This window comes from Lontra canadensis, unplaced genomic scaffold (genome assembly GCF_010015895.1).
Source record: "Lontra canadensis isolate GAN:19392208 unplaced genomic scaffold, GSC_riverotter_1.0 scaffold26, whole genome shotgun sequence".
Taxonomy (NCBI): domain Eukaryota; kingdom Metazoa; phylum Chordata; class Mammalia; order Carnivora; family Mustelidae; genus Lontra; species Lontra canadensis.
Window position 1 is genome coordinate 13,618,153 of NW_022631020.1, and position 144,179 is coordinate 13,762,331.

Genomic DNA, 144,179 nt, shown 5'->3' on the forward strand with positions numbered 1-144,179 from the left:
CCGGATAGCTATCTTTTTAATATGGATTTGTTTGAGGAGTTGTATATTTCTTATTTTTTTTAAAGACTTTATTTATTTACTTGACAGAGAGGGAGAGCACAAGCAGGGGCAGCAGCAGAGGGAGAGAGAGAAGCAGGCTCTCTGCTGAGCAAGGAGCCTGATGTGTGGCTTGATCTCAAGACCCTGAGATCATGACCTGAGCCAAAGACAGACACTTAACCAGCTAAGCCACCCAGGAGTCCTGAGGGGTTGCATTTTTTAGTGGCATTTATTCAAACTTAAACATAATTTTGGTAATGAAAAAAGCTAAATTTTGAGGTACCTTATATTTAACTTTGGCCAAAAATTAATACTGCTAATTATAAGATTGTTGATTATTGCATAAAATATGACCCATTATACAGAATGTAATGTTCACCTTAAAAAAAAAAAGAATGTAATGTTTGACTTTTTAGAATTTAGTGGCAGCAGGACTAGTTTGTATTTACCTTTAATTAACTTGATTTTTCTTATTTCAACTCAGATCTAAAAAAAACAAAAAAACAAAAAAACAAAAAAAAACCCTCAGATCTCAACTCAGATTTTCTTCCATGAAAGATGGGATTTTTCATAAATTTTCATTACACATGCTTACTTTTAGTTAAAGTTTTCTTGAATTTAATATGTTCTTGAACAATTTTGTAATATCAATGTTCATTAAATCCAAATAATTTGGCAAAATTTAAAAATACTTGTTTTTTGATTATTTTATTATGGGATTAAGAATTTCTTCTATAATTTTAAAAATGAAACTAATGACTCTGCAATTCCTATCCCTAACACTATTTAAAATAAAACATATCATTTTTCAGCCACAACTGGTCAAATTCCTCATCTTTTCCCAGGCATTAAAAAATGTGCCAAAAATTCATGATTGATTACACATCTTAACCTAGATTTGGGTTTTCACATTATTGGCTAGAGGAGTGAACTGTTTGACAGATGTGGTAATGCCATATGAGTCTCCCTGTGGCAGCCATTCTAATGGAAATCCATAACTATTTAAGCAAAAAACACCTGCCCTGACTGTTCAATGTTCACAACTTCCACACTGTTGTTCCCAGACGTTATAATTACTATAGGGATACGATTTATAGGTAATAATCTTGAAAGAGAAAAGTTTCCAAGTTTCAAAAGGTGAAGTTTTGCTTTGGAGGAGGTGACTTATTGATCCATAGGTACTCAACAAGCAAAAAATTGTAGCTGAAATGGAAGAAGCCAGTCCAAATCAGTTACTCTTTCTTACCATTATTAAAAAGCAACCTCATCATTGAGTTCAGTGGAACATATGTGTCTTGCATGTTTAAGTAGATATAAAATCACTGAGTGCAACTGCTTATAAATAACAGTAAGTATGGACTAACTAATATTCGACACATTTATCTGTGTTTCACATGTTTTCCCTCTGAGGTTATAAAGTGCTTTTAAAAAAGCAATTAAATTCTTGCAATATGGCTTACAATAAAAAAAGGAGGGGGATAAATAAAAATTGGGCCAAGGAAATTTTAAAAATGGCAGTTATTGGGCTAATACATTGATAACATTTTTAAGCTCATTTGCTAGAAAAATGCAAAAATAACTGATCTTTAAAAGGACCAGTATTAATTAGTGAAAAAATCTGGTTATTTAACCCAACCCATTACTCAACCATTCAACAGATACTTGATTTGTTTTCCAGAAATACAAATAAATAGGGACATTTTCAAATAAATATAGTCTAAGGTTTCCCACCAACAAAATCTAACTAGAATAAATGCTAAAGGATTGTGACTGAGTTGAGTACAAAGTAGTTTGGAGGTGGAAGGTTATGTTCTCTGTCAATAAAGAATAAGTAAGACAAGTAACTGCTTCTGGATAAATATAAAAAAAAATATTGACCATATGTATGAGTTTCTTTGGGCTCCCATAACAAAATACTATAAATTGGGTGACTTAAAACAATGGAAAATTGTTCTTTTACACAGTTCTGGAGGCCAGAAGTATAAAATCAAGAGGTTAGCAGGGACACGTTCCCTCTGAAGACTAGGGAAGCAAATTTCCTGGCCCTTTCTTAACTTCTGATGGTAGCCAGCATCCCTGGTACTTCTTGGCTTGCAGCTGCATCACTGATTTTTGCCTCTGTCATTACATAGCTGTCTTCCCTCCAAGTGTGACTGTGTGTCTCGGTGTCGTCTTATTAAGGATACCAGGTATATTGAGGCTAGGGACCACCCCAACCCATGATGACTTCATCTTACCTAATTATACCTCCAAAGAGCCTACTTCCAAACGAGGTTTCATTCATAGGTACATATTTTTCTTTCTCTTTTAAATTTAAAATTTTTTCAGGTAATGCTTTCCAAGTAAAAGTTCAATTCCCATAAAACATAGCACTTACCTGGGTAAATTTACCATCTTCTTAGCCGTGCAAGCTCTAAAATCTGATCTGTCAGCAAGGAGGACTGTTCATTTACATTAACTAGTTTTACCAAAGCTGAGCTATATATGATGAAGTATATGGTACATGATAAAATATATGCTATAAAGCCCATAAGCACCCATAAGCACAAATGGGACTTAATAAATCTATATAAATATATAATATATAAAATATATAAATATACTATACCAATGTGAAATGGAGTTCAAAAATATAGTTATGTAAATCTGTTTATTATGCTAACTTTTTAGGAGAATTCACTGGAACTACTGGAAATAACTAGTATCTTCTATAGAAAGTACAGTTCATGTTTATTATCTTAATTCCTTCTACAGACATATATGCATATATATATGCCACATACATATGTATATATACATACATATTATATACACATATTTTCATACACACATGCCATTAATATTTTATTATGGAAACACACCATTGTTTTAGGAAACCCAGGAATGCAAACACTACTTATCTCCATTTAAGACATATTTTATGTTCATATATTAAACTTCTCCAACATCCAAACTATTTGTTTATAATATATGTAGACATTTCATAGCTGGTCTTTGCAGGTCTTATTATTTAAGATAGGATTTCCAAATGTGCTTTATTCACGTATTTTGTACTGTTTTGAAATCTCTGGTAATGATGTAGAGTAGATATTTAAGGGTAAATGTACTTGTTAAGAATAGATACATATAGTTGTTGGAAGGCCGCATGATCATGGATACAGCAAAGCTGGGTTATCCATACCAAATAAACCCAGAGATTGTCTAAAGAATGTGTGCTGGTACTATAGGGTATCATTTTCTTTGATCCAAAATGCTGATTTGATTATGGAAAAATCTTCAAAGAAATTTTTTGAAAAATTTACCATCTCAACCTCTATATATTTTTAAGTCTACCAGTAATGATAGCAATTACAAATACATACTTGGTATGTATAACAGACTGGCATTAAAGAGCATCCTCTTACACAATGAAGTTCTACATCATGATATCAGATGATTACATATAATTAATATTATCCTTGTGTGTGTCTTAGGAATTGGCTATACAGGAAACCACAGTATCAACAAAGTCTAGTTGAGCCACTGTCTGATTACAGTTGCATGAAAGATCTCGCGCCAAAACCAGCTAGCCAAGTCCTTTCTGAATGTCTGACCCATAAAAACTATGAAAGAAATGAAATCACTGTGGTTGTTTTAAGCCACTAAGATTGGAAGTGATTTGTTATGCTACTGTAGATAACCGGAATGAATCAGATCCAAACCCAATTTGGTAAATGCCAACTTCCACACTCTAAGATATCAGCCCATCTTCTTGTTGGTAGCATACTTTTTGAGTAAAATACTTGGTTGAAGATAAAATTTTTTAGGAGTGCTCTTTCTCTCTGTCCTGCTCTGTCTCTCTTGCTCAGCCAAGGATGCATGGTTGAACTCAGGTTAAGACATGGACATACTCTCCCTCCACTGTATTTTAGTCCTAAGTACAGTGTGCGTTAGATATTAGATATTACTCATATTAGTCATAGTTATACACTGGTAAGTGAATGGAGTTGTTGATTAATTTAGAAGTGAAAAACAACATACCTCATGTACTATGGAGATGGGAATCAAATTCATGGATCTCTTCCTCAAAATACTGTGTCACTGTTTTTAACAAAGCTTTTAGGATTTCAATACTAATCATTTATACATCCTACTTACATATTTTTCCCATGTTCTCAGTACCACTTGTGCCCTAAATAGCAATTTTCTTAATTGAATTACTTAAAAAATTTTCTGTTCTAAAAGACATCAATGATATTACAAGTTTGATATATTTGTAATGTTATTGGAAAGTAATTGCAAACTTACGCTTCTACATATAATTGAGTAATTAGTATCAGAATGGTGCTCCTGCTGTAAACAACTATAAAATTTGACAAATGTATGAAGCAACTGTTCTTAGGCACTACATGGCAAACAACCAAGAACGCAATTATTTAAAAAGGGAAATAAATGAGGGAGCTCCACATTTTCCCTGGCCTGTCTGTGGGAAGTCTTTTCACAGCATTAGGGAGATAGAGTCAATGAAGAACATGCAGCTCTCAGTGGGCTGAAAAACAGGCTTCAAAGTTCATCGCTATTCTGCAGCTGGATTTGTGGGCCAAGGTCCTGGAGAAAAGAGAGCTGAGCAGAGCAGGCAACAGACAATACTTGTGGAGGTTCACAGGGGGTCCCCAGATAAAGGCTAAGCTGCACCTGCACAAGGTCAACTCTGTGAGACCCAGCATATTCTAATTGCTGCATGGCCGAGATGTGAATGAGAAGAGTCATTCAGAGTTAGAGATATAGGGAGGTGGGATGCCAACCAAACCAGATGACACAGACCACACCAATATTTTGGAGTTTATTAATACAACCTGGATAAAGAAACATGCCCTAGAACTAAGTTCGAAAATGAAATTTATCATTCCTTTAAAAAAAATCTTCATGTAAGTAAATAAAACAAGTATGAAAGGCCAAGAATATCTGTCAGTTGTGTATTTGGCTATTAAAACAAAATTCGCCACACTTTAAGTGGAGACAAAATAGTAGGGACTTCCTACGACCCTACAACATACCACCCATCATGTCTAGCATACAACTAAAAGCTGTCAGGATGGAATTTGTGAACTATTAAAAAAATTATGACAGAATCAAAGGTAACCCAAATTTTGCAATTTGCAAGAAAGAACACATAAATTATTATGTTATTTGCAATTTGCAAGAAAGAACACATAATAAATTAGCAATCAAAAATGTCAATAAATCTAGAAAATCATCAAATACTAACAATACTAAATGAGCAAATGATCAAAGCAGAAATCACAAAGGAAGTTAAGCTATGTTCTGTTAGTAGTTCCAATGATAGCAAAACATCAGAATTTGAGAGTTGCAGCTAAAGAGTTCCAAGGATGAAATTACATAGTGGTAAATGATTGGTAACAACCAGGAAAGAAGACTGAAAAGAAAGAAAAAGGGGTGGGGGGGAGAGAAGGAAAAAGAGGAGGAAGGAGAGGAAGGTGAAGAAGGAGAAAGAGAAGAGGAAAAGAAGGTGGAAAAGAAAGAGGAAGAAGAGGAATGGGAGGATTGAAGAAAGGCGGGAAGGTAGAGGATGTGAAGAGAGTAAAAACTAATGATTTTATTTCAGTTAAAGAAGCTAGAAAGAGGGAGGGGCATCTGGGTGGTGGCACAGTCAGTCAAGCATCTGACTTGGGATTCTTGGTTCTGGCTCTGGTTGTGATCTCAGTGTCCTGAGACTTGAGTGCAAGCTCAAGATCAGTGTGGGGTCTACTTCAAAGACTTTCTGCCCTTCCCCTCATCTCCTCCTCTGACAATAAATAAATAAATCTTAAAAAAAAAAAAAAAAAAGGTTAGAAGGAGGAGATAAAATTATACCCAAAGCAAGTAGAATGAATGAAATTACAAAAGTGAGAGTAGGAACCTCCCACCCCCAAATCACATAATAGAATTGTTGGAAAGACTGATAAGTTGTTAAGTTTCTTTTAAGAAAATTAGGCAAGAACATAGGAAATATAATCTACCAGTATCAGGAAGAGGAGACAATCCTTTAGATTTTAAAAGATGTTAAAGATGGAATAAGGGAGTATTATAAACAATTCATGCTAGTGTATTTATTAAATTAAATGAAATACACAAGCTCCTTTAAAAAAATAGCCTAGTGATGCTAATAAAAGAAGGGAAAGAATGAGGTATACATTATACATATATACTACATACAACAAATTTTAGATGAATAGAAGACCATTTCCACAAAGTAAAACTTCATGTGGTTTCACTGATAAATAATATTGCAAATTTAAGAAAGCAATAATATAAGCCTTATAATAGGATTATATGACTTTGTTTATTTATTTTTTTTCAATTAACGTGGTGCATTATACTGTTGTTGTTGCTATTGTTGTGATTTTAAGTAACAGTTTAATTTCTGGGACAAGCCTGAGCTTGGCCTGAGCCACCCGAGCTCCCTTGTAAGTTCTTTATCATTATAATAATAGGGTTAATACTGGTCTGATATGACTTTCCAAATGCCAGCTATAAAATAACTACTTTAGGGGTGTCTGAGTGGCTCAGTGGTTAAGTGTCGGCCTTTTGCTCAGGTCATGATCCCAGGGTGCTGAGATCGAGCCCCGAGTCAAGCTCTCTGCTCAGCGGGGAGCCTGCATCTTCCTCTCCCTCTGTCTGCCGCTCTGCCTACTTGTGCTCTCTATCTCTCTGTCAAATAAATAAATAAAATCTTTGAGAAAAAAATAACTAATTGTAAACAAATAGTTTGGTCAATAAAGATATTCAATGTGATGAGGTAAAATAAAACTTATATGAAGCAAGTAGTGCTTCAGATTCCTAGTTTTTTATGATAACATTTTAATAGAATGTGTGTGTGTGTGTGTGTGTGTGTCTGTCTGTGTTCATATTTAGTTTTTGTCAGAACACGGGTGCCATTATCAAATAGTAATGTGATAATATCAAGGACTTAATCTAAATTGCAGATTTGTACATTTGTCTAGTTCTTATGCTGGCTAATAAAATGTAGCTTGAAAATAGCTGGTTTTCTTTTTTTGAAAGACAGACCAGAGTCTCAGATACATTTATATTTACTGATTTGATATGCATATTAAGCTTATTCAAAGCAGATTTGTTAATTCAAATAACATTTGACATTAGAGAAATACAAAGAAGGTCATTACTGTGTATTGTAGCCTAGCAATGACTATCATGTCTTCTATGCTGTGTGCATTTTTATCAACTTAATTCTGAAAATATCTCCTATGCAAAGTTATACAATTATCTATCTGATTAAATAGAGATTATTTTTCAGTTCCCATTTTTGTTCTCTTTGTGTAATCAAAAAATCTTTCAAAAAATCTTCCAGTGAGGTATTATATGAATATAGCTTTTACAGTCTAAAATACATAATTAGGGGCATGTGGGTGGCTCAGTGGGTTAAGGCTCTGCCTTCTGCTCAGGTCATGATCCCGGGGTCCTGGGATTGAGCCTCGCATCAGGCTCTCTGCTCAGCAGGGAGCCTGCTTCCCCCTCTCTCTGCTTGCCTCTCTGCCTACTTGTGATCTTTGTCTGTCAAATAAATAAATAAAATCTTTAAAAAAAAAAGTTAAAAATAAATAAATAAATAAATAAATAAATAAATAAAATACACAATTAAAAATTCCAGCTGATAGTCGTCATTGCAGCAAAATCACAGTTGTTGCAGTTGCAAAAATCAAAGGCAATGGTAGTTATACATCATTATACATATTCCAAATACATATTTTTCTATCTATAGATCCAAAATGAACAAGTATGGAGTGAAAATTCAATTTGCTGCATGAATTAAAATTCAATTTTAAATTCAATTTAAAAATGATTTTGAATAGTGAATTTTTGTGACTTTATTGTTTAATTTTATTAAATTAACACAAAACCTCAGCAAGTCTTAGGATGTGATAAAAATTTAGTAGCTGAAAGTTCTCAATATAGGGCCTTTATTTTATTCTAATAATTGATTGGCTGTAAGATTTTATTTCTGTATGGAAGGCTTATAGTTGTACAGTGGCATATGAAAGAAAAAGACATAAATACATACACATACATGTATATCTATTTATATGGATATACAAACAAATTTTATATATATATACACATATATGCAGAGATATATGTATATATACATATATACACAGAGATATATGTATATATATAATTATGGATGTGTAAATACATATGTTTATTGTATATACATATATATAAATATGTATGCAGATAAATACATAAATAATATACAAATATATATGCAGATAAATATATGTACACATGTGTGTGTATGTGTGTATGTGTATCTATCTATCTATATATGACAATTTACATCGCAGAACGTTCTGAGTATTGTTTTACACACACTCAGGGAAGTACAAAAATACAGATATGGGGGACACCTGGGTGGCTCAGTTGGTTAAGCAGCTGCCTTCGACTCAGGTCACGATCCCAGTGTCCTGGGATCGAGTCCCACATCGGGCTCCTAGCTTGGCAGGAAGCCTGCTTCTCCCTCTGCCTCTGCCTGCCACTCTGTCTGCCTATGCTCGCCCGCGCTGTCTCTCAATCTCTCTCTCTGACAAATAAATAAAATCTTAAAAAAAAAATACAGATATGGGCATTTGCATGGGTTTATGGGTTAGGTATATACATATATTCTCTAGCTCTATCCACTAACATGTACCTGAAGCAGTGGAAGGTAGTAGCGATGATCTCAATGACTACCCATCTCTTGGTTTCTAAATACTATTTTCCAGTGAGAAGACTCAGAATTCTTTGAATAGCTAGTTGAGTCCAGTGCTGGGGAAAGCAAAGAAGGAACAACTTGAACAGAAGAAAAATAGCATGGCCTGTGATTATAACCCAAAGAAACAAATATTCATGAGTCTGTGCTGATATACAGAAATAACAGAATAAAGATAAGAAACAACTCCTCCTTAGAGACAAATTTCAATCAGTAAATGGAGAATGAGGAAGGGAAGTAGAAATTTACTGTTTGAGATGTCACACCAGAAATAATTGCTCTTGGCAATATCCATCTGCAAAATAACTGATCAGTGCTTTGCTAATATGGCAATGTTATGAAAAATAAATGAACCAAAGATTGAGTAATTGTCACAGATCAGAGGAGACTAAGGAGAAATGGCAATTCAGTGGGGAATCTGGGTGAAGGGCTTATGGAACTTTCTGGTATTTTTGTAATCTACTTTTATATTAAATTATCAAAAATTAAAAAGTCAAAAGAGTGAAATAAATGGAATAATTGCATGACAATCATCTTTCTACAACTTTAAATCTTTAAATTTTTATTTTTAGACTAATATTTTAAAATATTTAAAAATCATACATTGAGTGACAAAAATAGACAAAAAGATTGTAATAGTTGGGACGCCTGGGTGGCTCAGTTGGTTAAGCGCCTGCCTTCAGCTCAGGTCATGATCCCGGTGTCCTGGGATCGAGTCCCACATCGGGCTCCTTGCTCGGCAAGGGAGCCTGCTTCTCCCTCTGCCTCTGCCTGTGCTCACTCTCTCTCTCTCTGACAAATAAAATCTTTAAAAAAAAAAAAAAAAAGATTGTAATAGTTAACTTTTATTTTTTATAATTACAACAACTACTTCTTAATATTATGTTAGGAACAGAATGACAAATTATTCTTGAATTGGAAGAAATTGTTTACTTAAACCATCCTATTATTTTTACTTTTTTTAAAGATCTTATTTATTTATTTGACAGCCAGAGATCACAAGGAGGCAGAGAGGCAGGCAGAGAGAGGGGGAAGCAGGCTCCCTGCAGAGCAGAGAGCCCAATGTGGGGGCAGATCCCAGGACCCCAGGATCATGACCTGAGCTGAAGGCAGAGGCTTTAACCCACTGAGCTACCCAGGCGCCCCCAGCCTATTATTTTTAAATAAATGTCTTTAGTAGCTTTTTTTTTTGGGGGGGGGTCTGGCTCCCTCATGCACCCTTCTATAATGTACGCTGCATGCTTCCTACAGGAATGGGCACGTGGCCAAGACAGGGTCAAAATAATTATTCAATATTCCTAGCCATAATTAGACCAAAAAGAGTCTCTCACTGAAATAATTGGATCTGTTTCCTCTCAACTTTTTGGGCTCTCAGTCTGTAAATCCAAATGACCTTGTAGAGTTGGTGGGCTTTCTAGTGTTAAGTGTATATGTATAGTCACGCAAACAGAAGCAAATGAACACGAGACACCAGCACTACTCTTCTTCCTACTCTTTAATGTTGGGAGGGTGGGGTGAAAGGTGGCTGAAGCTGTAAGCCAATAAGTGTCTCCTTTATTCTGTTTCCTCTTTAAGCTAGTTTCTCTAATATTGAGTTAGATTTCTGTCCTTTGCTTATTCTGTTCTAATATCATGCCCAGATATTATGCTCAGTTTAGCATGATAAAAAACTTGCTTATAACAGTCTCAATTTTTGTCTCATTTCCCAGAATAAGAGTGCCCCTTTCACTTTCAAAGATATCCTAGTTAGATGGATAAATTAATCAATTATGATTTTCATAGACTATATGAAATATTAAATTATCCAGAATTCGGGGATCTTAAAATGGCAAGGGCATTTATAAAAGTTATCCCAACATATTTTGAAACGTGTGATTCTGGTTGCAGTATCAAACTTTGGACAGTGATGGTACTCCAGATATTTGAAGTTTTTCCAAATCACTATACTATGTTAACTTTCCCAGATCATTTTGGATATGCCAAGTTGTTATGCTCTGATTTAATTTCTAAATATACAGGAGGAGGCCATATTTCCAAGCTATGATATTGGTTTCCAATAACCTAGGACTAGCCAGATTTTCAGGCTGTGATGATGCCATTTCCAAATACCTTTAGGCATGCCAAGATTATATACTCTGATTTAATTCCCAAATAGTTAAGAATAAACCAGACTGTTGGACTCTAAAGTCATTGTCAGAACAGTTCATTTCTTGGGAGAGAAAAATCTCATATGAATAGACTATTTTAAAGTTTGTAGTCTTGTGTCATTTATATACTTGCTTTTTTCCCCCCCCAAAGAAATGATTATGTCTTTGTAGTTATTACTGACAACCTTTTTACCAATTCCAAAAGTAACAGGTTCAATAACATGAGGGTTATTTTACCTAAATTATTAAGAAAATTTTAAATTAAAAATATTCCAAAATTAATCTATTGTTTTCCTATATCCTACCAAATGTGCTGTACCTTGTGACCTTTTAAATTCACAGCAAGATAGGTACCCTTTCTTTCCAAAATTTTGTGTCAAGCAACTTGGCTTTTACAGAAGACCTACACTGTACCTGTTCTCACTAACTGAAGAAGATTTTTTTTAAATGAAAAAAGCCATTACCATAGGTCTAAAAGACAAGATTTTATTTGACTTATTTTTTTGCTTTTTTGTTTCTATTATATCCTGGTTTACTGCATTTATAGTATTTTTTGACTTCTTCATAAGGAAAGATAATTACCCATAAATATAATCGATTTTTTTTTGTCCTCAGGTATCTTTATTTTAAATTATCTTAAATATCAATCTTTTTTGCTCTTTACTTGTACATCTCAGGGAAATCTGTTGATATTCCTTCACAAAATACTGTTTTTATTTATTTTTTTTGTCATGCTCTTTTAAATTTAATTATATTAAACTCCCTCTTCTGATAAACTTAGCCTACTAAAATGTTAGCCTCTTTATCATCTTTCCTTATCTTACTCATTTTGTTTATCTAAGTTTGGTTTAGACTATTTCCTTATCAATTGGACCTGCTATTTTATCATCAGATATTTGGGTTTTTAGGGTTTTTTTTCTCAATTATGCCAAGTCCACAATAGATTCTATTTTAAAAATCCTTTTAAATGTTTGCTTTTGCCTCTGATTACAAATATTTTTCAAATATTAGCCCCAATTTCACACGTTCAGTGTTTGACTCATATTGAAGAATGTTTTCAAAGTTCCATCCTTATAAAGAAATTGGTCTCAGGGCGCCTGGGTGGCTCAGTTGGTTAAGCGTCCGTCTTTGGCTCAGGTCAGGATCCTGGAGTCACAGGATGGAGACCCACATCAGTCTCCCCACTCAGCAGGAAGTCTCCTTCTCCCTCATCCTCTGGCCTTCCCCTTGCTTTTGCTCCCTCTCTCTGTGTCAAATAAATAAACAAAATAGAAACAACAACAACAAACAAAAAAAGAAACTGTTCTCACCATTTAAAAAGAAGAAATCTATTTGGGCAATGATGGCCTTCAATATCTATGGATCCTTTATCAAAATTTAAAGCTGACAGGCTGGTAAGGATAAATGTATTACAATTTTCATCTTCTACCAATTAGATGGCAAGAATAGATAGAGTAGATGAAGTTGAACAAATAATTCCTTATCATTTTCTTCCTTATGGTGTTTTTAAGGTATTATATTGGCATTGGTTATTTTTTATTTAGTTTTCCTTTGAGTCTGGCTTCTGTTCAATGTACAAATTGTGGCTGTGAGCTGCCCGCCAGCTCTGTCAAGAGAGTCGTGTCCTTCTACTTTTTCTTTTGGTTATAGTTCCTACATAATCCAGGCACAATCTCACTGTTTCTGGTTGTTTTTTTTTTTTTTTAAGTTAATTTTTATTAACTATTTATTTTATTAAATATTAATTTTATTAATTTTTGTTTTTCAAGGTCTCTGCCTCTGTTATGAATCTGTAGCAAGTAATGAGTATATACACGTCAGGTCCCACGAGAGCTTCATCATTGGGTACTGACTCCATTATTTGGCTTCCGGATAGCATTCAGTTATTGAACATCTTTACTTTCCAAAGTGGTTTATTCTTCTTTCTTTTTTTCTTCAAGATTTTATTCACCTGTTTGACAAACAGAGATCACAAATAGGCAGAGAAGCAGGCGGGGGGTGGGGGAGGGAGCAGGCTCCCCGCTGAGCAGAGAGCCCGATGCGGGGCTTGATCCAAGGACCCTGGGATCATGATCTGAGCCGAAGGCAGAGGCTTTAACCCACTGAGCCACCCAGGCGCCCCCAAAGTGGTTTCTTCTTAATCTTCAGCAATACTTCTTTTTCCCAGATGAGAGAAATTTAAGTCCATCTTCTAAACTTGCCTTCAATCTAGTTTAATCCAAACTATACCTTGAAGATTTTTCTTGAGGTTTCTGGCCTCTGGATTATTCCCTTCTCTAGTTTATATTCTTGTAATTTTTTTTCCCCTTGTATTGTTTCAATATTTAAAATGCCTTTAAAAAAATATTTTCTGGGCACCTGGGTGGCTCAGTTGGTTGGGCAACTGCCTTCGGCTCAGGTCGTGATCCTGGAGTCCTGGAATCGAGTTCTGCATCGGGCTTCCTGCTCTGTGGGGAGTCTGCTTCTCCCTCTGACCCTCTCCCCTCTTATGCTCTCTCTCTCTCAAGTAAATAAACTATTTTTAAAAAATAAATAAAAATTTAAAAATATAAAAAAATTTCAAAGAAAATTTTTTTTCTTCGTTATCTTCATGCCTTTTGAGAGATTGTCAACATTTCATTTTCAGAACAGAAACCCCTTAAAATGATTTAGCCAAGGGATTTGGTGGACCTTTGATTTAAGAGGAGCCAATCAGATGATCTTTTCCTGAAATCTGAAAAACTGGTTATGGATAATGTAATGGCTCACTAAAAGCACTGAAATTTTAAGGTGACATAAAATTGGGGGCTGAGAGATGTGTTTAAGTGAAGCTTGGTCCATGCGTTTTGTCTGGCATGGGGATAGAAGGAAGGAACTGCCACCCAGAAAGCAGCAATAAGTGGTCTTGGTTTTATTTTTTTAAGATTTTATTTATTTTAGAGACACAGAGAGAGCACAAGCATAAGGGTGGGAGGAGCAGAGGGAGATGGAGAAAGGGAGAAGCAGACTCCCTGCTGAGTAGGGAGCCCTATGCAGGGCTTGATCCCATGACTCTGAGATCATGACCTGAGCCAAAGACAGATGCCTAACTGACTGAGCCACCCAGGTGCCCCAAGGGATGGGGGCTTGATTTTGAAATTTCTATTTCCTTGTTATGGTCCTGGTGGGGCCTGAAACTTCTCCTGGCTATTGAGAACTGAGAGAGATTCTTTATCTATAAAGTATGTGGAGTCTATAGATAAAATTAACTAACTCTTATTAAAAATAAATAGGAACAGCCTGAACTAGAGAATTTAGATTTCTGAACTGAACTAAGGAGTTTGAGTAAGTATATGATGAAGTACGTAATTTGTGCTAGAAGCAGTATCAATGGAAAGAGAAGAATGGTAAGATATTCAAACATGTTTTGGGAAAGAATTCAGGGATTTCTGATGGATTAATTATTTAGGGCTCCAGTACATACAACAAAGAGGCAAGCAAGAGGGCAAATGCAGGAGTCCAGAGAGAGTCCAAATTTTTTTACTAGAAAAAAAAACCTAGTTTTTTTTTTAAATATTTTATTTATTTATTTATTTATTATTAATATTATTTATTATTTATTACACAGAGAGAGAGAGGGCACAAGCAGGGAGAGCTGCAGAGGGAGGGAGAAGCAGGCTCCTCACTGAGCGGGGACCTGATGCAGGGCTCGATCGGAGCCGAAGGCAGACGCTTAACCAACTGAGCCACCCAAGCACCCATATTAGTAATTTTTAGCTTAAAAAAGTGAGTGGTTAATGGTGCCATTTACTGTGATAGAGTGGATGAGGCAGGTCCGGATTGTGGTGATGATTGTTTCTGATTACATTTAGTTTTATATGCCTGTTAGACCTCCAATATCTCAGGCAAGGAGGCAAATGTAGGAGTCCAGAGAGGTCATTACTAGAAATATTAATGTGGGGAAAATCAATGTATGGACAGAATGTACAGCTTTAGGAATGGATAAAATGTCCTAGAGAGAAGGTATATGTAGAATAGAAAAACAGAAGCCCATGACTGAGTCATGCAGTAGAGCACATGATGGATACTGACAGGGTGGTCACTTAGATAAGAGAAAAATAATTCAGAAAAGTGTGGTGTCATAGTAGCCAAAACGCTAAGTGTGTTAAGAAAGAAATCATGGTTTCCTGTGACAAATGCCTGAAGATACAATGCCTAGAGGATAAGGACAGCGATGTGACTTACTTGGCAACAGGAGACTGTCAACAACTTCTATCTTGGCATTTAAGTGGGGCTGACTGAGAGTATTCCATTGCAGGTAGGGATGTTTATAAAGAAAATTTTTGATTTAAAGGATATTAGACAAATGGCTAGATAACTGGAACATGATGGATCATTGAAGGCTTTTTATTTATTTGACAGAAAGAGAGAGCACACAAGTATGGGAAGTAGCAGGCAGAGGGGGAGGAAGAAGCAGACTCCCCACTGAGCAGGGACCTCCCACCCCCACTCCGTGATACAGGACTCGATCCCAGGACCCTGGAATCATGACCTGAGCTGAAGGCAGTCACTGAACCGACTGAGCCACCCAGGCGCCACTATTGAAGGCTTTTTAACTTAAATGCTAACCATGTTTGCTGGCTGATGGTAATGATCACTAGAAAGAGAAAAATACTACTTGATAATGTCACAGATAATGGATAACTATGTAAGTAAAGTCCATGAGAATGAAAAGGATCTAATAATTCAGAGCATAACTACTGGTGGGGGGGATCACCAAGTCCACTGCAAAAGAGAAATGTTACATCAGTAGCTGATTGAATGGAGATGAGTGTTTAAATATTTTCAGTAATAGTTGGTTAAGAGAAAGCATCAAAACCCAAAGTTAGTCCTGAGTTTGAATCCCACCTGTTTTACTGAAATGTCACTCAATCTTTCAATCATTTATTAACCATCTACTATTTGGTGATCACTGATCTAGTTCCTGAAGAAACAGAGTTGAGCAAGTAAGAGGAAGCTTCAGCTCCCATGTATTTTATATTATATTATCATCAAGTGATGAGTTATGGCAAAAAAAAAAAAAAAACTTAGCAATGGGCATGTTACAATGGATGGGGTAATTGGAAAAAAGCTCTCTAATGGAGTCATATCCAAGCCAAGACTTGAATAAATTGAGGAAGCTAAACATTAGAATATGTAGAAGAAAATCGTTCTTGGAAACAATAAACAAAATGACGGCAATGACAAAATGCCATGCTTGAGAAACTGTGACCAAATGTTTAATAAAATAATTAAAAATATTGCTGTTATAAAATTGAAGGTTGTTGTAAAGATTAAATTCCGTAATAGATGCAAAGCCCTTAACAAATACCTGAGACACAGTAAACATTCAGTAAATAACAAGTACTACATTATTATTTTATCAACTCACATAAATGTTTTACTATGACTAGGTAGTGTATCAAATAGAATGTGGGTTTTCTTTAAGTTGTGAATATTCAGAGTTTTGCATTTATTGCAAGAGTACTATTATTGCTGAAATACTCTTAAAATCTGCTCTGGAATTTCATCCACAGTTTATAAAGTACATATATCTACATGTTATGCATTTTTTTCCTCTCTGTTCAAAATTAAACTTAGAAGTCAACTCCTGGAAAATATTTAGCTTATCTCCTGTCCCAAAGCAAGAAACTCCATCATGGTTTTTTCCTGTTCTTCAGAAGTATTTCCATTTTAGAATTTCCTACATTGATATATTTATTGATTTTTCCATAAGCCTGTAAGGACTTCTGGGGTATTTATTCCTTCAACAAATAGTTACTAAGTATTTAATATATGCTAGGTATTGTTTTAAGCATATGGGACAGCAATGAATAAGGCAGAGAAAATACCTGATCTTTTTAGGCTCTCATTCTAGTTTTCAAGGTGATTAATAAATATCAAGGTAACTAAAATTAGTATCAAGTAGTGATATGTGTTACTACTAATAATAGCAAACTCTTCTAATGTTTTACACTGTGGAAAAATACATGAATTTAATATCCATGAAGGAATTACAGCAGAATAATGTTGACTGAGATGAACTTAAGATAGTAATGTTACCTACCTAATCACATTTGAACTGTTAGCAAATGATCACATAGAAGCATTAAATAAACTTTGGAGAAGGTAGAAAGAAAAGGAGGAAGGGAGGGAAGAAGACAGGAAAAGAAAAGGAGACAGACGATGGGTTATAATGTTGGAGAAATTTACATATCCTGCATTAAGTAAAGGGAGGTCTAAAAATGCATGAAACTTTTCAATTGCGTGGTGTGGGAGAAGAGCTGTTAGCTAATCTTCAGGCAGAACACCCAGAGATTTATAAAATTAGTTTCCTTTTATTCCCAGGAAGTTGAGTCATAATATTCATAGTAAGAAGATTCTTATTATCAGTTTCAGAATCATGTATATTTGAAGGACAGTGATGTTAGTTTAAAATGTCTGCTAGAACAGTATATGAGAATGATTGTGTTTGCCTCTAAGTGTCTAGTCCTGCCCTATTTGGAATATTACAAAGTTATTGGGCCATAAGAATTCAGAAACATCTCAAGAAGAGTCTCAACTAATAATATCCCCTCATAATTCCTCCCCATTTGTCAGTGGGTGATTTGCTGTCTATTCTCGGGGAAGAATTGATAGGAGCCTAGCTTTTGGTTTATGAAATCATTTTAAAAGTCTTTTCTCTGAGCCAAATTTGGAGTCAGTGTTTGATTGAATTCAATTGCTTAAGGGTATAATATTTGCTGAAATAAAATCTCTAGATTCTGCTAGCTGTATGCCATGTGTCTTCCTTTAATTTTCTCCGGGACTTTAAAAGTGCAATAACTTCCAGGGAATGGCTCATGTTAATCTGTAACAGATCCCCCAACAGTTTTAGAGTCTCCAAATTCAGAAGGACATTACACATTTTCAGGAGTCCCTTGTCATCTCTCCCTTTCCACAAAGTATATTTCAAATTTTTACCATTCTCATCTAGCTCACTATCTTATCACCTGATTCTCTGAAGACCCAACCTCATATCTTGTATGGATAATAGTTCATCAGGAGGATCCATCTGAACTTTTTCCTCCTTCTACTGTCAATCATCACATGTAAAAATCATTTCCCCCCCCTCCCCTCCAGTTGCTATTTTGCCTTCTCTGTGATGGTCAACACCTGGGATGAGGGTGCATGTCTATTTTTCATCTGTCTCCATTATCTAGTCCTGTGTAACCAACTATCCCAAAATTTAAGGCTTAAAACAACAACCATCTATTTCAGTCATGATTTTGCAGGTCAGCAACTTGGGCTAGTCTCAGGTGGGCAGTTGTTCTTATCCAGGCCCCATCATTCATACATCTGCTGTCAGCTGGAGGGTAATAGCTGGGGCTGGCTGGTTTATGATGTCTTATCTGGGAAGTCTGGAATAGATGAGGTCTCTCTCATGTGTTATTCTCCAGCTGGCTTGTCTGGGCTTGTTCACAGGGCATCAGAGTTCCGCAGGCAGAGCCAGACGGCAAGCTTAATGCACAAGCAGTCTGCAAGGCTGCTCTCCCTCATGTTTGCTACTGTCACTTTGACCAAAGCAAACTTTAAAGACACCCATATTCAAGGGGTGAGAAAGAGTCCATCTCTTTCATTTATTTATTTATTTATTTATTTATTTATTTATTTATTTGACAGACAGAGATCACAAGCAGGCACAGAGGCAGGCAGAGAGAGAGGAGGAAGCAGGCTCCCTGCTGAGCAGAGAGCCCGATGCGGGGCTCGATCCCAGGACCCTGGGATCATGACCTGAGTGGAAGGCAGAGGCTTAATCCACTGAGCCACCCAGGCACCCCAAGAGTCCATCTCTTAATAGGAGGAGGTACAAAGCCGTATTTCAAGATCAAAGATATAGGGAAAGGAAAAATATCTTCATAATTTATCACAATAGCCCACAACTTTCAGGGACAAGATAAAACCCAACTAGATAACCAGAACAAACACAGTACAGACAATTTCACCCACTCATAAAGGTGGGCTTTGACTATCCCTTTAATTTGTGTAGTTTCAGAACACAGGGTATCAATTCTTTACTCTATATTGGACATTTATCATAAAATTCATCAGTGGATTACTTATTTACTCTTTAGGAATTAAAAACTGTGTCTTACTCTCCCCTGGCTTCTAGTAGAGTATTGGATACAATGTAGACACTAAAGGTATATTATTTACATATTTATTCTTTACTGAGCAGTAAATGAAGTCTTGCTCTTTTATAATTGTATCATATTTAAATAGCATTTTCAGCTCAAACTTCTACCCTACTTACATATTTCCCTCTGTGTGATCTTTTATTATTTGTAAAATCAAGTTTCCTTCTCACAGGACAAACAGTGGGAAGACTGTAGGTTTAAGGTTAGAACAGACCTCCGTTCAAATGACAGATTGTGTAAGCACTGGTCGTATGTGACCTTGGGAAACTACTTGCTTTCTTAAGGATTATCTTTCACTTGCATTAAGTAGGGTAATCATCTGACACTTCAGGATTGTTCTTAAGATTAGAAGAATTTGGGAAATATTAATCTTAGGGATATAGAGTGGTGATTCAGGAAATTTGTGATAATGAAAACTTAGACTGAGAAGCTACAATATAAATGTCATGAATCTTATCGGAATGTTAAGTTACTTGAAGGCTTAGGTTTAAATAATTTAAATAATATTCTAAATTTTATAGAAGTATACCTTTATGTAATGTTGTAGAATTGTCATGGATTTTCTTATATTAGATATGGTAATGTTGTGGACACTTGGGACTAACTTCCTCAACACATCTGAAGTATCCTAGTTCTTTTCCCAAAAAGGGTTTTAGACAAAATGAAAAGCAGTGATGTAAAGCAAATAGCAGTGTCTTTTACAAAATAAAATCTATATTTGAATGCTATGATTACTTCTCACCACTAAAACTGTTCAAAATTGTAGTCTAGAGGTTCCAGAAAGTATAGTGCCAGAAAACCTTTACCCACCTTAGACATTCGGTCCCTCAATTCCATAGATATGATGTTTTAAGTATTATAAAAGGTTAAAGATCCTAGTCCTAGAAAGTTAAAACATTTAAACATCTTTATTTGGGTTATTATGAAATTAAATGTTCTTTTCTTGGGAAGAGGCACACTTTGGAACTGTTAACACTTTTCAGGTTTCTAGTCATGAGTTAGTTTCACGTGGAGTTCCAGCTATTCTTTCCACCTTTTTCCTAAGAAGAAGAAAGGAAAGCATATGTATGGCTTTCCATAGACTTTCCCCTTCCCCTTGGAACCCTTGAGTGTCATGGGAGACAATGATCTTTAAATTTCTATACAATTCACAGTTTGATGGTTCAGAATGTCTGGTCTTGAAAGATCCTGGGTTGGTTGTTAAGATGCAAATTTCAGTGGTTCCCCTATACTACCGAGACCAAATTTGTATGACTTAGACTTTGGATCTGTATATTCAACATGTTTCTTAGAGCGTCTTTCAACAACAAAATTTGGATGTTCAGCTTTACATAGATGGACTATCCAGCTTCTACGATACGTGGGTCATGGTGAGCCTAGAGTGCCTATAATGAACAGACTGGGTTCCCAGCTAGTCTTGTGCCCAAGAAAAGCATTGTCTATTGCTCATTACCCACCCTGCTCAAGTCATCCATTCTTGTCAATCCTGATTCCATTCACCCGACTTGCAATTTCTGCGACAATACCGATAAGGTAGGAAGAGTGTTTGGTGAAAGAGCAGGTACCATGGTAGTCATGATCACAGAAGATCCTTAGAGGACCACGTCAGAAGAGACAAGGAAAATATAGGCACTGCATATGGTGATGCGGGTCTTCAGCCCTTTCTACTGAGGCCTGACCATTTCTGCCAGGAACAAGCAATGGTAAGACTTCACTGATATTTAGGTCAGAATAATCATTAATCATTTGGTATATGAAATATTGAATTTAGCACAGGAAATATGCTCTGGGGGTGTTAATCAATAATTTTAGAGTGTGTGGAGTTGCATTAAATTTGAAGTTATTAAAATCAATATTATTCCTCAAATGGGAAAAGAAAGCATTTAAATTTTGGTTTCTTACATATGCTATTGAGATGCAAGTCATATTATTTTGAAACTACATTCCAGAGGGGCTGAAAGATTAGATTCACCTCGAAGTCCTGTTCCTAAAATTTCAGACTCATTTTGCCTAAGGACTCTGCTATGAATAAGAAGAGAGGAGTTGAACTAAACCATGCAGTGTATTGTGAGATTTTAGGCATGGTATCAGGATATCCAAGACATTCAGTTATACCATTGTCTTGCATTAGTGCCAAGCCCTGAAAAAACCATAGAGTGTAAATGAAAAGTGCCAAATCAAGGTACAGCATACATTACAATGAGCAATCAAAATTACCATGAGAGTTTCTTTTAATAATAGGATTAAATTGTCATCAAACAATTTGAGGTTGTAATTGTGTTCATTGAAATTATGGTTACTCTTTGCCTTTTGGGCTTTAATAAAATGAAGAAAAATGAAGTTATTAAAGTCAGCTTCTAGTGTTACCACAGAGACACCCAGGTCCATGTAGTTTTAATGACAATAACTTATTTATTATTAGCCCCCTCTCTAGGAAAATCAGTTCGTAAGAACCAAGAAATTTAAAAAGCTCCAATGCATTATCTTTACAGAGAAGTAGTTTATACTTATTATACTTGTCTCAAGGTTAATTCCTATAAAATTTATTTTTAGTAATCATGTATAATCCTGTCCTTTTATTTCCATGATCTGCACTCATAACACTCATAACAGCTTGGCATGATATTATTATATGATTGAAAGGTAATCATCAAGGCAAAGGTATCACATTTTCATGTTCTTCCCTCTTCTGATTTTAACAGTACAAAGAAAGGCAGGAAAAAAGGGCTCTTAAATTATTTTGAAGTATCATTCTTACATAATCTATACTATACAATTCTAACAAATAAGTTACCTTTTAAAATAATCTAGCCTACAGTAAATGTGTGGCTTTCCAAATTAACTTGGCATTTTCACAAAATAATACTGCTCTTTTCAAATTATTAGGCTTTTCATTGTTCAGGATTTTTTTAGAGTTGGACTTTTTAAAAATCTAATAAATGCATTAGAACATTATTGCATGTAGCAGCAAGCATCATATAACCAGCACTTTGTATTTTATTCTGAACAAAGAAGGTACAATTAAGAGAAGTAATGATATTCTATTTCAAGTATGTGATGGATAGAAATGCTTTAGTAAAAAAACATCACTTGCAAACACCGGAATGCGTATGGAGCATAATGGATATTTATCCGGGAAAATATATTTTTAGTAAAAACTGGAGTGTTCGATGTATTATTTTTGTGACTTAGTATCATTTTGTGACTTGTGTCATTTCTGGAAGCAGCAAAATAGATTTAGAGATGTGTTCTTAGGGCTTCTGAGTCAGTTCTTTGAAGGTCAAGGAAGTTTTGGTGTTCTTTGTAAGTCTCTTTATATGTGAATTCTGGGGTAGGCGGGATTCAAAGATGCTCCATGAGATCCCCCTGATGTCCATGTAACTGTGTGATCCCTTCCTCTTAAATATATGGGACTCAACTATGATCGGGTAGCTGCTGCCTTGATGAAATTATGTTACATGATCAAAGTGATAGGAGAGTCAGAACACTGACTATATTATACAGAATTATATCCTAGCAGACTGGAGAAAAGCTGTCTTACTGGTCTTGAAGAAGAAAACTGCTATGTTATAGAAAGGGCTGAATCAATGGCAGAGAATGGCTAATGGTCTCTAGTAGAGAGCTGAGCACAGATCCCAGCTGACACCCAGCAAGAAAGCAGGGAACTTAGTCTGAGGACCACAAGGAACTGAAACCTTCCAACAAGGGAGCTGGGAAGAGAAAGACGGAGCTATAGATGAGATTGGACCCCTCAGTAGTACTGACTGCACCTGATTAGATCCTGGGCTGAGGACCCATGGAACACGCACCCAGAGCCGAAGCATGGGTAACATGAGGTAAGGAATTTATATATTTTAAACTGTTAAATGTGTGATGATTTGCTATGCAATAATAGAAAATGAAAACAAACACACTCCTTTTCATACATCTCATGGAAATAATGTATAGACAGTCTAGAATTATAATAACATAGATCATCCATTTTTTTTTAAGATTTTATTTGTTTATTTGACAGAGATCACAAGTAGGCAGAGAGGCAGGCAGAGGTGTGCGGGGGAAGCAGGCTCCCCGTTGAGCAGAGAGCCAGATGCGGGGCTCCATCCCAGGACTCTGAGATCATGACCCGAGCCAAAGGCAGAGGCTTAACTAACTGAGCCACCCAGGTGCCCCAAGATAATCTATTTCTTTAACAAAGAAGTATTGAGACTTCTATTACTATTTGAATTCACTTTCATAACCATTCATTAAACCACTCATTCACTATTTTGTTCAGAAATAAGTACTGAGCACCTCTCTTGTACTCAGAATTTGGGATACATCTTTACAAATGATGCTTTACATTACACATTCCCCAACATACTTTTATAAAACCTTCGCTACAGCTAAGTGGGCCTTTAGCTAACTTAAGCTTAAAAAAGAATTCAAACAAATGTCATTGGTAATGGAAAAAAATCTTGTGTTTACTAATATTTACCAATAATAGCTAATATTAAATAGCACTATTTCCACTATAACATGGTTTGTTCTTTTTTGAAGTTGTTTTCTAGGTACAAGTTATAGATGGTCTTAATCAGTGCTTCTTAAACTTTAAAGTGCATAAGAATCATCTGGCGATCTTGTCAAAATGTGGGTCCTGTTTCAGTAGGTAGGCCTAGGGTTTTAAATTTCTTACAAGCTTTTAGTAATACAGATGCACTGGTCTAAAGATCACACTCTGAGTAGCAAAGGTGTATATGACCTCTGCAAGTTTCTGTTAAGATCAAGGAAGGCACGTAGGTAAAATTTATATTAGGTACACCTTGATATGGCCTCATCTCCACAAAAAGTCTATAGCCAAATAAACATTTTCTTCTTAAATAAATATATATTGGTATAGACTAATCTGTGAGTCTCTCATTTGTTTTATTGTCTTTCCTTAATCTTAGATTAAATAAATCTATACATTTTTACTTTGAGATATTGAGCATTTATAGAAACCCAGCCTGTTCTTGGGCAGGAAAACAAAATATTGGTAAGATGTTTATGCACTTACATTTTTATATTTAATACATCTCCAAAGTTAAAATTGTCATCATTTTTGAACCACAACTAATGCATTTTGAAAATATTCAGAAATAACAGGCAAAGGTAACACATACTCAGAAAAGGGGTAGAAAATTAGATGCAGCAGTCTATTTGGGCTAAATATTAATTGAGAAGTTTAATCCAGTTATTTCATTTCTCTGGTTTATATATTTGCCCTTAATAAAATAATGAAATAGTACAATAAAGCTTAAAACTATTCTAGTAATATTTCCAAGTAATACAAACTTCCTTTACTTTATTACCTAGAACAATTTATCATTAACTAACAGGTACAATTAAATAACTAAATATATTAAAAATACAAAAAACTAAAGGAAAATTCAGGAGAATATTAATTCTAGAATTGAAAAGGAGGTTTTAAATATAAAAGAAAAGAATGTAAAGGCAAGTAAAATAATTTTTGAAATCATTTTTGTATTTTTCATTACTAATGTACAGAAATGCAATTTGGTTTCGGTATCCTGATGCTGTATCCTATGAACTTGCTGACCTTATTGCTTCCAGTTTTTTTTTCTTAATGGATTACTTATTAGATCATGTGATCAGCCAAACAAATAAATAACAACAAAAGAAAAACACTTTTAAATTCTTTCTTTCCAATCTGGCTGGCATTTATTTATTTTCTTTTCTTTTACTTTCCTGATAACATGCATTAGAACTTCAGGTATAATGAGGAATGGAAATGGTGAGAGCCAAAATACTTTCCTTCTAATCTTAGCAGCAACCCATAAGTCTTTCACCATTAAGATTGCTATTATCTCTAAACTTTTAATAAGTACTCTTTATTAGATTAAGGAGGTTACCTTTCAATCCTAGTTTGTTCAATATTTTTATTAAGAAGGTGTGCTGACTTTTATAAAGTGTTTATGCAACTATTGTGATCAAGTTATTTTTTTGTCCTTTCTTTTATTTAATATGATATATGAAGAAAAATGGCACTAGATGAAAGTTAGGATCTAGAAAGGAATGACTGTCACTAAGAATAATAATGTGGATAAACAAATTATGTTTCCTTTGAGCCACCTGTTAAATTCTTCCTTCCTTCCTCCTTTCCCTTTTCCTTCCTTCCTCCTTCCTTCCTTCCCCCCCCGTTTTTTTCCCTTTTTTCCTTCCTTCCTTCTTTCCTTCCTTCCTTCCTTCCTTCCTTCCTTCCTTCCTTCCTTCCTTCCTTTTAAGGCTGTGGAGGGGTATGGGAAGGGGAGGGAAAGGCAGGCTCCACACCCATCTCAGAGCCCTAGGTGGAGCTTTATCTCACAACTCTGAGATCATGACCTGAGCTGAAATCAAGAGTCTGATGTTTAACCAACTGAGACACCAGGTGCTGCTACCACAAGTTAAATTCTTTAAAGGTCAACTAAATATTTAGAGCAATAACATACATATAATTATATATTCTATGTTATGATGTTAATGAAATAGGTAATCAACTAACTATGATATGTTAAGGACAAAAGAAAGAGTTGTGTACATAATAATATGTAAGTCTGTTTACTTATGCAAGAGGAGCTATACTGTCAGTTGGAAGTAGATTGTGATAATTAATAGTAGATATTGTAATGCATAGAATAGTCACTAAAATGTAAACATGGCAAAACTTCAAGAAAGCAGATAAAATGGAATTCTAAAATAAATACTTATCATGCAAAATGAGTCAAAAAATGAACAATAAAGTAACAAAGATTGGAGGAACCCAGCACATAAGAGAGGAAGAATGCAGACGAACATTACATGATATACAAAGCATTTCAATAAAAGACAGAAGATATCAACCTAATAATAAAGCTACAGTTTATCTATAGGAGACACACTCTGTACATGTAATAACAAACTAGTTGAAAGTAGATGGACGAAAGAACTCTACCAAACACTATGCACTAAAAAAGGACAAGTAAAACAATATTATCAACCAATATAGATTCTAAGAGAAGTAGCATTATCAGAGGTAGAGGAAGACTGTACATGATAAGAAAATCAATGATAAAGAGAAAATTATCATAAATAGTGACAGGCCAAATTAACAGAGTTTCAAATACTTTAGATGTAATTGACAGACCAAAATGAACATACAGAAAAAACAAACACAAACACTCATTGTATATATAATTTTATCTATCCTTATATCCACATAAAAATTAGATACATTATGAAAAAAATTATTGAAAAGAATATGCCACACTGCAATCAATTCATTGGTGAATTTCATCAAACATTTAAAAACTATTTAGAGAAGGAGGGAATATTTATCAACTCACTTTTAGAGGCTGTCATTACCTTGATTCTGAAATCAAAGAGAATTACAAATAGATTTCTATTTATCTATAGAATGATCAATTGATATCTATCTATGAATACAGATGTAAACATCCATAACAAAATATTAGATGATATAATCCAGGTATATATAAAAAACCAAGTACATCATAAAGTAGATTATTTCAGAAGTGCACAGTTGTTTTAATTTTTCACTATCAATTCATTCAACTTACTAGACTCAAAGAATAAACATGGAAGTCATACGATCATTACAATAGGTAAAGAAAAAGGATCGCCTTCTTAAAAATAATCCCAAATGAATATAAATTAAAGCAAAAAAGTCAGTGGGTATTTTACTATCAAAAGCAAGAATTTTATTCAATGAAGAACACCAAAAACAAAGAAAATAGATATGGAAAAGTTCTCAATTCCTAAGATAGACTAGTGATTACTACTTAGAATAGACAATAAATTCCCAAAGTTCAACAGGAATGGAACAAAAAATCAAGTAGAAAATGAGCAGAGGCACACGTAGACAATCCACAAAGCAGAATGAAGAGAATTTGAAACACACTAGAAATGTTAAATTCAAATAACACATGAAATATATTTATGCACATAAGAATGGAAAAAAGAGAGAGAGGAAGCTTATAAACTTGCAAGGGGTAGTAAACAGGTGATCTAGAAACTATCAGTCACTGCTGAGGGAAGTATAAGCACCTGCCACATTTACAGGAAACATGTTGGGAGTTGTTAGTAAAATTAAGTGTTTCATATGCCCATGATCCAGCAACCCCATTCCTGGTACTGGTGCACAACTTTTAGAAATTCTTATGGACAATTATAAAGGAAATGCATGAAGATGGTTACAGGGGACACTTACTTTTTAATTTATGTATCTATATATTGATTGGTTCATTGATTATTGATGGAATCATATGGATTTTAACAAAACTAAAATGTCAATTAGGGAGGGAATTCATAGGTAAAATGTAGTAGATGCAAATTTTGGAGTAATCATAGTTAGAAGCAATCAAAAATAATTATGTGCAGCAACGTAAGCATAACTTTAAAGTGCCATGTTGAATGGGAAAAAATAACAAAAATGTTACACAAGATTTATAGCATGGGACAGATACACAAAAGAACATCCCACAGAATACAAAAGAATATATACATTTAAGTATTTACATTAAACAGGTAGTGTTGGGGTTAATGTAAAGCATGAAATCAGCCATAATACCTGACTTGCTAAAATGTACCAGGCCACTGGTGGGCAAAGAAGGTTTCAAGAAGGGGTTGGGCCTTTGACCCCTCCAGGGCTGGAATGCCCCTGGGGAGTTGCCTTCCCCAAAGCTTTTGCAACCCAAACAGCTGCCCTGTGATCTAAGAGATGTATGTATTGTCCCTTATGTTTAGCAGAACTCCTAGAACACACAGATTAGCATATCGTATATTTCCCATAAACATATCCTCCTCGGTTCGGTAAGACCCCTTGTCACACATCATGTGCTTGGGAAACAGCGCTAAGAACTTGTGATTACCCTGAAGGACCAAAAAAGGTGGGAGCAAATTAGAGCAAAGGGATTTGGTCTCTGAGCCTTGACCCCCTTGCCTTCTCCCTTTCACAGCAAAGATTGGAGTCATCTTTCATCCCTGGCCATTCCCAGAAGAGTCGAAACAGGGGTCAGGATGAAGAGCAACTAAATCAAAATAAATACAACACTAAACCAGAAAGGAGCCTTTGGTAATCAAAATAACTTTATGAGGAACGGGTTGGTTAATAGAACTATGCAACTGATTTACTTGAAAAAGGGGGAGAAACCCAAAATTATGACAATTTTTAAATCCACTTTTCTAGGTGCATGTAAACCGCAGCCATCTGCAATAAGCTGAAATAAAAAAGTAAGTGAGGGTAACAGTGTGAACCCTTAAGGTCTCCAAGGAATTCCCACTTCTCCATGAGAATACTTTAAATATTCCATGTGACAGGAGAGCCTGGCATGAAAATTGAGTTAGAGCCAGTCACAGTTCCTATATGTAATAGAGTTAATTATCAAATGTAAATGATCTATATTTACCTACCATAAAAGTATTTCACCTATAATAAGTGTTACTATGGACAAAAATAAATATAAGTAGAAGTACTTAATATTTTTTCAATTCCCCCAAAAGATTGTCTTGTATATTTCCTGAATGCACTGGCTCTGCTTTGAACACTGACATTAATGGATGCTTATGACATGGTAGAATATAAAAAGATGAGTTACACAGATTAAAAAATATTTTACATTTTCAGTGATAATTGACCAAGGATGCAAACATGCTGGGTTTTTTTTTTTTTCCTTATCAAGAGCCAAATGATATCTAATGCTTACATCAAGGAAGAAAAAAATTATAAAACTACATAAATATTTTTTCTATTCTTTTACATTCATTAAATACACATCCATGTATATGCATATGTACATGTACACATATATATATGTACAAATGTGTGTTTTCAGTGAAAAGCAATACAAAATCATATAAAGATTGAAAAGACTTGAGAGTATGTTAAATTCTCCAAATTGTTATTTTGTGACGTTTTCCATATTGATGAACTGCAATTTTGTCATGAATAAGATTGATCACGAATAAATGATGATATCTCTCTCCCTCGGATAAAGAGTAGAAGAGAATATCCTTGTGACCCATTATTTGAACATCTGATTTCAGACAAGTGAATTTTTCAATTATATTAGTTAATAAATTCTTTGTCCCTTCATCATTTTTCTTGGTTGTGATTTAAAACTGAGATTCCAGAATAATACATAAAATCTTCCTTCATACTCAAAAATGTAAGCAACATCAAAAAGAACTTAAGCAATATATAAAAGTACTTTCAAACAATTTGCTGATAGAAGTTAACTGAATAAAATAGTCTACTTTCCATGTGAGGATTTCCTTAAATTTAGAAAAACACTTTACTCCTCTACTCATGTACCACTTCATTCTTTTCCAACTGATAAAAGAAAAAAACACTCATCAAGAGACAAACATCATTTAAGGTAGGAAAATGCTAACAATTTACAAAGGTAAATATTTTTGTCTTAATTCCAGATATTTACACAGAAATAAAACAAACAAACAAACAAACAAACAAAAACAACACAGTCTGGGGCACCTGGGTGGCTCAGTGGGTGAAAGCCTCTGCCTTCAGCTCAGGTCATGATCTCAGGGTCCTGGGATCAAGCCCGGAATCTGGCTCTCTGCTCAACAGGGAGCCTGCTTCCTCCTCTCTCACCACCTGCTTCTCTGCCTACTTGTCTACTTGTGATCTCTCTCTCTGTCAAAAAAAAAAGCCATAATCTGAAAGCCATGTGCCTTTAATAGGCTATAACTCACAAAGTTTCACACATATTTACATTCTCCCTCTCTCTGCCTTAGATTTTATTATTTTTTAAAAGATTTATTTATTGGGATGCCTGGGTGGCTCAGTCAGTTAAGCATCTGCCTTCAGCTCAGGTCAAAGGCCCCCACAGGGCTCCCTGCTCAGCAGGGAGTCTGCTCCCCCTCTGCCTCCTGCTCGCCCTGCTTGTGCACTCTATCTCTCTCTGACAAATAAATAAAATCTTTAAAAAACCAAAAATTTTAGAAATATTTATTTATTTATTTTGGGGAGGTAGGAGAGACAGAGGGAGCGAGAAAGAGAGAATCTTCAAGGAGACGCCCCCTAAGCATGGAGTCAGAAGCAGGGATCAATCCCAGTACCTTGAGATCCTGACCTGAGCCGAAATCACGAGTCAGCTGCTTAACTGAATGAGCCACTCAGGTGCCCCTTGGCTTTAGCTTTTAGATGAACTCCTTCAGATTTTCTAGCTACAGAATTGGAGAGCATTTCAGGTAGTGACCTACATTTTTGACATTTTCATACATGTAACTGTCTACACCAATCAAAACGTCATGTTCAACATTTGCCACATAGGTTTGTTTTTTAAAACCAAGAATCATTACCATATCTTTAAAAATAGTTTTCTGCTGCCCCAAAAAGCATCACATTACTAATGAAAAACACGTATCAAAATGATTATGTGTTTAGTAAGACTGTCTGAACCCCCTCGATGCAGACTGCAGTATTTTCACTACTAACAAAGGAAGTAAGACCATACCACACATTATTGATGTTCTGTAAGCAAAGTATTTTTTGATGTGGTTCAAAAAAAAAAGTACAACAAAACAATTCAAAATAAAACCTTTAAGTCCAAATACAGCTCAAAATTTCTTTCTCAACCTAATGCAGACGAAACTATAACCTGATAGCCTGAGAACCTATGAAGTAAAGGGGGGAAGTATCCTTTTCTTTTGTCTTAAAGCCTTTTTGCTCCTTGTAGTTTTCCTTTGGCTGTTGAATGACCTTGGCCCTTCCAGTCTCCAAATGCCAGCTATTTCATTGAGTGGATTTTTAGCTTTCTGGTGTACTCTCTGTTCCACTCAAGCTTTCTTCATAATGTCATTTTCTGATTGTGCTGTGCAAACTCGGGGAGAATTCCTGCGACAATTGCTTAGCTCCTTCCCTGATGGTACACCAAGATTTTCTTGCTCCAGGTTTCCTGGCGAAGTTCTTGCAAGAAACGTCAGCCTGATACCCTCTACAACATCTTGATAGAATTCTGAAGTCTTGAACTGTATATGGAAAAACGCAGTTTGAAAACTGTTTACTTCTCTCTTCCAGCCAGGTCATTGTCAGCTCTTCCAGCGAGCGTGGAACCTTTACCGGTCTCTAAGGGACAAGGGGCAGTCTCTCTTCTGTCCTAAAAACTGCAGGATATAGGACATGCTCCTTTATAATTCTCTGTTCTATCTTCAAGTACGGATGGAAGCCATTGAGGTTTTGTATCTGGGGAGTGTGATGCAAGTGTACATTCTTGCAAGAATGCTTCTGACTTTACAGATGGGTTCATTGGAGCCTTCTTCATTTGATTCTGGGGGAGTAGAAAAGTATCAACTTCACCCCAAAAAGGATGGAGAAATTCCCCAGAACTCCTAGGAATTATCATCAAAGAATACCTTCTCTGACTAGTATCTAGCTTTCTCTTAGGTAGCCTAGAGAGAAAGATGGTTGAGACTGTCATTTAAATCAATTAAAAACCAGGGTGCCTGGGTGGCTCAGTGGGTTAAACCTCTGCCTTTAGCTTAGGTCATGATCTCAGGGTCTTGGGATCAAGCCCCACATCAGGCTCTCTGCTCAGCAGGGAGCCTGCTTCCCTCTCTCACTCTCTCTCTGTCTGTCTCTTTGCCTACTTGTGATCTCTCTGTCAAATAAATAAATAAAATCTTTAAAAAAAATCAACTAAAAACCTATTCCTCCACAAGTAGTCAAACTGAAAGAACAAGCACTTTAAAGGTAGGTGGTAATTTGAGTTTATTTTATCTTCTTGCAGGAAATCTGGTAAGTGGAGGAAAGTTCCCAATGAACACTTTATAATTCTTCCAAAGGACTTTAGTTACAGCTGAGCTAAAATAATCTATTAAACAATGGTAAAGTTTCATGACCTGGAGCCTTGAAAAGGAACTACTTTCCAATTTATTTTGTTCAGTATATGCTTGTTTTAGGAACATGTTATGAACTGAAGATTTATATAATGTTATAATCTATGAACAATTTACATATAGTAGAGGGAAATTCATGCACATGACTTTATTTCAATATGAAAGTGTAAAAATAAAGCCTGTAAAAAATTAAAGGAATGTATGAAACTAACAAATCATCAAATTATGTATATCTTTGATTTGTTCCTGTTTTTTTTCCTTCACCGTGAGAAACGGTAAACGAAATTTCTCCACATCTTAAAAACTGAAAAATAGGACACCTTTTCAGAGAGAACCAAAATAAAAATGTCAGAGGACATCAAGTTGATCGTCAGCCCAGCTAGATTGTTTTTTATATCTGGGTCACATTTTAGGGCAGGTAGTTGATTTCTTTTTGATAGATAAATTTCTTGGCATCTCTACGTACATACATTTTTAAACCTAACACTGCATCACCATGTGGAATACATAACACTTTTCTACAAAATCTGCAGTGCAAAATATAAGATTATATGCTATAATAAAAAGCGGTATGATAAGTATATAAACTATAGGCAACTTTATATTTAAATGATTGTTTTGCCTGCACTATTACCATTGTCTTTTCTTACTTTGCTTAGTTACCCACCAAAATGTTTTGAAATTCAGTTTATGATCCCCTTCATTAAAAACACTACTTATAGGAAAGAAAAGATGCAGTGGAGAGTTAAATGATAATACACGTTCTGTGATAGAGCTTGCCATGCAGGGCGTTTATTAGGAGGGCTACGGATCAACACCGTGGAAGGGGACTGAAAGATGTAGAGGCAGGCAGAGAGATGCTGAGAGGCAATTCAAGTACGAGAGCAGCCTCTTCTAATCTCTTCCAATACCATGGAGAAACTCTGAAACCAGAATGCCTTTCGGGTTTGTCCTGAGTTGAGTCAACACGGCCAGGGCTCTATACCACCAAGCAAGAAGAGGTAGGCTAAGCACACTGCCAATGAGACAAATCCTGGAAGGACCAAGAGGTGCAGACTCTGCTGACAGCATTCCCCAGAAGTCCATCTCAGAAGGAGTGTCTGAGCTATGCATTTCAGGTCAAGTGACTAGGTTTGTTACTTGATTAAGTTGGCAGCACATTCTTCCCCCCTGCTTCCACAGTTTTTTGTTTGTTTTTTACATGGAACTGTGTTTAGTTAAAGGGGTTTAAGCTGGGGGCCAAGGTTCAGGGAAATTAACAACAAACGACGAAGTACCCTGGCACCATCAACATTTGGAAGAATTATTGCCTGGTGGTCAAAGAGACAAGGTGAGAAGGTTGTAGCTGGAATAAGAGGGCATGTGGTCTTAGGTGAAGAACACGACTGTCACCTCCCAGCAGCTGGTGAGGGAGGGAGCTGTTGGAAGAGCTACACTGATCTCTCTTTGCTCTGCCCTCTGATCTCCTTCTAGAAGACCCAACTAAGTGAACCCAGCAAAGAGGAGGACAAGGGATGTTGTCTTAGGATCTGCTTCCTGAAGCTCAGATCTGGCAAGCAGTGGAGCATACATCTGAAGTGGCAAATGGTGAATCCAATGCACCTTTCTCCTCCATGAAATCCAAGATTCGAAATCTACATCAGAATAGTCTCTGTGCCCGTAACAAGCACGGGGCATCGAATAATAGATGAGGGAGTCGATACTATATGGTCAATTAATGTTTGATCACTGGCTAGATAGCATGTCTTATTTATTTTTATTTGTAAACATGTGTGGGATTTGGTAGCTCAGTGTTTTTTCTCAAATATCCTAAAAATGTCCATAACTTCACAAGAAAAGATACTTTCCAAAGCCCCTCTGGTACCCCAAGACAAACCTTTTGCGTATCTCTCTACTGTCTAACCTTATCCACTTGAACTTAACTAAGTATCAGTTTTTCCTACAAAACGAAGATTATAAATTAGAGGATTTATTAGACCTATGGAAGAACCACAACTTTCTCAGGTAATCAAAGAAAACACACAGGAAAAGAATCAATAGGGCAATGCTAGCTAACTTCTACAAATGAAACAGAGCCAAAATAAAGTTAAAGGGAAAACTATAGATTGCATTAAAGCTGACAATAAATTCAAATCCAGATGATTTAAATATATAAGAAAAATCCCTGGGACATAATAGAGGACTAATCATTATTATTACTACTGGCTACCATTTCTTGAGTGCTTTCTGTGTGTCACACCCTGAAGTCATATATATGTATATATACACACACATATAATTGTATATAATTTTACATATTAAGTTATTCTTTAGAATCATGTTTTACTCGAAATACCCATTTTAGAAGTGAGAAAACTGAAGAACTGAAAGGTTAAATAAATTGCCAATATTATCACATTTATTTGAGTTGGAATTTAAAACCATACTTGGCTGGACAAATATAATCTGCATTACATAAGATAATATATAGTAGCTAACAAGTGGAAACATTTCATTCTCACTAACTGCTGCTGGTAGAACTGCCTTACTCTATGAATGAATTATATACTTATTAAATTACCAACAATTTTTTTTTTTAATAACCTTCATTGCTGGTTGGGTGGCAGAGAAAAGGGCAGTCCTATAGCCAATGCTGTTGACACTCTGAGAAGACAAACCAGAAAAATGCATGAGGACCTCTGTTGCAACCTCTACTTCCATTATCATACACCTCACACATGCGGCCAGGAAACTAACAAAGGAACAAAGGAGAGACTCATAGTATCTGGATAACTTTCTTGACCTCCTTTACCTGACTCCATAAACTGAGGTTTCTTACTGTGCTACAGTTTGCTGCATTATCCTACAGTTTTAAGAGATTCACTTTAAATTTTATTTTTTTCATGTTTAACCCAATATATAAACTATATGCTACTATCACTAGTTTAAAAATTTATATATACATACATACATAATACTTACATATTTTTTCTTCTAGTCTCTTGAGTTTGGGACTTTAAAAGAAAGAAAACACAAAATGCTGCACTGCCAACAGAGAGTGCATGGAGGACGCATGCCTAACCGCATGGCTGGAAGGGCCTGATAGATTTCTGAAGATCAGCAGCAGCACAAACTTCACCAACTTCTGTCTTTCTTGCGTCTTTCTTTTTTTGTAAATTGAGGTATAATTGGCTCCGGTTATATTAGCTTACGTGAACAACATAAAGCTTCAATATTTGGATATGTTGCAAAACAACCACCGCATTAAGTCTGGTTAGCGTTGGTCATCATACAGATTTACAGAAGCCTTTTTTCTTGTGATGAGAACCCTTAGCAACATTCAGATACCAATAGAGTGTTACTAACTACAGGCACCGCGCTGTATATTACATTTTCAGGACTGGATTTTGTTTATTTAGATTCCACATATGAGTGGTACCCCATACGGTATTTGTCTTTCTCTGACTTATTTCACTTAGCCTAAGTCCTCAAGATCCGTCCATGTTGTTAGAAATGGCAAGATTTCATTGAAAGACACTTCTTGAATCACCTTTCTCTTGAATGTTTTATCTAAATTTGAAAATCCAATCATTATGTCTAATTCATATACTCAGCATGAGTTTCTTCACCTTTCTCTTGAATGTTTTATCTAAATTTGAAAATCCAATCATTATTTCTAATCCATATACCCAGCATGAGTTTCTTTAGAAAATATTTATGAGAAGAATTAATTTTTTCCCCATATGACTTTTGGTAGGCTTGAACATACACTACAGTGGGCATTCATTAATTCATCTTTTATTATGGGATTTCTATGGTCTAGAAGGTGAAAAAAAGAAGCACGATATCCACATTCACAAAGCCTGCATTTTTGGAATCAAGACTTATTAACCAAGCCACATAAATAAAAATTATTATTTGTGACCATGACTATAAAAGTTGAATGTTATGAGGTCATATAATAATGGGAATTAATAAACCTAATCCATAAGGTCAACAAAACCTTCCCTTTCAGTTGGTTGAGAAAATTGTTTATTCTCTAAGTCGATTTAACTCTGGTCCAATCATATTGGTCAGATTGGTGGGGATTTCAGTTTGCTAGGGCTGAGAGCTCTGGCTCTCTGAATGAACCCTTTAGTCAATGGGAATCTCAGAGCTATTTCTTTATGGGATTCCATTACTTTAGCATGATATCCACATTTCCATTACTTTAGAGAGACAGGTAACTGTGATATATATGGAAAGGTCTGTATTTCTATTTAGATTCTAAGTCCTGTGTCCTTTCCTGTGTTGGCTGAAATATTCCTGTCTTAAGGGAAGCTTCTCCAAATTTTCATGATCCCTTTGTCTTCAAGACCTACAGCCTCCTCCTCATGAAAAATGTGTTACTTGTCTCCCACATTCTTAGGTTTAATTCAACAAAGGCCACTTAATTATGTCCCTGAGGACAATGGATGCTCAAGTTACTGTGCATACCACTACTTTTTTCCCTGTAGGATGGAGGCAGGAAGGACTGAGAGACTAAAAAGAAATTGCACTTCTAATCCTTCACCACCTTACTTTCAGTTATTTGAAACGGAATAAAACATACTTGGATATTTCAATAAATTATTTTGCCACAAATTCATTGGACATTAATCCTAAAAATACATATCAGTGCTTACAATGTGTTTAATTAAAAAAAACAAAAACAAAACCAAAAACAAAACCCCAAAACCTTGGTTACAACAAGGCAAAAGACTCTGTCTGTTAGAGCTTTCACTTCAGGGACAGAGATATCTGTACCCTTTCAGAAGTTAACCAAAAACAGAAACAACTTCCCCATGTTGTTTCTCAGAAGTAGTAAGTACCACAATGATGAAATATTTTCCAAGGACATCCTCTAGAAGCCAATAACTTGCCCACAACAGAATTAGAACTTGGCTTTTGTTTATTAAGTTATTTAGAATTTAGTTTATCTGACTTCTAATTGACTTTCTCCTTTGTTAGTCTTCCTTTTGTTATTAAAACAATTAATTTCTTGCCTCTTCTATTTAGTTGTGTCTAAACTGCTCTCTCTTTTAAACGTTTTGTTTTTTAATTGGTTTCTTGATTCTCATCAGCTTTCAGGACGGTTCCTTTTAGTTACATTTCTGTTCATGGAAGGGAAGGAAGAGGAAGCTTGCCATAGAAATGGTCTTTTATTCAACTTTTTAACACTTTGATTTTCCTTCTACTTCATGTATCTTTGGTCTCCTATTAAATTCCCTCTTCATTTTTTTCTTCTCCATTTTTGCTCTCTGATATAGATAACTTCTATTATTCAGCATTTTCCCCAGAAAGATGCAAATTAATGAAATTCTTCCTGTCATGGCCTAGACCATCTTTGACAATATGTAAACAAAACAATCAATCTGTTTTAAAATATAGTCAAATAAAATGAGGCAAAGGTCACTGTGGCAGTATAAATCCTGTTTGGATGGGCATAGAATAACAAGTAATCACTGTGACTTTTTGTGAAATAAATCTGTGGTTTGAAATCACAATGCATCACAGAGCCAAAGCTAGTTAGCAGTTTATGAAGTTCTTATTACTGGTAAAAACCTGAATGAATACAGACAAATCAAGCAACAATATAAGAAAATGTAAAGTTTATAGTGTATTAGTAAATATTTTTGTGTATTAAGATCAGCACTTTTCAAGAAACAAAACACCTCTATTTCCCTCATGAGAACATTTACTGTACTACTTTATAATAGCTTATTTGCTTTTCTATATGTCTTATTAGACAGGAGCTTTGTAAAAACAGAAATATTTTAAATTTTGTTTCCTTTTAAACCCCAATATATTGCATATTACCTGGTACACTGCAGGCTTTCATTAAATTTTGATAAGACAAGGGATAATAATAGTGACAGCTGTGTTTCCAGCAGATGTAGCAAATAAATCGCCATTTTAAGGGGAGTTGTAGAAAAATAATAAAGCAGATTTATAGTAATTATATCAAAGAGATAACTCAAAGTGTCTTCATAGAATATCATTTTGTGTGGTATCTGGGTTATACGGGACTTACAGCATAGTGGGACTGACAGCCTTCTCTAACCCTCCACTAAAGTATGGTTGACATGAGGATGACTGGTCACTGGTCAGCTTTCAATCTGGAGAAGAGAATTAGGGGATACTCCCCATAGGAATCTGAATTTTCAATGAAAGCATCTGAGACAGAAATCTCAAAATCAGGAAAAAAATAGAAAATAAAAAATATTTTTGCTGTGAAAATATAGCACTATTATTTTTAACATCTGGTCTACCTTAAACTATATGTAAGTTGACATGTTCTGGACTGGAAAAGCAAAATCCATACTAAAGAAAAACACAGAAGGACACACCAGTATCTAGTTTAGAAACACGTATTCACATTTCTAGGGAGGCCATCTTACCGCAATTGAACATCTCAGAAACCAGTGCAAGGATTTGCTTTGTTCTTGCCTTTACCTGGAGAGGTTTAAACTGCGGGAGAGGAGAAAGATATGTCTAAAACACTATTTGAATAACAAAGTGAATGCAGATACAACCTGTTTCCTTTCTAATCCCAACATGAATTCACAATGGCTTTGTGCCTTGCTTTTATTATAGTAACACCTATCCCAGTAGTATCAATTTCAAGAGCTCTAAACCAGAATACTGTTCCTGTGTCAGAAGCAGGAGAACTCACAAAAAGTAACAGGAATCAAATGGCCTGCTTCTGGGAACGTAATCCTGCTTTGGGCTAGATAACAGGGGGGATGCTGACATCTGTGATGAAAGTCCAGTGAACAAAAGCTCTCATGAGTGTGATTTATGGTAGCTGAGACTGTTAAAGTGCCTGTCCCCATTCAGTCACACAGTTGAGATGGGAAAGCCTTACTTTCTCTTAAAGTTTTGGAGAGGAAAAAAACAACAACAACAAAGTTTGAGAAAGCAAATATTGCTATCAACTATTATAGTGAGTTTCCTTAGTTGGGCAATGAATGGGGACCTCATATCAAATATCTAGGGTCACATCTAATGTGAGAGGAAAAACGCTCTTTCTTGTGGCTCAGCCAATTCCTCACTTGGTTCTTCAGGCTGGCAGCCTACCTGCAAAAAGGAATCCTTTGTTTTACCTTCCCCCATGTAGGAAGGTATGCTCACCCCAATGGGACGAGGCTTGTGCTGGTTCAGTTATGACTGTGGTGGGAATGGGGGGATGGAGGAAGGGAGGCATAGAAAAGAGCCTGACTTGACTAGGGACAGAGTAGTTAACCCCACGTTGCACGGCTATCACGTGAGGGTAGCGTGAGCACGCATGCCTTGAGGACAGCTGCATTACTTCTCAGGAATACATTTTTCTTATTTGAAGTTTAAGTAGGATTTCAGTTATTCACTCAAGAACTTTTGAACATCTTTTGCCTGGATATATATAATTTGGTATCTTTTGAAACTCTACTAAAAGCTATTCCTAATGTGGTTGATTACATCTATTTTTTTTAATAATTTTCTTTTGTCAAGTTTTATAAAGCAAATTTTTATGACTTTTAGTAGAGAATAAGTGGTTATTCTTTTAAATATCACCTGTCTAAAACTCATCTACTTGGCTTCACATTGTATTTTTAATAAGTAATCATTTTATGATAGTTTGGTTATATTCTTTCCAATACCACTTTTTAAAAAATAACCATCCTCAGGAGAAAAGATGGAGAGCACCAAGATATGTAATTTGGATAGGTTTTCAATAGAATTATTACTTGGAAAATGGACTATATTTTCTGGCAAGGTTTAAGAAAAAAAATCAAAAAGCCTTAAAAAGAAGTTAAATCCTTAGATTGAGTACAGATTTTTATTTATAAAATTAGAAGCAAAATTGTACTACATTTACTATATACATTTTAAGCATATATCTATTTATAGTTTCTATATAAAATAATTTCTAAATTTTAAGTAAGCATGTTTACTCCTGACATCGGCATGAAGGGATTCGGTATCCTTGCTATATGTATGTAAAATATCAGGCATACATACAAACAATGTAAATTTATTCAGCATTGTTCATTTTTTTATCTTGTACTGTCATCAGAATGGGTCTATTTCATATGGTATCTTGAGATGTTGGGACAGTAGCTCCAGAATACAGTCCTCCTGTATATAAATATGTTTATTATATCCAGTATTCAAAAATCGAGGCTTTTTCTTATTACTCAATGTCATTATTAATACATTTCATAATTTTTTATGAATTCAGATATATTATACATATGAAATATGACTTTTAAGAGTGTCTGTATACAGTCAAAAGTTTTGAAACTCATTAAATAAATCATTTCTAGTGATTAAATAAAACATACTTTAATAAAATGTATTTCTTTTACTCTTGCTTAATCCCTCTAACTCACCAACAGCCATTTTGATGTTTGAAGTTTCCCACAAAGAATATTTTCAGAAGAAAAAAATATGAGTATAAAGGCAGACTTAACCTCACCAACATTTTTCAATAATCCCAGAATCAATTTCTTTTTAAAAAACGAACTACAAATTTTGATTTTATGCAAAAATAAACCATGGTAAGAACAGGGACACTAATATCTCACTGTCCTTTATTCAGTTTAATATTATGTTTAATATTAAATAACTCTGAAAATCTATTAGTTGTCTTTAATTCCAAGTTCATTGGTTCTGTCACAGATGGAACAGATCATCCTTGTTTGTGCCTGTGTCCATGGTGCTGACACAGGATCTTGACTAAGAGTTCAGTGCCAGTTTTTTTCCAGTCAGCTTGCTAAGCTGCATATGTCTCAATTGTACTGATTGGACAGTTCTGAATGTTCAAGCTGTAAACCCTTAAGGCAGGGATTATTTCCATGGAAAACTGCATAACACAGTATGCTTTACCAGCACAAAGCAATCAATATCAGAATGCAAAATCAGGTTGGTTTGTGCACATTACATACAAAAAAACAAATACACCCCAGTGCATTTTATCTATTCATCTTTTTGAACCTCTTTACTCCTTCAGCTTCTCATACAGAAAAACTATTTAAAGTGCACTTCAGGGGCGCCTGGGTGGCTCAGTGGGTTAAAGCCTCTGCTTTCAGCTCAGGTCATGATCTCAGAGTCCTGGGATCAAGCCCCACATCGGGATCTCTGCTTAGCGAGGAGTCTGCTTCCTCCTCTCTCTCTGCCGGTTTCTCTCCCTACTTGTGATCTCTGTCTGTCAAATAAATAAATAAAATCTTTAAAAAAATTAAAAAAAAATAAAGTGCATTTCATTGTTTGATGTAAATTCTGGTCAGACACGGGGCATGGTTGTAAATTAAGTACAAATTAACCTTTATTTTTAGGTTGCCCCAGAGTACATTGTTGTGTCCCAAAAAAGTACATAGAAAAACAAAGGACAGCTGAGTAATTATTGGTCAATTGAATACTTTCTTATTCTCATCACACTATGTGTGAGTCCAGAGTTCCTGGGAGATAGCCAGTTATGACACATTTTCAAGTCTAGAAATTATGACAAAACGACATTGCATGCAAATCTGAGGGATATATGGTTCAGCATTAATGCAATATGTGCTATGTCAATGCCATTAAGTTTTAGTATAGCTTTGCAGTGAGTTCACTGAAAAAGCAAGTGAAAGTATGTATTTATAAATCTCTTCCTGAGAATGACTTTAAAATATATTCTTATTATAGAACCTATTGTTATCTTTTTCAATGAACTTAACTCCAGTATATAGATGGAGAGAAAGAGAATTTCATTATTTACAAAATTGAAGGAAACCAAAAAGCCTTGAAACCACTGTGTTGGTTGTTTCATTTCACCTATGTGTTTTTGTGGCCCTTTCCCTCATTTATACTGACACTATATTACCAAAAAGGTCAATGCTAAGCCTGCCACTGCCAGAGATTTGAAGTTATGAGTTTTCCATTAGCCTTTAAATACGTAGCATCAGTTCATGCCTTTCTTTCACTGCCTGTGTTCTACATGTTTAAGGGAATCAGAGAAAAAATATAAGAGAATATTTTACTTCCTCTCTAAATCAGCAAATTTTCCGATCTCAATTAGTATTTTCAAGTTTCTGGGGTTCTCAAAAATACTAAATTAATATACAGTATTAAATACTAAGTCTTAGCAGCTCAGAATTAGAATTAGAATACTAAATCTATCCCCTTTAATATATCTGCATCATGGTTTTTATGAAAATCTCAAGTCACATCTTGATGTAGCAGGACATATGAAAAGCAAACCAAACAAGTGTCTTCACAAATTGATGGTAAGTATGGCCCATAATTTATTGCCCATAATGGTGCTGGTCTACTCAATACTGCACAAGTCATTGTTGGATAAGTAAGCAGCTACCCTTAGAATTTAGCCTCTAACCCCACTGAAACCAGCTCGTGTGCCAACATGTGCTGACCATATTTGGTAAACTTAGGAAAATGAATGGTATGATGTGCATTTCATCTTTACTTGGGAGAGAAATCATATTCTACACAGATATCCCTTTTCTATCTTGGAAAGAATACAATTGTTTTTGTGTTCTTTTAAAATTATAAACATAATTAAATGTATCTTTTATATGCTTTACATAGTAGTGGTGATATCTGAAGGATAATAAATGTTTAAAAATTAAATGAAGGAAGTAGGTATCATGGCTTAAAATTTAGTTTCAGAAATAAGAAGGGGAAATTATATTAACTTGTTCTAATATATTCAGAAAATCTCAGAATTTCATTTTTATTTGAGCTACATAGAACACATATTACTTTCATTAACGTGGATTGATATTTTATTTCATGTAGCTAGACAGTTTCTCAGTATCTTCTGCCATGCATACAAAATTTCTTAAAATCCATATCTGGTCCTTTCTCCACTCCTGCCTTAACGGGATTGGGAAAGATTCTCTGAGCCTGCTGCTTCCAGTCCATATTCATTCCAGCACACTGTAATTTCAGAGCTAGAGACTGTGCCAGCTAAGTCTCAATCACTGAATTTAGTCAGCTGATGGGATAAAATTGAGAAAGATAAACAGCAATGTCCCAGAAATAAGGTTGAGTCAAAACATGCATAACGGGCACCTGAGTGGCTCAGTTGGTTAAGCATCTGACTCTTGATTTCGACGCAGATCATGATCTTAAGATTATGAAATGGAGCCCCACATCAGGCTCCACATTCAGTGGAGTCTGCATGAGATTCTCTTTCTCCCTTTCCCCCATGCACTCTCTCTACCTTTCTCTCTAAAATAAATAAATCTTTAAAAAAAATACATAACGGATGCCATACTTGAAATACTTGAAATTAGCAAGCCATTTTGCAACCTCTTTTTCCATTCCAATGTCTAATATTACTGATACGATATAGATATCAGCTTATCTTATGGTAAAAAACACAAGATACCTATGATTTGGGGCCTATCAACCTAGCTATGGTGTTTATTTTTATAAAATGACAATTTTTCTTTTAGAACTGTATTATTAACATATTAAATACTATTGTCAGAAAACCAACCATAGGATAAAAGATTTGCAGCATTCATAAAAATGAGCTATGAACCAGCTTATTAAAAAATTAACTCTATACAAGTAACAAAGAAAAATTTTAAGTAAAGCAGATTATAAAGATGATTTTGGGGGGGGGTGCAGAGGGAGAGGGAGAGAGAAACTTCAGCAGGTTCTGTGCCCAGCATGGAGCCTGAAGAGGGGCTCAATCTCACAACCCTGAGATGATGACCTATGCCAAAATCAAGACTTGTATGCTTAACCCACAAAGCCACCCAGAAAGGAGTAATTGTCTCAACACTAGCAAGTTTCAAATTGACTTAATGATTTGGATACCAAATGGGAAACAGGAGGTGTGGAATTCAGAAGGCATCTGATTTAGATCCAAAGAACATGACTAAATATTTTAGAAGAGAGAGACAATTAGAGCAGTGAAAGTTATTGGTCCAGACACAGTTTCCACTATACCATGCAGTGTACTTGTCAAGAGACAAAATGATTACTCAGAGTCCAATAATTTGGAACAAAGAGAGGCCCAAAGAGGTTGCACCACCAGGCACAGGGCAAGAGTGCAGGCTCCAAGGTGAAGCCCAGAGTCTGGGTGGACTCTTGGTTTTATTATCATACAATGTAAAGTATGCAGAAGCAAGGAGGGACACACAGCTCAAGAAGGCAATCACATGAGGGGCAGCGGGGAACTGTATACATGAATAATAGCACGGATCCTAGTGAGACATTAACTAGGGGGCTGCAGGGGATGGGAGAGCTGAGCTGAGCAGGCGTAGCTATCTTATCCACCATCATTGCTGTTTACAGCATGTACTGTTCTCAGTATGGATGATGGCAGGAATAAATGGTTTCTGTCACACGCAAAGAGCTGCTGCCATTATACGCATGCTCCTGTTCTTACCACCTGTTTTACCCACTGAGGTCTTGCTCTCCCATACCACTACCTCTCAAATTCAGACAAAATGTATATCTTCCTTTTGAGCAGTTCCACTAACTTTACTTAAAATTTCTGAGTTTTCAAAAATGTATCAGATGCTGTATATTTATACAGTATCTATACATTTCTTCCTCCTGCATGTAATTCCTTACATAATTATGTTTGGTACTGTATTTTCAGTAAAGGAGGGCTCTTCCATTAAATCCAGGATGAGCCATTTCTAAGCTAAGTGGGAAATGTTTACTTCATTCTCCTCCATTCTCATCCTTCATTTTAGGGATAGACCCATAACACAATTCTAATCTTCAATATTAAGGAGTCTTTTTATTTGAAGATTGATGCACCCAAAAAAGAGATAGGTAAAAAACAAAACAAAACCAAAAACCCTACTATTTTTGTCTGTGTTGATTCAGCAGGGTTGAGATTATTATTATTAATGCTGTGACCTATTTTGACCATGAGGCAATAAGCTTAAAAATAAAAAGCAAATAGGCAAGAATAGAAGAGAAGGATGAAATAAGTAACATCACTCCATATTGTTACAAATGGCAGGACTTCTTTATTTTTTATTGCTGAGTAATATTAGGAGATAACTATTCATTAAGTGAATAAGTAAATTTGACCCTTTCAGAATTGTAGTACATAAATTATCATATACTTTTCTATGTAGTGTTTTTTGTTTGTTTCAAGAGCAGGCAAAATGAAACAGGAAGAATTACTTTATAATTTTGTTACAACAATGGTCTTTTTTTTAACATGTGCATTAAGATTAGGATCATTATTACTTCATATGAAACCATTTAGCTATTTATATTTATTTGGTTTATTAAATAAACTTCCCTAAATTAAAAAGTATGGGCATTGTGTGTGTATATTTTACAAAAAGAGGTCTCAGGGGGGATGAAAAATTGAACTTTAATTCTATCTTTAAACAATCACATGTGGATGAAAACTTTCATGATAAAGTTTTGCAAAACTTTTACAATTTACAGTATAAAATTAGGAAAAATAATAGGAGGCTACTTTTATTCTAGGAAAATTTTTCTTATCTATGTGTATAGCAAAAATGAAGTGTTCAACTGGGATTGCTATCAAAATCATATTTTTAACAGTATGAATCTTCTTTTGAATTTATTATGTTCTATTTCTTGTTTTATTTTTTTTAAGATTTTATTTACTCATTTGACAGAGATCACAAGTAGGCAGAGAGCCAGACAGAGAAAGGGGGAAGCAGACTCCCTGCCAAGCAGAGAGCCCGATGTAGGGCTCGATTCCAGGACCCTGAGATCATGACCTGAGCCAAAGGCAGAGGTTTAACCCACTGAGCCACCCAGGCACCTCATAAATTCATTATGTTCTATTTCTTAAAAGCAAAGTAATTTGAAATGTCTCAATGCTAATACAATAGTTTTCTGAACTTAAGTTTCTTTGAGCAACACTTTGCTTACCTGTAAAACAGGTTGGTAGAATATTACTTCTATTAGGTCTCTATGAATGAGTATCAAATAAGATTGTATAGGATACTTTTTTATTGTTTATTTTAAATTGAGGGTTTGTGTTTTTTTTAATTCCGCTACAGTTAACATACAGCATTATATTAGTTTCAGGTATACACTTTAATTATTTTTTTAAGAGAGAAAGAGAGGGTATAGTGGCAGAGGGAAAGAAGAAATCCCGGACCCCAACATGGGGCTCCATCTCACAATCCTGAGATAATGACTTGATTTGAAAAGGAGAGTTGGACACTTAACCAAATGAGCCACTCAGGTGCCCCAAGTATACACTTCTAAACCAAAGGCTGAAAGGTGACAGGACATATCCAAATGAATGTAAACAAAGAAATGAAGAAATAGACATTTTAGTTACAGAATATAGCTGTGCACAAAAGAAAGGCAGAGCAATAACATATGTGGAAAACAAAACAAAATGGTCAGTGTATTAAGAATGTAAAGTGTCTTGTTTAGAAAAGCAAATGGAAAGATGAGCAGATCCCAATTTATGAAAGAACTTGATTTTTCACTCAAATGAGCTTCGATTTGCTATAAAATTTATTTTAAAGGCTAAGTAAGAGTTTTACTTTTTCTCTAAAGAGCTATTTACACAAGGGCTCTTCTCAAAATTTCAAGTAAGGTTTCTTAGTTAAGTCTCAAAAATACTATCCTAAGTTGAAGAATAGAAGAGTCAGAATACAATTTAATTAGGGAATGATTCTGGACAGCAGGAAAATCAACCCTGGATCCACTAACAGCAGTAAGAACAACACAGGGCCATGCAAGAGAACTGATGAAGAAATTGCATAGACAGTCTTTGCCTGACACTCTCTGAAAATTGATACTGAGTATCAGTAAGGGAGGTAAAACAGTATTATACTCGGATGTTACTCTTGGAATTTGGGTTCACGAAATGAGGCTGAGAATTAGGTTTACAAAAATACGTGCAGATTAAAATTGGATTTTTTTCCTTAATTAACTGAAAAATAAACCATAAGTTATATATTAATAATATAACAAACATTTCACTTATGGACACACACACACTGATCTTCCTGGGGTTATGTCCCAATAAATCCATTGTAATGTTGAAAATATCATGAGTTAAAAATGCATTTAATACACTTCACCTACTGAATCGCTTCTCAGACTTTTGGCTAAGATCAAGTGTAATACAATTCACCTACTGAATATCAAAGCTTAGCCTACCACAAATGTGCTCAGAACACTTATATTAGTATACAGTTAGTCATAATCACCTAACACAAAGCCTATTTTATAACAAAGTGTTGACTATCTCATGTAATTTATTGAACACTATACTGAAAGTGAAAAATGGAATGGTTGTATGGGTACAGAATGGTTCTATGTATACCACTTGTTTACCCTTATGACTGTGTGGCTACTGGGAGCTGTGGCTCCTTGCCACTGCCCAACATCACACGATCATACCACATATTGCCAATCTGGGAAAAGATCAAAACTCAAAATTTGAAATATGGTTTTTACTGAATGTGTATCACTTTTGCATTATCATAAAGTTAAAAAATTATAGGTTGCATGATAGTAAGTCAGAGACTGTATATATCCATAAACTAAATTTTATATTAATAAATATAAGATTTTGAGTTATATGCTACTATCTTGATTTTTTTAGACAACTGAGTGTCTACTAAAGGAAATTTCTGAGGGTTAAAATTCACTTTAATCCATTTTCACAGTTCCCCCATTTTTTTTTTTTTTTTCTGAAAAGAGCCATCAAATCCTTACAGGTCTGATAGCTGCAAATTTTAGCAAAGTCCCTTAAACATTTTATTTCCTCTTTTAAACTTAGAAAACTTCCCTGACAGCCGCTTTAAAGTCTTAGCTATCTTTCATGTCTTTCCCAAAGTTGCCACTGTGAAAAAACCTGTTCAGATAACAAAACAGTTAAGAATGTTTTCTTTATTCTTATTTTCCTTCTATTTTGGCTTTTTTTTTTTTTTTACTAGAAAATCAGTTACTAAATGGTGGTGGTATATTCCACAGATGTAGAACAATTTTAATGACACTGAAATATGCATATTTCCTGACATAAAAAGCAAACTATAAAATTAAATTTCAAGGGTCATTCCAGAGATATTAATGTCATCTGTTTATGACATAGGGACAAAGTATAAAACACTTTAAACCATTTATTACTACAGTAAATTATAGTTGACTGCAGAAGACTAGGCTCAAAATATTAAAAAAAAATAGCAATATCTTCAAATGATATTCCTATTAGATGGCATAGTACTTGATTCTTGTACTTTGCTTTTTTGTTTTTCATTATTTTTCTGGCAGAAGTTATAGGCTTTATCTTTCACTTCTTTGGAAAAACTAGTAGAATAGGAAAAATAGTAAGACATAGAATTGCATCTTCTCTTTATTTCTCCACTTATGTGGTAGAACATTTAAAATCCTTTAAAATTATTCTTCTTCAGAATCGCTGATGTTTTTTGTTATTGGGGAGGGCCAGTGTGTTTGTGTTTGGAGGGAGTTGTATGCAGTTATCAGTTGTTTACAGACTTGTCCAAACTATTTTTACAAGGACTGTATTCCTTATCTCTATGGTCACTGAAATCTTGGTTCCATCATTTTTGCAATTAGCTGGTGATCTGACAGATTGCCTTGAATATAAATATAATGGCCAGCCCGTGCACTGGTCCTTCAGAAACAATGGCCAGCCCCTGCACTGGTCCCTCAGAAAACCAGCAGCAAATCAAAATACACCCACCCACCTTAATCCTTGGAGAACAAAGTTCCTATACCCAACTGGCACCAGCAATCACATCAGGTACAGGTACCAGTAATTTGATCTACCAATCCCATAGCTGCCTGTCATGAGACTGGAGGAAGGGAGATGGTAGTTGCTACGCCAATGCAAAATCCAGCAAAATTTCTAACATTTTGAACCTTTTTCTTCATTTAGCACCCCTCTCTATGCTGTCTGTGGTCAACTTTACTCTGGAGTTCTGTGATATTTGATTTTCATGGTTCTTGATAACTCAGAGATTTTTTTGTTGCCAGGATTGATTTCTAAAACTTTTTACTCTGAAATCTTTCATGAGGGCAATCTTGTTGTAAAGATGTATTTTAATGGCATGTCTAATCTTTTTTTGGTACAATTTGATTTTCCTTATCAACTCTCTCTATAGGTAATACAAAAATATTTAGTTTTATTTTCAGTGTTTAATTCTGTTATCTTACTAATTATATATTTAACATTTTCATTGTAAAAAAATCATTCATGTTATTATTCACCCTTTTCAGTACCTTATCATATATATAATATATATATTTAAAATTTATATGTTTCTTCCAGTTTGAACAAGATATAATTCATATTTAGCATTATATAAATTTAAAACATACAAGGTGATAATTTGATATACTTAATACTGCAAAATGATTACAAAAATAGGGTTAGTTAACACCTCCATCACCACACATAATTACAACTTGTTTGGAGTGGTGAAACATTTAAAATCTACCCTCTCAGTAACTTTCAAGTATAAAACAGAGTATTATCTTTTTTCAAATTATTTAAGTTCTGATTAGTTAACATATAATGTAATACTGGTTTTAGCAGTAGAATTTAGTGATTTATCATTTATATATAACACCATGCTCAACACAGCATAAAAACAGTATTATTTACCACAGTCACCATGCTATATATCAGATAACCAGAATTCATCTTATAATTAGAAGTTTGTACCCTTTAACCATTTCCTTTTCCAAACCCTACATCCCCCATAAACCACCATTATACTCTGTTTCTATGAATTCAGCTTTTTTAGATTCTACATGTAGGTGAGAACATACAGTATTTGTCTTTCTCTGTTTGACTTATTACACTTAGCATAATGCTTTTCCAATATATCCATGTTGTCACAAATGGCAAAATTTCCTTCTTTTTCATGGCTAAATAATATCCTATTGTTAAATATTGTTAAATATCCAATTGTTAAATAATAAATGATATCCTGTTGTTAAAAATCCATTCATCTGTCAAAAACATTTAGGTTACATACATATCTTGGTTATTATAAATAATACTACAAAGAATACAAGAATGCAGATATCTCCTCAGGATCTGGATTTCATTTTTTTTTTCTTTTTGGATAAATAACCAGAAGTGGGATTGATATTACTGAATTATTTTCCTGTGTTTTCTCATAGCTCAGTGAGTTTCCTTAAAGCAACTATTTTGAATTCTTTATTAAGTAAATCACTAATGTCCATGTCTTTGAGTTTGGATACCACAAGATTATTATAACCTTTTGCTGATATCATGTTTCCTTGATTTTCATGTTCCTTGAAGTTCCTCCAGTCTCTACTATATGACTTTAGAAGAAAAATATCTTCCATTAGTTTGCTAGTGATTCCGATGCTTTCCTCAAACCTTCTATGTATCAACCTACACCACATTTTCTCTCTCTTATGGCAGAATTCTTTTTTTTTTTTTTTTAAGATTTTATTTACTTATTTGACACAGAAAGAGAGATCACAAGTAGGCAGAGTCAGCAGAGAGAGAGGGGGAAGCAGGCTCCCCGCTGAGCAGAGAGCCCGATGCGGGACTCAATCCCAGGACCCTGGGATCATGACCTGAGCCGAAGGCAGAGGCTTTAACCCACTGAGCCACCCAGGTCTTATGGCAGAATTCTTAAGCTTATATGCCTTCCCATGATTCTGCAATTAACTAGCCTGGGTATTGACGGCCTCCTTTCTTCTTTCCCTCAAGGGCAGTACTAAATACTCAAGTTGTGGTCTCTTTCTTGTCTGCAGATTCAGGATGGCTTTCTGCATGTCCTCACTTGCCATCTGCCAAATCCTGCTCTTTCTGCCATCATGAGTACACACAGGAAACTGTCAGTACGGTGTGGGAGTCAAAATATGGTTAAAGCACAAAGATTACTGGATGTTCCCATAAGGCATTTGGGGGATTCACAGGTGAGATGTCTTAGCAGCTCATGTGCAGCCCTCCTGATGGAGTCCCTAAAGCAGTTAGTCCTTTGACACCTTTTGTTCTAAGCCCTGGTTGCTGTTTTCCCAGCTGTTCACCAACCATGTGTCCTGAACTCATGACTGAGTACTCTAAATGGAATTAGAGAGAAAAGGGCCCTTTTGGCAGTATCCTACACAGCTAAAGAAGCAGGCACTCACTCATATCTGTCATGTTCTCCCAAGGACATATCTGGGCAGTAAGCTGTGTTGCTTTGGAGGTCTGGTGACTGGCAAGGCAAGTTGCTTTAGTTTCTCCAATGATTCCAGTCTCAGATTTTTAGCTCCAACAGTGAACTAAATCTTCCTCATTGGGCTACTGTACTTCAAAAAAATCACTTGACCATGGGTAACTGCGTAAGTGAGTGTTCTCCACGGGCCCCTAGACTGTAGCCAGGAGGAGCCAGAGCTGGTTCATGGGCCACTTCAGGGTCTATTGCCTGGACCAAAGTATTTACATCCACTATCCAACGCATAGGTGGGCAAAACTTCTCCTGAGTCCCTTGGCACATGATGCTGAATGCTACAGCTCTTACAAAGGCACTTTTATCTACAGATGGATGCTAAGCTGTTGTTGTTGAGAAAGGCAGATACATGAGAGATAGCTTAGCTCACTAATGTCCCTCCCTAATCATATTTTTGCATGAAAATTTTTCCTATACTTTTATTATCCGGAAGAGAAAACTAAGGAATATTGTTTAATTCTCAAAAAAAATTAAAATAGCCTATCTCTTCATTTATACTGATTATAATCTTTGACTATATTACTGTCTTTGTCCTTGAGGAATTTGTAATCTTATCACAAGAACAAATGTAACATAGTATGGGAAGTCCTAGCCACGCCAATTACACAACAAAAAGGAATAATAAAAGGTATCCAAATACGTGAGGAAGAGGTAAAACTTTCACTATTTGCAGATGATATAATACTATATAGAGAAAACCCTAAAGATTCCACCAAAAAAACCCTACTAGAACTGATGAATGAATTTAGTAAAGTTGCCAGATATAAAATCAGTGTACAGAAATCTGTTGCATTCATGTACACTAATAATGAAGTAATAGAAAGTGTAATTAAGAAATAAACCTATTTATAATTGCACCAAAAACAATAACATATCTAGATATAAACTTAACCAAAGAGGTGAAAGACCTAGATTATGAAATCTATAAAACACTGATGAAAGAAACTAAAGATGATACAAAGAAATGGAAAGACATTCCATATTTGTGGGTTAGAAGAACAAATACTGTTAAAATATCTATTCTACCTAAAGCAATCTACAGATTTAATGCAACCCCTATCAAAATAACAACATCATTTTTCACAGAACTAGAAAAAACAATCTTAACATTTGTATGGAGCCACAAAAGATCTTGAATAGCCAAAGCATCTTGAAAAAGAAAAACAAAACTAACATATCACAATTCCAGACTTCAAGTTATATTACAAAGCAGTAGTAGTTAAAACAGTATGGTACTGGGATAAAAACAGACACATAGGTTGGTAGAGCAAAACAGAAAACTCAGAAATAAACCCACAATTACCAGTTAATCTTCAACAAAGGAGGAATGAATATATAATGAGAAAAAAGACTGTCTCTTCAACAAATGGTGTTGGGAGAACTGAACAGCCACATGCAAAAGAATGAAACTGGACCACTTTTTTTCACCATACACAAAAATAAACTCAAATGGGTTCAAGATCTAAATGTGAACCCAAAACTATAGAAATCCTTGAAGATGGCACAGGCAGAAATTCCCCTGACATCAGCTATGGCAACATTTTTCTGAATATGTCTCCTGAGGCAAGGGAAATAAAAGCAAAAATAAACTATTGGGACTACATCAAAACAAAAAGGTTTTGCATAGTGAATGAAATAATCAATAAAACTAAAAAGCAATCTACTGATGAGAGAACATATTTGCAAATGAGATATCTGATAAAGGGTTAGAATCCAGAATATATAAAGAACTGACACAAGTCAACATCCAGAAAACAATAATACAATTTAAAAATGGGCAGAAGACATGAATAGACATTTCTCCAATGAAGACATACAGTTTGCCAACATACATGTGAACAGGTGTTCAACATCACTGATCAGGGAAATGCAAACCAAAACTATAATGAGATATCACCTTATACCCATCAGAATGGCTACAATAAAAAACACAAGAAACAAGTGTTGGTGAGGATGTGGAGAAAATGAACCCTCTTACACTGCTGGTGGGAATGCAAACCATTCCAACCATTGTGGAAAACAGTATGGAGGTTCCTCAGAAAATTAAAAATATAACTACCTTACAACCCAGCAATCGCACTACTGGGTATTTACCTTTACCACCACCCCAAAAACTGCCACTAAATCAAAGGGATACGCGCAGCCCTATGTTTATTGCAACATTATTTACAATAGCCTATCTATGGAAGCATCTCAAGTGTCCATCCACAGGTGAATAGATACATGTGGTATATAATATATACAATGAAATATTATTCAACCATAAAAAAAGAAATGAAATCTTGCCATTTGCGACAACATGGATAGAGCTAGAGAGTATAATGCTAGGCAAAATAAGTCTGCCAGAGAAAGACAAATACTATATGATCTCATTCATATGTGGAATTTAAGAAATAAAGCATATGAAAGAAAATAAAACATGAGCGAAGGAAAAAAAAGGAGAGACAAACCAAAAAACATACTTTTTTTTTTTTTTTAGTCCAAAAAACATACTCTTAACCACAGAGAACAAACTGATGGTTACTAAAGGGGAGGTGGGTGGGATGAGGAGAAAAAGAAAAACAACAACAACAACACAGGAATTCATTTAAAGGAATATTCAGGTTTTTTTTTTTAAACTTTGGTAATAATGATCATTTTGTAACTGTATAAAATAAACTAAATTCATGGAAAATAAACAAATTCATTTCATTTATATATAGACCTTCCCCCAAAAATACACAACTAAGACAACTGAATTTTATCCCTTATAAATGTCTTTAAGAAAAAGTTATAATCTAGTAAAATGTTGAGTCACATAGGATGGCTCAGTGGGTTGAGTCTCTGCTTCAGCTCAGGTCGTGATCTCGGGGTCCTAGGATTGAGCCCCACATTGGGCTCTCTGCTTGGCAGGGAGCCTGCTTCCCCATCTCTCTCTGCCTGCCTCTCTACCTACTTGTGATCTCTCTCTGTCAAATAAATAAATAAAATCTTTAAAAAAAAAAAAAAAGAAAAATTATCACTTTTGTCTCAAAAGCTGAAATTAGGTGATATATGACCACATAGCAAAATTGAACAGTTAACTGCACAGAAAAAATTGCAAAAATCAATTGTGTTATAGATTGCAGCCATCAGTTATATACTCCTTTCTTAACTATTTTAAAGTGAGTAGTACATTCACTGCAAATTGCATCAAATTTGACCTTGCTTTTGAAGTTGACAGCATTAGCACTTGAAGTTCTGTACAAAAATAGTTGAAAAGAATAAAAATGTTCCCTTTTTGGGAGTTCTTTAGTGCCTTAAAACTATATTCCTACAATTTTTAAAGTAAATGAATTAATACTTACTCCATTCTATTAGCTCTTATTTTCTAAACATATTTATTTATTTATTTATTTATTTATTTATTTTTAAAGTCAACTAAGTGTAAATTTTGATGTCATCTTGTAAACATGAATAATAATTAATTTTGCAATGATATCTGGGTAGTAATCTGTATAAAACAGACCGGTATAAAATAATCTGGTAGAGATCTTTGGGTTTTAGCTATGGGTCTTTGCAAGCAGTTTATTCAACATAGATAAACTGAGATTACTTCCAAATTGGATAGTAAAATAAAGAGCAAAACAGTACCATTTGTCCTAATGACCTGAAGTGAAAAAGAAAAACACAGATATCTATACTGTAATCGAAGTATACATGCTTTTTATGTCTCATTACATGGTTAAAGTAGTGTGGCCCATCCAAATGTAGAGATGATGAGGACACCAAAATATACTGGAGACTTCTAAAAGTTTCTGCTTCTGATCGGGTGAAGAACTAGAATTAATGTAAACTTCATGTTCAGGTTGTTAATGAAATAAATTTGTCACATGGAACTCTATTTTCTTGAAGATTCCATACCATGACTCTCTGAAACAATGAGTAAATTAAAAAAAAAATTTTTTTCTTGGTTTAGAAAAGCAAAGAACAGCTATTGTCCCTAGCCCAGAGAACTGAAATACAGCTCCTATTTATATTAGAGGGAAAACTGCTGTGAATAATGGGTACAAATTTAAGAAAAATATGCAGATATTGCCTACAGTATAATTTTTCAACTTCTTATCTTCATGTCTAGAGATAATTTAAAAATTCTATTTGTGATAAAAGATAAATATTGATATGGTGAGATTTTATATATAACATTATATTTTCTGTTTCTAAAAAAAAAGAAAGAAAAATGCTGTGGAATAAATCCAAGATTTAAATAAACTATTTTTAAAGGTAATCATATTTGAATATTGAAAACTATTACAAAGTGAGCAAATTAAAATTTTCTCTAGAGTGATTCATCAGTAAGTATTCACTAGTTTTTTGTTTGTTTACTATATGTTTAACATTGTGAGAGTTTTTGTAAAGCAGAAAAGAAATATAATTACTAGTCACTGATCAAATAAAGCTCACAATACATGCTGAGTAAGTAAAATGAATGAACAGTCTTAGGGTAAATAAATATATGCTGATATCAAAGTCTGTTATACACTCATTAATTAAAAAACACAATATATTTGTGTTTTCCATGAATAATTTTATTAATTTATAAAGAGACAGCTAGAATTGAAGTTGCTAAAACTTCCAATTCTGATAAAAAGGTAGATGTTAGGAAACACTGTTGCTTCAACCTTATAATAAAAAGCCTGATTAACTATAAAATTATATTTTTATAATCCCACAAAAGACAAGAAGTACCAAATTCTGGCAAAACACAAGCCCATCATAGAAGACAAGACTCATCCTTGATGGAGTGAAAATAAATAGGTAAAAGCATCACTTAAGGCCATAAAGAGAAACAAGATAGAAGTTGAGTGAGCCCTTATGGCAATATAAGACCCATAAGCCTTTAACAAGTGTATGGGTTGGTGTACAGAAGGCTGAGACCAGAGAAGATTTAAGAAAGAGTTCCCTAAAGCATTTGGTGCCTACCTTAAGCCAGGTGGAAAGTACTGTTAAGACTGCTGAACATTGGGTCAGCCCAGATACTTGCTGAATACTGTGCTGAATACGGCAGCACAACTGAATGTTAGCGGGGAGACAACAGGGAAGACAGATTGTACACAGTGCATATAACCAGGAGCTGGACTTGAGGGGAAAGAAAATTTCCTGGTGCTAGAAAACACTGGCAAACAGGCTGTGAAATTGGAAGAACACTCAAAGGTTTCAGAACACTGGGAAACTGGCTAACACTTAAAGAATTTTATGGATCACTCTGTAGCAGGAGTTTTGATCCCAACATCAAAATATTTAAAGCCAATGGCTGGTGACCTGAAAATGCTAAACATGTAACAAATCCCCACACCCAATTTAATTAAATATTATATTGACTCAGTTCTTCACACAATTTTCTTGACAGAAAAACAGATTGTGCCCCTTGCTCGGGTAAATATTATTTATTTGAACCTTTATTGTGATTTTAAATAAAATGTCATGTATACAGTAAAAAATTGTAAGACACACATCAAAGCAAATAATTATAAACTATGTACAAGAATGGAAATAGTAAATAGAAGAAACTGAAAGAGGACTTAAACATTGGAATTTTCAGACACGGAATTAAACTGTTATAAAATGTTTTAGGGGCACCTGGATGGCTCAGTGGGTTAAGCCTCTGCCTTCGGCTCAGGTCATGATCTCAGGGTCCTGGGATCAAGCCCCGCATTGGGCTCTCTGCTCGGCAGGGAGCCTGCTTTCCATCCCCTCTCTCTCTGCCTACTTTTGATTCCTCTCTGTCAAATGAATAAATAAAATCTTAAAAAAAAAAAGTTTTAAAATGAAGTAGAAAAAGTGAATAGCACATGTAACTAATGATGATTTCAGCAGAAAGGTAAAAAAGCAAGATGCTAGAAAATACTTCATATCAGATATGAAGTATTTTTGGAATGGGCTTAAGAATAGACTTGATTCACAGGATGAATAATAACTTGAAAGCATGGTGATAGAATTAATCCAAACAAAGCCAAAAAGACAAAAATGATGGTGGGGGAGGGGAATGAATATAAATTTAATATCTTTTACTCCAGATCTACCAAAAAACAAACAACAAAAATTAAAAAGTTTTTGCTTTTCCATAGTCTCGTAGAAGAGACAAATCTTGGAAAAGTTTACTTTCGCATAACTACATTTAAAAACTGAGACTGGAAAGCATTTTTTTTTTCCCTGAAAGTGAAAAATAATTGGTGTTATATACTCAGGTTATACTCTTCCAAACAGAATCCTGTTTTCCTTTTCATCATGGAATTCTTATTAATATTCATTTCCTTTATGTCCTGAAAGAAATGTAACTAACAATTGCTAATTACTTAGTCTAGAAAAATATATTTCTGTTATTTTGAGGAAAGAAGTCATACAGCCCAACATGATACATCCCATTTCTCTTTAGAATAATTTTAAAGATAATATATTATTTTATCCATTTACTTTTAACCAGAGTTTACTTGCTTAAATGTATGAAGTATGTCATTACTTCTCTGTTTTATATTCAAAGAAAATTGTAATAATAATTGGTAGTAAAGCCCTAATGAAGTAACTGGACTTAATATATGTTATTCAAGAAATATCTAACAATGTCATCTACTTATTTCCTTTCAATTGCCTCATGTTTCCAAATCAGAAAAAAAAAAGTAATGCATCTTTTTTTTTTTCCAGTTACTGTGAATAAAGCAAAGGGTTTTCCATGATTTATCCAAAGTTATTTGTGAAGGTGACAGATCAGGGAAATAGTATTCAAACAAATTTCTCCCATACTTCTGTTACTGCTGACAATGTATAAAGTTCCACATAGACTTCAATGCCATCTACATTCAAACAGTAGGAAAGGTCAATTTTGTAGAAAGAGTCTAGTATTTGAAGACATTTCAACACTGTCTTCATAAATAAAATTTGTATACAGTCCCTTAAAAACAGACTTTTTTATAAATTGTATGCAAAGTGTGATTAAAAGTACTCTGATATATTGTTTCTCAGCCTTTTGGCTAAGATCAAGTGTAAAAGTATGCTGATATAAAAGAATGAAAGTTATTCTCTATGCCCAGTGGAATGCCTTTTCCTTACCCTGATAAGGGACTTATTAAGGCTTGAAAATACATGTTTCTCTAAGATTAATTGTCTGGTAGTCAGAAACTCTCTTTCAAAAAATAAACATCCTCTAGGAATAAAAACAGCAGAATCCAAAGAAAATTATGTCAAGATTTTTTAAGAATTACAACATAAATATAGATATTTATGGCTTGTTTATTCTTGTCAACCATCCGGCAATGTTCTAAAATAACTTTTATATTTTTCCTTTAAATTTCCTCTCTCTTCTTTTAGGTCACTTTTTTGTATTCATATTTTCCTTGATTTTGCTCCTGTATTTTGTAAACACCTTATGGTACACAAAATTTAAAGTGTTTTAAATATGTAAAAACATCCTACAAATAAAAGCTAACATTAATTTAGTGCCTACTATTATGACAGACATTATTCAGCTGTTTTGTATGTATTAAATATTTTAATCCGATAAATGTATTCTAGATTAATAATATCTTTTTATAGGTTAAAAAATCAAAAAAATTGGAGTTCAAATAATCTAACATCTTCATGGTTATTGTACTACTGTGTGGCAAAGTCAGAATTTGAATTTCATTGTATGTGATTCTAAAGTCTTTTGGGGGAAAAAACAGTTTTTAAAATTGACTAACATAGGAGCAGGATTCTGGGAAGATTACAGAGTAGGAAGCATCAGGACTGTCTCCTCATCTAGACAATAACTGCACTGGAAGAATCTGTCTGATGTAGCTATTTTGGAACTCCAAAGCCTACTGAAGACTTGAAGTGTTGGAAGAAGGCTTAAAGGGCAAATTGTAGTTAATTTCTGTCAATTTTAGCTCTTAGATCTGTAGCAGCTTTCATCTCCTACCTCCCAGCTCTGTGGCAGGAAGTTGTGTAGATTACTGGAGCAAAAAAAAAGGATCTGTGCTTTGATCACTGTTTACAGCTTCTGGCTTCAGGAATGCAAAGAGGTATGTGACCATTTTTGTTGTACCTCCTCCAAATTGTTGCAAGCCCTCCCCCATTTTTGTTGTACCTTCCCCAAATTGTTGCAAGCCCTCCCACCATCTCCTCTGCCCCCGCCATATGAAATGATCTTCCAGGTGTTAAAAGGCCTTTAAATTTTCAAGTTTCGTTTTTCTTTTTCCCCTTTCAAGAGCTAGACTTTAAAGACTAGGGGGTATTCAAAAGCAGCTGCATACAAGAGTAAAATTGGAATGTCTTCACATAGGCCCAGGAAAAGTTGCAGGCTTTGGAAATATCAACTAAATTAATAAATCTTAGTCAAACTGATCAAGGCTAAAAGAGATGAAACACAAATTATCAATCTCGTGGTGCACACAGATTAAATCACTACAGATTACACAGATACTAAAATAGTAAGGGATGTTATGGACCATTGTACAGGAGTAAATTTAATAATTTAGAGAATATGGATAAACTTCCTGAAAGACAAAAATCGCAAAAGCTCATTCAAGAAGAAACAGATTAAATACATAGCCTGGTATCTATTAGTGAAATTAAATTTATAGTATAAATTTTCCCAAGAGGAAAACTGTAGGCCCAGTTGGCTTCACTAATAAATACCACTTAACATTAAAAAGAACTATTAACTTACTATATACAAAAACTAAGTCAAAATAGATCACAGACCACATGGAAAACATCAAAGTTTACAATGTCTGGACAAAAACAAGTGAAAACCATTGAGAAGTTAGGTTAGGCACAGATTTCTTAGATCTGACACCAAAAATACAATCATTAAAAAACACAGATAAACTGTATTTCATTAAAATTCAAAACCACTGTTCTTTAGAAGACATTGCTCTCATAGTGAAAAGAGAAGGAAAATTGGAAGAAATTATTTGTAAATCAAATATCTGATATGAGATGGGAATTCAGAATTTAAAAATAAAAACAAAACAAAACAAACTCTCATAGCTCAATAATAAGAGAAGGAAAAATAGCTCAATTTATAAAGGACCAAAGACTCATACAGGCATTTCATCCAAAAAGGTATATGGATAATTAATAAACAAATGAGCATATTCTCAACTCAAATAATTGTTAGGAATATCAAAACTCAACAATGAAATGCTACTACATACCTCTCAGAATGGCTACAATTAAGAAGAATAAACATTAAAAAAAAAAGTATTGGTTAGTATCAGTAATTGGAATCATCATACAGTGCTGGGCAGAATATAAAATGGAGGAACCATTTTGGAAAGCATTTCTTTAAGTTCATCATGCCCCTGTTATTCTGCACCTACTCCACATATAAATAAAAGTATATGTCAAAGCAAGTACTTTCACTCAAGTGTTTTATATGGAATAGTCAAAAATGGAAAACACCACAAATATGTGGCAACTTGGAAAGAGATGAACATTGTATATCTTTACAATGGAACACTATTCAGCAAAGACAAGAACGAAGAGTTAACAAAATAAGTGAATCATCACTAGTTTTGCTGAGTGAAAGAAGCTAGTACCCCCGTATCATAGATTCTGTATCATTCTACCCATCTAAAATTATAGAAAATATGAACTAATCTACAGCAGTAGAAAGCAGATCAGTAGTTGACTGGGGATGGAAGCAGGGCAAGAGAGGTGGGAGAATGTAGATGTAAAGGAAAAAAAGGAAACTTCTGGGGAGTGGTTCATTATCTTGTTTGTGGTGATGTTTTCATAAATAAATACATATGCCATGTCCTTTCAAGTTGTATACTTAAACATGTGCAGCTTATTGTATATCAATTATACCTGAATAAAGCTGTTAAAAATTTCAAAACAAGTTATATACATATGAATGGAGGTGATAATAACTGGCTACTCCATCAAAGGACCCATTCTACTCTCAATTAAAGATGTTCAGGGGCACCTGGGTGGCTCATTTGATTAAGCATCCCATTCTTGATTTTGGCTTAGGTCATGATCTCAGGGTTGTGAGATCAAGCCCTGCACTGGGCTTAAGTATAGGCAGCCGAGGACTGGGCTAGAGTCAAGAGACCAAACCAGGCCCCAACTCGCGCCTCCTTGAAGCCCAGGGGCTAATAGCCCTGTGGGTGGAAAAGTTGGCAGCGCTTGAGAAAGGGCCTGAGCTATGGATCCTAAGACTCCCTGACGTGGTTGCCTGCATGTGCTTATCTGGTATGGGTAAAACAGGCCTGCTCATTAAACCATTGTGGGATTGTGCTGTCCTTGCACGGGCCATAAACTATGTCTTGAGTAGCTTTGAAGTTAGTGCAGCTGGTTAAGGAGTTATCTGAAGACAGAGACCACTGACGTGAGAGGGTCTGCCATTAGTGCTTGGGAAATAGATAATAGGGAAGCTTGAGGAGTTTTATGTGTATGTTGCAAATTCTCTAGTAATCAGCTAAAAATAGATACTTCCTTATAATTGTTTCTGTTAGCTATATAATGCCTCACAGCCTTGAATAAAATTGGCACTGCTTGGACATCATCCACTTTGCCCCTCCTGTCCCCATTTCTTTGCGTCTCATCTTCGTCTCACCATCCTCTTGCCCTCTCGACCCTGGTCGTGTTATTGCGCTGGCCGCGACACTTAAGATTTTCTCTCTCTTCCTCTCCATGTGTCCTTCCTCCCATCCCACTCAAACTCACTCTCTCTTTCTCTCAAAGGAAAAAAAAAAGATGTTCATGTTCTTCTACAAAGATCTGTTTCCTATAAAAAAGCAATGATATATGATAAAATAAGATCTGCTATTGGAATACGAAAATATAAATTCTAGTTCTAAACTGACAGTATTTAGTGGGAGATCCTGAATCATTAACTTTGTTTTCCTGATTCCTTTTGTGAAATTTGAACATAGAGCTATTTGGTATTTTTTTCTTAAAGATTTACCTATCTATTCCAGAGATAAAGGGAGACAGAGAGTGAGCAGGGGAAGGAGTAGGAGAGAATCTTCAAGCAGACTCCCTGCCACGTGCAGAACCCAATAGAGGACTCAATCCCATGACGCATGAGACTATGACCCAAACTGAAACCAGGAGTTGGACATTCAATCAACTGAGCCACCCAGGCACCCCTATTTAGTATTTGTATACAACTTATGACTAATCATGTAGCAGTCTGCCATGTATTGGTATGAATTTTAGCATTTACTACTAGAGTATAAAAATTTTCATTTTTAGTGTCTCTCTATTTTGGATCCAAATCATGCATGTGTACACATACATATATGCACATTATATATGTATTTATATATATATAATATAAATGATAACACTGAATATTATATTTATCCTTATCATTTTCTTTAAATGCAACTAATGATACTACGCATGAATGATTTCTAGTTATCATGAAAATGTTTAAAAATAGCAAGTAATTACTTAGTTTTTAATTCTTCTTGTATTTTTCCTTTAGTTCCATTCTTGGCAGCTGTGCATAGAATATGAACAGGTACTTTAATTTTAGTCATAAAACAAAACCACATTTCCACATCTTCACAAGAGACAAAAAGAGACAAACTAAAAGCACATGGCTAGCACAAAAACTTTTTTCACAGAAAAACTAAAAGTTTACCTAAAAGATAATTTTATGAGAGCCATTTTTCAATTTTTTCTTTTTTCAAGATTTTATTTATTGGAGAGAGAGAGAGCAATCACGTGAGCAGGGAAAAGAGGCAGAGGGAGAGGAGAAGACTCCTCACCGAGCATGGAGCTGCATGTGGAGCTCGATCCCAAGATCCCAGGATCATGAATGAACTGAAGGCAGATGCTTAACCAACTGAGCCACCCAGGAGTCCCAGAACCATTTTTTTTTTTTTTTTCATATTGGTCGGCATTGTTTTATGAAAGGGGCTTTTATCACTTCAGTTGTATCTGGACATGGCCAAAGTTTTTGTCTGTTTATCTCATTATTTATAGAGGATCATATCCAAATGAGATTAACAGTGATATCAATTTTGGACTGTTCTCAGAAACTGATAATCCATACTAACACAACATCAACTCTCTTATTGGCCATTTAGAAAGAAAACTAAAAAGAGAAAGAAAAATCTTTGTCATAGGTGATCTATAAAGGTTACAGTATTTAGAATTATATCCCATTAAAGGACATTTTCAACTCAAATTTGTAATGTGTCATATAATGATGTGAAAGATTTTGGAAAGTTCTATTTTGAATGTAGGAATGTTATACTCAAATGTCAAATTAACTTACACTGAGAAATGTGTCTCTCCATGAGATTAAATGTACTTAACTATTTGATCCTGTCTGTTAAACTTAATACCTTACTTTGACATTTTGACCTAATGCAGTGGATATACATTTCAGGAATATAATATTATATATATTATATATAAATGTTATATATTTATATATGATATATGATATATGATATATATTATATGATACAATATATGATATATTATAATGCATGATATATTATATATAATGTATGATATATTAATACATTTATAAATAATATATATCATATGTATAATATATACTATATATATTATACTCTTATTTTTTGAGAAACATAAGATATACTAATCTAAGATATAGCTAAACCAAATGAAAGATCTTTAAAAAAAACTACTTTTGTTCCAAGAACATGTAAAAACATGTCAATTAACCAATCTAACTTACAGTTTAATTTATAATTTAATAAAAATATACATTAGTATTTTTAAAAAATAATAATACAGAAAACAAAGTTCTTAGGCTTTCTACAGTTTTTAAAATAAATTCACTGACACACACTTTTTCCATTATAGGGCATTATGATTTTAGAACATAACAGAACATTATCATGCATTTTTAACAAATTTATTTTCTAAGAAAGAAAACAACTTGGGGCACCTGGGTGGCTCAGTGGGTTAAGCCTCTGCCTTGGGCTCAGGTCAAGATCTCAGGGTCCTGGGATCCAGCCCCACATCAGGCTTTCTACTCAGCAGGGAGCCTACTTCCCTCTCTCACTCTCTCTCTGCCTGCCTCTCTGCCTACTTGTGATCTCTCTCTCTGTGTCAAATAAATAAAATCTTTAAAAAAAAAAACTAACATTTTAATCATATTTTTAAAATCCATGAATTTAAAAAAAATAGCCCCATTATATTTGTATAAAGCAACATTCTCTAATAAAGTTTGAAACTAAATTAGAAATCCTTCCATCCTAAGTATGTCCATGAATCACTAAACAAACCAATTTGGAAAAAGGAAAAAAAAAGTAATGTAATTTCACAACTCTGCCTTGCCAAAGCCAGTTAAAATAATTAGGTAAACCTTGAATATGTATGATTTTCCACCTGCAGAAGTTATATTTTAACTTTAGGCTAGAAGTTAGAAATAAAAATTATATTTAATTATAATATATACTTGTATATTTATAAAAAGATACTTTACCCCAATCACATGCATTTATTCTTATTTACTTTTACCTTGTATATGAAAGACCAAACCATCATCTTTTATTGGTTTCATTCCATATCATTTTTAAATGATAGTGTTAAGTAAAGCTACCTACGTGATAAAGCTCTATTATAATAGTGTCTAATTTCAAAGTGTTCTATATTCTTATGCAGGAAAAACATTATATATATATACATTCACCAAAATTTCAGATTTTTATTTTTCATTTCTAAGATTATTCCAGAATTTTCTAATACATACATAATCAAAATTTCTTCTAACAGCATATACTGTTACTGAACTTTGATATGTACATAGGACTTTCAAATACTGAACTGCAAACAACTCTTGGCCAAACTGTAGTCACGAACATAATTAAGACGCAGCTCATGATGCGGATTCAGTTTTCCCTGAATCCCCACCCAGCAAAACATCAGCTAAACCTTCACCGCAGCACTCCACCTCCATGAACTTGAGCTCACACTAACGATCCAATCACCACCTGCAACTCTTGAGGTCACTCTTCAGACCACATGTTATTCCCTCTGCCATGTAATCTGCTTGTGTTTGGGATTGTTTATGATCTAGTCATGTCTTCCCACAGCTTTACTCAGTGCTTGTTGCAAGGTTGGTTCTCAGTAAATATCTGATGAGGTAATACTGCATGTGCTAAGGAATCTAATAATTAAAATTAACAGCTTTCCGAAGGATTATAAAAAATCCAAAGTAGTTCCAAAGGCTTGAAAGGGAAAAAATAAAGTTTTTGAAACTAAAGTGACACTTGCCAAATGTAATGATACTATGCATCAGACAATTGATTATAGTGGTTCTTAATTAAGGAAAACCTCCCTAATTAATTCCATTTCACATTTGGATACTTAAGTACATAATTTACAATGACTAATTTGCATTTATTTATATGTTTCTTTTTGTAAAACTTCTAGGTATTATTTCTTGTACCATATAAGTTTATTCTTTCTTTAACTTGACAGCCAGTTACCTAAGATTAGGGTTTATCTTTGTGATTGAGCAGTTGTTACATAAGTGTTGACCTGCTAGATAACGGCATATTGGACAAAGTCAAGCATGAAGAAATTATGTCAAATAAATGTATGTATCTAAAAATGTGAACAGTCCACATAATTCAAGACAAGAAAGATCGTTTCTGTAGTTATTTGTTTATGGACTAAAGAATAAACCAGAGAAAGAAGAGTGATAGTATCTTACTTTCTAAAATAAAATTAAATTTCCAGTTTTCTTTTCCACTTTGTAATAGTGTGGATTCTGTGTGAATTTGGCATACACTAATTTCTTCAAAAATTTTTGATTGTATAATACATGCCAGATACTCTGACGACTTCTTCAAGTTAAATATGAGGAGACAAGGACTTTACTCTTCAGAAACTCAGCTGTGCAGTGACTGGCAAGTTTAAAGTCACCTGCCATACTGATGTTCTTATTGAATTTCACAAGCTCTGCAAAAATTATATAATAAGAAGAGCTTCATGGGGTTGTAGAAATTTTCATGCCTGCAAAATATTTGGAAGGGAAATAAACAGCCAACTCCTCTCCCATTTCTGTTTTATATCCCTACAGATTTCTGGCTTAAAAGATCATTTCTCATTTGGAAATCTGTACCACATTCTATATACCACTGACTTTAGTCATATTACAATTTGATTTACTAGTACTTAACTATTATCATGCAAGTACCATGTATATAAATATCAGAATTTAAAAACATAAAAAAGCAGACCATCAGCTGAACAGTCTTTTATGTAGTGCTATATTTCATAGCATTCTTGATTAAAAAAATAAAAACATTACTGGCCATGTAATGAGATTTTTCAGCTGAGGAGAAGCCTTGTTTTCACAATTTTGGATTTTAAATTATTTGGAAGCAGTTACAAGTGGTATTGTATCTAGACTCACTCTAGTTCAAAGTTAATTAGGTCATAACAAGTTTTCTATGATTCTTATGCATTGTTTACACCTAAAATGTCAGGGAGAAACTGTACAAAATATTTTCACTTGTGCCTTTAGGTAACACTACTGTTATCAACCACCACTTCACGTGCCCAGCATTAATGGTAAAATAATACAGGCTCAATTTTCTAACAAAAATTCACAAGTAACAACAACTCAGAAGTGGTACTCAGAGCCTATAATTTATTTTTTTATTTCAAAGAATTAAAATAACTCTATGATTTACATATATGATTTCTTTTTTCTTTCAAAGTTTCTAATATTAGAATTTTAAGCAACATAGTTATTTTCTTTGAAAACAATACACTTTTATCTTTACATGAGAAGTTGAGTAATAGAGCAGGTATTATATAAAAGGCAGGAAAAAGCACTAGCTGCTTTTAGAAGGCAAGACCAAATCCAAAAGAGCAGAAAAAAGTTACCTCCACTATTTTTGAAAAAGAAAAATAGTTTGAATCTATAGGTTGCAAAGAAAAAAATAAAAAAAAGGAAGAGGAAAAGAATAAAAAGGGGAAAAAAACCCACCAAACCTTTGTGCACCTCATTAGCACCAATGAACATCACTGTATGACCATAACTCATGTTAATATTTGTTGATATGACCTTGAGCCATCATGAAAAAGCATATCATGCTAAATTTATTCTACTGAGGTAGGCAGAACTGTCTCTACTTTAGAAATATGTCACTAAAGTACTTCATCTGATATATTTTTTTTTTCAAATTTTTAGCACGTCAAAAGAAAAAAAATCAGTCATCTATAAAAATGACTTTTACAGGGACGCCTGGGTGGCTCAGTGGGTTGGGCTGCTGCCTTTGGCTCAGGTCATGATCCCAGGGCCCTGGGATCGAGTCCCACATCAGGCTCCTTGCTCGGCAGGGAGCCTGCCTCTCTCTCCGCCTCTGTCTGCCTGCTTGTGTGCTTTCTCTCTCCCTCTTTCTGACAAATAAAATCTTAAAAAAAAAATGACTTTTACAGAGCGTTTCATTTTGTCATAATCTTAGGTAAGCAGTATATTTGATTGTTTCATCAGGCACACAGAAAACACATGTCCTCAACACCATGATCACATACAACTGCCATATACATTTTTCTTGAATTGTATGCTTGATTAAGTTTTAAGATCTGCACTAAACAGCTAATACACCCATGTAATCAACTTACTGCCGTTTTTAGTGGCGGTGGTAATGACAGAGTCTGAGGACTCTCCATAGTGAGTTCAAACATGAATTTCACTTTTCTCGTAGATGAGATCTATTAACAAGGAGCAGAAATATACTCCTTACTATGGCTATTGAATAGGAATAATGTTCTTCCATTACTCTTCAAATTCTTACATACTACTGTATTTCACTAAAAGCAAGGACACACAGAGTTGTGTGAGTCCTCTTAATGAATGCATATGCATTCGCTATTTTGCTTAAATATTTACCATCATTTGCAATTTTCCCCTAATACAACCCCAATATTTAGCATACACTCATTGTCATGGTGCAGTGCTTATACATTCTGTTATCTTTTATGAAATGGTTACGTTTTGTAGTTGTATCATATTCTAATTCCCTTGAGATATTTTTGGCATATATTTCATTTTTCAATTTTATTTCATTTTATATAAATAACTTTTGTTGTGTACAGGGTCATTTGTAAGTGTCATATTTTACTCCCCACTGAATACTTATTCGTGACTATGGATTTTTATTCATTTTCGGTACTTCAAGAACAACGTACAAAAGACAGTAAGTTCGAGAAATAATATAACTGGAAAGACAGATCTGCGAGAGCTTTTGGTAAAGAGGAATACATGATAATGCAGAGTTGAGTATGGAGAAGAACAAAACCTGGACAGAACGATGAGATCTCCATTTGTGAGAACATGAGACACCTGCAAACTGGCAGGCTTTGGTTCCGTGGTGCAAGGCGCACAGAAGTCACCACTGAGCCGTAGGAAGCGAAAAGCTGAACGCAATGATACACTAACAATTCTTCCTGGATTCAAGAGAGGGGAGGGCATCGTGCAAACTGCTGTCCCTAAGACTGGAGAAACGGGTGGACACAAGGAGTCAGGTCTTACCTGAAGCAACAATCAGGCGTAGAAACCGCTGCAGGAAGAAAAACGCCAAGCGTAGCCTCTGGATTGCTGGAGGTTCAGTGAGGGCAACTCTGGAGAGTTAAAAACTCCAAGGGCACTCAATCAAAGAAGAAATCCCACCAGACTGTGAGATTTACCTCCGGGAGCTTGGCCAGATTCCCATAGCACAGACGGGGAAATCCCCGTGTACTTCCGGTGGGGGGAGGGGAGAAAGACACACCTTGAAATGGGCCGGAACATCCTCTCCTCTTAACAAGGTGTGCCTTCAGGGGAAATTAATCCACTGCAGCCTAATCTGTTGATTATCAGAGTCTAATTGACCTGGGGTAAGGGAAATACCTCCTCTGGCCTGCTTTTGCCTTCCACCTAAGAGAAGAAAAGTATCGAACTCTAGCTTATTCTAGCCATCCTGTCTCACCTAAGGGGTAGAAAAAAAACTGAGAATCTCTTGCGAAGTTCAAGGTCCAGAAACAGGCTCCTTAAATGACTGCCTCTTAATAATGGGACTAGGAACATTTACCTCCCCTCCACCCTTCACCCCTACATTACTAATGGGCTATTTGCAGAAGCTCCTTTTACTCAGTACATTATGTCCTGCTATCATGAAAAAATTATAAGGCATATCATAAGACAGAAAACACAATTTGAAGAGACAGAGCAAGCATCAGAACCAGACATGTCAGCGACGTTAAAATTAGCAGACTGGGAATTTAAAATACCTATGATTGATATGCCGAGGGATCTGATGCATAAAGTAGATAGCATACAAGAACAGATGGGCAATGTAAGCAGAGAAATGGAAATTCTAAGAAAAAATTAAAAGTACCAGAGATAAAAATCACTGTAATAGAAATGAACAATGCTTTTGATGGGCTGACTAGGAGACTGGGCATGGCTGAGGAAAGAATTTCTGAGCTAGAGGGCACACAAATAGAAGCCCTAAAAACTGAAAGCAAAGTGGGGTGTCTGGGTGGCTCAGTTGGTTAAGCGACTGCCTTCGGCTCAGGTCATGATCCCAGGGTCCTGGGATTGAGTTCCATATCGGGCTCCCTGCTCTGTGGGGAGCCTGCTTCTCCCTCTCCCTCTGCTGCTCTGCCTGCTTGTGTTCTCTCGGTCTGTCAAATAAATAAAATAAAATATTAAAAACAAAAACAAACAAACAAACAAACAAAAAAACTGAAAGCAAAGAAAATAAAGACTGGGGAAGAAAAAACAAAAAACCCAGAACAGAATATCCAAGAACTATAAGACAATTACAAAAGGGGTAAACATGAGTGTCACAGCAAAATAAATTGGCAAAAATGGGCCATTGCTAAGAGAGAAACCAGAATATAGAGTCATGGAGATCAGAAGAAGCAGAATATCAAATAAAGATGTAAGCAAACTGCCGGTGGTGACAAGAGGTCAGTCAGAATAAGTAAAAAAAGCTGTTAGAGAAAATTACACGGATCATATTAATGTCCTTTAGAATTTTGGTTTGGAAAAGCAGTGAGCAAAAAGATCAGATTACAGTGGTTTGAAGACTGGTTAGAAGAAAGGAAATGACGGCACTGAGTGTAGCCCTGTATATTATCCAGGATATAGTTGATTTTCCCTGAGCACTTTCTCCATCTGAAAGGATTTACTTCATCCTACCATAATAACACATTTAGGGGCTTTAAATGTGCGCAAAGGTGAAACTCTTTAATTCTTCCTATTGAGGCAAAGATTTAATTATGTTTTCTCATTTCACACATTAAAAAAAATTTAGTATTTGGAGTTGAAAAACCATCAATACCTCAAAATTTCTGGATCCCCTCCATGACTCTTTTTCTCTACTTGAAGAAAAGCCAATTTGTTTTCTGAGATGATATTTTATTTGAATTATCTTATTAAATACAGCTTCCAGAAACCAACATATGATATCACTCTTTCTCTTTTAGGTATTTATGATGTCTATGCTGAATTATCTCAGTCAATAATTTCATCAGTGTTGTACTACTGCCTAATGTAGATCATCATGAATCCGACCTCTAACACAATTTCCTTGAGGTCTGCATGCTGTTGCCACACATTTAACCCAGTGCAACACATTTACTCATTTTTTATTACACCATTCTGTTCCCATGAATGAATTTCTGTACCAGGTCAGGTATATTGGGTTGTTCTAGAGTAACAAGTGGACTCAAACATCTCAGTGACTTAGAAAAAATGTTTATTAAGTATTCATGCTAATAATTACTACATTATCTTCATAGACATGCCTAAAAGAGAAAGCACAAGATCAAGTAAACTTGGAAAGGACTAAGATATGAACAAAATCTTACTCTTAAGTGAACACTTCTATTGGGCTATTTTTATTGAAGATGAGGAGTTTGTTTAAGACGGAAAATATGTGAAGATGTTTAGATGCTGATAAGCAGGAATTTGGTAACAGAGAGAGAGAAGAAAGTATCTGTGGAAAGGTATCACTTAGAACCACTCTGGAAAACAGCATGGAGTTTCCTCAAAAAGTTGAAAATAGAGCTACCCTACGACCCAGCAATCACACTCCTGGGTATTTACCCTAAAGATACAAATGTAGTGATCTGAAGGGGCACATACACCTGAATGTTTATAGCAACAATGTCCACAATAATGTGGTATATACCTACAATGGAATACTATGCAGCTATCAAAAGAAATGAAATCTTGCCATTTGCGATGATGTGGATGGAACTAGAGGATATTACGCTTAGCGAAATAAGTCAGTCAGAGAAAGACAATTATATGATCTCCTTGATATGAGAAAGTTGAGAGGCAACGTGGGGGGCTTGAGGGGTAAGAAAGGAATAAATGAATCAAGATGTGATCGGGAGGGAGACAAACCATAAAAGACTCTTAATCTCGCAAAACAAACTGAGGGTTGCCGGGGGTAGGGGGGTAGGGAGAGGGTGGTTGGGTTATGGACACTGGGGAAGGTATGTGCTATGGTGAGTGCTTGAAGTGTGTAAACCTAGTGACTCACAGTCCTGTACCCCTGGGGCTAATAATACATTATATGTTAATAAAAGAATAAAAATTATAAAAAATAAAAAGAAAGATACTGCTTAGAGTTTGAGAAGAGTAGGACCATCTACTCTAATAGAACAATCCCTTCAACTGCAGGTTATGGAGGGAGATAAGATACATGCAAATGAACGAAGTTTCTAAGATTTTAGGGAAAAAGAAATTGTATCTGATAGGGTTTTTTTTTTTTTTTTCTGTTTTGTTTTGCTGGGACTAGTAAGCAAGATAATCAATCTCAATCTCCTGAGAATGAAGAAAAGGATGAGTCTTTGGATGAGAGTTTTAAGGATAGTTTAAATTCTACAATAGCTGCAACATACAGGCTGCCACTATGTTAGGAAAGGGTCATGAAAACAATGCAATCAAAAAGCATAACTTAAGTACCATAGTTGTAAACTAGGTGTCCACTCCCCCTTTTCTCTTATTCTGTTATGATGTGTATTGTATTTTTCTCTGTTAAAGCCACTTTGATGCACTCTACTGTTAAATACTAATTAATAGAAGCAAAATGTTTCTTCTTACCACATAAAATTTTCATACTATAATAAATTTTCTTGACTAGTTAATAAATGAACTTCAACTTTTTTCATATGAACTAAATATATGAAATTTATGTCTGAAAAAATGCACTTCAAGGAATGAAAATAAACATTTTCTTTCTTCAATGGTATTTTAGTAAGCTCTTTTGAAGAAAAATAAAGGCATTTAATGTTTCCACCAAAATTCTGATGCTATTGTGACACAGAAATTATACTGGTTTTATTTTGGAAATATAGATGATATTCACTAAAAACATTTTAGTGCACATACTACACTGTATTATATTACTGTACTCTCATATTAATATCTAAAAACATCCATTCATTGGTATTTGCCTTTTGAGAATTCTTAAAAATTTAGAAATGTGGTTGTATGTGTTAAGTTTATATTATACATTTACCATCACAGGGCTACAGTTTCCTAACTTGGGAAAAATTTGTTAATAAATTTATATTGGCAAATAATTACTGAACTTCAAACAAAAGTTATGCTGGCCATCTTCTGTTTATCCTTTCATATTCACTCGATATGCTTCTCTCTGCTCACTGTCTAGGGAAACTGACCTAAATAAGCTGTATCAATAGTTTTCTTTGTCCTGTGCCTACTTGATTTGATTAAAGGTAAATCTGCTGAGATTAGAGAAAGGAATAAGAGTGAATGCAGAGTGCTCTCTTATCTTTTTCCTACAGGATCACCTGGCTTTGACTGTGTCCCTCATTTGAAGGTTATTAATTACCCCTCTGAAGTTTCTCCCCTTTGGGGTTTGTGTAACAACTTCTCCCTCTCATTGGGAGAATTAAATCTCTGTTAATGTTAACCTCCAGGCTACTGTCTTATCTCTTATGTTTCCCCCAAGCCTTGCATATTTCCCTGAAATATTTCCTTTTCAAGGAATTATACTCTTTTCAAGTTATACCAATTTAAATGTGCCAACAATTTACACCTGGGAAACTGACTACTGCAAGGATATGCTTTCCAAGCTAATTATGCTAATTTGTTACATACTGCAAAAACATGGTATAGTAATATTAGATGATTTCCTGAACATATGAAAACAATGACAAATTCCAATTTCATTATTTCTTACAATATAATTTTCATTTCCCCCCAGGCACTTATGAGATTGAGTACATTCTTATTTAAACTTTAGTACTGAGTCACTAGTGCTTAGACACAGATAAGTAAATGTATAATGAACTTGAACTATACCAATAACTGAAACTTTGTAAAAAGGAAAAGTGTTAAGAATGATTTACTTAGAAGAATATATAGTCAAATGATATTTTAACAGGTTAAATTTGAGTCATAAAAAATTTCCCACTTGTATTATTTTCTCTAAAACATATTCCCTTTCCTATTAAGACCATCAACTGAAAAACCAAAACTGGAAAGAAGGGTGTGAGAATCAGAAACCTTGTTCAGTTCTCTGAATCCATTTTTTCACTAAGATGTAAGTTGTGAACACCTGAACATTTCTCTTATATACCCCTTTATATCCACCATGACTACCAATGAATTGGGCCAAGCTCTCACTATCTCCCAAATGAAATATTACATTAATCTTAATTATGTTCCTGTCATGCAGTAGCTGTTTAAGTAAATGTTGAAATTAGTGAATTGGTTATCTTCATATAGCTCCCTCAGGAAGATAATAGTTGAGCCATGACTAGAAAGAAGTAAGGTATTTATACCTATGGATTTTGGAGGCAAGAATTAACAGTCAGTGAAATGGCCCTACCATGGAAATGTACCTGGCATGCAGAAGGAATAGGGGAGTCCAGTGTGTGACTACTGATTACTAACAGAAAATATAGTAGATGGCATACCCTAGAACTTAAGGGCACACATAGATTTACATTTATCACTTTCACCAACATTCTACTGACCATAACTTATTTACATGCTTAAAGAATAGGCTAGATTTAGTCTACCATAGTCTTTATCTGACCGGCCACTTACCAAGATACAATGCTTTTACTATGGACACACTGAACATCAGAGGTCACAGTCTCTTATCAGAGTATTTATCTGGAAATAAAAAGTTTCCATCACAATTTGTGTGTGTATATGTGAGAGAGAGAGACAAAGACAGGGATAGAGACAGATTTTACATTGTTTAAGTTTGAATTGATGTGCTGTGGTTGAAGTTACAGAGGGTAGGGGATAAATGCCAACTCATTTGTCAGTATTTGTCTATAGGATTCACTACATCAGTGATTGTGTATGTTCCAAATAATGCAGCATGATAACCCATTTATTACATAATATTATATTCAATCTTGAAAAATTAAACCACAACTTTTGGAAATCATTTTTAGAAAATCACATCTGACATAAAAATCATTTTAGAAAATGATAGCTGACAAAATAAGATGACTGTGCACAAGTAGCTTTGCATGAAATTGTATTTTAAAACTATGGAATAGTTAGAGTGCCTCGGTGGCTCAGTCAGTTAATCATCTACCTTCAGCTCAGGTCATGATCCCAGGGTCCTGGGATTGAGTTCTGATTTGGGGGCGGGGGTGTCCCTGCTCAACAGGGAGTCTGCTTTCCCCTGCCCCTCCTCCTACTCATTCACTCAATCTCTCTCACTCAAATAAATAAATAAATAAATAAATAAATAAATATCTTTAAAAAAAAAGTATGGAATAGTTCCTTTATTTACTATTACTTTTCATGAGTCCGGCTTTACTTCATGATAATGAATTGTATGTGGTTTGTGTTTTAGGGAAAGGTCAATGAGACAAAAGTGACTCATCAAGAACACGTAATAAAATCTTCAAATACAGATTATGTTATGGAGAAAATTGATGCCAAAAAGGAGTATAAAGCAACAGATGGCCAATATGAAAAGATGTTATTTAGATAATCAGGTCTGTTATTGATTAGGAGACAGAATTTTAATTTAAACTCACATATAATGTATACAAATATGGCTGACAAATATAAGATTTTCTACAGTTTGTGAGATACATAAAGGAATTTCTTAAAAAGATTTTATGTATGTATTTGAGAGAAAGAGGGGCAGTGAGAGAACACAAACAGGGGAGTAGCAGAGATAGAAGGAGAAGCAGACTCCCTGCTGAGAATGGAGAGGAACACACAGGCTCAGTTTCAGGACCCTGGAATCATGACCTGACCCAAAGGCAGATGCTCAACCGACTGAGCCACCCAGGTGCCCCAGAAAATTTTTGTATGAAAAAAAAAGAAATAGTGACTAATGATAATGTCACATGCATAAAGTCATGCTGAGATCATGTTCTAAAATTTAAGAACTTATAAATAAGAAAATTTGAGAAAAAACAAAAAAATACATCTATTAATCAAAACGTGCACCTGAAGTTGATTTTTTAATTTAATAGAAATCATCAACATGTTTGAGCAAATGACAATGAAATGCTCTCATAAAATCTCCATGATCTGTACACTTCACACATTTAAAATAACTATATTTTAAAGCTCTGAGATAATAATCTCAGTAAGGATGAAGGTTTATTAATTAGTTATTACTGCAAAACAAACCACACCCAAATTTGGTAGCTCTAAAGCTGAACTTTTATTATTATAATTAAGCCTACAACCCCAATAAGCTAAACTGATGGTTATAGTGGCTTCTTCTGGCTTCAGTTGTGCTCACTCATGCATTAGGGTTAAGACGGCAAGAATATTGCAGGCTGGCTGATCTACAATAGCATCACTCCAGGTGTGGAAGATGGCTGGCTCTAGGCCCTCAAAGTTTCCTATAATTATGCATTTGTGTCTAGCATTGAATCAGAAAACAACATGCAAATGTATAAGAATTGACTAAAGAAAAAGAGAACAAGTAAATAGAAACAGATGAAGAGTATTCAAAATACTCTGATCCAGCTATTAGAGTTATCAAACAAGAACTTTGAAGTTATTGTATTTAATATGTTCAGCAAATTAAATGAAAATGTAGGTAATTGTAAAAGACAACCAAAAACTATGAAATCATCAAGCAGAATTTATAGACATGAAAAAAAAATTAAGATTCCAATTGATGGGACTATCAGTTGGTTAGATAGCCACCTTCACCACAGCATAAGGGATGATGAAAGAAAATAAGACATGACTGGTGACATATAAGAAAATGAAGACATTCTCCACACTCTTAACACACCACTAAAAGCAGACTAGTCTTTAGTTTACTGAAATGACTGCATGATCCTTCCGTTAAAGCAGGATGCCAGAAATTTGTCAGCAAGATAGAGATGGTATTGGCCACCTCCATCGCTAAATAGCTAGATTTCAATTCTATTTAACTTGCGTATTTTGATGTATCTATTTCTTCCTTAATTTAACAAACTTTATTTGTAAACTCATGTGATAAATATCTAGGATTACATTAACAAAGCAAGAGTGATGTTCATGGTTTTCAAAACATAGGCTATGGAGACTTGAATATGCTTTACTTTGAATTCTGCAATGTAACATTACAATGATTTAAAAATATACTTATGAAATTCTAAATCAGAAGTTCATGTTTGTAATCTCATTTTAAACATAAAATATTGATAAATCACATACATACTGTATATGAGATACTAGAAATTGTTTTATAGAGGGAAAATAGTCATACCTCTCTATTTCATATTAAGTAGGGATTAATAATAATTGTATAAATACATGACTAATATCAGTCCATCTCAGTGAATGATTTATTAATATACTCATTATAAGGGAAAATTAAATGTGGGTGGATGTAGCACACAGCAATTCATTCTGAAAGAAGAATGAATAAATCAATATTGATGGAACAGAAGGGTCAGAATGATGACTATTTGGAGATAAACCTAAAAAGAACAGAGGAAGCTATTTACAAGGAGTCCAGAATGTCAGACTAAGGAGTAATTTTGTCTGACTAAATCCTATAGATCCTTTCTCAATTTTGATGTCAATTATTTTCAAGAAATAATTGATTATCCCTAGTCCCAGATATGACTTCTAAAATTTGGGTTTCTAACTAATTCAAAGTTATGGTAACTAAAAATTTCATTTGTAATTTTTTCCATATCACCAGCCCTATTCATCATGCTTGAAACCTGTAAGTCATTATTTTCGTAACCACCTTGTTTATTTCCACTAATAACCCAAAGTCACTGCTATTACCACTTTCACTATTCTCTAGATTGAATATATCCCAGGTCTAGTCTATTAATTCTCTTTCTTCTGAAATATATCTATTTGTCTCTATTTCTGTTTTGCTCCCCAAAACTCCAGTCCAAACCATGATTGTTCACATGTTATCATAATACACTCCTTTCTCTTCTCCCTGTTTTTACTATCAAATTCAATGCATTCCCAGCATGATCTACTTAAGTATACATCCAAATGTTTTCCTCCCATCTTGACAACTTTTGGTGAATTTCTATGCTCCTAAAATTCTTATCATGGCCTAAAACACTGGTTATGATCAGGATCCTGATCATGTCTCCAATCTTATTTCTTACATTACTTTTTCTTATTTGTTTTCCACCTATCCCTATACTCCCGAGATCAACTCCCATACATTATGCTCCCCAGTTAATTTAGGATTTAGGTTAACAACATAGTTTATATCTTTATGTACATTCTTCCCATATTTCTGTCAATCTCTTGTCTCTGCCTCTCTGTGTGTGTGTGTGTGTGTGTGTGTGTGTGTGTGTGTGTGTATGTAAAGAAATATTATTCTTTCACCTGAATCTGTGTGAGATATATAGTTCTATTATATTCTGATAGCTGTATTTTCCCCCCATTAATTATGCTAGGCACTTACACAGAGCTCACTTGACATAAAACGGTATGCCTCCTTTCAGTTCTTTAAAAATTACATTTTAAAAATAGTTCCCTATTTTTAAAGGTTTCTAGAGGATAAAAATAGCTCATCTATAAATACATAGGAATCTCACTTATCGAAGATATTTTTCTAATAAGACTGGATTGTAGAAAACACTAGGAATTACAAGGAAATATTAATTTAATAATTTATTATATTAACTTAATTAAATTTAAAAGCATGGCAGATTATCAACTAAAATTGAGAGAAATAATAAAATAAACCTCTAGATATGTGAAGATTCAGATATTTTTCTTTAGTCACACTTTCTTATGAACTTTATTAGGAGCCAAAATGAAAATGAAAAAAAGCCATGCAAAGGTCATGGGAAACTGCTCGCCCCCAAAAAAGATAACCCAAGATATTAACTAATCATATAGTCTAATAAAAATAAGAGTTGAGAGTTGAAAGTTACCACCAAACCTGGGAATATATACATTCAAATTTCAGAGAAAGCCACTGGGACCCACATAGGTTTACTTCTAGAATATGAATTGATGAGTGTCCTGGATAGAATTATAAAGGATAACAGAAGTTCCAGAAGACACTACCTTCTGTAAAGCATTGAGAAATACATAAGTGAAGAAATTGCTCTCATAAATTTTGTGGTTGTTCTCACTCTAAGCCAGGTATAACTATAGGGAATATTGCCATGAAGTGAGTTCCTCTATTTCAGTGGGGTTATGGGATCCTGGGCTAGCAGAGACAAAGTTCCATTGTTAACTGCCAACATGATAAGAACATCAACATAAAGGGAACAGGAACACACCCATCTCAGAATGTCTTGGCCAGTATATATCTTACATAATGGCAAATTGATTAAAGTGTCCAAAGCTGGTGGAGGTCTAGAGGAGTGCTTGATCAGTATAATGAGAAAGCCCTATGTCTGGTAACCAAAATCTTTATAATTCTTGCCATAAAATAAGGTCATGAACTCTTGTTCAGTTTACAGATCTAAGACAATTTGCAAATCCAGAGCCTCTTGGTCTTAGGAGTGCCCAAGAAGGATTATGCACATTAGGCACGTGCATATTATTAATCAACTTTAAGTCTTTTCCATAGAGACCTCAAGCCATTGTCTCTGTTAATACAGTGACTCTCTATGGTCAGATTCCCCTGGTGCTCCAAAGTGGGTGATCCGCTGTCAGCAAGCCTCCTTGTGGAAGACTTCCTTCAGGAATGCCTTGAGCATCTTTGCGGTAAGTTCCAAGTTATGATTCTCCACACGGAGACTTTCTTTTTCTTAGATTGCTGTGTTGTTACTGTCTACTAATTGGATCCTAACTGGTGCAGTGGACTCATTTTATTTTCCATATACTAAACATTCTTGAAATGAAAAGCTTAGGGATGAATGAACAATATAACTGAAACATAGCAAGTACATGGTGTATACTGATGTCTGCGTAAATCAAGGTGGCTCAGTTTCACATAGCATCGAATCTCTGGCAAAAAACACTGGTTGATAGAGATGCAAATTAAGCATGCACATATATGAACTTTAAAATACTTTCCTCAATATTGACACTACGAGAGATATGATAGTACATTATGAGGAACACAGGAGTGGGTAATACAATTATTCAGGTGTTATAGAAACCAAGAGTTTCATTATTTTGGCTCATTTTTACCATATACATGCAGTCTATGAATAAATAAGTAAGTATAAACCTTTTTACCCAAATAATCATGATAACTTCTTTCTCCTTTAACTCCCAATTCTATCCTGTATCTACAGATATGCATTGTATTAGCTGGTATCTTCTACCCATAAAAACCACAGTTACATTATATCCATCTATACCTCTGAGAAAATTAGGAGGAAACAAATGACAAAATTTAAATTAAATTCTACAAGAATATATTTATTAAAAATATATATTAATACATATATTTAAAAGCTCCTTTTTAATGTAAATAGATATAGAAATATTTTAAATAAAATTGAAGGAAAAGCCAGAAACTATTGAAGCCAGCTCAAAAAGAATTAGAGGACTGATTAGACACATAGCAAGTAGAGACTGACCCAGCAATTCCGTTCCAAAGTACGGACCTAAGAAGGCTGAAAATATTTGTCTGCACAAAAATTTATAGAAGAATTTTCATAACATTATTCATTATTGCCAAAAAGTTGAAACAATTCAAATATCCACATATTGATAAAGGATAAATAAAATACAGTATATCCATACAAAGAAATATTTTTCTGACAGAAAAATAAGGTTCTGATGCACTGTAGCACATAAATTAACCTTAACAAATGTTAAGTATAAGAAGCTAGAAACTAATGACCATTGTATTATTCCATTTTTAGGGCATATACAGAATAGGCAAATTCATAGAGACAGAAAGTAGGTTAGTGGTTGCCAGTGATAATGGAAAGAGTGGACTGGGCAACTGTTAATGGGTAATAAAGACAGGATATTTTGGAATTAGACAGCAGTGATAGTTACACAACTGTGTAATATTCTAAAACAAAATGAAACAACCAAAAACACAAGTGAATATACACTTTTTTTTTTTTTAAGAGAGAGAGAGTGTGTGTGCTTAAGTGGAGGGGAGGGGCAGAAGGAGAGAAGTGAGAGACTCTCAAGCAGACTCTACAATTTGTGTGGCGCCCAGAGTGGGGCTTGTTCTCACCACCCTGAGATTACTGACCTGAGCCGAAATCAAGAATCAGATACTTAACCAACTAAGCCAACCAGGCACCCCCTAAATGTACCCTTTTAAATAATAAATGTTATAGTGTCTTAATTATATCTCATTTTAAAATTATTTCAGAAATGATTGAGGAGAAAGAAAATGTAGCTATAACTATTCTTCAAAGTTGGAATCTTAAATTCACTTCTTCCTTATGAGAATCTTTTAGATACATTTTCTCTATTTTCCAAGTAATAACCAAATGGTTTCTTTGTTTCTCCAAGCTTACACAGCTAGGAAATGTTAAAGCAAGTTTTTCAGTCTGAGCAATTTGAATTCGCTTCCCTGTGAGTGTGATCCCTAATCACATGGGTATGAGATAAAGTCTTTTTCCTGCTAGCTCCTCACTTAAGCATATCTAATAAATGTTAAGTGGGTCTGGGTCTTTATTAACAATACTTCTATCACCTTTCTGAAAATTACCTTATCCCTCCTTTTCAGCACCAATCATATTTAACATGCTCCAGGAAACCATATTCAATTTCAAAGAAATAAACTATTTTTTTCACCTGCAAACTCAATATATTTCCTATTTGGAAATTAATCACGATATTTTTAAATCATGAATACTTTTAAATAGCCATCCATAAAAACTTAATATTTCATATATATACTGGTAAATCTTAGGGCATTTTGTGGTCTACACCATTCTCTTTATGTCACTTTGAATTTTCAAATACATGCATGACTGGCAACAAATATAACACCCTATAACACTATTAAATAAGCTATTATAAGAAAAACTTTTAACATAGGTTTTGCCATGGAAATGAATGGTAACTGAAAGTCTACTTTCCTTCCTTTATATCATTTAGGAAACAATAGCTGTTTCATAGAAGTAGCTGTGATGTGAAATGAATTTTTCCTCTGATCGAGGTTTGATTTCACATCCTAATATGCCTGGTATAGCTTGTAAGCCATCGGTATATAGTTTAAAGTTGAAGTCCATTAGAATTTTAGACAGATATTATAGGGATTAAAATGTTGTTGTAAGGGCAGATATGTCCTGACCTCTGAACCACTGGCTGTGTATCTAAACTCTTTATATTTGCCAAACTCATCCTACAATTTGGTACATTTGATACTAATAAAAATGGAAATCCTCTAGAGAAATAAAAACTTTCATTTCTAATATTTACACTTTCAACACTTGACCTATGGTTTGATAGTCAATCAATAATTACTAGCATCCATTTATAGTTGAACAATATAAACTATATTATTCCTTTCTCCATTATTACTACTTCAAATCAAAAGAAGGATATTTTAAAATATCTGCCTTGCACATCATGAAAATAATGAACAGAAAAGCATTTTCTTCTTTGTTTTCCTTATAAGAAAGGAAAATCATATATACAGAGACTTAGAAGTCATTTTAAAAATAATTTTGTCAATTTGAAACCTACAGTTTCTAAGTTTTCAGAGAAATTATGTGACATACTGTCAAACAAAATATTTGCCCTTCATCTGAAATTCAACAGCAGAAAGAACATAATAATAAAATAATGTGACAGTGTCATTTCTTCTAAAAGAAATTTCCAAGTTTGTTTTAATGAGAGTTTAACATGTAATCTAAGTAACTTAAAATTTATTTTATTATTATAAGTAATCCTTCATATTTACCTACTTGTGCATAATTATCATTGTGCTTCACTTGTTTCAATATATTCAAGTTATGATCTGGTGTAATTTCCTTTCAACTTCAAAACTTTATTTTAGAATATATTGTAGTACAGGTATGCTGATGACAATTTCTTCAATATTCATTTATTTACCTATAATGCCTTCAAATGGCAGAACAACTGAAAATTATAAATTACTTATATTCCATTTCCTTCTATTAATTTTTTACTTAGATATATTTCCTTATTGTAGTGATTATTATGGAGGTTGCAACATATAATCTTGTATTATGTAAGTTTAGTATAAATTAATACATTAACCACTAGCAGATAACGCAAGGAGTTTAGGAAATCTTAGTTTAACTACCAAATATATATTTTGACTTAAACCTTTGCTTTTAATAATATAATAACACTGCGGAATAAAATAGGAGTCAGACTCTTGTATAAGCAAATTAGAATAAAACCTCTAATCCAGTTGACTGTTTAATACAAATACACATCAGAAAAGAAAGAAAATAATAACTAATGAAGATAAGGAAAAATGGTCAAACTCAGAAAGGAAATGGCAAAACAGTAAGAGAAAAGTAATTATGACATAGGAAAAAAAAACATAAGGAATGGTAAGAAGAAATAATATATCTCATCTATGTAATAAAAATTTTTATATTCTATCTATATTCAGATATTTACTTAGAAAATGACAGATATTATGCTTATATATAAACAGAAATATATTTTCATTATATGCATAAACAAAGGCCCATATTTATTACATTTTCATGGTAGCATTCATAGTATGATTTTCCTGAGAGTGCAAAAAATTTGATCAACATAAAATTTACATAAGTTATATGAAAATTTTGCCCCTCAAAAAAAAAAAAAACAAAATTCAGCCCTCAAATTTTAGAAGATGTACTCCTAGAATTAAGATACAAATAATATGAATATAACAGATGAAGTGGAAATCACCAACAACTCAACAGTATCTTAAAAACATAATACAATATTTAGTTCAAATCTCAAAGTAGATTTAAAAACCAAAGTTGAAACACACTTGTAATAATGAAAAAGAAACATACCATACTGTATGTAAAATAGTTTGAAGTGTTCATTTATTAAAATTTCATTTTGTTACTTTCTGATGTAGTAAAGAGGAGAATTTATCTCATCTTTGTGATACAATTTCCAAAAATGCATACAACTTAGAGCAAAAAGTGTGAGGGTTTCTGTTATTATACTATGTAGGCTAATATTCAAGGTACTCAGTGATTGTACTATTTTCCTCTTTAGATATCCTTTCCTGTATCACAAGGGTTGGAAGCCTGGAATATAAATTTCACAGAATCTTTTCAGGAAATAATTTCTGTTTAGAATCTGATCATGCAGTTTCATTACATGATTAAAAGGATTAAAAGAGGGAATGGAAGGGAAAACCATTTCTGAATCCAACCACCACTTGCCCTCTGTACTGCTACCACATGATTTTAGCCACTATTCTCTCTCACCTGAATTACCATAGCTCATGATACATCTCCCTTTTTCAACTTTTAATCTTCCATGGTCTACTCTCAACCTAACGGTCAAAGTGATTTTTAACCTAAAGCAAATTGCTTTCCTTCTTAAAGACCTCCATGGCCTTCCGTTTAACAAAGTCAAACCTAAAGTCTTCATCATCTCCTGAAATCGGTTCTGTCCAGTGACCTGACTTCGGCTTCTACTTCTCATCCTCGGTCCCACTGTCACAATGCCCTCTTGTTCTTCCTCTTTTGCAAGCATTGAGGAAATCCTAACTTTCTGCTTCTATAATACTTTCCAGTATCTTTTATCACTTTCAAGTTCCCAGTGCCAATGTCTACTTTTCCGGTCCTCGTGTGTGTTGCCTGGATTGTTGTAAACCTCCCATTTCCCTTTTAATCTCTAATCTTTTGCTGTTCCAATGAAATGTATATCTTACCACAATGATCTTCCAAAAATTTAAACCCAATTTTGTTAAGCTACTATTTGAAGTCCTCCAGCTATACTCTATACATTTGAAAAAAGGCTTTCAGCATATTTAAAATCAAGTGCTAAGCTCTTTCACATTTCTAGGATCATTTTACTGATTTCTTCATTTATAGAATAAATTCTGCAATTTCACATTTCAAGACTTTTGTGTAAATTATTGCTGTTGCTGGAAGCCCTTCTTATTTCTCAATTTCTATCCTCACGTTGGCATAGATCAATTTATGATTTAACTGATCCTCTAAGGAGACTTTCTGAGTTATCCCAGACATTTAAACTCCTGTTGATGGTATTTGAAATGATCTCCCAGGAAAAAACAGGGACCATGTATTTTTGTTTTTGTTTTGATATCATAACTCTCAATATTACTTACAGCTATGCTTAGGAAATAAATGGCCTATAAATAATATGTCTTGTTGTCACTTTCCCCATTAGCTTCATGGTGATAATAATATTAGCCTGTCTGCCTTGCAGCATTGTTAGGTTTAAGTAAGATGCATGTGATATACTTTCTCAACTGGTAACCGTGATGAAAATATGTCAGTGTTATGCACGAGAAGTTCCTCTCCTGAAAGTGAGTTTATTGATATTGGAAAGCTAGACCAGGAAAAAAAGTGAATTTAAAGTGAATTTTTTCTTGAATTAGGATAAAGATATTTTTATATCCTCTGCAAAAAGAATATATTATTAGTGTATTTTTGAGAGACAAGTCAAAATAGCATCTCTGGTGCTATTACCTGAAAAATTCTTAACTTTTCATGAGACGTTATAGCAAAAATGATGTTAACTACATAGTCTAAAGGCAAGGAAGGCAGCATGTCCAAAATGTGGTCACTTCAATAGCCTTCAACACAAGCATCCAAGGCTAGACCACTCTCATCTCTTAACATGTGCAATTATAATAGTTTTTTAAATGTATATATGAGTGCTAATTTATATTGCATTTTTCAAATATATTATTTTTCTTTGTCTATTGTTTGTTTTGTCTAAAGTTTTAACATTAATATATTCAACTTTATCCACATTTATTTTTTAATTTGTTCATATTTTATTGAGATACAATTGATATGTGATATATTATTTTCATTATATTAGGTTACAACATAATGATTCAATGTTTGCATATATTGTATATACTTTTTAGTTTGACTTTTCATTTTGTTAAAAGCTTGTTGATGGTTTCCTATGAATTATTTTAGAAAAGACTAAACCAAAACTATCAAATCAAAAATATTAACAATTCCAAATCTATTGAAGCAATTAGAATCTTTAATTATTCCAAAATGAGAACTCTAGATATAGATGTCCTCTCTAGTGAGTCCACTGAAACATTAAATTTTTAAAAAAGGGATAGAGAAGATGTAGTGTCTGGGCAATTATATGATGGAATATTACTGAGTCATAAAAAACAATGGACTCTCACCATTTGTGACAACATGGATGGAATTAGAGGGTGTCATGCTAAGTAAAATAAGCCAGATAGAGAAATGACAAATACCATATGATTTCACTTATATGTGGAATCTGTAAAAACAAAACAAAACAAACAGACTCTTAAATCCAGAGAACAAACTGGTGGTTGTCAGAGGGGAGTTGGGTGGGGGAATGGGCAAATAGGAGAAGGGCATTAAGGGGTATAAACTTTCAGATTAAAAATAGATAAATACATTTTAAAAATTCAACTTATGTAAATACCCAGAGAATTAAAAATGTAGAACAACTTCCCACATTGTAACACAGTAGTACTACCTTGAAACAAAGACCTAAAAAAAATACAAGTCTGGCATATATTCTATAAGTATATAATCTCCTTATACAGTAGAAATTTCTTTTTGCTTTTTAGTTGCGTGCCCTACTTCTCCTTACTCAACAGTTGTTAGGGAGAATTGCTCTATTACTAAGAGTATAACATATTCACTGGGGCTCTTCAGAATCTAATATGACATGTCAACCCATTCAATTATCAAAAGTTTGGATGGTTCTTGTCCTCTGAGCATACACTCTCCTTGTTTTGGTGCTAGTCTTGCTCATTTGGTAGGCCACACCTCAAATTTAGCTACTGGCTTTAAGAATGGAGCATTCTATCTCCTGCTTAATTTATGACATATTTCATCAACGGGTGTTGATTTTTCTTAAATTTCTTTGCATCTAGGGTTGTTGATGGTTTTAAAGGAAAATATGATATTTTAAATTAATCCAATGATTTATTATTATAGAGGAAGTGAAAATATTTCATATCCTTCTATATGTTAATCAAAGATGATCTTTCCAAATCCATTTTTAACATTCTGAATTTACTTTCTTTTAAGTTATTAAGAGGAAAATTAGCAAGTCATCAAAAGAAAATTTATCAATACCATACTGTTTTGATTACTATAACTTTGTAGTATAATGTGAAATAAGGATTATGATACTTCCAGCTGTGTTTTTCTTTTTCAAGATTGCTTTTGTTATTTTGGATCTTTTGTGGTTTCATACAAATTCTAGGATTCTTTCTTTGGTTCTGTGAAAAATGTGTGACGTATGAAAATTACTGAATCACAATGATGTATATCCAAAACTAGTAAGATACTGTATGTTGACTATAGTTCAATAAAAAAGGGAAAAAACCTTATCAAGTGTTTAATTGAATTTCTCCCCAAAATATTCAGATGATAGGACTACAATAAATTATATGTTTTGGTGAATTTATCATTTGGGAGAATGAAAAAATAATACCTAAAAATATTTCTTGCTCCATAACAAATTGAAGATAACATGAAAAGTTTTCAAGATTTTGTTTTGTTTTTCTCTACAGCTTGTTTGAGATGGCAGTGATGTTAAGGAAAAAAAAAAAAAAGTCTTTTCAGAAGTACCAGAGCAATTATTATTTCTTGGACTGTGTTGACAGTATAATCCATGGGTTTTTTATTTTTAGAAAATGAGCTAATATAGCTGAAAAATAATATGCTATTTTTTTGTTTGTTTAAAACATTGCTCTTTTAGATGCATAGCTCAGTCAAAAGATATTTTGCTGTTATAATCATGGTGAGGGAAGCTTTAATGTGTGAACAATATGCTGTCCTTGGCCCAAGGGAATCTGCCTCCCCATAAAGTGAAAATGGGATATGGGAATAGAGTTCTGTTGCCAGAATTTTCAACACTCTCTAAGGACCCTCTTACAATACATTTAATTTCTACATGCAGAGAGGGGCTTTTAACCTTCTGCAGCAGGAGATCTAGGTTCATACCTATATTCTTCCCAGAGTAAAATGCATTAAGGCTGGGCCATCTACCTAATCATGTGTCTTGGTTGCCCTAAAGCATATAAAGTCAAAGGACTTTTCTTACTAGATTCACAATGCTATTTCAAGGAGAAAAGAAGCATATTGGATTTGACAGAGATATTTAATCACTTTATAATACAAGATATTAATGAGGAACTTAAGTATTTCCAATGTCTTTTATCATAACCTGCCTCATATTTTTCCTTCAAATGTTTATCAGATGAATTATATGGGCCTGTGGGCATGACCTCTAATGACGTTGCAAGACATTGAAAAGTAGCAAGGTAAATCATTCCACTTACAGGAATCACCTACTGGGCAAAGATGTAGGTGTATATTTTCTTCTAAAGTCACCATTCTATCATGTTCCTCCTAACTTAAAAAATCAGTAGTTGACCCTCAATGCCATCAGATCAGAGCAAGGAATGTTTAACTCATTATTTAAGGCCATTAAGGAAAGAACCCCTTATTATTTTCCATATTATCTACTAACACATAGTGCTATAAAATGGCCATCTTATTTAAAATTAGAATTGATATGCACATAATTTCATCTGAAAGACATGTCTTCCCATATACTAAAACTGTTCTTCTTCTGGGAAGTTTCCATTAACTACCTCACTCCATGTCATTTTAGATTTGTCCTGAACTTTTATGGTATTTAATCAAGTCTCTTTTCTTTCCTTGTTCTGTAATTTAAATATCTTTTGTATATACACTTAACACACACACACACACACACACACACACACACACACACAGCTTTGTAAATCTACACTAAAGAAGCAGGGTGTATTTTATTCCAGTAGTAGATGCTATTTAAAATTATTAAACTGCTATTTTTTTAACCAAGATTTTAGATACATTTTAAAATCCTAATTCTCACAATCATGGTACTTGCATCTCATTCTTTGAATAAGGAAATCAAAACTCGGAAAGTTGATATGCCTTGCAAATTTGCAAAGATATTTAAATGTCAGAACCAGGATTCCAGATAGGTCCATCAAATTACCAAATCTTTTTGTCCCATATCATTGTAGTCCAGCCCGTTTTGTTTCTCAACTGAATATTTTGTTATCAGTGTCTTCAATGGCTCCTGCAAAATTTCAGTACTTGGTAGAATATACAATGGATGCTCAATAAATATTTGTAGAGTGATGACTCTTCTCATGTTGGTTTTTTCCAAGAATCCTGGAGGGAATTAAAGAGAAAATCCAAACTGCAATTTATCAAGTTTATGTGGACACTCATGCAATCCTTTTCTTATGATGAGCAAAAATAGGAAGAACCAAACCTCGGAGAAAAAAATGTAGAAAATGAACTAACATGTCCAAAGCACAGAACACAGTTTAAAGATAATCTTCAACTGACTGGGTGCCATCTGAATTCAAGACCATTGAGAAAGGAATAAAGTAAGACTACCACTAGACAAAATTAAGGATTACAGGAAAATGCATATTCACTGATTCTTTCCAGCAGGCTTCCCAGCACGATATGAGTTGGATGATTAAATGCATCTTTCAGCTGACAAAACATATGGGAATTGTAGCAGATGGAAATTGTAGAGATAAGCCAAAAAGAGAAGGCCAATAGGATACCGTCAAGTAAAATCAGAGTATAGCATTGCCTTGGTGAATTTTTATGTTCTATGAGGGCAGCGATTTTTTTTTTCATGTATCTATCCCATACTCCTTAAAATGCCTTCGTGAATTTACTGGGTTCAGAATTAATCACTGAGAAGCAATCATTCTAAGTCTAAGAGAAAAAAAAAAATCACGTCAACCGAATTCAATTTTATTTTGTTTTATAAAACAAAAAAATCAGTAACTGACATAGGGGCCAGAATACACGTGTCTGCATATACAGTGGATTCTCTTCCCCCTCCCTACATGGGATTCTAATTCTTTTGGAACTATGACTTCGTGTGCATGACAATCAGAGTCATTGGCAAATAGCCTAGATCAATTAAATGTTCAATGGTTTTGAACTAAAATGGCATAATGTAATCAATTCCACGACAAACATGGACTGAACTACTGAATGTAATACTAAGCATCCATCAGCTACAGTGTTCTTTCTCTTTGGGCAGAGTTTGAATGTATATTCACTTTCATGATTCTGTTCTTGCATAAATCCTCATGAGACCAACATTCTTTCTAACTGACTCAGTGTTTCTCTAGAAAGGGTAATGCATTTGGCCAGCTCAAGACTTGCATTGTGGTAAGGTATATTTAGCTGAATTTGTTAGGTAGTTGAAATTTTATTCATCATTTAATACAACCACCTTATTTTTTTCCAGCATACAAACTTTTATTAAGATCGTTATTTTATTTTGCAATAGAATTGAAAAAAAGTAGAAAACTTCAAGCAGAAAATGCAGTAATATCAGAAATTAACCAATATACATGTATTGAATGCATGGAATATGTATTCAAAATTTAAGAGAAATGGACAACATTATGCATTAGAATAGGTGTATGCTCCTTATTATGAGAAAATGAGACTCAAGCAAAATCATTTAAAGAATTGTAGAGTTGTGGTGTTTGGGTGGCTCAGTCAGTTAAGTGTATGACTTTGGCTCAGGTCATAATCTCAGGGTCCTGGAATCTAGCCCCCAACTGGCTCCCCACTGAGCTCAGTGCAGAGTCTACCTCTCCCTCTGTTCCTCCTCCTGCCCCTCCCCCTGCCCTTCGCCCCTTCTCTCTCTCTCATATAAATAAATAAAATCCTAAAAAAATGGTAAAGAGTATTTAATGAGGTTCTTTAATGGAATACAATTATAATATTACTAAGCCTTGCTATAATGGTGAAGAATCCTTCGATTACAGTGGCTTAAAATGAGTATGTAATTATCACTCACACCGTATATAACTGTGGGTTGGCTGCAGTTCCTGGGCTTCAGGCTAATTGGTTCAGGCTGCTGTTTTGCTCCATTTGGGGTATGACTGGCATATCTCTTTATTCCAGAACACAGGAGAAGGAGTAGCACCTTTTCCTGTGTAGTACATGAATATTCTGCAGTAAAGTGGAAGATAAGAACTGGTATAAACACATAATACTTAAGAGTGTCTGTGGATGTTGTATAACCATATGTACTCACACTGGTCAAAACTGGTCATACGGTCACTCTAAAGTTAGTAGAATTAGAAATCATACTCTATCTCCTGAAGGCATTGCTAATTACCAATCCCAGGAGGACTGTGTCTTTCAGGTCTCTTACAAGGAAAGAGAATGTGAATCATGAATAATAATCTACCATAGATATACTATGACATGTATATTAAACTTTTTCATTTTTCATTTTATTTATTTATTATCAGTCTAGGATGCATAATATTTACAGTTTAAGAAACTAACCATCAAAAAGACAAAAAGGTCAGAGTTTATAATCTAAGCATTAAAAGGGTTTACAACTACTTCCTTTTTTGACATTTTATTATTTTTATTTATTTATTTTTTCAGTGCTCCAAGATTCATTTTTTATGCACCACACCCAGTGCTCCATACAATACATGCCATCCTTAATACCCACCACCAGGCTCACCTATCCCCCTCCACCCTCCCCTCCAAACACTCAGTTGTTTCTCAGAATCCACAGTCTCACATGGTTCATCTCTCTCTCTGATTTCCCCCAATTCACTTTTCCTTTCCTTCTCCTGATGTCCTCTGTGTTATTCCTTATGCTCCACAGGTAAGTGAAACCATTTGATAGATAATTGACTTTCTCTGCTTGATTTATTTCACTCAGCATAATCTCCTCCAGTCCCATCCATGTTGATGCAAAAGTTGGGTATTCATCCTTTCTGATGGAGGCATAATACTCCAGTGTATATATGGACCATATCATCTTCATCCATTCATCTGTCGAAGGGCATCTTGATTCTTTCCACAGTTTGGTGATTGTGGCCATTTCTGCTATAAACATTGGGGTACATATGGCCCTTTTTTTCACTACATCTGTATCTTTGGAGTAAATACTCAGTAGTACAACTGCAGGGTTATAGGGTAGCTCTATTTTTAATTTCTTAAGGAATCTCCACACTGTTTTCCAAAGTGGCTGCACTAACTTCCATTCCCACCAACAGTGTAAGAGGGTTCCCCTTTCTCCACATCCTCTCCAACGCTTGTTGTTTACTGTCTGGTTAATTTGTAGTGCCGGCTTGGTGGTCACATACTCTTTTAAACCTTGCTGGTCTTGGAAGCGCTTTATCTCTCCATCCATTTTGAATGTCAGCCTTGCTGGATAAAGTATTCTTGGCTGCATGCTCTTCTCATTTATCCTGAATATGTCTTGCCAGCCGTTTCTGGCTTGCCAGGTTTCTGTGGACAGATCTGATGTTATTCTGATGCACCTTCCTCTATACATAAGGAATCTTTCCCCCCTTGCTGCCCTTAGGACCTCTTGTCTAAAATTATGATTTGTGAATTTCATAATTAGTTGTCTGGAGGTCTTTGAACTTGGGGGATGAATTTTCTGGCTCTAGGACAGGAACACTTGTTCTATTCCCCAGATTGGGGACATTTTCATCCAGAATTTGTTCAGCTATATCTTCTAGTCTTCTTTCTTTCTCCACCCCTTCAGGGATCCCAATAATTCTGACGTTGGAACATTTCATGTCGTCATTTTTTCTTAATTCTGTTTTCATGGCTTCTAAGCTGTTTGTTCCAGGCCTTCTCCTGATCCTTCTTTTCTATCAGTTTGTCCTCTAGACCACTAATTCTATTTTCTGCCTTGGTTACCCTAGATATATGCCCTAGATCGATCGATCGATCTATCGATCGATCTATCTATATCTATCTATCTAGATAGATATATCTATATCTATCTATCTAGATAGATATATCTATATCTATCTATCTATAGATAGATATAGATATATCTATCTAGATAGATAGATATAGATAGATATATTTCGTTCTCTTCTAAGTAAGAGAGAAGATCCTAGACAATTTATTCAATCTGTAAGGTCTGAAAGCAGAGTTGAGGCTTAGTTGAAGAAGGAAATTTTAACTGTGAATAGCTACTTAAATTTGTACTCTAGAGTTTAAACTTGTACCCTGAAGTATCCTTTAGATTTTGGACTTTGCCTGCCAGCCCTCACAACCTTGCAAACCAATTCCTTGCACTATGTCTCTATTCTTATTTAAGTTTTGCAGTACTTTTGTTATGCAGCAATAATTATGCCCCCATTTAAGAAAAGCACTAAGTTTCCTCATAGATTGACTGTCTTAGGGCACCCAGGCATAAACAATTGGAAGAGTACTCTCTCATAAACCACTCTGAGTCTGGAAATTTACTTCAGAGTAGAGTTGTAGAAAAAAACAGATACTTTTATTGGGCTCTCCAAGGTGGGGGGAGGGGAATCCCTCTTAGGATAATTGCCCAACTATTACTACCATTAATAAATTAGAAATAATTATCCTCCACATAAATAGCACTCCAGGTGAGGCTAAATTCTTTTAACAAGGAGTTCCAGAGAAGCTTTTTGTTCCTGAGAATTGATTTCTAATGTATGTGACCTTTGGGTTTCTAGATCTGCCATTCTTAGCAACGTAAACCTAAGTTAGCCTTTTTGGGTATATAAAAGCTTCTTTCACCATTCATTCTTTGATAAACATTTAGGTTGTTTCCAAACATTGGCTTTTGTCAATAACGCTACAAAGAACAAAAACATGCAGATATCTCTTCAAGATCCTGTTTTTTATTTCCTTTGGATATATATCCAGAGTGAGGTTCCTGGATGCTGTTTTCCACTGTGGCTGACCCAATTAAGATTCACACCAATAGTGCATAATGGATCCACTTGTTTATTATTTGCTTTTGTTGCCTTTGCTTTTTATCTCAAATCTAAAAAAATCAAGTACTTTATGTTTAAAGTCCCCGTGTTTTCTTTTTATTATTATTTTTTATTATGTTGTGTTAGTCACCATACAGTAAGTCATTAATTTTTTATGTACTGTTCAAAGATCCATTGTTTACGTATAAGACCCAGTGTTCCATGCAATCTGTGCCCTCCTCAATACCCATCACCGGGCCAACCCATCCCCCAACTCCCCTCCCCTCCAAAACCCTCAGTTTGTTTCTTGGAGTCCACAGTTTCTCATGGTTCATCTTCCCCTCCAATTCCCCCCCTTCATTTTTCCCTTCCTTCTCCTAATATCCTCCATGCTATTCCTTATGTTCCACAAGTAAGTGAAACCATATGATAATTGACTTTCTCTGCTTGACATATTTCACTCAGCATAATCTCCTCCAGTCCCATCCATGTTGATGCAAAAGTTGGGTATTCATCCTTTCTGATGGTTGAGTAATATTCCATTGTATATATGGACCACATCTTCTTTATCCATTCATCTGTTGAAGGGCATCTCAACTCTTTCCACAGTCTGGCTATCATGGACATTGCTGCTATGAACATTGGGATGCATATGGCCCTTCTTTTCACTACATCTATATCTTGGGGGCAAATACCCAATAATGCAATTCCTGGATCATAGGGTAGCTCTATTTTTAATTTTTTGAGGAACCTCCACACTGTTTTCCAAAGTGGCTGCACCGACTTGCATTCCCTTCAGCAGTGTAAGAGGGTTCCCCCTTCTCCACATCCTCTCCAACAATTGTTGTTTCTTGCCTTATTAATTTTTGCATTCTAACTGGTGTAAGGTGGTATCTCAATGTGGTTTTGATTTGAATTTCCCTGATGGCTAATGATGATGAACGTTTTTTTATGTGTCTGTTAGCCATTTGTATGTCTTCTTTGGAGAAGTGTCCATGTCTTCTCTCCATTTTTTGACTTATTTGTTTTTTGGGTATTGAGTTTGAGAAGTTTTTACAGATCTTGGGTAACAGCACTTTGTAGTGTCATTTGCAAATATCTTCTCCCATCCTGTGGATTGTTTCTTTGTTTTGTTGACTGTTTCCTTTTTTGTGCAGAAGATTTTATCTTGATGAAGTTCCAAAAGTTCATTTTCACTTTTATATCCTTTGCCTTTGGAGATATGTCTTGAAAGAAGTTGCTGTGGCCAGTGTCAAAGAGGTTCTGCCTATGCTCTCCTCTAGGATTTTGATGGATTCCTGTCTCACATTGAGGTCTTTCATCCATTTCAAGTTTATTTTTGTGTATGGTGTAAGACAACGGTTGAGTTTCATTTTCTATTCATAGCTGTCCAATTTTCCCAGCACCATTTATTGAAGAGACTGTCTTTTTTTCACTGGATATTTTTCCTGCTTTGTCAAAGATTATTTGATCACAGAGTTGAGGGTCCATATCTGGGCTCTCTATCCTGTTCCACTGGTCTATGTATCTGTTTTTTTGCTAGTATCATGCTGTCTTGGTGATTACAGATTTGTAATACAGCTTGAAATCAGGCAACACGATGCCCCTAGTTTTGTTTTTCTTTTTCAACATTTCCTTAGCAATTCAGGGTCTTTTCTGGTTCCATACAAATTTTAGGATTGTTTGTTCCAGCTCTTTGAAAAATGCCGATGGAACATTGATCGGGATGGCATTGAAAGTATAGGTTGCTCTAGGCAGTATAGACATTTTAACAATGTTTATTCTACTGATCCATAAGTATGGAAGGCTTTTCCATCTTTTTATGTCTTTTTCGATTTCTTTCATGAGTGTTCTGTAGTTCCTTGAGTACAGATCCTTTACCTCTTTGGTTAGGTTTATTTCCAGGTATCTTATGGTTCTTGGTGCTGCAGTAAATGGAACCAATTCTCTAATTTCCCTTTCTACATTTTCATTGTTAGTGTATAAGAAAGCAACTGATTTCTGTGCATTGATTTTGTATCCTGCCACATTACTGAATTGCTGTATAAGTTCTAGTAGTTTTGGGGGTGGAGTTTTTTGGATTTTCCATATGAAGTATCATGTCTTCTGCAAAGAGAGAGAGTTTGACTTTTTCTTTGCCAACTGAATAACTTATTTCTTTTTGTTTTCTGATTCCTGCTGCTAGGACTTGTAATACTATGTTGAACAACAGTGATGAGAGTGGACATTCTTGTCGTTTTCCTGATCATAAAGGGAAGGCTGTCAGCCTTTCCCCATTGAGAATGATATTTGCTGTGGGTTTTTCATACATAGATTTTATGAAGTTGAGGAATGTTCCCTCTATCCATATACTCTGAAGAGTTTTAATCAGGAACGGATGCTGTATGTTGTCAAATGCTGGTCATGGTGGATAATCTTTTTAATGTACTGTTGGATCCTATTAGCTAGGATCATGTTGAGAATCTTGGCATCCATATTCATTAAGGATATTGGCTTGAAATTCTCCTTTTTGATAAGGTCTTTTCCTGGTTTGGGGATCAGGGTGATGCTGGCTTCACAGAAAGAGTCTAGAAGTTTTCCTTCTGTTTCTATTTCTTGGAACAGCCTCAGAATAGGTACTATTTCTTCTTTGAGTGTTTGGTAGAATTCCCCAGGGAATCCATCAGTTCCTGGGCTCTTGTTTTTTGGGAGGTTTTTGATCACTGCTTCAATCTCATTACTAGATATTGGTCTATCCAGGTTGTCAGTTTCTTCCTGTTTCAGTCTTGGAAGTTTATAGGTTTCCAGGAATGTATCTGTTTCTTCTAGGTTGCTTAACTTATTGGCATATAAGTGTTGATAATAATTTCTGATGGTTGTTTCTATTTTCCTTGGTGTTAGTCATGATCTCTCCCATTTCATTCATAATTTTATTAATTTGGGTCCTCTCTCTTTTCTTTTGGATTAGTTTGTCCAGTTCTTTATCGACCTTATTGATTCTTTCAAAGGACCAGCTTCTAGTTTCATTGATGTGTTCTACTGTATCTCTAGTTTTTAACTCATTGATCTCTACTCTAATCTTGATAATTTCCATTCTTGTGTGTGGGGTTGGCTTAATTTATTGCTGATTTTTCTATTCTTTAAGGTGTAAAGAGAGCTGGTGTATTTGGGATTATTCAGTTTTTTGGAGTGAGGCTTGGATGGCTATGTATTTTCTCCTTAGGACCGCCTTTGCCATATCTCATAGGTTTTGGACCCATGTGTCTTCATTCTCATTGGTTTCCATGAATTAAGTTCTTTGATTTCCTGGTTGACCCAAACATTCTTGTGCAGGATGTTCTTTAGCTTTCAAGTGTTTGAATTCCTTCCAAACTTTTTCTTGTGGCTGAGTTCCAGTTTCAAAGCATTGGTAATATGCAGGGAATAATCTCAATCTTTTGGTATTGGTTCAGCCCTGCTTTGTGACCCAGTATGTGGTCTATTGGAGAAACTTCCATGTGCGCTTGAGAAGAATGAGTATTCTGTTGTTTTAGGGTGGAATGTTCTGTATATATCTATGAGGTCCATCTGGTCCAACGTGTCATTCAAACCTCTTTTTTTGATTTTCTTTTTTGACTTTCTGCTTCGATGATTGGTCTATTACTGAGAGTGCCATGTTAAGATCCCCTACAATTAATGTATTCATATCAATATGACTCTTTATTTTGATTAACAGTTGGCTTATATAGTTGGTTGCTTCCATGTTGGGGGCATAGATACTTAAAATTTTTAGATCTTCTTGTTCGACAAATCCTTTAAGAATTATGTAGTGTCCTTCTGTATCTCTGACTACAGCCTTTAGCCTAAAATCTAATTTATCTGATAGGAGAATTGCTACCCTAACTTTCTTTTGAGGCCCATTGGCATGAAAGATGCTTCTCCATACCTTCACTCTCAATTTGGATGTATCTTTTCTGTCAGAAGTTTTATGGTTTCAAATTTTAATTTCAAGTCTTTGATCTACTTTAAGTTGATTTTTGTATATGGTATAAGACAGGAGTCCAGTTCCATTCTTTTATATGTGGCTCTCTGGTGTTGCTAACAACATTTATAGAAGTTCTCTTCATTTTCCCCATTTTATATTCCCCTTTTATATTTTTGATTAGCTTGTTGAAAATTAATTGACCATATATGAGTGAATTTATTTCTAGAGTCTGTATTCTGTTCTATTGAACTGTGTGTCAGTTTTTATGTCAATACTCTACTGTTTTAGCTTTGTAATATAGTTTGAAATCAGAACTTTTATTGTCTCCAGCTTTGTTTTTCTTTCTCAGGACTTTTTGGCCGTTCAGGGTCATGTGCAGCTCCATACAAATTTTAGTATCGGTTTTCTTCTTCTGTGAAAACACCATTTGAATTTTGATAGGGATTGCACTGAATCTTTGGATGGCACGGAGTAATACAGTAATATTAACAGGATTAATTTTTCCAATCTATAAGCATGGAATATCTTTCCATTTATTTGTGTCTTCTTCAACTTCTCCCATCTAAGTATTATAGTTTTCAGTTTACAGATCTTTCACCTCCCTGATCAAATTTATTCCTAATTTTGTTGTTTTTGATGCTATTTTAAATGAGACTGTTTTCTTAATTTCTTTCTGACTTTTCATTATTAGTATATAGAAAATGCAACTAATTTTTGTGTTTTGATTTTGTATCGTGCAACTTTATTGAATTCATGTATTTAGTTTCAATAGTTTTATTTTCATTTATTGGAGTCTTTAGGGTTTTCTATACATAATATGTGATCTGTACATGAAGACAATTTTATTTATTCCTTTGTAGTTTGTGCATTTTATTTTTTTCTTGTCTACTTTCTCTGGCTAGAACTTCCAGTAATATGTTCAATAAAAGTATTAGAATGGATAATCTTGTCTTCTTCTTGATCTTACAGGAAAAGCTTCTAGCTTTTTACCATTGAGTATGTTGTTAGGCGTGAACTTGAAATATATATCCTTTATTATGTTAAGTTTTCTTCTATCTGTACCTGGTTTTTTGAGAGTTTTTATCATGAAAGGATGTTGAATTTACTCAAGTGGTTTTTCTGAATGTATTGAGATGAGCAGAGGTTGGTAGAATTTTGAAGAGCATAATAAAAGGGGTCTAAACTCTATAACAGCTTATTAGGGAAATATCAATCTTAATGTTTCTGCTACTGAGTACTCAGAGGAAGTCAGAAGTATGGTAAATAAAGCCTAAATAACCTTGCAAAATACCTATATAACTATGACCAGATTGTTAGTAGAACTATGGAAGTTAAAGGTGGTCTTCAGGGCACAGAAAGAAATGAGGAATGTGTTACTGGAAACTGAAGGCAAAAGGATCATGATTATAGGGACAGAAAGGTTGGTAGAATTGTGCCTTTAGTTATGGGGAAGGCAGAACTCATGTTGAAACTGAGTATTTAGTTCAAGAAATTCCCAAACAATGTGTTGAGGATACGAGCTGGTTCTTCTTGCTTTTTGTAATACAAGTTGCGATGAATGGATAAATTGAAGAACTTTTAAACAAAAGGGAACCAGGACTGTGATTTGGATGTACTCAGCCTATCTTGATTACAATGCTGGCTAAAATTAAGAGACTTACTTTCAAGAAGAGGAAAAACAATGAATGTATGGCTCAGTCATTGGAAAGATTAAGTATGTGACTCAAAGCCCATCAGTCATCATAGCAGAATCAAAATCAGAGGTGAAATTATCTAGGAATGACCTCTAGTGGACCCTCTTGACTATTAGCATGCATATATTCATGCATACACACATACATGTACACATACATACAGATATACATACAGTATTATGTAATAAAAGAAATGTAACATACTAGAGAGAATCACAAAGCTCTTAGGAATATTGTACAAGATACACAGTCAGATTACATTAAAGGGAACTGAAAGAGGACAAACTAAAAGAAGGTTGTTGGACTTCCAAAATTCTGCATGCAAGAAACAGGCTAAATGAAATTATTCAGCTGCAAGCACATTCTACCATCGATCAAAAAGGAAGAATGATTCAAAGGACAGAGTTAAGAATCAAAGAGGAGTATTTCCAGGCTTTGAAAGTAAACAGATTTTGCCCAACTCAATTCTGAAATTGTTTTGGACTTGTGATTCCATTTGCCATTTATTTTCTCCCATTTCAAACAGGAATGCTGATAACTGTTAATCCTATATTCCTGGAATATAATAAATGTATATTTTATGTGTGAAGGACATGACTCTGTGGTGACCAAAGGGTGAACTGTGGTAAGCAGAAAAATGGCTGGCCAAAGATACTAAAATTCTAATCCTCAGAACCTGTGAAAATGTTAGAATACACAACAAAAGGTAATTAAAGTAATTGCAGATGGGATTCAGATTGCTAACCAGCTGACCTTAAAATACTGATGTTAGTCTGGACCTAGTATAACCATGTGGACCTAGTACAACCATAACCACCAAGTTCTTTTAAAAATGGAAAAAATTGGAAAAGGGACCAGAGAGATGGCAATATTAGGATTCAGGCCCAACCTGCTGGTTTTGAATATGGAAACAGAGGACCATAAGTCAAAAAATAAAAGTGGCCTCTATAAACTGGAAAAGGCAGGGAAATAGATTTTTCCTTAAAGTATCCTTAAATAGGTCTCTACAAAAACACATTTTGGACTGCTCACCTCCATAACTATGAAACAATAAATTTGGTTGTTAAGCCATTGAACTTGTTTTTTGTTTTGCTTTCATAGTAGCCACTGAAAATTAGTATATACAGCCTGGTCTGCAGCTAGGGGTCAGGGACATGATGTAGTCTCCAGCATACAGATTAGCCTCCTTAACACTTAAATTTGAAGGTAAGCAAGTGAGGAGGTGCGTAGTACTCAGAATCCATTTGTGGTAAGGTTAGAAGGCAGGCTTTGGTCTTTAGAAATGGGAGAGATGAAGCAATGGTGTCCAGCCCAACCTCAGTATTTGGAAGCAGTGTCTATGCCCAGTTGTGGGTCACTGTGGCCTTCACAGAATAGTCTTCTGGTGAACTCTAGGCACTGAATCTGGCTGTGGAGCCCCAAGAGCCCAAAAGCCCAACTTACTCTCTCCCTAGATATTCCTCAACCTAATTAATATCCTTTAAAAATTATTTTTTGAACTAGCTAGTGTGCTGTTTTTTTCCAATTAAGAATTCTGACATATACAATTTATCAAGGCAGAAGCTTCACTGGATTTTTGAGAAAGAAACCATATTTTAGAGTTAATGTGGAAATAAATGCTAAAGAATTGGAAAAATGGGGTAGAGAGCACTTTGTTTAATAATCTGTGCCCTTCTGTTATTAACTCCTGAGACAAGAAGAGTGCCAAATCAGTGTTGCAGTGAATGAACTAGGACCTTTATTTCCTCTCTGGGCAAATGAAATGCTAATTATCTTGGTGTTTTAAATTCAAGCAGCTTATTCTTTCATTCACATGTGGGAATTCAGGCAAATATAATGTCATGTAGGGAAGTCCTCTATAGTTTATAAAAGAGAAACTATACTAAGGTCTCCTTTACAAGAAGAGACAATAGAAGTCTTTCTGATTATGAAGTTATAGAGAAGTTATGGTTTTACACATAAATTTATTCACTTAATAAATTACTTATTTTTGCAACTGATATTTATTAGAAATCCACTATTTACTTGACTATGATGGTATAGCCACTAGTAAGGCATGGCCTCTGCCTTCCAAGAAGTATACACTTGGATGAAAAGGCAGGTATAATGAATATAGCATGAAATACATGATAACATATAGAACTGAAGAAGTATATTAGAATGTTTGGCTAAATCTGCCTCCAAGATATGGAAAGATGAGCAAAGATGATATTCAGTCTAGCCTTACTGGATAGAGCAAGAGGAGGAAATCAGAATAGGATTTATTTCTGACAGAGAAGTCGTCATATGCAAAGCCAGAGAGAGAACAAAGAGGAATAATATACTCACAAACATGGGCACCTGGGTGGCTCAGTTGTTAAGTGTTTGCTTTCTGCTCAGGTCATAATCTCAAGGTCCTGGGATTGAGTCCCTCATCAGGCTCCCTGCTCAGTGAGGGGTCTGCTTTTCCTTCTCCCCCTTCCCCTCCCCCTCGGGCACATAAACATGCTCTCTCACTCTTTCTCTCTCTCAAATAAAGAAATAAAATCTTTAAAAAATACATATTCACAAATGACATCAGGTCAATATGGATGAAGTAAAGGGTAGACATTTATGGGTATATGTATGAATGTATATGTGCATGTGTATGTGTATTGGGGGTTGAGTTTATGGAAAACATTAAACAGTCCATTACAATAAGACTATGAAAGAATTCACATTTCATTCAATGGCATTTAGATTTGAAAACATTTAATCATAGGAATAAAAAGATCAGAATTGTGTCTTCTGGCAATGAGCAGAATGTATGAGACAGAATGAAGACAGGTAAACTAACTAAATAACAATGTGCTGGCTCTAGTTAGAAATAAGTTACTAAAACTAGACAGTGGCACAGAAAGAAAAGGCTAAACCTCTGCCTTCAACAATTAGGGAGAAGTTGTTAAGAAATGAGATGTGGTAAGATAGTGCATTTAACTGGGAGAATTTTATGTGATGTTTTCATTAACATTCAAATAAAATAACTCAATTCCATGTCCTATTTGCATGCAGTAAGTCCAGAACTTTTGAAAAATTCTGAGCATTTTGAAGGATTGTTTTCACATATCATGTATCTTTTTTTTTTTTTTAACCTCTTCTGTTGATGCAAATTCCCAGTTTCTCTTTAGTCACCATTGGCCACATCATCACTATCTCTCCATGCTGATTCAGATCTCTTTATTCTGTTTGAGCCAAAATTTGGACTCATTCTATCCCTCACTATTATTTAGCAAAATTCAATCAAAGCAGACACTTAATCTGAGGTTTCTAACAAACAACTGAAAACATTTATATAATATAAAGTAATCATTATTCAGAACATCTTTAATGCTTCCAAAATCTATCATCCATATGTAGTTACAGTGAATCTGCTATTTGGAACATTTCCTACTCAGAATATATCCTACCTCCCATTTCTAATCTCCCCCATCCCAAGTTGTGTTCCTATGTTTTTTTCAGAGAAATAAAATACTCCTTTAAAATTAAACCCTCTTGTAGATGCATTTTCTAAAATTAAAGCATGCATTATAAAAGATAATCTTCCACATTGCAGTGTGATTTGCATTTTGCCAATTTCCAGACCACCACAAGGCAAAGATGATGAGATATAGCTTGATTTCCATCTATGAGAAAGTAAGAGCTTTCACTGAACTTAACATTCTTAGAACAAAGAAAGGGTAGAAAAAATATAGATTACTGATTCAATTTCTGAAGACTGAGAAAATATTTCTGAATGTTTTGAAATGGGCATTTTGTTGACACGTACTCAGAATTGAGAGATATTGAAACCTAGTATATAAACTCCCCCTACTAACCAGAGAAGGGAAAAGGAAAATAATAAGTATGTAAATAATGGAGATAATGTTTCATCCTTTTTTTTTTTTTTAGATTTTATTTATTTATTTGACAGAGACAGAGAGAGATCACAAGTAGGTGGAGAGGCAGGCAGAGAGAGAGGAGGAAGCAGGCTCCCCGCCGAGCAGAGAGCCTGATGCGGGGCTCAATCCCAGGACCCTGAGATCATGACCTGAGTTGAAGGCAGAAGCTTAACCCACTGAGCCACCCAGGCACCCCATGTTTCATCCTTTGTCTGATGGGCCACCAGGTGAAGATAACCAACTCGTTAAAAATATAACTGAGGAGATTAATAAAGACTTTTCTCTTTTCAATTTCCTTCACTTGCAAGAAGTTCTAAAACACCATGAAAGGCTCATCTGCTATAGAAAAAAAAAAAAATCAATAGGTTATTTAAGTTTTGACAGCCTCTTAGCTGCATTTCTATTAATGCTTTAAGTGTATCTTGGTTTAAAAATGAAAGACAAATATCTTAAGTTGAAAAATTATAAATGATATATGACCCTTTCTGTGAAAGGAAATCAGATTCACCAATGATCTTTCATCATTGAAGAGGATGTTTCCTTTTCTGGAGGTTCTCCTTTCTTATTCTCCTTTCTCCTTTCTCCAAGCTTTGCTACTAGTAAAATGTGCAAAAACTGATCAGTGAAAAACATTTGAGATCTAAGGAAATCCGTATAAAAACTCAAAATCATCATTGTAGTATTCAAGACATCAATTTATTGTTCAGATTTTTTTTATGACTTTATCACTAGGTAAATTCCATGTTCAAAATCAAACTTTTTTTTTTTGGCAACTGTATGCACCTTCCCCTTCCTACATCCCTGTTGCTATGCTTAGTAACAACAAGAACAACAAAACAACTTCATGCTTATATTTTTCATCAAGTCCTAATTTAAAAAAACAAACTAAATTGTTTATTACTAGGGGTTTTTAGTAATAAGTAATAATCTGCCTTTACTAAAAATTTAAAAAACCTTTTCTGTTTTTATTGCCCACAGTCTCTATTTCTATTTCTCTGTCATACAGACAGCATATAAGTGTTGCATGATAGCTATTAGACAAATATTTAATAGATTCTGAAAGACTTCATTTGGAAAAAAGAGAAAATTTCAAAACTATGTTTTAAAATCAACTATAAAATAACAGTAATTGTATATATATATGTCTTGTATATAATATATATCAAATTTATATAAAATTTATGATGCAAATGTGTATAAACTTTTATAATCATTCATTTTATTTTTATTGCAAGGATATATAGCAAATGGTTTAATGTGAGTGACCTGAATTAGTAAATAAAGAAATAAAAAAATAGGAAAAATGAATAATTATTTGTTTCAGACTTGGTTTGGTAAGTCCACAACCAGAGGCCATATCTAAATATGGGTTTAAGACTGGAATGTAACATAAAGTTGGAAGTATACAGACATTGTTCAAGCCACCTGTGAGCAACTGAACATTCCAACATATATTAAATTTATTCTACTCTATTATTAATCTTACAAAATCACATCAGAAATGATAGTTTAAATTTAATTTTTTAAGGCTTTCCTATTATCAACAATGAGTTAGTCTTGAGTCACATATATGTAGGGTGTTAAAAATGTAATGAGGACTATCGCAATGTTTAATATTTAATTTGTTGATGAGCTGCATTAAGCACAGAAAATCATGTTGCGCTATGCTGTTCTAAAACATACACCATACCTGTCAAAAGTGTACGTAGGCTATGTAGTTCAAAGTATTAATTTGAGCCCAATTGTGTCTACCTTGATAGGTGTCACTCAGACTACTTTGAAGCTGATAACTATGGTCACAGCTATTGAAATATCTTATCATTGGCTGTTTTCTCTCTGTGTGTGTGTGTGTGTGTGTGTACACCTATATATGTGAGTGTTTGTCTTATGTATAAATTCTGTCTCATGAGATGATTATTGATCATTTCTTTAGAAGATGTCTGACTTATGAACATCTTCAGAAATTTTTATATATGTATATTTAGGTACATAAATATTTAAAGTCTTGGATGTTCTTTCATTAGGCAAAACACATACTTATTACTAGCTTTATTGGTTCACAAAAAGTTTAAGAACACAAATATTAATGATTTGTGATCATCATAAGTCTAAAGAATGTAACTAAAATATTTATAATAGCTTATTTAAGAATGCAGAATGAACAGGGATGATAACTCTAAGAACTATATTAACAAAAAGAAAGTAGCCTGTATTTTTAAAAGTGACCAAATTCACTCATTGATACATACATTAAGTTCCATGTATTTTGAAATAATCAGGTAATTTGTAAACTGAGGAAGCAGAAGTTGATTGTAATTTTCCAAATTTCACAAAGAATAAGAAATCACCAGCCAAAATGTTATTTGAAATTAGCATTGTTATCATGATCCTATGAACTCAACCAGAATAATTTTTTAATAGCTAGATCCTTAGAACATCTAAATGGAAATAGAGGACTTGTCATTTTGACACAGGGAACTTTTTGTCAGAAATAGGTTACTGACTGAAGACTTCTTCCCTGGAGAGCCCAACGAATAAGGCAGACATTTATCTGAGAGGATCTCATTTTCCCAAGGCAAATACGCAGGAATCAGAAGATTTCTTAATCCTCCTTATTTTTTCTCGTGTAAGGAAAGACAGGATGGATAGAAGAGATAACAACTGAAAGATACTTTTGAACCACATCCTTAGAGGCACATGGAAATATTTAATGTCAGAAATTGTATCTGTAAGGGCCTATAAAAGTAGAAATGCTACATATGTATAATAAGTTTAAAAGCTGCATTTCCTTAAATCAACTTTGTCAACATGTTCAAATTAATACATTTTGAAAGTAATTTACCATGGAACTAGTAAACCTATAGAATTACTTTTTTAAAAATCCTTCTTAAAAAAATCCTTCCATGTATTAGAATTTATGCAGAATATCCTTCAGTATAGAGATTTTATTCTGAGGCCACATAAACTAATTTGTAATTACATGAGGATAAGGTAGAGAAATCCATCAGTATATTGGTGGCAAATGACATACATAGATGTCAGAATAAATATAAGAGAAAATTTGATTCATTAAGAAAAGGACTAGGAGTCCAAGAGAATGAATCAAAATGTATTTAAAATCTTTGTAGCTGAAGAATTAAGATACTAAAATACATTGGAAAGAATGGGTCTTAATCTGGAAGAGTAATTTATTACTATTTTTAGCATGCAAAGTATAATATGTAGACTCTATAATATAGACAGGTGCACAGCTCTCTCTCAGTACTTATGCAAATAGTCATGTATTTCTTGACTATCGGTAAATTAGGCCACATGGTGTCTACATTCTTTTTCCTAAATCTATTCTTTTTAAAAAGACAAGACACAATAGTTTAAAAAAAGTCATATACAATTGTTTAATTAGATAATTGTGATACTAAATTGTGAAATATGAGAAAATAATTATTAGTGGAATTAAAAAAAAACTTATACATTCAATTATATTGATTTCAGATTTTTTCTTATCTCTCTAAATGCAGCCTAACCCCCACCCTCTTTGACCAGAGACATCATTGGTGGTATTGCATGCTTTCCAAATGCAGCATTATTAAGAATTTAATTTCAGTTGGGAAAAAATTCATAAACCTATTAGGAAAATACAAGTATATCTAACCATTTACAGAGAAGTTTATGAATGATATTTGTTTCAGAATCCATGTTCTATTAGAAAGGAATAGTTTTCATTTTATCATTCAAAAATGAGGAAAGATTGCAATAACATTACTAAATCCATAATTGGTATTCAGGAAAAGGGATGCAGAGGACATTTGCTACAAGGTCAGTTGAGTCAAAGAGAAGCACATTACGGAAAAGTTGAATGTATTAAAGGATTGACATGTATTAGTAATGAGAAATGATTTCATTAATCTCTCCATTACAGAAAGCAGAAAGTTCAATCACATATTCTACATGAGTTGTTTTGGGATTTTGTAGAAAATATTATCTTTTTTTTCCACCTCACTTTATTTATGAGTTTAATTTTCAAAGTCATCTGGGGGAAAGGATGAAAATATCTTTCCACTTATTTGTTAGTAGGAAAATGGTTAATGCAAGAATATTTCTATCTCTCTGGACCCAAGGTATCACAGTCCTTAGATATGAATTCCACTATTACTTAAACATAAGGCAGAACCCTGCTTCAATGAAATCTTTAAAAGGAGATAGGTAATATATAATTATTAGAAGCCCAGTGATTAAGCCACTGTGCCATAGTTGTATGTTCTCATCAAGGAAAAATATAATTTTCAGTTATTTAAATGTGCCATATACTATGGGGGAAGAAAGGCTATTAGTAATTATGTCAACAGTAATTTCGATCAGGATTTAGATAAACAAAAAACCCTATTTGGAATAAGGATATTTACTGAAAAAATATAAAAATAAACTACTCATCATCCTTAACAGATCCTTGATGAGAAGGAAAACTTAGAGATAGAACAATATAGAATCTATAGGTTTAGGATGAACAAATGTTCATGGCATGAAGTATTGGCTGGAATTAATTTCCATTCAGCATATGTAACAGAGTAGGATAACTTCAAAATAATGACTGTTATTTACTGGAACTCCCTTTCTACAATGACGAAAGATGATATAAATGAGTACAACATTACATAACATTTTAAATATGCATAATATTAAGTTGTTTCCTTTTTTAAAAATCTCTTCCTGTATATTTACACATAGTTTTAGTGGTCAATATTTTTTATCAAATGTATCTTTGGAAGGTCGATCTAGGTACTTTGATCACCTCTACACTATGAAATCTGACAGTATTACAGGATCTCATAGAGAATACAATGTTCTCACTCTTGTACTAGAGGGACTCCATAACTAACTGTATTTCAAAGATCCAACTTTCTTTTTTCTTCTTCCTTCTCTTTCACTGTCCTCAATGTTCTAAACAAATTTACTTGTTATAGTTCACCATCATATTATTTGTGCCTTGTTCAACTTTACTTATATCGTTTCTTCTTAATTACATATGTATTTGCTATATTTCCATATATTCTATACAAATTCTGTAAAGATGTCATGAGTTCATCCCAACTCATTTAATGACTCATTTAATAACAAGAAGCCTCAAAAGATATCATGTAGCTTCTTCAGTTTTCCCAGCAACATTTTTTTTTAAGATTTTATTTATTTATTTGGCAGAGAGAGATTGAGAGATCACAAGTAGGCAGAGAGGTAGGCAGAGAGAGGAAGGGAAGCAGGCTCCCTGCTGAGCAGAGAGCCCGATGTGGGGCTGGATCCCAGGACTCTGAGATCATGACCTGAGCTGAAGGCAGAGGCTTAACCCACTGAGCCACCCAGGCGCCCCTCCCACCAACATTTTTTGACAAGATTTTCTCCTTTTATATATTCTTGCCTCCTTTGTTGTAGATTGACTTACTATATATGCATGGGTTTACTACTGGGCTCCCTTTCTGTGCCATTATCTTTGTTTATTTTTGTGCCAATACCATACTGCTTTGATTACTACAACTTTGTAAAAGAACGTAACAGGACCACTTGCTTTCACCATACATAAAAATAAAATTCAGAATGGATTAAAGACCCAATGTGTTAAGACCTGAAACCATAAAACTCCTAAACGAAAAAACAAAACAAAACAAAAACCAGCAATATTTTTCTGGGTCTGTCTCCTTAAGTAAGAGGAAACAAAGGCAAAAATAAACTATTTGTACTGCATTAAAATAAAAAAGCTTTTGCACAGTGAAGGAAATCATCAACAAAATTAAAAAGCAACCTACTGAGTGGGCGAAGATATTTGCAAATGATATATCTGATAAGAAGTTAATATCCAAAATACATAAGGAACTCATATACTTAAACAAACAAAAACAAATAATCCAATTAAAATGGGGCACAGGATCTCAACAGACATTCTTCCTAGGAAGACATACAGATGGCTCATGGACACATGAAAAGATGCTCAACACTACTCATCAGGAAAATGGAAACCAAAACTACAATGAATAATCACCTCATACCAGTCAGAATTGTTAATATCAAAAAGACAAGAAACAACAAGTGTGGACAAGGATATGGAGAAAAGGGAACACTTGTATAGTGTTGGTGGAAATATAGGTTAAAATATAGTATGGAAGTTCCTCAAGAAATTATAAGTGGAACTACCATATTGTCCAGCCATTCCACTGAAGGGTATTTATCCAAAAGAAATGAAAATACTAACTCAAAAAGACATCTGAACCCCCCTGTTCACTGCAGCATTATTTATAATAACTAAGATATGGAAGCAACCAAAATGTCCATCAATAGATGAATGGATAAGGACACACACACACACACACACATGCACACATTTATGGAGTATTAATTAACCATAAAAAAACAATGAGATCTTGCCATTCATGACAAATGAATGGACCTAGAGGGTATTATGCTAAGTGAAATAAGTCAGAGAGAAAGACAAACACTCTATGATCCACTTACATGTGGATTCTAAAACAAAAGCAAAAACAAAAAACAAAAAAGAAAATACCCAAACAAACAAAAAACAAATAAGCAAACAAACAAAAAAAAAAACCCAACCAAAAACAGAACAAAACAAAATAAAAAACCTAAACAAACTAAAACCAGAAACAGACTCATAAATACAGAGAACCAACTGGTGGTTGCCAGAGGATGAAGGGAGTGGGGTAATTGTGAATACATGAAGGAGATTAAGAGGTACAAACTTCTATTATATAATAAAGAAATTATGGGGGATAAAAAGTATAGCATAGGGAATATAGTCAATATTATTGTAATAATTCTGTATGGTGACGGATGGTAACCTCACTTACCATTGTGAGCATTTCATAATGTAGCTGTCAAATCTCTATGTTGTATACTTGAAAGTAATATAGCATTGTATGCCAATTATAGTCCAATAATAAATAATACATAAATACATAAATATTAATTAATTAGTGAATTAGTGAACTAATTTTAAAAAGATAGCATTTAACTCATTAAATTTACCAAAGTCCACGATTTCACTTTACAGGTTCAGAAACACAAACTTGCAATATATTAGAGTTAATTAGATTCAGGCACATCATCTCATACTAACAAAGCTTATAAAAATGGATACAAAGGTCAGTGTTATGGTTTGGTTTACTGGGTGAAATACAGTTTTAGAGTAGACTGAATACTTGTGTGAATTTGAATATACTCTAGCCCTGTAGGCCGCGGCAAGCAAAGGCAAATGATCTGAAGGATCCCTAGTAAGCACATAACCGAAGTAACCAGAATTATTTGAAAAATCTGGTACTAGCAGTTTCTAAAAGGCTACCACATTCATTTATAACAACAGAAATATTTGTCAGGAGAAATGAGTACTCAACAGCCTGACTAGGTAGCTCTCTTAATGGACTTAGATGAGCCTATCACTCTTCTTCTCTGTGGCTTTCATTCTTTGTTCCCCTTGATATATTCTCTTAAAATGAATATATATTATTTCATTAGGGTGTCTAAACCACTTTCCCTCAAAATTTCTCTACAAACTCCTAGAATGCACTAAAGGATGAAATCTCTGAGCTCTTCCTCAAACTGGCTTAATCAGAATCTTTGATTGTGGGGCTTGAAAACTTCTCTTTAGGCAAACAACCCCAAAATACTGTTATTCTTACTGAAGACTGGAAGATACTTCTTGGCTTTGTACATTTTTATGTCTATATCTTGTACCTACCCAAATCATAAGCTCCATGAAAGTGGGATGTACTATATTTTATTTTTTCATTTCTAATTACTCAAAAAAGGATATTGGATTTATGATTTATTAAATGTCTACTGACTTAAAATATACTGAACCTTCAATTTATTGGTGCTAACTGTAAGCTATTTTCAAAAATTCTCAAAGCATTTTTTCTTTGGATCTAAATGTTCATGAAAAGAAATTTAAGTTAATTTAAATTTAAACTGACCTGATTTTAAAAAGCCATAAAACAAAACAAACAAAACCCAAACTACCACAGCAAGAAAAACTCAGAAAAATATCCAATAGTGTGTTTTATCTTATTATATTTCCAATTTTAGTGTTTCATCTGTATTCTTTTTATATCTTTTTTTTTTTCTGGTTATATGGTCAAAGATTTTTAGCTCTCTTTTACTAAATTATTTAAACTTGTTTTCTATATCTCACTCCACTTTTGTCCAACCATAAACACAATACTTGTCGTTTGTAATGCAGTCCAGACAATTAAATTATATATAATTTATTACATAATAAACATAAAGTTTAAAGTCACTGGGGAAATTTATTACTATATATTGGAAGCAGCTTAAAAAAAGATTCTAGGGGTGCCTGGGTGGCTCAGTGGGTTAAGCCTCTGCCTTCGGCTCAGGTCCTGATCTCAGGGTCCTGGAATCGAGTCCTGCATCTGGCTCTCTGCTCAGCAGGGAGCCTGCTTCCTCCCTCTCTCTCTGCCTGCCTCTCTGCCTACTTGTAATCTCTCTCTGTCAAATAAATAAATCAATAATCTTTAAAAAAAATATTCTAACTAACTGGAGGAGAATATGAGTATTTCTTTCTTCAGGATGTTTTTAATCACTTCATAAAAATTATTATCATTATTTTTTTGAAATATTTAATTTATTTGAGAGAGAGAGAGCCAGAGAAGTAGAGGGATAGAATCTCCAAGCAGACTTATGCTGAACAGGAGTCCCACCTGGGGCTCAATCTCATGACCCATGAAATCATGACCTGAACCAAAATCCAGATTCAGATGTTCAACCGAGCCATCCCAGCATCCCTTAAAAGTCATTTTTATGCTTATTAAACTGACTTTAATTGTCTATTTATTTACTTATTATAATGCTAGAAACAGAAAACAGAGAAAAGAAAATTCACTTGTCCTACACCTATCTTGTCCTGCCTCCAGAATTAGCCATCTAAAAAGATTAAAAACATTGTTAACCTGTTGCTTGTTCCTACAGAATTTCATATATATAATATTTCATATATATGAAATATGTAAATATAAAAATATATAAGATATATAATATATTTTAAAGATTTTATTTATTTGAGAGAGAGAGAGTAAAAGCATGAATGGGGAGGGCAGGGGTAGAGGGAGAAGCAGACTCCTGCCAAGCAGGGAGCCCAATCCTAGGCTAGGCTTAATCCCAGGACCCTGAGATCAGGACCTGAGCAGAAGGCAGACACTTAACCGACTGAGCCACCCAGGTGCCCAGAATTTCCTTTATATTTTTTAAACTTTATGCTAATGCTACTAAATAAAGCCTTTTATTAGTTACAATATATAAATATTTTATATCTCTTTCTTCTGCCTCCCCCTGCACCCATCTTTCCAGTATTGCTATGTCACAATTTTTGGTTAAATTAATAGCGATTTTATTAGGACAATGTAAATATTTTTCAATGTGATTGCATTCCCTTTATCATTCAAAGTCTGATTTCCTTTGTACTTAATATTTGGCTTTCTAAAAAAACTTACTGAGTTTCACAGAATCTCTAAGTCTTCTCATACTGATCAAGAGTATTGCCAATTAATTCTCATGTATATTACACTTGGTCAATAAATCAAATAACCTGTTATTTTATACTGAATTCCATTTTTCTCCTTTATGTCATTATATTGTTGGAGCGTATTTTCAAGAAGTTTCTGGATATCAATTTTTCAGGAGAAAAATTTTTTAAAACTTTACACATCTGAAAATAACTTCATTTTATCCTTATATGTGATCACGAGACAGTGTCTAAAACTCAAAGGTGAAAATTCTTTTTTCTCAAATTATCTTTAACTCATTTTGAAGATACTGAGCTATTGTTTTATAAGTTCCAATATTGTTATTTAAAAGCCAAATCTCTTTTGAGTATTGAATGTTGTATCAACATTCTCCATTGGGAAATTTAAGGATATTCATTTTGCCCTGTTGTTCTAAAATGCCCTGATATTACATCCTCCTACAAATCTATTTTTCATTTTATTTCATTGTACTTGTCCTTCATTAAAACAGACTTCCCTTCTAGAAAATTATCTTGTCCTGCTATTTTGATAATTTCCTTGTCTCTGTTTCCCATGTTATTTCTTCTTGATGTCATATTATTTGACTATTAGATATCCTCCAGTAATCCTTGGATAGACATCTTTTTCTGTTACTGGCCTATTATTTCTGTATTTGCTTGACATAATTTCCAAAAGTTCTTTAATGTTTTTCTGGTTGATGATATCTATAATATGTTCCTCTTGTTTTAATGATGCAATAGGATCTCCTGTGGCTGATTGTATTAATTATACTTCATAGGAAGTTTTCTTTTGCTTTCTGTGATGGTCTTTTCATTCCTTTAAAAAATGGTTTTGTTTTTGCCTTTCATACTGAATGCTTTCCCCAAATATGTGGTCATCTCTGGCTCTTGGTTTATACTTATAGATGAAGAAGAAAAGTTTTAAATATGTGTAAGGATCTGGTCAACAGATGGGCGCTGCTCTGGCTTCATCTGGGACCAACTTCTTTCTTCACTGGAACAATCTCCCCGAGGAAAAGTCCCAAGCCCAGCTTTAGATGAATGATTGTCCAAGAGGAATAAGATAAGTATGACTGTTTAATGTTACTGAGATTTTAATCTTCAGGAAATTTATATATGATTAAATCAGGATAATTGAATAGGAAAGGAGAGAAGGTAAAGGAAGGATGGATTTTGGTTGGCAACACACTCTTGCACCAGACCCAGAGTTAACTTCTGCCTTTCTCCTTTTGTGAGGAAAAATAGCACCCTATTTACCAAATCCAATATGAGATCAAATATTTATATTACTTGGCACCCAATATCTTTTTTCTCTTCGTATATGTTTTGAGGTCTAATTGACATATAATAGTACATTGCTATCAGGTGTACAACATAGTAATTCAATACTTGTATACATTGTGAAATGATCATAGTAAGTCTAACATCTGTCACCAGGCATGGATACTAAAATACTTTTTTTCTCTTTTTTCTCGTGATGAAGATTTAAGACTCACTCTCCTGGCAACTTTCCCATATTCAGGATAGTGTTATTAACTATAGTCACCATGCTGTACATTGCATCCTCCTAACTTATTTATTCTATAGCTGGAAGGGTGTACCTTTGCCCTTCTTCACCTGTTCCCCATTCCTTCCACCAGCAAATGCCAGTCTGTTCTCTGTGTCTATGAGCTTGGTTTTGTTTTGCTTTTTGGATTTTACATATAAATGAGATAATACTGCATTTATCTTTGTAGTTAGGCAATACAACATTATCTCGATAAAGTAACAACAAAAATATTTTCTTTAACAATAAAAATAAACCTACTGATGGGATCATCTTAAAAACCAGAACTGATTCCATCTAAACAGTGACCAAAAGTCTGAAATAAATACCTCCTTAGTGTACAATTATTCAATTAAATATTGTATTAAAGAATATTAAAGTCTGTCAAATAGTGAATTCAAAGGTCACTACTGAAACTGTTGGCACTGGCTTAACTTGGAAAAACACTTTAGCATTATCTATAATAATGCCACATGAAGCTCTGAGTTTCTTAAGAGATCTACATTAATAGCTTTAGTATCTTTTAATTTTAACACTATGCTTTTAAATTTTAATAATGCAATCTCCTTAAACTCAGTATTCAAGTATCCCCTTGCTTAAGGATGATGTTAAAGTTTCTTTTGTCCTTCACTTAATATAACTTGGAAAATACTTTGTGAAAAGGGTTAATCTAATTTTAATTAAGTTTATTTAATTAAGCTTCAACCCATTATAAATAATTGAGTATCTAATGGAAGTCAGAGCTGCAGAGAGCCAAATCATTTTTGCGACATGCAATTCTTAATTGGAAATGATACAGCATTTAGAAACTGAATTGTTGTTTGAGAGATGACATGAAATACTGCATGAAACACCTTTAGATCAGATTTCAAAGGTACTTTTTACTTCAAAAGATCAAACTAAGTGGTTCCTGAAAAAAAAAATAATTGGTTTTATTAGACTATATTTTAATCATTTAAATTTTTGTTTCAGAAAGAAGCAAAGAGAGACAGGTGAGAAGGATGAATTAACTGTTTAACAAATAAAGGATATTAACATATCTAATTTAATAAATACAGTTGAGATATACTACTGAGAATTTTAAGTCAAAATGTGTTTTAATGTTTTTTGTTGTTTTAATGTTTTAATAAAGGTAACAGTTGCCAATTAAGATCAACTTTTCAACAATTACCTCTAAGCTCTAAGCTCAGTTTCCCAATCTGTATATATATCCTGCCATCCTAAAAAACCTGTGGATCTGAAACTAAAACAGAGTCACGCATGTCAGGGACAAATGGAGCTGGCCAACACAGGTGCATTAAAGAAAATGAAACTTAACCTTACCTAACACGAGTTGCTGGAATTTACAGCTCTTCTCAGAAATCTGCAGAGGACCTCAGCCAATCACCAAATGCCAAGTCTGTTCACTTCACCTCTAGACTTCCTCATTCCCTCAGCTACCCTGATCCAAATAATGAAGACCACTAGGCAACTGATCAGCTGAACATTTAACCCCATAAACGCCCCTTAGTCAGTGAGCAACTTGGAACTCATTGCTCCTGTAGCCTTGAGTTTTCCAGTTTACAGGATGAAACCTTTGCAATAAACTCATTTTGTTTACTTTTCTTTTCTCTCTCTCTCTTTTTGGCTTTGTTTTAGTCACTGTTCAGAGTTCGATTTTTCACAAAACAAATATTGACTTAAGTCATTGTAGCTCTTCTGAATAATAAAGCCAAATAACTGACGTCTCACAGCTATTTAATTGTGGATGTGTTTTCAAAGCGGAATACACTGAATTTCATCTGGCCTTGGGTGAGGTCCACTAATACAATTTTAACATCTGGTTAGCTTTTTTTTTTTTTTTTTTTGAAGATTTTATTTATTTTTTTGAGAGAGAGAGAGAGAGGGTTCGTACTCACGATGGGGGGCAGAAGAAGCTTCCCACTAAGCAGGAAGCCCAATGTGGGCTCCACCCCAGGACCCTGAGACCATGACCTGAGCAGAAGGCAGATGTTAAACTGACTGAGCCACACATGTGCCCAACATCTGGTTAACTGTAAAGCATGTGTTCAGGAGGCAAAATTTTGAGAATTTCTTTTAATCAGAAGATATTTTGAGTTTTGTGATAAACTTATACTTAAAAAGTAGATGCATTTATAATAATATAATCATCTTCCCCAGGAACAAATAATTACAAAGTTTCTCTTGACTTAAAAAATATTTTTTTTATAATTCAGCTGATCAATAAAGAATTTATAATAAATTTCATTAAAAATGTTAGAATTAATTCTGTAGAACAGAGATTAAATATTTTTAAAATACATGAACTGCATAGTTAATATGGATATTGTATATGAATTTAAATATTCTATGTGGAGTTTGTACCAAAATGGACAATTTCTGTGTTAGTAATGCCAGAATGATTTTCATCCTCACAACATGAATTGGCTATTTTTTAAGGAAAACTGCAAACTTTCAAAGGAATACTGTAGTCAATATTTGTTAAATAAAACAATGTGTCTTTAATAAATAAATTCAGTGCATAATATAGAAAAAGAAAAATCATATTCACTGTTTAACTGATTGCTGTTAGTGATTGACAGAATGCTGAAATTGAGATGAAACTTGAAATTAATAAAAGTTGTTTACTTGAATAGGATAGCAACTTATGTAAAATAAGCTGTACTGCATTTGGGAAAGGCTTTTTTTTTTTAAGATTTTTATTTATTTATTTGACACAGAGAGGGATCACAAGTAGGCAGAGAGGCAGGCAGAGAGAGAGGGGGAAGCAGGCTCCCTGCTGAGCAGAGAGCCCAATGAGGGGCCCGATCCCAGGACCCTGAGACGAGGACCTAAGCCAAAAGCAGAGGCTTAACCCACTGAGCCACCCAGGTGCCCCAAAGCTTTTTTTTTTTTTTTTTAAAGAGTAATCATTCTTGTTTATCATGAAGACATAGTGACCATTTACAAATTAGTTTTCTACTTATAAATTATGTGCAATAGTTTTATAACATTGCTATTTTTGTTTTTATAGTACATATCTCTTTTTACAATGCATATTTACTATAAGGTAAATGTATTCTAAGTTTGGAATTTATAAAGAATATTACATGGTTGAAATGAGGTACTCCATGGTATTTCCAAGAACACTATTATTTTAATACTAGTGATAATTTTATTTTTTTATTTTTATTTATTTTTTTATTTTTTTCATCTGAGAGAGAAAGACAGAAAAAGAGCACCAGGGGGAGAGGCACAGAAGAAGAGGGAGAAGCAGACACCCTGCTGAGCAGGGAGCCAAGGATATGGGGTTTGATCCCAGGGATCATGAACTGAGCTGAAGGCAGAAGCTTAACCATCTGAGACAGCAGGCACCCCACTAGTGATCATTTTAGAACATCAAGAGTTAGAGTGGTTAACTGAATTTTTTTTAGCTAGATGAGATTTTATTCATTATTGAGTGCAATCTCCTTAATTTATGCATTAAAAGAATACTCTGAGAGGATGTGACCTGTTAATGAAAAAAGAACTAGGTAAAATCAAGATTGAAGATTAAATTCAAAGTCCTGGGATCCCAGGCCATTGCTCCTTTCTTATACACTTTGCCATTCTTAAAGGGATATGGTGTCAATCCATTAAAACCTAATAGTTGTCATAGAAGCCAGAATACTATATTTTAAATGTTCTATGCTAGTCTATCTAAATTCCACACAGCTTTCCATGTGAAAGAGCTAACTTTCATTAAGAAATACACTAGGACTTCAATCTCATATAATTTGGAGTTAAATAAATTGCTATAATTTAAGAGGTCCTTCTGTTATTGATTTAACTAATTTTCCAGGAATATGATTAAAAATTACTAATTACCACATAATACTATTACTTATGAAAGATACTGAAGACTCTCTTTTCCTTCCTTTTTAAACCATGTGGTCTGAAAAATAAAGAGAAAATGAGACTGTACTTTCTAGACCAACAGAACTTTCCATCTATGTTTCAGTTGCTCTATGCAGTGCTGTAAATATCCTCACAGCAGAGATTAAATTAAGAATCTGAAAAATGCAAGCTAAAAGGACATCAAAATTGTTGGAGAGATAAATTTCAAATCCTAGTGACAAAAATAGAACAAGGAAAACTGTCAAAACAATAACAACAAATGATTTTAGTGAAAATTTTACAAAATATACAATATTCAGTGCTTTATTTACTGTGAATTTGAGAGACTATGGGCAATAAACAAAGGCAGGATGCGTAGGTAAATGAGGTAAGAGGCCAATTCCCAGCCTGCAAAGTGCCTATGCGTCAAAAAAAGTGCCATTTTATATGGATAATAAATACCATTATGAGGTCCTAAAAATAACATAAATATCTAGGAACACATATAGATACAAATCAACCTATCTGCCTTTTTAAAATTTAAAATAAGCCAAGGCCCACAGATAATATAACTTCATAGCCAGTGGTCATACTTCCAGTAAATTACAGAGTCAGAAATAGAAGTATCTTTGGACATCAAGTGACTACACTATCATTTTTAGAAAATGACAGAAATAATATTTTATTCTCTGTCCATGAAACTTAATATGCTTTTACAATCATTATCTTCTTTATCAATAGTTTCCCCTCAATAATGTGGAGGAAGAAAATGAGACAAAAACAAGAGGATGTTGACTTGCTTTTAAGTATTTATTATAATATTCAGATTATACTAGTGATTTTCAAATATGATTGGTCATTAGAATAAATAGAAATTTTGTAACAAATAATATAATATTCTACTCAAATATATTAATATTAGAACATTAATAATATTATATTAATATCATTTCTTAGAATGTGTACGGGCTTATAAAGTTATGTAAAAAAGCCGTTGTTGAGAAATACAGTAGAATTAACTTAATCAATCCTAATATATGTATACATTTAACCCTTTCTACCAATATTTATCTCAAAAATATTCTCTTCTGTTTCAAGAAAGCAATATTCTGCTATATTAAAATGAATTCTTAGGTTCTTGAATTTGCTTAAATATAGAACTACTACAGAAAATTAAAGAAATATATGCAGTTTGTCATTATACAGACTGATCATTATAATTTGGCTTAAATATAAAATATTTTAGTCTTTTTTCATAATCTCTAATTATTGAAAATATCTAAGAAAGAAAATGTGTTACATTAATCATTCAGATTAAAGAACTATTCCCAAATTTTTCAGTGTGATGCTTTCTGGATATTAAAAATATTTTAATTTTTCATTGTGTGATATAATCTTTTCCCTCATATACAATCTTCCAATTCATATGGACCTGGATGAAAAAGTAGGGAAATGGGCCAATCTGGCACAAAAATGGTAACCAGTCAATCATTCAACCATCTGGGCCCAACATAGTCCTAACTGAGTTTCTGTACCTTGAACCAAAGGGGACCAGCTCATAGATTATAATTAACAGTGGGAAAAGAAATTCTTGTTTCCCAGGTTGCTCCTTATTCTGAGCTATTGGCCATGAACCTAAAGCACCGGCTTCTTATTCTGTTCCTTTTAAATTTGGAACTTCTAGCTTTTTACAGATATTAATATAGTTTAGTTTAAGAAAATTATGTGCCTGTACTTTCACTGTATTGTTCAATTTCGACTTCCATAGAACATGAAACCTACTTTATATATGCAAATATGGTTTTCAAATTATGAGTTTCATGTTCACTTTCTTTTAGGAGGGATGTCCTTTTGGAATTTGGCAGCCACCCGCAAGTACTTAATATAGTAAAGATATTCTGGAGATGTAGTTTGATATTCCAGAGCAGGTACTGGCTGGAAAGCAACCAGGTTCATCCCTGCCATCTGTGCATATTACAATCCTCCTATGGATTTACTCCTCAATTTTCATTTTAATGTGACTTCAGCATGTGGCTTGTCCAATTTTTATATTGATCAGGATATTTACTGATGCTTCCTCACACAAATCTGTTCATATTTCTTTAGCTTGTGTGGGAAAAAAATTATTCATTAAAAAATGAAGGATATTTTTCTCTGTATCTCTATATACACACTGAAGAGTCCATTGACATTAAAATGGTGGAGATTGAGTCTCACAGAACATGAAACCTACTTTATATACGGAAATATGGCTTTTTAAGTTGTATATTTCATGTATATTTTAAAAGGTGAGCCCTATATGACCTAATGATATTTGAGTTGAAGTGATCCAATGGTACACAAATATCAGGAAAAATATACTGAATTCTACAGAATCATTTTCTTACAGTTATTATGTCTAAGAAATATGATGATAATAAAATTAATAATTTTCCCTTGATTTTACATTTCTATATCAGATTCAGTATTTATTAGAGCTCAATATTAATAAGCTTCAATTCTTATCAGTCATAGAAAAGCATACCTAAATAAAAATACATTTCATTTAAATTATGAGAGCATAGATACTGGAGAAAGTCTGCCTTATCTCAAATTTCATGTTAGCTACTTACTAGCTCTGTGTGTATACAAGTATCATCACTAGGCTTTGATTTTTTTTCTGTGAAAATGGGAATTATAATAATAAACATGTAAAACGTTGTTAGAAAGGTTAAAATAACTACATACAAAGCCATCACAATAGGTTTAAGTATTACAATAACTATATATAAAACCATCACAATAGGTGTTTATTAGTATAAGGCCAATAAATAAATAATAGTCATTGTCCTTGTAAGTCTCTATATAGGAATATTACCAGGGCACTGGAGTGTCCAAGAAAAGTATGAGATTCATGACAAATTAGACATTCCCCAAAGGAATAATGGTGAGTGTAATGCAGAAAAAGGCAAGGAGGAAGTTCAACAGGCTGGAAAGACCTTCCAGAGGTGCTTGATTCTACCTAAAAAGTGAAGTAACACTACCTTTGCCTCTGCAGTACCTACTGATGCCAAGATTTAATAAAACACACAAAACAAAACAAAACAAAAATAGAAACTGCCTCTTGTGGATCTTTTTAACCAACCATCTATTCATTCTTTGCACTAGAGTATTTCAGACAGAACTACTTGGGACTTTGATCTACGTGTGTTCATATATATATGTGAATATATGTGTTCATATATACAATATATGTGTTCATGTATTTCCAAATACATAGGTTTATTTTTTTACCAAGTTTTAAATATTTCAGCATGACAACAGTAACTGTGATGATTATGTTAAGAAATAAATGCTAATATCTTAATTTACATTCAAATAATTAAATATCCCCTTAACTGATGCTTAATATCATTCAGTACCATTAATTGATTCTTGTTTCTGAAGTGGAAGCTCTTTGGATATTTGCTGAATGTACACTTTTCCTGATTTACATTTGCCATGCAAAATAAAACTGAAACCACTATTTTCTTGTGGATATTCAACCAAAGTTATTATGCACTTTTATTTGAGACAAGCACTCTGGTTGTTTCTGGGTTATGTCTCTTCCATGACTGCAGGGAAATGAACTTGAAATTGTGCCAGTATCTTACTGGTATAATTTTTAAAAGGCAACACATTTGAGTAATGGGCACATGGCCATGAAACTAAAACCTAATTAAAGTCTTGTCAGTTACAACAAGTCCTGGCTTGATCTGTAAAGTCAGATAACACTAGATTTGCAAACCTGTACAATGTCAGGCAGGTGTTAAATCTTGACACAATATTGACCAAGATTGAGAAAGTGGTTTTTCATTGTCTCTAAGTGCTTTTTTATTTTTTAATTATGTGACAATGTCTAATTTAGAAAATGTGTTTTTTATTATATAGTTTTGAAAAATGTAAATGGTTATTCCTGATCACTATTCTATAAACTGAAGCTAGAAATTAAGGATAGAGTTATAGACGTTTTACCTATAAAGGAAAAATAAAAAAAATAAAGAAAAACAATAGAAGGAAAAATGAGAAGTTGTTTTTAAAATTTAAAGATACAAAAATCTCTATATATTTTCTTTATGATTTTCTTAGAGAAACAAAGCTTTATTTGAATATTTACTTCAAAACTAACATAATTGACCTTTAATTTTTACAGTTAAACTTCTTCACACTATATATATATATATATATATATATATACACACATACATAGTGGGTAATTTTACTGCCAGATTCCTGGAAGAAAATGAAACACTGCTTAGAAATGATGTCAATTTTAAGAGACAAGCTGTGTCTCTCTTCTAGCATCTTAAGACGTATTTTTATCTGTTAATGTAAGAATGAGTAAAAATTATTTCCAACATTTCTTAAGTGCTGTATTGTCATATAGGGTTAGCTTCTAAAGTGTACATGTCGCTTTTCCTAGGCATCTTACTTCATTACTAGTATGATTCTTATAGAAACCCAGATTCACGACTGAATTAAGTAATATTTATATATGAGTATGTACTATAAACGTAAGCGCACAGAAATTATTCTGAATATATAAAATGGAATATTTTTCTTCTTGTTTGTTTGGAATTAAGGTCATTACAAATAAAAAGGAATACTAGAAAGTCTTACACTCTGATCACAGGATCCTTGACAGATTGGGCACCTGTGAATCCATAGTTCCTGACCAAGTGCCTAACACCACTGAAGTACTTAATGTGCAGCTCTTGTAAGAATGAATTCTATACAGTCTTTAATATATTCTTGCAGACATGTGTTATGGACTGGATATATGCTATGGACAGAATGTGTCTTCTCCAAATTCATATGTTGAGGCCTAATCTCCAATATGATGGTATTTGGAGGTAGGGCCTTTGAGAAGTATTAGGACCTGAGAATGGTAGCCCTTATGAATGGAATTAGTATCTTTATGTGAAACGACAGGAGAGTTTGCTTTCCTCTCTCCTGTCTGCATAGAAAGACACAGAGAGAAGATGGCTGACTGTAAATTAGTGAGAGGGTCTTTCTCAGAACTTAACTATGTGGATACCATATTCTCAGATGTCCAGCCTCTGGAACTATGAGGAATAAATTTCTGTTTAAGTCCCTCAATCTAGGGTATTTTTTACAGGAGCCTAAATTGACTTAGACAACATGAGAATATCAATAACTCTTTGGATATAAAAGTATTATAATATTATTCAGTTTTGAATATTGGAATTTGACTTCAAAATAAAAGAAGAAATAATTCAGGGTAAGGTAGAGATGTTGCTAAGGACATTTGTCATAGTAAGTCTGGAGTATTCTCTATGGATAATAAAAATAATAAATTAAAAACAGATGAACATCAAAACTGACCAGTCTGAACTAACATGAACTATAAATAATTAGTACAGTTGTACATTTGGATAACTGTTAAATTTTGGTCCTCATAGTCTCTAAGTCTTCAGAAGTTTTAAATCACAAATTTTAATTTTTAAGTTTAAAATTTAGGTCATTTACAAAATTGCAAATATAAGTTGTTTAGCTAAACATGTTAGGTTGTTTGTCTAATTTTATTAACAATTAATTTTACAATGAACTTATTAGAAGATGTATCCTTAAATTGTATCTTTAAATTTTAATTAAAATTAGATTTAAATTTAATTAAAATCTAATTAACTTAGAATATGTACCCTTAAATTTTCTCAGTCTATGTAATGTAAATATAATCATAGTAATGCACTAATATAGTAAATATAAACATGTAACAATATAGGTAGGTATGTTTTACCATATGGTATTTTTCCAACAGGTCACTAGAGCCTCTCTCTCTCTCTCTCTCTCTCTCTTTTTTTCTATTTTTTCAATTCTGTTTCTATTTCTTTGTAAGATGATAACTTATGGATCTAGCTTCATGTTCTTTGTGATGCTTTCTATTTTTATCTTCAAGGAAACTTTTTCAAAGACTAATGTTTTAATTCAAACATTTCTATTTTGATTTTATAATTTCTCTTTCTCTGCTTAAAATGATATATTTTTATTCATTATGAGAATAATATACTTTAACTGAGTATATTGGCAGCATCCATTTTATTTTATCCACCTTTTTCTGAAAATATAAAAATTTGTGTTATTTCATATTTAGATTCTGCTGATAGTCATTTCTTTTGAAAATTAGTCACATTTTCCTGGGTCTTTGTGTTCTTATAATTTTGTATTTTCTCCTGTATATTGCGCATATAATGAAATGGAGTCTGGATTCTCCTACTTTCTACCAAAGAGAGATGTGATTTGCTTTTTAGCATTACTACACCTAAATTGACTACAATACAAATTTTGTCTTTTTCACAGAGGACAGAATGTCAGATACAGTTCAGTTCTTTTTTTTTATTTTTCCTTTTTATCCCTCTCCACTGAGTTACGCTGTTTGCACTGTGCCCTGCAAAAACTTATTTGGACATCAGCCAGAAACTTGTAGAGAGTGCTGAGGCTCCCCTTCTCAGGCTCCCCTCTCAGGCACTCTTCCTTTTGCGAGTTCACTCTCATTTTCCAGACTGTTGCCACTCCCGGCTCTGTTAGTCGCAGGACATAAAAACAGCATATTTTCCATTGACGGTTTGGTCACAGGATCCTTGCCATAACATAGCTTGCATTTAGTCATTTAAGTCAATGTCTCAAAGACAGAGAATTTATTTCATGCTTGTCTGCTCTTTCAAAATTTGGCTCCCCCTCAAAATCTGTCTTTTTTCACTCCTGACCTTTAAGCTAGTTAGGTAGCTGCTTTAGTATTTGCTTGAGTTTGCAATTATTATCTATGGAAAGAACCATCTCCTGGTAAATTATTCTATCCATACACAATGGGAAAAAGACTCTTCAACAGAACATTCCACCCTAAAACAACAGAATACTCATTCTTCTCAAGTGCACATGGAACCTTCTCCAGAATAGACCACATACTGGGTCACAAATCAGGACTCAACTGATACCAAAAGACTGAGATTATTCCCTGCACATTCTCAGATCACAATGCTTTGAAACTGGAGCTCAATCACAAGGAAAAGTTCAGAAAGAACTCAAACACCTGCCTTGCTTAAGAATGCTTGGATCAACCAGATCAAAGAAGAACTGAAACAATTCATGGAAACCAATGAGAATGAAGACACTTCGGTCCAAAACCTATGGGATACACCAAAGGTGGTCCTAAAGGGAAAATACATAGCCATCCAAGCCTCCCTCAAAAAAATTGAAACATCCAGAACACAGCAGCTGTCTCTACACCTTAAAGAACTGGAGAATCAACAACAAATCAAACCAACTCCACACATAAGAAGGGAAAGAATCAAGATTAGAGCTAAGATCAATGAGGTAGAAACAGAGATAGAGTAGAACATATCAATGAAACTAGAAGCTGGTTTTTTGAAAGAATGAATAAGTTCGATAAATCATTGGCCACACTAATCCAAAAGAAAAGAGAGAAAGCCCAAATTAATAAAATTATGAATGAGAAGGGAGAGATCACAACTAACACCAAGGAAGTAGAAACAATCATCAGAAGTTATTATCGACAGTTATATGCCAATAAGCTAAGCAACCTAGATCAAATGGATGCATTCCTGGAAAACTATAAACTCCCAAAATTGAACCAGGAAGAAATTGACAACCTGAACAGACCGATATCTAGTAATGAGATTGAAGCAGTGATCAAAAACCTCCCAAAAAACAAGAGCCCAGGAACTGATGGATTCCCTGGGGAATTCTACCAAACTTTCAAAGAAGAAATAACACCTATTCTCCTGAAGCTGTTTCAAAAAATAGAAGCAGAAGGAAAATTTCCAGACTCTTTCTATGAAACCAGCATTATCTTGATCCCCAAACCAGGCAAAGACCCTACCAAAAAGGAGAATTTCAGACCAATATCACTGATGAATATGGATGCTAAGATTCTCAACAAGATCCTAGCAAACAGGATCCAACAGCATATTAAAAAGATTATCCACCATGACCAGGTGGGATTCATTCCTGGGCTATAAGGATGTTCAACATTCGCAAATCAATCAGTGTGATAGAACAAATTAATAAGAAAAGAGAGAAGAACCACATGGTCCTCTCAATTGATGCAGAAAAAGCATTTGACAAAATCCAGCATCCATTCCTGATTAAAACGCTTCAAAGTATAGGAATAGAGGGAACATTCCTGAACTTCATAAAATCTATCCATGAAAGACCCACAGCAAATATCATCCTCAATGGGAAAAAGCTTGCAGTCTTCCCATTGAGATCAGGAACACGACAAGGATGCCCACTCTCACCACTCTTGTTCAACATAGTATAGAAGTCCTAACAACAGCAATCAGACAACAAAGAGAAATAAAAGGTATCCAAATTGGCAATGAAGAAGTCAAACTCTCTCTTTTTGCAGATGACATGATTCTTTATATGGAAAACCCAAAAGACTCCACCCCCAAACTACTAGAACTCATACAACAATTCAGCAATGTGGCAGGATACAAAGTCAATGTACAGAAACAAATGGTGTTGGGAAAACTAGACAGCCACATTCAAAAGAATGAAACTGGACCACTTTCTTACACCATGCCCAAAATAAACTCAAATTGGATTAAAGACCTAATTATGAGACCTGATGCCACAAAAATCCTAGAAGAAAACACAGGCAGTAATCTCTTTGACATTGGCCATAGAGACACTTTTCTAGATGTCTCCTGAGGCAAGGGAAATAAGAGTAAAAATAAACACTGACTTGGGGCGCCTGGGTGGCTCAGCGGGTTAAAGCCTCTGCCTTCAGCTCAAGTCATGATCCCAGGGTCCTGGGATCAAGCCCCGCATGGGGCTCTCTGCTCAGCAGGGAGCCTGCTTCTCTCCCTCTCACTCTCTGCCTACTTGTGATCTCTGTCAAATTAAAAACAAACAAACAAACAAAAAACATTGACACTACATCAAAATAAAAGGCTTCTGCATAGCAAAGGAAACAATCAACAAAACTATAAATCAACAAAACTATTGAATGAGGGAAGATATTTTCAAAGGACATATCTGATAAAGGGTATCCAGAATATATAAAGAGCTGATACAACTCAAAACCCAGAAAATGGGTAGAAGACATAAACAGACATTTTTCAAAGAAGACATCATGTTGGCCAATAGACAAATGAACAGATGCTCAAGATCACTCATCATTAGGGAAATGCAAACCAAAACTATAATGACATGTCACCTCACACTTGCCAGAATGGTTAAACTCAACAAAACAAGAAACAAGTATTGGTGAGGATGTGGAGAAATGGAACCCTCTTGTATTGTTGGTGGGAATGCAAACTGATGCAACCACTCTGGAAAACAAAACGGAAGTTCCACAAAATATTAAAAATAAAACTACCATACAATCCAGTAATCACAGTACTGGGTATTTAGCCCTAAAATACAAAAACACTAATGAGACCTTGCCATTTATGACAACATGGATAGAGCTAGAGAGTACAATGCTGAGTGAAATAAATCAGTCAGAGAAAGACAAATATCATATGATCTAACTTATATGTGGAATTTAAGAAACAGAATACAAGAAAGCAAAGGAAAAAAAAGATAGACAGAGAGACAACCCAAGAAACAAGTCTCTTAACTATAGAGAATAAACTGAGGGTTACCAGAGTAGAGTCTGGTAGCTGAGGGACAGGGGGAAATAGGGATAGGGCTTTAAAAAAAAAAAAAGAAAGAAAAGAAAAAAAAAGGATTTTATCCAACTCTAAGTAAAAATTTTAACTGAGTTTTAAAATTTACTGCTTTTCCTTCTTAATGAAATTATTCTAATACATTCGCCTTAAAAGATATCTTATTCTTATTCCATTTATACATTTATTAATACTTACATAAGCATCACAGAGTTTAAATTATAAATAGCACAAAGTTAATTTAATGTCTAATAGGACATGTCCTTTCTTCTTCTTTTCTTCTCACTAGCTATTGTGAGAAATACTTCAGTTGCCTTTCCAAATATTCATTATCTATTACTTAGTAACTGAGCCCTGAGCAATAGTGTAGAGACAGTTATAGTACAGATACAGGGGATACAGCTACAGATACAGGGGATATCGGTACAGGTACACATGCATGTACCTATACATACATATATTGCTTGAGGTCAGGTATATGCTGTGGGAATGCAAATATGGCACAGAACTTGTGGGAGTCATGTTAAAAAGACCTGAATCATATTTTCCTCCCCCATACTCTTGGAATGAAGATTTGGTAACTGAAGTTTAGCAGACTGGTGAGACTTGACGAACAATTGAGAAGGGAAGCTATGATAGAAGATGACAGAGAACAACAGAAGGATCCTAGATCTCTACCATCATGGAGCTGACAAATCAAACTTACAATGCCCATTCTGGAATTTTAAATGTTTAGCTAGAAATATGTTTCTATTTTGTTTAAGTATTTTTTTATATACATTTCAAACAAATGTTGACAGATAAAATATATTTTAAATATTGTTTTTATTTTCCCCCATGTATTCATAGATAACCATTAGAAATCTTTCATTTCATTAAGAATGACCCATATAATTTTTTTGGAATCACAATAAATAATTTTATAAGAATGCATTTATTTATAATATTCTTAGTAACTCAGTATGAGTCCTCACTTACCCTCATCTTCTTTTATATTTTGAGGAATACTTTATTTTTCTGATATCCATTCAGCATATTTCTTGAAATACTTATTCCTATGAGTGTTATATTTGCCATACATTACTTTTTGGAGGGAGGTATTTTTTTCAATAATATTTAAAATGAATAGAATTTTATCTCATATATTATCCCTTTTAAACCCTTTGGATTATATGTTCATAATCCTCTTTTAGGCTTCTTGTTATAAATTTACATATTTCCTCTTTCCTTTTGAATCTATCTACCATACCTGCAACAGTGAGCAGGGAAAAACAAACAAACAAACAAACAAACAAAACATTGAATCTTATCCTCTTCAGGGCAGACTAGTGTAATAAATACTTACAAGTATTTTTTTATTATAAATTCTTTGTGGAGCAGAGCAGAATATAATTCAAACTTATTCTGTACTATTTTTCTTTTTTCTTTCTTTCTTTTCTTTGCTTCCTTCCTTCCTTCCATCCTACCTTCCTTCCTTCCTTCCTTCCTTCTTTAAGATTTTATTTACTTATTTGACAGAGAGAGAGAGAGAGAGTACAAGCAGTGGGAGCAGCAAGGAGAGAGGGAAGCAGGTTCCCACTGAGCAGAGAGCCCGATCTGGGCCTCCATCCCAGGACCCTGGGATGATGACCTGAACAGAAGGCAGACATTTAACTGACTGAGCCACCCAGGTGCCCCTGCACTATTTTTATCCAAATCCCTGACAAAAAAAAAGTGAAACTTAAAATATGAACTGTGTATAATTCACTCTTGTGTCCATAAGCATCTACTATATTCCTAAGTAATGAGCCTTTCTCCTGTATTCATACCACATATTGTTAATGGTAAGGAAGTCTTGTAGAATGCTCTTCATATCTTTTTATTATTTTCTACACTATTTTCTCTTTCAGCTCTATTGGTCTATTGAAAATAGCCCCTTATTCATTTGCAGACATCTATCATTCAAAAACAAAATTTTATTTGGTAAAATTCATATTGATCATAGTTTCCTTATTTTGACAATTTTAGCAGTTTTTATTTTCATGTGGTTTGCAGTTCCTTTTGAGTTGGGTCATATTGTTTAAGAAAGCTTTATTCAAAAAAAAGAAAGAAAGAAAGAAAGAAAGAAAGAAAGAAAGAAAGAAAGAAAGAAAGAAAGAAAGAAAGGAAAAGAAAAGCAAGCCTTATTCCTCTACCCCACTTTGCCACTGTTGCATTTACACCTTGATGTGTAAGTAAGTGGGAAATGTAACAAGAACCATAACAGGTAGTTACATTATAGTGGCAATGTCCAAGTTTTTACAAAAGGCACTGAGATCTTATATATTTTGACCTTTTGTGCCCCCCTGAGATCATCCAATATGCTTCTCTTATTTTTGGTTCTGGTATTAAAATGGTACTGGTTTCTCTTGTATTCAGGGGACTGCACACCTATAAGGTCAAAGTCCATTTGAGGATAAGCCATGATGGTACACCAGAAAGGAAAAGCCAGACAAACACATCTCATTCTTGGCTCACCAAGATAAACGTTAAATTTATACTGTATAAAATTAGAAAACTCCTTAGTGTACGAGAGGAAAACACAGTATAAATGTCAAGCTTTTCCTGAGAAGCAGAAATAATACAGTCAATAATTGGACAGTTTGCAAATAACCTTTAGAAGAGGAAAATGACTGGGAGTTACTGTCGTTGTATGTTTGGCAATGGAGAGAATAGAGAAAATATACAAAAGACACACTGAAGAAATAAAATAATTGTAGAGCTCTGATGCTGGATGATAGTATAAGAAAAAATGTCTAACTAAGCAAAGCTGAAGCTTAAAATGTAAGTTGCATATAAAATCTCTTTACTTCGCAGAGTAATCCTTAACTTAAACTTTTAGTTGCAATTAAGTATTCTTTTGCATTTATGTTTTAGACGTTTGCACATAACTTTACCCATTTGTTTTGGTCTCATATTTCTATAAGACCTATAAATGTAGGGAACTTATGGCAGAACTCTTGTATTCACATAATAACATCATTTAAAAAATTACATCATTAATGGGAAGATCAAAAGAATTTTTCTTTAAGATGTCCATAAATAAGAAGGAATGGAAATGACTGCATAGAACCATCATCAATACACACAAAAAAACTGCTAAGACTTAGGAAAGCATAATAAAAAATGTAATAATATCAATAGTCATGACTTCAAACTTAAGAGTAAGCAAATTTTAAACAGTGTTTTACTAAAAAAAATCACATGTATTTAATTCTTTATCATCAGGAGAAAAATATACATATTTCATAAATACATAAGTATATAATGATGTATTTTAAAGACTCTCTTATGATTACATTTCTTGTGACTAAAAATGGGCTAATTTCATCCATGTTCTCAGCCAAAATCTTATAATGGAATCTTATAATCTTTATTCATTACAAAAACTAGTAAAGCCTTTATCTTGAAATAATGTATATACAAATGTTTTTATGCATTAGATTACTGTAATGACAGAAATGGTAAGAAAAGATTGAAGCAGATGGAGGAAGGAAACTACATTTGAGACCATATATTTATGATTTTCATTTGGACAATGCCCAGTCTTTAAAATGGATGGCTTTCTATGAGTATTACAATTGATCTAAAAAAAAAAAAATGTTTACTTACAAGATGTGTCTAATATATTTTGAGTGATTGGCCAAATGATGGAGTTGAGACATTTTACAAGGTTTTTTACATTAAACTTTATAGCAGAGAGGAAACATTTTCATTAATGCATCTATATGCACTCTTGACACTTGAAAACATCCCAAGATGAGACTTCAATACTGCTTGAAATTTGCACACTGCTTGGAGTGGTATAATATAATGCCTAAAGGAATGGCCTATTAGATGATGAAATAGGTCAAGCTATTAGTCATATTTACTTAAATATGAATAGTTCAAGAAAAAAATTCCAATAATCTTATTCTAGATAAGGTGAAGTCCTGACCTTATTTTATCTGATTAATTGCATTTTTCAGTTTTTTAAATAGAAAAATAAACTAAATTTTGTGGATGTCTATTCCTATCAAAATAAACACTTTGGACTTAAATTATTATAAAAATATAGACAAGAAATATTTTACAAAGTCATAATTGTTGGGGAATTTATAATTCCTCCCTCTTTTAGTGATTTTATAAGATCCTTTTGTAAAAATAACAAAAATTTGTACTTATTCTGCATATATTTTTATGTGATCTTGCATAGGATTATATGTAGTGCTATAAAAAAGGTTTTTAGTTCACTTTTATCCTTCCAACTAGCTCTAAAATGTGTAAAGTGCATTGTAAGAATGAAATATGATCAAAATCAAATGAGAGGGGGCATAGTCTAAAATTGAAGGCATGGGAGACTAATTTCATATGGCTGGCTCTGAGTTAGATGCTGGTTCTGGGTCAGAGAAAAGCTGAAACAAGTATGAGAAAAATGAATTCTCAGAGATGGCTGGAGAAAAAAAAAAGATGGTTGAAAAAGTATGACAGAAACCAGTTCTCAACTTTGATTGAGACTATCAAGAATACCATGTATATATTTGTACCTGGAATCATGTTTTAGGGGTCAGACAGAAAAGGGAACATTTTTACTATGAGGCAAACATATTATATTTGTCTCTTAAAACACTCCAGACTTTTCTTTTTACTTCTCATTTAATTGCCCACAATTCAGATGCTATTGTTAAATGTCTCTGTTTTTGAAAGCACTGAACATCTATTATGGTAATTCAAGCCATTGTATTTTGTTACATGCTTCTATGAGCACAATATACCTTTCTCTATATTTCTAAGAATTTCGTGCTTTACTACTAGCACATTTTAGGCCATGTGTCTAATAATGCTAATGAGAGACATGGATCACATTAAGAAGCCAGTAGGACCCCAGAAATCTGATTAAAAATAAAATCGCTGCTTAGGTTTTCTTTTGATGGCTCTTTCTGCATCAAATTTTAATAAGGATGGAAATAGCATAGTTAAGCTTTTCATGTGGAATTACTTATTAAAAAATTTCAGTTAAGAGTTATAAGAATTATAGGAGCTTCTCCAAAATATGAACTTAAAGATTATAATTTTTTCTTTTTCTCTTTTTTTTTTTTTTTTTTACATTTCTTTGTTTTGCTGTTAATGACTCAAATTATATCTGGGGCTTTGAAGTTTAAATTATCATTGACACATTTTTGGAATAGAACTATTTATTACATATAACCTCTTGGAGTCTAAAATAAGAATTGAGTTTTCCATGGGTGCATGTTCAATAGTTCTTGAAATCAATTGGATATTCCCATCAATGTGGCCTCATTTCTAGTGTTACATTTGAATGAAGGCTTTAGAGACAAAGTTTTATGATGAGCATTGTCTTTACTTCTTTGTTCATGGTGATTTGGCTCCAGAAAGGAGGACTTTTTTCTCTCATTATGTCTAAAGAAAAAAGTGCAGTAGGATCTACCTTCACATGTGAATTTATAGGAATGTTCTCTCAGAATCTTTCTCAATTCTGAGTCAAATAAGTCAGCAAATGCAAGTTTTTAATTATTACCATGGGTGAATTTCCTTGAAAGAATTAAGTCTTATGCTAGTTTGAGTGTACAAATCAATTCTGACAGTATTCTAGTGTTATGTTTCTGAACACTTTTATGTTTTTATTGTAGTGATGTCAAGGAAAATTGCTCAGGTAGTTTATTCTTTTCATAAAGTAACTTGATGATACAAAGGCTTTTTTTTTTTTTTTAAGATGTACATGACTGGGGAAATTCCACTGGCAATATTTAAGCCATTGTATTATGAATTTATCAAGATTCATCTCCTTTTCTTAAAAAAAAATTAGTAGATAACAAATGCCCACTAGCCTTGATCTCTGCAGCTTTTCTCCGTGTTTTTGGAGCTCTGCCTAGATTACTAAGCCTGGGAAAACTGGTGTGTTTCTTGGATGTCGGACACAATGGTGCTGTGCAATCACCCCAAGAAGATTTGTGATCTCACTAGTATCACACTGAGTTAAAAAGGGAATACTGACTTCATTCAATAGTCTCCTGTAACAAACCTTAGTTTTAGAATAATAAATAAAAAGTAACAAAAACAAGAAAAGTGCTCTTAAGTCATGATTTAATGCCCTCTATAAAATACAAAGAACAAGAGATCTTTAAGTCTTCTATATCTAAAAGTCCTTTCACCTTTTGATAATGTTTATAAAATTCCTGGTGGCAAATGTCTATATATTTGATGTTTTCATTTTTTGTGGCATTGCTATCAGAACAAAAATAATCCTCTTAAACACATAACATTTTTCAAATACATAGTTTGCCTTGGCATCTACAAACAAAATATTTAAACTGAGTGAAATATTACAGTCATTTTCAATGGAGCATACTATACTGCATGTTACTGAAACTTCCCACTAAAGCTTGCTGATATAAGACTCAAATGATATGAATAAGAAATTTCTTTTCAGGTACTTGGACTTTTACAATTTATGTTCCCTGTACAAAATATTAGCTGTGGTTTGTTAACTTTTTTCTCAACACATAAAATATTGTCTAGTGATAAACCTTATTAGTAATGCTGCTATGACATCAAAATTAATGATGTAATATAAGACTATATGATAGTATCTTAAAAAGAATAGACATTTTGGAAAATTTAATTGGGAAATGAAATTGGTTATTAACGTAGTTATGTAGTCACACTTAGTTAAGCAATCCCACACAATCATGTGAAAATCAATGTTATAATTATTTATGAATTTGGGATATTGTCATTCTGTGATTCCCCACCACCCATGGCTATCTCTACCTATGTACGAATATAAATAAGTAAGAAATACAATTTATATCCCCATAGTTTCAAGAGTAGCTGAGAGTCTGTCATTTGGAGGGCTGTGTTCTTGAACGAAGGAAGGAAGGAAATATTCATTAATACTTTGACTCATTTCATTGGCTATTACATAGATCCACTCTTTCTTGTCTGGGTTTTGCTAACAGCCTAAATACCACTGAAGGCACATGTATTTCTAATCTGTCCACAAATATAGTTGTAAATAAAATCATGACATTTTCTACATTAATGTATGTTATTTCTACTAATTATCATTGAGCATTATATAATTTTAATTAACACAGCTGGCTACAGTTATTTAAGTCTTAGTGGTTAAGATATATATGGAAAATTTCTTAGTAAAAAGATTTATTGGAATTTTCCATAGATTAGTTGGATACAAAAGCCTACAGTTTTAATCATAAACATAATCTCAAAATAAAAAGGTACTTTAGATGAAGTGAGAATTAAATTTTTTTCAAATTTATTGTGTTTATTTAAATTATTTACTCATTATCATTAGACTTTTGAAAAAACTATGACAGCAAATTCAGTAGAATAATTGAAGAATGGAAAGAAACAAAGTCATGAGAATATATAAAATTATACAGAATTATCAATATTAAGAGAAATGATCTTGATGTATAGAGACATGATATGAATCTTAAATAGACAAACATAAATGTAAGTTGTAAGGTCTTTTAACCTTCAATTATGTTGTTTTAGTGTTGGTTATCTAAAGAAACCGATTGCTATTACTAAAATTACATATATTATATATATGTTTTCCAAGGTGTGTGTACACACACACACATATATCTTGAAATGTATAATTTAATAAGAAAGTATGTAGACTCTAAATGAATAATTTTTATTATAATGTGTGTGACTAAGTTAGAAATCCTTCCTGCTTACATATTCCAATGTGAACAAAGAAGACGAATCAAGAAGTAATGGTAGCAATGCCATGGTTTTAACTATTTAGATCGTCAATGACTTTCTATTACTGATGATCAGTAGAGAGTAAGAAAATGCACAGAACTAAAATTAAAATTTTCAATTTTATCTTTAGTTTCTTTCATATTCAGTTACTCAAGTAATAAATAGCAGACATTTCAGAATTTTCCATGTCCTTTGAATTACAGATTGCTTCAGACTGTGATATATCACAAGGTTCTAATTTTCACGATGCAACATACATATGTTTACATATATGAAAAGAGACAGAAATAATTCATAAATAAATAAACAGGGAGTAACATCTTTTTGAATACTTAACCTTTTGAAAAAAAAAGTATTATTGATCTATTGCTGTTTTACTTTTAAAGCATATAATGACTCTCCTCATGAAACATCGTGATCATTGAGACTTTTCAAAAATAACTACAAATTGTATATTTAATTACTTCATGCATTGCTTATTATTTTAGTGAGCTTGAACACAGCTGATCTCTGAAGTAAAAAAGAAATTTAGTTTAATAACTGAAGTAGCCCAGCCAGATGACACACATACAAAGAATATCCCTCTTAACAGATTTAAAATCTGAGTTGGTACCTTGTTTCAGGAGTGAGGGACGAATCTTCTTATATGAAATCCACGTGGGTAACAATGCTATGTTTGACTAAATGTGAAATCTTGCTATTCATGTTGGGCAACATTTGTATTTGATTAGATGTTGAAATCCTGCTATTCATGTCTTGCTACTTATACTATCACTTTAATGACAGTGAACTGGTTAACATGTTAGGAAAGACATTCCCCTTAGTGAATGACTAAATAGGGAAGAAAACTATGGGGTAGAAGTAGCAAAAAAAAAAAAAAAAAAAAAAAAAAAAAAAAAAGTTAATAGATTTTATCCAAAAGGTTTTACTTTTCTCACATGGCAAGAAGATGATATTAGACAACTGTTAGCACTATTCTAGAAGTCAGGGAGGTGAGGGCTCTGAAAATTGTGATTCGGGGATCTCCTGGCTTTTTTCTTATGGTCACAATAAAAGGCCATGTGGATGTAGCAACTTTAAATATTAATATTTATTCCACATTTAACATGGAGAGGGAGTTCTTGACAACAGTGCAAGTGCTTTGTGTGATAACCTATACTCTTTTCAGGAAGCAAAAGATTTCTCAAGACCTTCCCAATGGGTATCTGCTAATATTTTATTGGTAAAAACTGTCTCAAAGGCACACTCTCATAGTATGGTCTGGTCTTTCTGAGTCCAAAAGAACTCTTCACAGTACCACAGTAAAATCTCAGCCCTAATACCACTGAAAAAGGAAAACAAGTCTGTGGCTGGACAGAGGGTGGCCCTCTGTGCTGAACTGTGTGTGCACATGCATATGTGTGCACACACCTTTGTTAATCATTTTAGGAATCTGAAGTTTTTATTAAATTCATGGGTTCTCCAGTAATTCTTCAACTTAGCATTTAATGCATACAATTTATGACATACATTCGGCTCTTGACTTTATAGGTCCCAAATTGGACCCAGTGAGATAAAAGAGCATAGAAGCCCAGGAAAGTGGAAAGAACACATTAAATTTTAAGAATGAAATGGCAAAACAGATAAATCGGTGCATTATAGGAGCAATAATTTATTTTTAGTCCATGGACCAGTAGAATGTATTTTACTAGAGGGTCACATTAGGGAATTACCTATAATTTGTTGTTGTTGTTGTACACTTTGGAAGGAACTTTTGTTACTTCCACCATTTTAAGGCATAATCAGTTGGGACTCTAGAAATTTTGTTTGTGAAATGTCACTTAATATCCTACTTTATGCCACTGCACTCCAAATAGGAGTATCTCCAATAAAGTATTCACATTTCCATATAGAAAGAAGAAAAGTCAAAATTAAATTCTTGGTAAATGACTGTTTTTCTATTGTCTTCAATGTTTTCCCCTCTAGTTCTTTTTTTTTTTTAAGACTTTATTTATTTGACAGAGAGAGACATAGAGAGAGAGGGAACACAAGCAGGGGGAGTGGGAGAGGGAGAAGCAGGCTTCCCGCCAAGCAGGGAGGCCCATGCGGGGCTCGATCCCAGGACCCTGAGATCATGACCTGAGCAGAAGGCAGATACTTAATAACTGAGCCACCCAGGTGACCCTCCCCTCTTATTCTATAACTAGATGGATGCAGCAATTAGTATATCCTGCATAGACGCTTTAAAGATTCTTTAAATTATGAAAATATGATTTCCCAAATGATATTTTTTCCTTAGTCTAAAGATAACCTCAGGTCTGTGAAGGAGGAAGAAAACTGTTCCAAAGAGATGAAATGCTGCATTTATAAAGTGCTTTATTTTAAAGTCAAGTACAAATGTGAAATGTGAATACAAATACTACTTATGACAGTCTGGTGAACTGAATTTATTGATTTCTTTATATGTTGTTCCCTTTTGTATCCAGAATATAATAACTGCCTTTTATTTACATTCTACTTTTAGTGTGATAATTAAGACTTGATCTATGTACTTAGCATAAGGTAATTGCTAAATATCTCTGTTTCCTTCACTATAATCTTGAAGTCCTTAAGATAAAATGGATTTAGTCGACATAAACTCTGTAGAAGTGAAGGGGCACCACTCCTAAATGTGCTTTTTGCTCAAATTTCTATCTTTTTTTAGAGTTCTGTTCTTGACATTCATCTTTCTCAGTGCTATATATATTATTAGGCAAAACCTCTTCTCTAATTCTATGCATCCATTCCTATTCAAATGAACTGGAATAGAAGATTTGGAAAGCAACATAATATGAACACTGTTTCTTAATAACATAGATTTAAAAGAGGTCCTAGTCCTCTCTTTCCTATGAGATAATTTTTAATATCTATATTTATGCTTATTACCTTGAATGCAAACATGTTTTCTATAGTAAATATCAGAGTTCTGGTACAATAATAATACATTGGTTCCCTCTGACCTAATAATTCCCTCATCTAAGGTGGTGCAATGACATCAGAAAGCAACCTGTATGTCCTATGTCTATATTACAGACAAGGAACCTCAACTATACAATGTTGGGAGCTTATGTATACATTTCCCCTCCAGTCTTGAGAAGGAGAGACAAAATCTTGTTAATATAATTATTCTCCTGGGGTAGAAAAGGGAAGAACCCTGGGTTCTTGCCTTTCATTATCAAATAAATGTCTCCACTACAAGGAAAGTTTACTGTCAAGGGTTTTATGTCCTTTGAAATATAAATATATACCTATTACCTAAAGTGAGGTAAACTTCTCTGGAAGGTCTCTCAGTATCTAATCATCCATTAACATTTTAGGTTTGCCCTCAAGTCTTGATGTTCTCAGAAAGCTTTGGCATTGCAAGAAATAGTAAATCATCTTCTCTACTCCCTCAAACTCTATTGGACCAGTTTGTCACTCTTACGCCAAATGTATTTATTTAGGAAAAGGCATCAACACATTAATAAGTCAGCAACAATCAATTAAGAAAACAACATGGAGACTAGAATCTCTGAGTCAAAATTTGTGAAAGTATTAAAAGAAAGCAAAGAAATGAAACAGCTTCAAAGAATTCATAATCTTATAAATACGAAAAAAAAACCAAAGATATTTTCTAGTGTGTAGAATTCTTTTACATCTTCTAACAGACTTAAGAATTCTTAGTCTTGTCTTTTCAAAAATGGAGGAAGAAAACAAAAAGAAATTGGTACCTAATCTTTCACATGGTAGACCTATTTCATTATTCCAATCTGTTCCAATCTATATAGGCAACATCACTCCATTATATGATGAGTTTTGATAACTTTTTTTCTTCTTAAGTTCTCAAGAGGAAGGATGAATCCTCATGTTCTGAGAATTCAATAAGGAAAGACAATGTGGTGGAAGTATGATTAGGTGTGAAAGCAACAAAATGAAAAAAGGAAGTCAGAAAGCAAAGAGAGAAGAGAGAATATTAGTTAACTCTATCAACCCCTGCCATTCTCCTTAAATAAATAAATAAATAAATAAAATCTTAAAAAAAAAAGTTGAAATGTTATTTGATATTTTTTATTATTAACTTTAAACTTAACTGAATTATGCTTAGATAACATGGTCTGCATGATACATATTTGTAAATACTTTGAAGCATGCTTTATGGCTCCATATGAGGTGAATATTGCATGGCTCCCTGTGTATTTTTAAGTTGTTAATGTTTTTAATGGATAGGTATACAATTTGATAATTCTCTTTTCAAACACACTTATGTAAATTTGTCATCAATTTTTCCTACAAAATTATTATTGTTTTCTTTAGTTGCCTATTAATCAAGGGCATCACCGGCAAGAGGAGGTGATCTCAAAGCGCAGGACAGTGTAGATGGCTTAAAAATCTTGTTAATTACAAATAACAGAGGCAAATTCGTGATTTTAGGGATACGTACTTTTTTACTTGCTTTAAAAAAAAACCGATTTTATTTATTTATTTGAGAGAAAGAACCACACAAGCAGGTAGAGGGGTAGAGGGAAAAGGAGAGAATCTCAGGCAGACTCCATGCTGAGAGCAGAGCCCCAGATGGGGCTTGATCTCACAACCCTGAGATCATGACCTGATCCAAAACCAAGAGTCAGATGCTTAACTGACTGAGCTACTCAGGTGCCCCTTTACTTGCTGCTTTTATGTCAGGCTTATTGTGCTATAATTTTTATACAATAAAATATGAACAATTAACCATAGACAATTTTACCCCAATAAAGATGTTTTAAAGAAAAGAAAAAAAGAACTTTTGTGCAGAAGATTTGAACCATCTATTCATTCACTTAAAGCATAGAATGTGGACTTCAGATTTCTTGTTTCCCTGTGGCTTTCTAAGATCTAACTCTTAAACTTCATGAAACCAGAGGCTTTTCTTTTTTCCTGAAAAGGTAATGCAGACTCACCCCTCTGGTTACCTCTTTTGATAAATTCCAGTTTTAGCCTTCGTTTCACACTCTGGTTTCCAGCTGTCTCTTCATTTTGCAATCTAGGGTTTTCTCTTATGTTACTGTGATCTAAGTCATGCATACATAGAGATATTTAGAAGATATTCTATTAATTTTTCCAGAGTTTTTTGGTGGGGGATATGCAGAATTTTTTCAAAATAACTAGTTTTTCATATTGCCAAAACTCAGAAATATAGTTATTAAAATTAAAGATAATATTATCAGAAAATAATCATTATTCAATCTTCTTGAAAACCAAATATAATCTATGAAGTAGATTTTATTATGAAAAAAATGTATATGTACAAGCTTGGAATCTAAGTTCCTGGAACTATATCTTTATATACCTGACATTCAGTTTTATACTATAATAGTTACAGATACAGTTCTAAGCACCAGATATATAGCAGAGAAAATAAATGTAAGGAATCCTCTCCTGTAAAGAGCTTAGTAAACAACAAGCAAGGAAATAAATATGTAATATAATTTTAGATGGACAGAGTGCCTTTAATAATAATTTTTAAAAAGTTAGTCTGAATATGGTGAAAGATGGTGGCCATGAGGGGATCAGTGTTAAGATGGTATGGCTGGGGCGCCTGGTGGCTCAGTGGGTTAAAGCCTCTGCCTTCAGCTCAGGTCATGATCTCAGGATCCTGGGATCCAGCCCTACATCAGGCTTTCTCCTCTGCGGGAAGCCTGCTTCCTCCTCTCTTTCTCTCTCTGCCTGCCTCCCTGCCTACTTGTGATCTCTGTCCAATAAATAAATAAATAAACAAACAAACAAATAAATAAATAAATCTAGCTAAAAAAAAAAAAAAAAAAGATAGTATGGCTAAGAAACACTTGCCTGAGGAGGTGATATAAGGTAGCAAAATAACACCTGAAGGGGCCAGGTAAAATTTTTGTGGTTGATGTGGGTGGTTTCTCAGAATCTCCTGCAAGTGTAAATTAACCCTTTCCTGTGTTCCAAGGCTTCTGGAAAACTTCAGGTCCACCTTTCCTAATGGATCTTTATTCTCACAGCTTCTCCATATTTCTGTAAGGTTTAATTTCCACAATAATTATTTTGTCACATATATTGCCTCTGCTTCCGTGCTTGAGCTCTGATTGATTCCTCCATGATGACTTAGGAAAAAATGAAACTTTCCCTGAGGTTTATGAATACATTGTAGCAAGGTTACTTTTTGCCATTGAACTAAAAACCATATTGCAACTTTAGTGACAACAAGTGTCATTTTCCCCACCCTCTTCTTTTTAGCTACAGTTGTTATAATCAAAGTTAACTATTATGGCAGTTTTCAGAGGGATATCTCTAAATTAATATGGAAAATACCATTTTAAAGTGGTATTCCTAATTTGAGTACTGTCTGCATTTAAACAGGAAATTGTTTTTCTCTATTCTTACAATTCCTCACATACAAGCTAAGGGTAAACTTTTCAGAAAATGGAGACTGCTCAGATTAAAAAAAAAAAAAATCTTATCACTAACAACCAGTGTAACAACACGAATGTCATGAAACAGAGGAAATGAATGCTAGCTGAGTTTACTGAAAATTGTAAGTGGTAGAAGAATGAGGAGGAAGAAATTTTGAACATGAGTAATGTATTTGTCTCTGCCTCTTTTAAACTTTTAAATAAATGCGAGGATGGAAATGACACTAAACTAAATTACACACCTAATGTGCTTTCAGTGCATTTTAATTTTTCACATATATTAAGTTTTTCCACAGAATCCACCTCCTAATTCAGGAATAGGTAAAGAAACCATATATAAAAGATTTTAAAACTGAAATATATAGGGTCTAATCTTAAGGAAGTTAGCTATCAAAACAAACACAGCAGGGAGGCCATGTCAATTTATCTCCATATTAATTAAGTAATCCCAACAAGATAAATGGAGGAACTCAATAATTATCGGTATGTATTCTCAAATTTCTTTCTAAGAGTACTTTTAGACTTATATTTAGTAGCCCATTTTAATTATTAAGGGTGGATTAATTTTGGCTCCATTTGTCTCATAAGATTTACTCAAATCGACTTTTTTAGGGTATGTCTTGAGAAAATGCATGACTAGAAAGTTATTTTGAAAACATATGGGAGAGAGGGCTTCCGGAAAAAAAAAAATTGGGGGTAGAGTCACATTTGAGACCCAGATGGCTTAAAGATAAACCATCTTTCTGTGGGTCTATTAAATATTCAGATGCTAGGGATATACAAAAACAAAATTTTATTTTTTGTGCCAACAAGAATAATGTAGGGATCCATAACAGCTTTAGTTACACAATGGTTTCCTTGTGACAATAATTTCAGAAGTTTATGATTCATTGATTTCATTAAAGGTTAATAGAATAAAGCTGAAGACTCACAGTAAAACAGGCATGTTCTGGGGTTTTCAAAGATCATCGCCGCTGGTTAAGAGAAAGTCACAGAGTGTGCTGAGATCAATCTCAACTCCTCTGGCACAAAATCAACATCAAGACACAAGCTCTTTGAGTGCAAGTGTTCTGTCACGCTAAAAAATAAAATAGTGAAGGTTAAGGACCTTCTCATTCTGCGCCTTTGTATGGAAACACCAACCAAATCGAATCTGTCTTCTTTAATATTATCATACTCTCTAATCTTTTGATAAAAACAAAACCAAAGTTTGTATTATTTCATTGTACTTTCTCTACTGAAGCAAGGTCTCTGCCAACCAAGTAACCCAGATGGGACTGACAAAAATGATACACACAGCAGGAGGAATGGAACTATTCATTCCCTGGTTGTTTTACTCAACTCTCTCAGGCATTTTTGGGGAGTGCCTGGGTGGCTGAGTTGGTTAAGCATCTGCCTTTGGCTCAGGTCATGATTCCAGGGTTCTGGGATCGAGTACCACATCTGGCTCCCTGCTCAAAAGGAGCCTGCCTCCCCCTCCTCCCTACTTGTGCTCATTCTTTCTCTATCTCAAATAAATAAATAAAAGGTTAAAAAAAAAAACCCTCTCTCACCCATTTTGATTATTCTGTTTTTTTTCTTTTCTTTTTTTAATTTTTCTGTTCTTAATGATTCATAGAGGTCGGGCAGTCGTTCCCAAATTGGTTCTGTCCGTGGGCAGAGGGAAGGGTCAAGGGAAGTAATTTGGTTCTTTGATAAATCTTACTTAAGTTAATAAGGAAATACTCATGCAGAGGATCATTATTAGCAAAAGATTTGCAGCTTTTCATATGGAGGCACTGCTGACATTCAGAAGCAGGCACTTTCCTCTAAAAGCTAATAAACATAATCTGTGATACAGAGTTGCTAAATATTATTGATCGTGATTATCAATATGTTCTCACACTGAAAAGTTAACAAAGCTTTGTAAAACTCTAAGCCTCCTTCACTGTATGTGAAAAATATCATTACAAAATCAATTTTATAAGAAGCTGAGTCAGAGTGTTAAATTAAGGAATATGGAGAAGTTAAGTCCCCCACTAGATATGTCACTCGTTTGATGTGGAGCTATGGTCAATTTGCATAAGTGATTTGAAATTTAATTTTCTCAAATGTAAAACTGCAAGGTAACTCCAAACCCACCTTTCTGAGGATCAAATGAAAAAAGAAATGTAATTGAAAGACCATTTATATGTGCAGTGTTAGAGAGTTTAATTTCTTTATGATCACACAGTTAGCAAAAGGCAGGGCCAGTATCTGAAACCAAAGACTTCAGAACCAGGTTCACTCTATTAGGTCATACGTGCTACCTAAGAAGTCCCAGCGCAGTCTGCTTATGGCATAAAAGGCAGAGTGCTCTGTGTGTGTGTGTGTGTGTGTGTGTGTGTGTGCGCGCGCGCGCATGCATGCATTCTTTCCAATTAGTGTTAAAGGCAGACTTTAGACTTGTTTTTCTCTTATTTATTT